The 144179-nt window shown below is 33.8% G+C and overlaps 5 protein-coding genes, 3 long non-coding RNA genes, 1 other non-coding gene and 3 pseudogenes across 13 annotated transcripts; 7 read left to right on the top strand and 5 right to left on the bottom strand.

Annotated features, from left to right (window-relative positions):
- Positions 1-1755: 1755 nt before the first annotated feature.
- Positions 1756-3487, top strand: LOC148763467 (uncharacterized). Its single transcript, XR_016025191.1, has 3 exons — positions 1756-1857; positions 2512-2597; positions 3438-3487. It is a non-coding gene; the product is annotated as an uncharacterized LOC148763467 (long non-coding RNA).
- A 6838-nt stretch (positions 3488-10325) lies between these two features.
- LOC18604176 (uncharacterized) lies at positions 10326-11981 on the top strand. The gene is made up of 2 exons (XM_007036529.3): positions 10326-11000; positions 11207-11981. The coding sequence occupies exons 1-2, from the start codon at positions 10571-10573 to the stop codon at positions 11722-11724; spliced, it is 948 nt and encodes a 315-aa protein (XP_007036591.3). The 5' UTR covers positions 10326-10570; the 3' UTR covers positions 11725-11981.
- A 20173-nt stretch (positions 11982-32154) lies between these two features.
- Positions 32155-32261, top strand: LOC148763466 (small nucleolar RNA R71). Its single transcript, XR_016025662.1, has one exon. It is a non-coding gene; the product is annotated as a small nucleolar RNA R71 (small nucleolar RNA).
- Positions 32262-36212: 3951 nt separating this feature from the next.
- Positions 36213-37846, top strand: LOC18604175 (uncharacterized). The gene is made up of 2 exons (XM_007036528.3): positions 36213-36841; positions 36989-37846. The coding sequence occupies exons 1-2, from the start codon at positions 36418-36420 to the stop codon at positions 37486-37488; spliced, it is 924 nt and encodes a 307-aa protein (XP_007036590.3). The 5' UTR covers positions 36213-36417; the 3' UTR covers positions 37489-37846.
- Positions 37847-62974: 25128 nt separating this feature from the next.
- Positions 62975-76919, top strand: LOC18604172 (Serine/Threonine kinase family catalytic domain protein). Of its 5 annotated transcripts, none has more exons than XM_088804150.1 (4): positions 62975-63734; positions 75192-75227; positions 75347-75610; positions 75694-76919. In XM_088804150.1, exons 1-4 carry the CDS (start codon positions 62990-62992, stop codon positions 76623-76625), a joined length of 1977 nt encoding a protein of 658 aa, XP_088660276.1. In that variant the 5' UTR covers positions 62975-62989; the 3' UTR covers positions 76626-76919. The 5 variants fall into 5 exon arrangements, with proteins under 5 accessions (XP_088660276.1, XP_017973364.2, XP_017973367.2 ...); XM_018117875.2 differs by lacking the exon at positions 62975-63734 and adding an exon at positions 66372-67267; XM_018117878.2 differs by lacking the exon at positions 62975-63734 and adding an exon at positions 68045-68808.
- Positions 76920-78117: 1198 nt separating this feature from the next.
- LOC18604171 (PR5-like receptor kinase pseudogene) lies at positions 78118-79131 on the bottom strand (annotated as a pseudogene).
- A 6947-nt stretch (positions 79132-86078) lies between these two features.
- Positions 86079-86566, bottom strand: LOC148763465 (LEAF RUST 10 DISEASE-RESISTANCE LOCUS RECEPTOR-LIKE PROTEIN KINASE-like 2.5 pseudogene; annotated as a pseudogene).
- LOC18604170 (LEAF RUST 10 DISEASE-RESISTANCE LOCUS RECEPTOR-LIKE PROTEIN KINASE-like 2.1) lies at positions 86079-91885 on the bottom strand. Its single transcript, XM_088804982.1, has 3 exons — positions 91144-91885; positions 88123-88161; positions 86079-87249 (listed from the first exon to the last, which is right to left on the bottom strand). Exons 1-3 carry the CDS (start codon positions 91883-91885, stop codon positions 86717-86719), a joined length of 1314 nt encoding a protein of 437 aa, XP_088661108.1. The 3' UTR covers positions 86079-86716.
- On the top strand, positions 90214-90543 carry LOC148763464 (uncharacterized). Its single transcript, XR_016025529.1, has 2 exons — positions 90214-90374; positions 90451-90543. It is a non-coding gene; the product is annotated as an uncharacterized LOC148763464 (long non-coding RNA).
- A 22358-nt stretch (positions 91886-114243) lies between the features above and the next one.
- Positions 114244-122364, bottom strand: LOC148763463 (LEAF RUST 10 DISEASE-RESISTANCE LOCUS RECEPTOR-LIKE PROTEIN KINASE-like 2.1). The gene is made up of 3 exons (XM_088804964.1): positions 121546-122364; positions 120474-120512; positions 114244-115396 (listed from the first exon to the last, which is right to left on the bottom strand). Exons 1-3 carry the CDS (start codon positions 122273-122275, stop codon positions 114300-114302), a joined length of 1866 nt encoding a protein of 621 aa, XP_088661090.1. The 5' UTR covers positions 122276-122364; the 3' UTR covers positions 114244-114299.
- A 900-nt stretch (positions 122365-123264) lies between these two features.
- LOC148763462 (LEAF RUST 10 DISEASE-RESISTANCE LOCUS RECEPTOR-LIKE PROTEIN KINASE-like 2.5 pseudogene) lies at positions 123265-123768 on the bottom strand (annotated as a pseudogene).
- Positions 123769-131734: 7966 nt separating this feature from the next.
- Positions 131735-133594, top strand: LOC148763461 (uncharacterized). The gene is made up of 3 exons (XR_016025032.1): positions 131735-131837; positions 132487-132570; positions 133407-133594. It is a non-coding gene; the product is annotated as an uncharacterized LOC148763461 (long non-coding RNA).
- Positions 133595-144179: the final 10585 nt, after the last annotated feature.

Here is a 144179-nt window from a genome sequence, read left to right as displayed (position 1 = left end):
AAGGGGACACAAGGAGCATGCAACGATCAAATTCTACAATTCAATCAAGAATTGCCTCTTAAAACACAAGGTTCCCCTACCGAAAAAAAAAAAAAAAAAAGAGAGATCCCCTTTCCCAATAAACACAAAGCCTATATGGTGTTGATGTAGAAAGTGAAAAATGATACATACCATATTATCAAGTCACATCGACATATTATATCACTATCTATTATGACAAATCAACATGTTATATCAATATTATGTAATATAAAATGACAAACGATATTTTGATAAACAACAATTAATGAGCTTATTTCATAAAAAATAAAAATACAAAAACTTTATTAAATACAATAAAAAAATAAAATTTTATTTAAATTTTTTTAAATAATTTAGAACATTTTTAAAATATTATGTCTTTTAAATTTTAATGTATAATACAGGAATTTCTTTTTTAAATCTCTTTGCCAAATTAAATGTGAACAAACTTGAGATAAGGTGAGCCATAATCTTTCCTAGGCATGGAAAATGACCAGCATTACCATCTACAGAAAGATCTTACCAAAATTTTATTCTATTAGAGATTACATTGAAATTTACTGCACTTGTCAAGATCGAATCACATGTGAAATGAACGTCCCTCTCAAATTTGTCTTGTTATTCTCTTCACAAATTCCCAAGAGCTGTACCTTTCTATAATTCTTCTTAATGTTAGTCAAGGAAGATTGACATGATTGAAGGACAAATATTAAATTTGTTATTATTGAATTGTACTGTAGTTTAATCGGAATAAACTTTGTTATTGTATTTTTATTTTGAATTAAATTTATATATAAAAATAATATAATACATGTGAGGTCATATGATTGTAATTTTTTGAGTATTTTCGATGAGTTAGCATAAAAGAATTGAAAAAAAAAAAAAGAAGACTTGAAATAATTAATAATGAAAAATTGATGTGTCAATAGTTATGTAAAACCCGACCCTATAAATACATGTCATGACATACATGCATTGAGTAGCATGTTATTACGCTAGAAAAACACCTAAGAATAGACGAAACTCGATATTGTACCTAACGGTACACTTAAATTGATTTAACCTCGAACTAGTTCAAATACGAATTGTACGATGAAATTTAATATTTTATAGTCCAGGAATGACTAAAAATGATTGTTCGGAGTTCGAGGGTTCATTTGGGGTAAAATTAGAAATTTTGATATTCAAGGGCAAAATCGTCATTTTGCCACCTAAGATAATAATTTGATCATGGAGTGAAATTTTTGACCAAGATTAACTATTTGGAGTATAATTTAATGATAGGAAGTGAAAAAGTTTAATTCTGGTGATTTTTGGAGTGTAGGGGCAAAATCGTAATTTTGCTATCCACGGACAAAATTTGAGATTTTGAGAGAATTTAGATCAAATTTGACATATTGGAGAATGGTATGAGTATAAGGGATGAAAAATATGTCTATGGGCAATTTTTCAGTTTTTTGGGTAAAAATGTAATTTTTCACTTTTACGGGGGCAAAAGTGTAAATTTCAAAAATTACTCCACCGAGACTTTGGATGAGTCTGAGAATTTTATCTAAGTTATGAATATATGAGACAAGTGTATGGTGAAAATTTGGAAACAAATCGATGAAATTTTAAAAATGGGCCAATGGGAAAGTGACATGTGGCATTTTTTAATGATATAATATTATTTTAATGAAAAATCAGCCCATTTAAACCCAAATTTTAAGTGCTGGCCGGCCATAAGGAAGAACAAGAGAGGAAATAGAGAGGAAAGGAAGAAAAAAAGAAAAACCAAAGAGAAACAAGAAAATTCAAAGGGAAATTCGCGGTTTTTGATCGTTTACGCGTCTAACGGTAAGATTTTTCGATTTTAGCTTGATTTCTACCTTTCCTATGCCTTTATTTCCATTTAGCATGCTTGAGGAGAGAGATCAAAAAGTGATATCAAGGGCTGGACGAAATTCTAGGGGAGAGAAATTGAAATTTTTAGGTTTTGATTTTTAGTTAAATTGATAGTTTTAGTTAGTTAAATGTGTTTAGAAATTAAATTGGGCAAAAAATCATTAAAGTTTCACAATACCCACTCTTGGCTGGATGCTCAATGCTGTACAATGATGATGAATTGATTTTATTCTAAGGAAAATGAAGAGAAAATGATGAAAAACGATTAAACGTGATAGAAAAACAAAGTAGAAAATCAACCGACTTAATGTCCCATTTTTTGGCTGAATTTTCCAAGGAAGGGAGTGAGCTGATTTTGTTGTTTTTAGAAGGTTATTGGCTGATATTTAATGGTTAGAAATGTTGGAGAGAGAATGGGATGATTTAGAGCTAAAATGGAGCGCGTTAGCAATTTATCGAGCAAAGTGTCAAAAATAGGTTAATACCGCGTTTAAGCCGTTTTAGGCTATTGCATTTCATACCATGCATTAGTATAGGATTTAAGTTAATTATATAGTGATTTAGCATCAATGTGATGAATTGTGTAAATTTTTGTAATGTGTCTAGGAGGAGAGCCTTCCGGAAAAGGCAAAGAAGTCGTACTCGACGAGTAGTGATCGGGGCGCTTAGAAAGCTTTTAGTTTGTACAAACGGTGAGTAAACTTATTATTATTGTAAATTATCTAGAGTTTATTTTAAATGCCCTTTATGTATTTTATGAAATGAGAACGAGATTAAAACGGGATTTTTGATGTTTTAGGAATAAATGTGACAAATAAAAATATATTGTATTGATTATGAAATTGAGTAATTGGAGGCTACAAATTGACTTGAAAAAATATATATTTTCCTAGGAATGGCTTATGAGAAATGAGTATATGTGGCTATATTTTGTGAATGCATTGGGAAATTTATGTAAGTTGTTTTACTATGCAGGCTGGATAAATAAATAAAAGTCACGTTATACTGTCGAAATTTTATTAAAATTGGTAGGTTAGTCACTGCAGTGACGGGTTTCCGTGGACTGCCTATTAGAGGGGCACGATAAACCCAGTTATATAGTTACTCCGGTTGTAGAGGCGAGGAGGGTAACTCTTGGGATAGTATTAGAGCTCACTTCACGTCGAACCCCCACGTGAATGTGTAACTCGGCCAACGCCAAGGAACGGTTGGTTTTTTAAAAATAAAAATGTGCTTCACTTGTGAATATTTTAACACCCTTGGCGGACTCGGTTAGATGCCTCGGCCAAGGTATCCCAGAGAATTAGTTTTGGCTTGAGCCTTGTTTTAATAAAAGACATAAGCCTTAACAACTATTTTGGTAAATTACAAATATTTTATGGTTTAAGAAATAAATTGAAAACATTATGAAATGGGTTGAAATTTGTTGTTTAAACTTGCCTCCATTTTACTCGCCTTTAGATATTTATGATAATGTCTGTTTACTCATTGGGATTTTATAATCTCACCACCCTCCTTTCCACCCATTTCAGGTTCAGTATAGACTGTAGATAGCTGATCTCATCGAGGACTACCATTGGATCTGCATTTTTCAAACCGTAGGTTCACAGTCCTCTTTACTTTTGTTTATTCGGGGGCCCTCTTGTTATTGTAAATTAAATTAAATATTTTGGCTTACTGTATTTCAGTATGTATAAATTTATTTAGCTTTTACGCTACAAAAATTATTCACGTATAACTCTATAAATATTGTTTTATAAGAAAATAGAATATTTTCCTTAATATTTCTTTTATTTTCTTATTATATTCAAATAACCGTAATTTTGTTTTAAATGAAGATTTTAGACTTTTAAACTCATTTTGAATATGAATTATGTATTTTGTACTTGTATATTAAGTTTTAGCCAGTTTTGAAATTTTTGAGAAAAAAATGACCAAAATACCCCTGTGTGGCGAAAATTTTATTTTGATTGTTTTTTATCTAAAATAGTATATATTCTCTAAAAACTCGATATTTAACAATGATTGCTCACAGGAAAGGAAAGAAACTGATAAGTAAGCCTTGTGGGGTTCCGGTTGGCATTCTGGATAATGAGTGTCAATCGGGACGTCGCGGCGATTGTCATGGGCCTTTGAGAGAGGTTCCGGGTCGTGACAAGTTATCACGTATTTTTTTTAAATGAGGTCGCAAAAGTTTTATATAATATTAAGGGTTGGGTTATAAGTAACAGGGAATGTTTTATTACTTGCTTTATCAATGAATTATTACCTTTTAAAAAATATATATATTAAGGGTTAGAATTTTTCTTATGCTAAATAATGAATATATATAATATATGAAGAAACTTTTTATCCTATTTTTTTCATACTAAAGTACAAATTTGCATGTTTGTAGTGTTGTAAAATATTTAAAAGTTGAAGTTTCATGATTAAATTTACGCAAGTTTTTAGTTAAGAATCCTAATATTAGAGTAGCGAGATACACAAAATTCATATAAAAAATATTGGTATTTCACATAATTTAAATTGTTAAATAAATTCCTAAAAAAAGTAAACTAAAATAAACTCTAATGAAATTTTTGAAACAAAATTAAAGATCACTTAACTAAGAATGTTCTTGAAAAGTTTTGACTTTATAGTTGGAGAAGCGAATAATTCTCTTTTAGATTGTATTTTACCTAAGTAATTAAATAGTTTAAATAAATTACTTCAAAAAAAAAGCAAATTAGTTTTACATGTAGTTGAGTAAAAAACCCAAAAAAAGATTAATATAGTTAAGATTATGATTGGTCACTTACATATTAAATAGTGAGAATAATAGAATTTTAACTTCCTTAATCTAAGAAAAAATATAAAATATAAAAACTTATAATTAACCTTTCAAATGTTGCAAATTAATGAAGTTTTATCTTAGTGGAAATGAAGAGGTCTATCCTTAAAAGGTGTAGGTTCAAGTCACACAAAGTGTGGATTTGATCCCACTTAATGTTAAATTTGTCTCTACCTATATGCCTAGTTTTTTAGTTGATTTGTCTATTCAATGACTTGTTATATGATATGCAATATATGATTATAAATATAATTGATGCATATATTGGAGATGATGAGATTATAATCTTTGATTCAAAGTAACTTTTATATCAAAAAAAGTCTAAAATAAAATATGAATAAACTTGAGTTAAGATAAGGAATTTAAAAAGGTACCACCATTAATATTGTATGTAAAAAAAATATAATATTTAAATAAATTTTCATTTTTTTTACCTTCAATCAAATCACTTTATGTTTATTTTGAGTCGAATAAGCTATTATATTTTTATTTTGAGTCAAATAAGTTTTATAACTAATAGTTGATTTAATCAAAATATCAATTATCATTTTATATTATATGGTACTTACGTGATATGTTAACATGTTATAATGAATTAAAACATGAAATATTGACATGCAATAATTAATAATGGTGTGATATGGTCACATGACCATGTGGTATTTTCATTCTTCACGTCATTATCACATTAGCACCATATGAATACAAAATAACAAGTGATATTTTGATAAGTAATACTTAATCAATTATTAATTATAGATATTTATTTAACTCAAATTAAACTTAATTAAATGCAATCGAAAAATAAAAAATTATTTAAATTAGTTTAAAGGCAAGGGCTTTTTTTAAACATTATATACCTAAAATAATCATAATCAAATAAAATTTTGAGTTCTAATAAAAAAAAAAAAACCTTCAGGGTGCATGTGATTTGTTAGTGATCAAAATCAATTAATTAGTGGCCGATTTAGTTGTTCTTTCAATTTATTGCCGATTTTAGGGATTAGTCACTAGAAAGATAATTAATAACAATGACATGTTCAATCCTATGAGATCCTCATTAATACTGAGGGGCATTGTCTCTTGCCCACCTGTCCAAGGGGTTAGAGATGTGTCTCTTTGGCAGTCAATGTGAGTGAAAACTGCAAGCGCAGCTGATGAGAGATGTAAGCTAATTTCAGACAACAAAAAAAAAAAAAAAAAAACAAAACAAAAGGAGATAAGCAGAGATAGGACGTTTTATGCTGCTCAGATTGTGAAGTAAGAATGTTGATAGATTGGGGTCCACAGCCTTTGCTTTGGTTGGACTTTGGTATTTCATCTATCTTTTTGTATTGGGTGAGAGCTGAACTTATGAGATCATAAGCATAATCCAAACAGCATATTCCCAACTCCTTTCGAAAACTATTTGATAGCTATTTCATCCCATCACAGCCTCACTTCATCAGAAAACTAAAGTGTTGGTGAATTTTATAAGTTTGGCAGAATTCTCTCTCTCTCTCTCTCTCTCTCTCTATATATATATATATATATATATATATATTTCTTTATTATAAAGAAAAGGATGAGAGGCAGAAAATTTTCACAATGTCCCTTTTTCTGCAAGAAAGAGATGAGGTAGCCAGAATAACACTGGCTGTAAGTGGTGTACAATCTGTTGATAAGTCATACCAAATAATTAGTGCTTATAATTATGAAGTTTGGTAAACTCCACGGTCCAGACTGCATCCTCATCATATAAGTATAAATTGATTGAATGCTGATAAGTTCTTTCTTCCATGTTTATCCTTTTCAGGCATAAACTACTGCAATTTTTTAAAGAGGAACAACTTTCCTTTGGTATAATAATATATATAAAGCTTATGTACATGTCTCATCAAGGGTTAATCTTAGGTAAATAGTGAATGATAATTATCTCATATTAAAATATTGGTAAACTTGCTTTCTACCAATGAATCCATTTGATTGCAAATAAAAAAATATATATACATGGTTTCTTACCTATGTTTTCTTTTTTTATGGAATACTTCCTATTTCTTTCGTCTTATTGTAAGAAACCAATTTTCCAGCTCTTGTTTGTACCATTATGAGTGGTAGGACGATATCTTAATTAATTAGAGAAACATGCACCAACTTTCTTTCTTTTTTTTTTTTTTTTTTTTTTTTTGCTGTTTTTAGGGTTGCTTAATTTTTGGAGTAATGGAATTTCATTTTCTTGTTGGACTATGCAAGTCATTTTCTTTTGCCCTGGCATTAGGCAAGCAATTATTACATTCAATATGTTTCTACCTCAAATTGAAATTGTCTACATTGCTGCTGCCATCTGATTAGAAGCCACTTTGTTGTCTGCATTTATCAAGATTTATTTTCTATAAAGGCTACACAGTTTTTATAGTTAAATTTCACAGAACCTTCTTTAGGTGATAAAATGCTTCAAGTTTCTCGTTCTACTACTAATAATTCCTTTACTACTATTACTATAAAATAAAAGCTTTTTATAGAAAAAATATTTTATCGATAATTTTCCTTCCCATACCCAATCTTTTCATGTCAAAGCACATTTCGATTATTTTTTGATTACTTACATTTGTTGATAATCCGTTGAAATTCAGTTAGTAATAATGAATCCATCAATTTATATTTTTTGTTACCATTCTTTCAAAATTTGTTAACAAATTTTATTGACGAAATGTATTCCGTTAGTAAAATCTTTAATTTTACTAATGTATTAAACTTATCACGAAAAGGACCTCTTTAACTTTTTCCATTTTCTTTTTTTTTTCTTTTGTGCAATATTTCTTGTATAACTTCTTAACTCTTTGCTTGTCTTATATCACTTTAATTTCTTGAAGGGTAATATATATATATATATACTTTCCAATATAACAAAACCTAACAACTCTTCGAGTAGAATTAATGAAATGGTTCTAAAAAGAGGACCTTTGTATTCTAGATGAACAAACCCACCTTTTAACAAAAATAACTATCTTGAACACTTAATTTGTAGTTCAAATGACTTTTCAAAAATTAAATAAATTACTTTACTATCCTTTCCAAAATTAGAAATTAAACAAATCGACCGTTCTCCAATTTTAAGCCCAATTGCCCATCTTTGACTATAAATAAGCTTACTAGGGACTAGCTTGTAAAGCCCACTAGCATTGGGTACAGTCACCTACTTAGCCCATTTTGTTAATAACTCAAGTGCTGTTTATACACACTTCAAAAGTAGCTTTCTTCACACGACGAGACTTGGGAACCCGCCAACATTTCATGAACTATCAAAATACGCTTTTTTTTTTTTTTTGAAAAGAACTATCAAAATAAGCTTATCCCTATAAGTTTAGCATCCAAAAAATTTGTTTTCAATCTCCTATTTTATTAGGATAAATGGTGAATCTTCTTTAATGTATATGCATATTAAGTAGAATTTACATTTGTTTATCCAGTAAATGTAATTTTGAATTACGTAATAAAAATAATTTTTTCTTATCTTTTAAGTCTCACTCCTTAATCATAAAATTTAAATTCGATAATTAAGTTTGAGTTTCAACTTTGTTGGAGCATTTCTATAGAGACTAGAGTGAGTGTACCTGTTACTAGTAACACATCTTTTATATTCAAATGTTCACAATCAAACACACATATGATTGTATAGAAGCATCAATCTATTCCTATTCTAGACAATGTCCTTATTAAATAAGACCAGTATGTACAAAGTTGTAACCCTGTTCATATATAGCACTTCATCATTTTTTTTCTTTTTGGGATGGAATAGCACTTTACCATTTTCAGGATTCATCAATAAGATCATCGAAGTTCCTTCTTAATTTGCTCCATTTGTAACTCCTCAAAAGCATATATGAGGTCTCTGAGTTACATTAAAAAAAATAGAGACCATTTTCAATGATATATTCCATGAGAATGCTATTGAAAATTCATAGAAAAAGATACTTTTAAAGAACATATTTTTAAAAAATTTCATCCATGAACACATTCATAGATTTGTTTTCTATGCATGTTATTTCATCTTGAGAATAGCATTTGGACTAGCTATAGAAAACTTGTATTAACGTTAGTAGTGGACCGAAGGTAGTGGCGGGAAATACGGACCATCACTTCTCAATTTTTATTTTTTTATTATATGTAAAAAAATTTAAAATATATAATTTCGTTATACTTTTAATCACTTTTCATACAAAATCTTAAATCTATCACTAATAAAAACTATCTAGAAAAAGAATTTTTTCTTGATATGAGATTACAATGATTTTTTTTTTGTGCAATTTCAGATAATGGAATACATAGATATGATAAATTGTGGGGAAATGAACTGCACAAGATAAATCAAACCCTTTTTATAGCTGGAATAATTTATGCCTTCTTTTGAAAAACGGCTTCTTGTCGACAAAAAGGATCAGGTTCATTGCTGCAATTTTGGAAGCGTTCTCCTTTAACAAGCAGGATAAGCTTCCCTTCTCCCAATGTACCAAGCTGGAATAGCAGCCCGATGCACCTACACTGATGCAGGGGTTTAACTCATTAAAATCCAATTAGTTTTACTTTGTTCAATGCTTACGTGGACAAGCTCATGTTAGAAGCCATCAGACTTAATTAACACCAAATTGAATTAGCTAACAAATTTTCTTTCTCATGTATTACTGTTGGAGTATGACATTATCCTTTAATCTTTATCGTGGAAATCATTTCATCACAGAAAAATCATATCCATTGTACCTAGACATAAACGTAGGTTCATTGAACTTGGTCATTCCAAAACCAGCAAACACTGGATTCTGGAACTCCCAAAAACAGAACCCAGCGTCTATTTTCCACGTCGTAACCGGAGATGACAGTAAAATAGTTCTAGCAGCTAAAAGCGACGTATGACGAGACACTGTAACCAACTGTCCCTTAAGCACGACCATGGGCTAATCTTAAACAAGGAATCTCAACTCAAACTGCAAGGCCTTCTTAAGCCCTGACCCGAGCAGCCAACTAGTCAAGCTCAAATTCTCTGATAAGAGAGTTGGAACTTCACCAATGCACTCTAGCCAATTCTCAATTATTACAGCTCAATTAAACAATTTAAGCAATAAATTTATAGAATTAATGATGAAAAACTTACACGTAAAAATTCAACATTATATCAAAGAAGGTTGTTATTGTCACTTTTGTGATGAATTATTTACATGTTGAAACCCACTGAAAAAAATAATAAGAGTAGTGTTAAAAATATCTTACATTTGTAAAATTAGAGATATTTTAGTATATAAATATGATAAGATTAATTTACCTGATAATTTATTTTAGATTAAATATCGGTTTTAAATTTCAACATGAAAGGACTTAGATTTGATCTATGAAAATGTATAGGGTCATTATTAATCCGTTTCCTGTTTACCGTGGGACATCCTAGCCAATTATGTAGCTTTTTCCACAAGGGTTTATCGATAACCAATTGAATCTGGACAAGTAAATGGGTGATATTCATTGGAAACGCTGAAGAATCAAGTCAATCCCATACCCACTATATCCAGCTACTGAGATTGTGTGGCTCTATAAATATAATAGGCGACGTTTAATTTACACGAATATCACCATCTTTGTGTAATCTGGCGACATATTCTTGGAATCTCCTCTTTATTTGGCCTCATTTGTGACAATAGAATGAGCACATAAGGACACCATTGCCAAAACTGAAAAATTTCATTTCCAGTATAAACTCCAGAGCCACCCCAACATCCCCTTCAATCGTTCTCCTCAAAAAGAGCGAAAGGGCAGCACAAAAAAGTGTGACAGAAGCAGGGCAGGGGAAGTTTCTTTTATTTGCTCATGATGGCGAGAATTCCAGTGAGGTTCAATAGGATAGCTGCGGCTTTCAATGAAGCGGCAATGGCGCAGCCAGTACGGCTATGTGAGAGTAGCGGCAGCGACCACTCTCCGGAGGATTTGACTGATCTTTCCGATCTGGTGAATTCTTTTATCGAGAGCAATTGCGGGGTTGAAAATGATGAGGGTAAGATTGAGCAAGAGAAAGAAAATGAGAACGATGGAACAGAGGCTATTTGGTCAGATTCTGAGACCAAAGATATGTTAAGGCGTTTAATGGTTAATAACATATGTGATGGGAACGAAGATGATGAAGTGAAGCAAAAGATTCTACTGCAGACAAAACTTGCCTGTGGGAGTATAGGCGACATGTCCTCTGTGGGTTTTAAACGTCAGTTGATGTCTCGTTTGCGAGACAAGGGCTTTGATGCTGGTAATTTTTTTCTTTTATCACCTTTCTTTGTCTTTTAATTTTCCTTTATTTCATTAATTCAGAGTTTAATAGACAATAAATTAGAACTGTAGAGAATCGACTGGGAAAACATGGCTTAGATAGACTATATATGGTAGAATAGATTCAGTTCCTTTTATGTATATTTGTTGCAATAAGAAGTATATATATTGATTCTGCTTAAATAGGACTGTGCAAATCTCGGTGGGAGAAACTTGAGCGGCACCCAGCTGGGAGTTATGAGTATGTAGATGTTAATGTGACTGGAACCCGTTACATTATTGAAGTAAATCTTGCTGCAGAATTCGAAATAGCTCGACCAACAACAAATTACACTTCATTGATCGATGTTTTCCCACGAATTTTCGTTGGAAAACCAGAAGAACTCAAGCAGATTGTGGGGCTGATGTGCAGAGCAATGAGAGAATCGATGAAAAGTAAGGGCATGAAGGTGCCTCCTTGGAGGCAAAACAGGTACGTGCAGGCCAAGTGGTTTGCTCAGTACAAGCGTACAACCAATGAAATTTCAGCTAAAAAGGCATCACAGAAAAATGACGCAGTTACAACCACAAGATCAGTTGGGTTCGAGACGTTGCCGACAGTTTCTTACTACTGCAGAGATAATATTGCCACTAAGGGTGGTTTGAAAGTAGGTTATTTGCATGCTGCCTTTAATTCCAGCGCCAGTGTTGGTTTACAATCATAGTCGTTCCTGGGAATTGCATCATTTGTACATAAAGACGGCTGTTTTTCTTTCTCCTTGTGTGGGTTTGGAGTGATTTGTTCTGTGGTTGCATTTTGGAAACTAGCAAAATCCAATCCTCGAGGCAACTCCATCAACCTTTTTTTAAGTTTTGGCTAGAATTCATGTAGACCAATTGCACTGCATTGGGATTTGGCCATTGAATTGTACATTTGTAGGGATTTATTGATTAGCAATTGAGTTACGACTGTGCTTGAAAATGTGTCGACATCTTGGCCTACTGGCTTCTACTTGATTTGATGTATAGTTTGTATTAGCGCTGTTCCTTTTTGTCTTTTTGCTTCTCTTCTGCAAACGCACTCCTACCAAATCTCATTGGTAGGCTTGCAAGTAATATTATTAAAGAATCTAGACCTTGTACTCGAAAATTAATTTAAAATCAAAATTGATTAAGGGAAACATATAAATTCATGTTTATCTCTATAATTTAATTATAAAATTTTATTAGAATATAACAAAACAAGTACATGCTTGTGGCATTATTCTATTTTTTTGAAAAATGTGTAACTATTCTATTGGAAATCATAAAACTGATTAAGTGTTTTAGATGAAATTTCTGTTAAAGTTAATGTCTTGAATATTGATAAGCCTGAATATAGAAAAAGGAAGAATGATTATTATGGAGCAACCATATGGTCCTTATAACTGAGAAGAAACAAATCTGTCTTTAACAAAAAAAGGTGGGATAATTTGGAGATTTATTTGTATGCGATTAGCCCTATGGTTATGTGCTTGTGATGAACTTGATTCTATTGATGAGATTGGTTGGTGGACGGATCCTTGGAACATTGGGATTATGTGTGCCCTTCTTCACCATCGATTGAATGCAATGGACTCAACCTTAACAGGGGTGATGAGATTTAATGTGGATGGTTCTTCCAAAGAGAAACTTGGTTTTGTCGATTGTGGTGGTGTGCTCAGAGATTTGGAAGAAGGTTATGTGGTTTGAATTTTCTTTAGACCCCTTGAAATTCATGATTCTAACTTTTTGAGTTAATGGCAATTAATCGCGCTATTCAACTCTTTGCCGCTTCCCCTTTGCTTTAACAAAAGGACTTTTGCTTGAGTCTGACTCCAAAATAGCCCTTACGTAGGTTCTTCACTCATACAAGAGGCTATGGGATAAATGGAGGTTGTTAAATGTGATTGAGATCCTTGTTATGCAACTTGGTGATATTTCATTCCTGCACGTACTAAGGGAAAGGAACTTGATTGTCAATTTTGCATACGTAAGTATACATATCGAACAAGTAATATAGACAGTAAGTCTAAATTATCGTTCCCACAAGGATTTACTTCTAAAGTTTCACTAAATACTAAAAATGTGTAACAAAGTAATTTTATTTAAGCAATCCAAAAGTTGAAAAGCTAATCAAAAACAAAATTTAAAAGAAACACTAAATTAACCAACATAAATTCAATATATTAAGAAAAGCAGTAGATTAAAAACTTAGGATTATAGGTTCATTTAACACTTCATCTGATACCGGCTTTTCTTGTTATTTATCTTTCCTGGGTGGTTTACTAATTTAGAATCCAAAGCTATGGACAAGTTTTCATCAAGATGCTTGTATAAATACATAACTTAATTAGTTCACTATATGTCTATAGGAATCAATTAAATTAAGTTTATTAAGCAAATGTCCTAGTTTGGCTATGTATGGCAATTGGTGTATGTCCACTCGAATTGCAAATCAGATCATATAGGTGACGTGAACATACACCATTCAAATTTTAGTCCAATCTAAAATCTATCTGTCGAGTTTCAATTAGATTCACAGATAAATTAATTATTGATCAGACAATTAAAGACATAAGAATAGATTTGAATAAGTAAAGTGATATCCATTCATGATAAATAGCAGAAAAACACGTATTTAAACTATATGTTGAAATCCACCATAATCTCATAAAAGCAAATTAGTTCATAATTTCTAAATAAAACACTATCCAAAGAAATTTAGCCATGAATTCAAAGCAAAAAAAATAATAATAACACAAAATAGAGAAATAAATAATGCTAAATCTTGGTAAATCTCGAATCTCACTCAATTGCTCTTGAATTCTTGCTTGATTTTTAGCTCTAATTCTCCAAAACAATTTGTTGTCACGACCCGATACTCCCCTCGAGCCCGTGACAACTGCCACGGTGTCCCGGTAGACACTCATTGCCCGAAATGTCAACCCGAAACCCCGCAAGGCTTTACTATCAGTTTCTCTGTTCCCTTGTGAGCAACCATTGTCAAATATCGTGGTCTAAAAAATTTTAAACTGTTTCCAATTAAAAATAAATAAAATATTAATTTTTTTGTCTCACAGGGGTATTTTGGTCATTTTTTTCAAAAATTTTGAAATTGACTAAAATGTAATATACAAGTACAAAACACATAATTCATATTCAAAATGAGTTTAAAAGTCTAAAATCTTCATTTAAAACGAAATTATGGTTATTTGAATATAATAAGAAAATAAAAGAAATATTAAGTAAAATATTTTATTTTCTTATAAAACAATATTTATAGAGTTATACGTAAATAATTTTTTTAGCGTAAAAGCTAAATAAATTTATACATATTGTAATACAGTAAGATAAAATATTTAATTTAATTTACAATAACAAGAAGGCCTCTGAATAAACAAAAGTAAAGAAGACTGTGAACCTACGGTTTGGAAAATGCAGATCCAACGGTAGTCCTCGATGAAATCAGCTATCTACAGTCTATACTGAACCTGAAATGGGTGGAAAGGAGGGTGGTGAGATTACAAAATCCCAATGAGTAAACAGACATCATCATAAATATCTAGAGTTGAGTACATGAAGACAATAAAATAAATCATCGTAAACTGGGTCACAGCATTAGAATACATTTCATTTAAAATATGTAAAGAGGCTTATGAATTTCATAAAAACTAAGCTTGTGCCATAAATCCATTCTCAGGGACACCTTGGCCGAGGCATCCTACCGAGACCGTCAAGTCTATTAAAATTCACATTTCAAATAAATCATGTTTTTGTTTTGAAAACATAGTCGTTCCTTGGCGTTGGCTGAGTTTCCCCTCACGTGGTGGTTTGACGTGAAGTGAACCCTCAGCTTTACCCCAGGAGATACCCTACGCGCCTCTCCGTTCGAAGTAAGAATATAATGGGGTTTACCGTGCCCCTCTAAAAGGCTGGTCCACAGAAACCCCCTACTGTAGTGATAAATCAATATATAATCCACCATACAATAAAACTCAATAACATGATATGGTAATTTTGTAATTCGCAGTCTTTCAAGGCAACCAAACAGTTCGTATTTCAATACAATTGCCAACTAGCCAATCATGCCCGATTTATCATAAGCCAATCAATTTAAACAATCAAATTATCACAATTAATAGTCTCCGTGTACTCTATTTTTCAAAATCACTATTAATTTCAAAACAATTTATAATTTAATTTCATTGAAACACATTTATTCATAAAACATGAAAATTTACCTTTTTAAATTCTTTTTTCCATAAAATTCATGAAATCCCCTAAAAACTACCCTAGATAATTGAAATGACAGTAAGTTTACTCACAATGTTTAGAATATAGACTTTCGATGCACTCTGTCTACTGGTCATCGGATGCAATTTCCTTACCTTTATCGGAGGACTCACTACCTTGACACAGTACAAAATCGAGAAATTCACTACATTGGTACTAAATTGAAATTAAACTAATTTAGACTATTAATGCATAATATGGAATGCAAAAATGCACAGGTAACTATCTAAACTCGGTATTTGCCTAATTTGTCTTATCACCCAATTAAATTACTAACGCGTCCAATTTAATCTCAAATTAATTTTTTTCAGTTTCTATACCTCAATTGCACCCAAATTGACTTAATGTCCCTCAGTGTGGTGCAAATTATCAGTCTGGATAGCAAATTACGAAAATACCCCTAGTTGGTAAAAATTTATATTTTTGCTCCGACAATTCCCATTATTTTTCTAGGCTCATAATTCATCATTTCTTAACCAATTCTCCTAGAATAAAAATCAAACTCATCCTCACTCATACATGGTAAATTCGGCCATTAATGGTTGTGGGAGAAAATAAATTCTTTTCTTGTTGTTTTGTTTCTAAATATGCTAAACTAATTAAAAACACTAACATAACTTAAAATCAAATTAATCTAACAACTTTCTCTCTCCTAACCCATTTTGATCAGCCAACAATTCATCATAAAAACATGTAATTTAAGCATGGAAAATAAGGAGAAATGCTTAAGGAAAATAGATTTCAAGCTTAAGTTGAAAAATCTTACCTTTTTCACTTGTTTTCCTTGATTTTCCACACTTTTTCTCTTGAAATTCCTCACCTAGGGTTTGTTCTTCCTTTCTTTCCCTCTCTTCCTTGCTTGGCCGAATATTTGGAGAATAATGGGCTGATTTATGCTGATTTTTAAGTTAAATATTAAATTATCCTAAGCTTGACACATGGCATTTTCTTATTAGTCTATTTTTGAAATTTAAAAATTTAAACATTTTATCTCCACCACATGATTAGTCAAGGGTCAAAGATGAAGATAAAGGAAGACCATGTGCTGGAAAAATATCCTAGTGGTGGAAAATTACAATTTTGCCCCTGGAGTGGCAAAATTACCATTTTACCCCTATACTCCAAATTATACCGAAATTAAAATTTTTCACTTTTAAACCTCAAATCATACTCCAATAAGTCAAATTATACTCCAATAAGTCAAATGGGGACAAATAAATCTTTTCTAAAATTACCATTTTGTCCCCAGGTGGTAAATGACCATTTTGCCCCTAGATGGTGAAAATTTCGGTTTGACTCCAAATTGATCCTCAAACTCCGAATTACCATTTTAACTCATCCTTGGACTGTGACACTCTTAATTTCACCTTAAAATTCTTATTTGATCTAGTTCGAGGATTAAATCACTTTTGTTGTACCTCTAGGTACAATACTGACTTTTGTAAATTTTTCAGGACTCTTCTAGCATGCAATCATGTTATCATCACATGTATGTCATGAATAGTATTTTATAAGGTTGGGCTTTACATTTGTTGTCGTTCTCCCCTTGCATGATCTAAAAAAGCTTCTTAAATATGTACAAGGTGCCCTACTTTCCAATTTTTCGTCAAAAGTTTATTTTTGGAAATCGAGGTGGTGTCGTGGCCTTGACTTCTTGGGGTCGCGGTGCCATAACACGCCTTGGTGGCATTGCGACGGTCTGCTTTCAGCCATTTGTATGGTGCACCCCTCTAGCTTAGTGCTGCAGCCGTCCACCATTGCAACGGTATCTCTTTCAGTGTCGTGGCCATGAGTAACTTAGAGCCGTGACCTCAGTTGCCATATTGCCTTGTGTAGAACGACATCTGTCTACCATTTTTAGATGTGATTTTCACCTTGATCTGATTCGAACTGGGCAAAGTGGTAAACATAAAAGTTGTAGCACATTCTCTTAAATTTCTAATGGATCAAAACTTACATCAATTAGACTTAATACAACTCAAGTTATCTTTAAAATATTGTAGCATATACGAGTGGCACCTTCACCACACTTAGGCTATTATGATTCAATTTCACCTTGCTTATCATATATCTTGCACAAAACCATGAGAGAAGTCGACATTAACTTTTCTTAAAGTAAATTAAAACAAAATAAAGTAAAATTAAACTAAAACAACTTAATTTAACTATTCAACATGTAATCTAACTTGCATTGGAAAAACACTTAAAATACTAAAATTTGAACCTAAAAACTCAAAGGTTTAGCTACTAAAACTCCCAAAATGTGTTAAAAATAACTCTATATTATAGAGTTATCACACCTTCAAACTTAAGATTTTGTTAGTCCTCGAGCAAAACAAAGAACCAAATGCAATAACTTAAACATGAAAACATTTAACTAGAGTCCAATTGCACCATTTTATTAATTACCTTTAATATCCTCAAAAGTTAATCCATATTCATAACTTCAAACCACATACAAATATCATTCAAGTTCATGTTTCAATTTAAATATAAGCTTATCATTAAGTGAATTTTCGTGTGTGTGTGTGTGCACTCTTCTCACCTAGAACATGGTACAATCCGGATAAGTTTATATTATGCAAAATTCAAATTAGTAATTAAATTTCATAATTTTGCTTTTCATCTCTCTCTCCACTAATGTAGACTAACACTAAATTAAGAATCAATAGGACTTTAATTAGCTTGTAATAAATGGCTAGGGTCAAGGTGAGATATGGGATAATGTATGACTTAAATCACGCTAAGCACATAGTCACTCTAAGAGCTATTAAGAGCTTTATTTTCTTTCACCTAATATACCCTTTTTCATCAAGACTTTTTTTTTTGTTCATCACTTCATCCTTTTTCTTCTTCTTTCTTTCCCTTTTTCTTTTTCGCAATTTCACACCCTCAAACTTATTTCTTTTATTGGGTAGTGAGATGAATACAATCATATTTTGAACTTTGCTTCATTTTTCATATTTACTACCTCTTGCACTATTTAGCACATAACATTCCTAAATTGACTTATATATTTAAGAATGAAAGATGTAAGAATTGTTGGAAATATCTATATAAAGGTTTAAGCGAAAAATTAAGTGTTCAAATAAAGAAAAGGAATCATTAACCTCAAAGGGGAAACTAAAGATAAATTCTATAAAGGAAGGTGAAAACGGCTCAATTGGTCCAAAAATGGCCTAAATCGTCTCCTTAACTAAATATAGATTAGGATTTCACCACAAGAAAGAATCAATCAAATTCTAAAACGTAATACATAATTCAAAATTTTCACACTCACATAAACCTTCTCTAAATTCGAACAATGAATCTAAGCAAAAGATCTAGTACTCAAAATTTAGAAATTTCAACTTAACAATAAAGTTTAACATAAGAATTTATATAACACTCAAAAAATATTCACATGTTTCAAAGAATCAAGATATCACGATAACCAAGTTCTCATTATTGGATAGATATTTTAAACGAAACTGGCATAATTAAATCAAGTTCAAATGCAAATACAAATGCATCAATTTAAATTAATAGTTACTAACTCTCCCCAAACTTAAAAATAACATTGTCCCCAATGTTAAGAAACGTAAGGTAAAAGAATACTCCCTTGATTGTCGGTTCATAAGATATCCTCGTCTTCATCTTCATCATGCAAGTCCTCTACTATGGGATCATTTGGGAAAGTAGGAAAAGAGCTCATATCCATACCAACATGTTCAGCATAAACGCACATCATTTGCTCCATGGACTATATCCATGTCGCTTGATGATCCATTCGAAGTTCTAACCTTTCCATCTGCTGAGACATGGAAAGATGTTGAGGTAGTCGTTGAGGTGGTGGATGGCGTGGAGCCGAAGAAGAACTCTTGTAGGCAACTGACAACTCTCGAGCATAAAATCGATTCATAATTCTAGCATCCAATGGAGCTTTAGGCTGCAAGATTTCTTCATTGTTATCCCAGTTGATGCCTACTTTCTTGTACAAGGCTATGATCAACGAAAGATACCATAATTTATCCTGAGGCGAGTAGGTAGCTTGAACAATACTGCTGAATATCACTTGGCCTACATTGCTTGACATGCCAAAAATAATTGCATATAACAAAATAACTTTATCCTTTATCACGTCACTAATATGTTTCACAAGAAGCAGCCTCGTAGCCAAAAAGTGACACCAAAGCTTATGAGCTATCTTCATGGTACTAGCCTTAAAAGACATAGGTATGCCTTTAGTCATTTTCCATTCCATTCCCTCGTCACAAAATACACTAAGATCCCTATCCAAATCAATGTTACCTGTCAAGAATTGGCAATAGTCATCATGTTCAATATCAGGTAAGTTATAAAATTGATTGATGGTTGCACCATCAAAACGATCCTGACATCCTCACACAAACACTTGGCCATGGACTTGTTCAGCAACATTATAGTAGAATTCTCGAACAACTGGTAAAACAGCAACCTTAGGTTGTCCGCAAAATTGCTCCCATTTACGCTTAGTGATAACCTTATGAATAGAACTATATAGTTCAGGATGGAGATCAATGCCACGTTTCGGAATAGGGACTTTATGCACCGGTGATTGAGTATGTCGCTCAACTGCATCAGCAGACACAAATTTGTTACGATCAAATCGAGTCCCACTACCATGCCTGGGAGTTCTTTTCTTAAGTGCCATACCACTTACACAAATAAAAAATACTTCTTCCTAAAACAAGTAACCACAATCCAATTAAATTACCCATTCAATTATATATTATTATTTGAAAACACAAACTACACCACCCACAAATTCTATGCCAATTCAAATGTTGATGGTCATCATTCATCCTCATCAAAGAATAAAATTCATCACAAATCCATGAAAGATAAAAAAAGATCCAACACATCTAGTTTAATCTAGCACAAATTTAAGCAACCCATTTGATAACTCTACTATATAGAATTATTTTGACACATTTTGAGGGCTTAAGTAGCTAGATCTTTGAGATTTTAGGTTTGGATTTTAGCATTTTAGGTGTTTTTTTAGTTTAAGTTTGATTACATGTTGAGTAGTTAATTTAAATTTATGTTTTTTTACTTTAAATTACTTTAAGAGTAGTTATTGCTGATTTCTCTTATTGGTTTTGTAGGAAATTTGATTAAAAAGGCTCATTTGATGAAAATCCATGCAAGTATCGTGATAGCTTCATTTGTATATGTTTCGGTATTTTGACCATATCTCTCTATACAGAACTCCAAATGAGGTGATTCTGAGACCACTAAAATTCAGAGAGGAAGGGCTACAACTTTTATGTTTACCACTTTTCCCAGTTCTAACTGGATCATGGTCAAATATTTGTCTAATTCGGAGCATTGCAGTAATATGCATAACCTGAATATGATGCAGTATTTGGATCATATCTTTCATTCCAAAAGTCCAATTGACATGATATTTAATTAATTAGAAAGATAAGATAATGAGCTACAACTTTCATATTTATCACTTTGCCCAGTTAAAATTAGATTAGGGTGAAAATTATGTTTGAAATTGATGGACTGCTGCAGCAATAGGAGAACCACGGCTGCGACGTTGAGCTAGAATGGTGCACCATGCATTTTTCTAAGGCTAGAGAGCCGCGGCGCTAAGAAATCATGGCTGTGGTACTACTGTAGCAAAAATTCAGTGTCACAGTGCCAAAAATTATGGCTGTGGCACCAAGCGATTTTCCAAAAATAAAAATTTGACAAGATTTTAGAAATTAGGTTATTTGGAGCCTATTTAAGGGACTTTTTTTAGAGGTTTAAGGAGAAAGTAGCATGCAACTACTCTGGAGAAAAGAAGCCAAGAACAAAGCAAGAAAACAAGACAATTTGAGAGAGAATTGAGATTACAAAGCTTCAACACTTAGTTTCTTTCTTTTTTTTGTGTTTCTTTTACTTTCTTTGACTTAGATTCATGGCTAAATTTCTTTAGATGTTGTTTTTATTAGTTATTATGAGCTAAATTATCTTTCTAGGATTGTGGTGGATTTCTACATGAAATCTGAATGTTTGTTTTTCTTTTATTTACTATGAATAGGTATAGTTTTATTTATTCAAATCTGTTCTTAATGCTTTTGATTACTTGGCCAACAATTAATAGATTTATTTTAAAAACATGAGCCGGGTTAAGCATGCATGGCCATGGCACTGAGTGCTTGGCACCGTGGCGGCCTTTTCTCGGGTTTTTGCATGAGAGGAGCCTTGATGCACCACGTTGCGACACTGAGTTCTATGGCGCCATGATGTAAATTTTTTTTTTTTGAATTTAACTTACCTTATGAGAATCCCAAACTTACAACAATCAAATAAAGAAAAATCAATCAAACTAGGAAAGAAAAATAAAAATGAGAAATTAAAATTTATAATTAAGTCGAATTAAAAAGATTGCTAAAATAAATGATGTTAAGGAACTTGGGTTGCCTCCCAAGAAGCTCTTCGTTTAAGGTCATTAGCTGGACTATTGTGGAGTTCATTTAGGGGTTAGAGAGATAGATGGATGATCAGTGTTGATCAATAGGTCTTCCCTAGTAGTGTTTCAATTGTTGTCCATTCACCTTGAATGTCTCATTGGACAACCCATCAACTATTTCCACTAATATATGTGAAAACACTTTTGACACAGTAAAGGGTCCTGACCATCTTGATTTCAACTTCCCTAGAAATAACTTCATTCATGAATTAAACAACAAAACTTATTGACCTGGCTCAAAATGGTACTCGACAATCATTTGATCTTGCCATCTCTTTGTCATTTCCTTATATAATTTGGCATTCTCATAAGCATCCAAGTGAATTTCATCCATCTCATTAATTGAAGCAATCTTTTCTCACCCACTACTTCTAAATCAAAATTCAATTTCTTGATGGTCGAAAATATACTATGTTCCAATTCAATTAAGAGGTGACATATTTTTCCAAACACCAACCGATATGGGGACATACTTATTAGAGTTTCGTAAGCTTTCTTATATGCCCATAATGCATTGTCCAGTCTACAAGCCTAGTCTTTTCATGAAGGTGATACCCCTTTCTCTAGAATTCTTTTCATTTCTCAATTTGATACTTCCACGTGTCCACTTGTTTAAGGGTGATAAGTTGTGGCTACCTTGTATGACACTCCATACTTTGTGAGTAATGCTGTAAAATATTTATTACAAACATGTCCTTTTTCATCACTCACAATAGCTCTTGGTGCACCAAATCTAGTGAAAATGTTCTTCTTTAAAAATTTCATCACCACCTTAACATCGTTTGCAGACAGGGTTGAGGCTTTTACCCACTTTGACACATAGTCGATAGCCACCAAGATGTATTGATTATTGAATGACGATATGAATGGTCCTACGAAATCGATTCCCTAGACATCAAGAATCTCCACTTTTGAAATGTTGTTAAGCAACATCTTATGTCTTCTGGAAATGTTTCCCACTATTTGACATCTGTCACAATGCAACACAAAGTTATGAGCGTCTTTGAATAATGTTGGCCAATACAAACCTAATTGAAGAACCTTGGCCACTGTTCTATCTCCTCAAAAATGACCCCTATATTTTGACGAGTGACAATGTCTCAACACGTTTTCAACTTCTTCCTCTAGAATGCACTTTCTTATAATTCTGTCAACACATTACTTAAACAAAAATGGTTCATCCCACAAATAATAGTTAACATCATGCAAAAAATTTTTCCTTTGTTAAGAAGTTAAATTTGGAGGTAGAAGCTTACTCACAATAAAGTTGACATAGTCAACATATCATTGTAATTTCTTATGATCAACATGCAACAATTGTTCATTAGGGAAAGTTTTGTTGATCAAAGTCACATCCTTACCTTGGTTGTCATGCTCTAATCTTGACAAATGGTCGGCTACTTGATTTTCTCAACCTTTTCTATCTCTGATTTCCAAATCAAATTCTTATAGCAACAAAACCCATCTTATTAACTTTAGCTTGGCATCCTTTTTAGCAATCAAATACTTAATTATAGAGTAGTCAGTATAAACAATAACTTTATTGCCAATCAAATATGAGTGAAATTTGTCAAATGCATACACAAATGCTAATAATTCTTTCTTAATGGTGGTGTAGTGTATTTAGGTTTCAGCCAAGGTTTTATTTGCATAATATATAGAATGAAAAATTTTATTCTTTCTCTGTCCTAACACTGCACCTACAACAAGATTACTAGCATCACATATAAGTTCAAATGGGAGTGACCAATCAAAAACTACAATAATGGGTGTAGTTGTCAACTTTTTTTCTAAAAGAGTCTTTTTCTAAAATAGGATCACATTTCAGTCAACATGCATCGTCAAATTTAAATAGGATGTCTTTTTCTAAAAGATTGCACAAAGTTTAGCAATTTTCAAAAAATCCTTAATGAATCGCAGATAAAAACTGACATGTCCAAGGAACTCCAAATACCTTTTATTGAGGTTAGTGGTGGAAGCTTTTCGATGGTCTCAATCTTGGCTTTGTCCACCTCCAATCCTTTGCTCAACACCATATAACCAAGAATAATGCTTTCTTATACCATAAAATGGCATTTTTTCTAATTTAAAACCAAGTTTGTCTCCTCACATCTTTGCAATACCCTATCAAGATTGAACAAACATTCATCAAAACTATTGCCAAATAATGAGAAATCATCCATAAATATCTCTATAGTTTTCAACACCATATCTGAGAAGATAGACATCATGCACTGTTGAAATCTGGCTAGAGCATTACACAATCGTAATGGCATTTGTCTAAATATGAAAGTACCATAGGGACATGTGAAGGTTGTTTTCTATTGATCTTCTAGTGCTATGGCAATCTGATTAGAGCTTGAGTATCCACCTAAGAAACAATAATACTTTCTTCCAGCTAACCTATTTAACATTTGGTCAATGAAAGGTAAAGAAAAATGATATTTCCTTGTAGTATTGTTTAGCTTTCTATAATCCATGCACACTCTCCATGCAGTGATTGTCCTTGTGGGAATGAGCTCAATGTTTTCGTTAGCCACCACTGTCATCCCACCTTTCTTTGGTATGCATTACACTAGGCTTACCCATTCACTATCTGAAATAGGATAAATGATGCTCGCATCTAGCCACTTTGTTATTTTCTTCTTGACTACTTCTTTCATAATTGGATTCAATCTCCTTCGATGCTCAATGGTGACTCTATGATTATCCTCTAGCCAAAATTTGTGCATGCATATTAAAGGACTTATCCTCTTGATATCAGTTGATGACCACCTTAGTTGTTACGACCCGGAACTCCCACAGGCCCATGACAACCGTCGCGACGTCCCGATAGGCACTCATTACCCGAGATGCCAATCGAAACCCCGCAAGGCTTAGCATAAGCTTCCGCATCTCCTCGGTGAGCGACAGTTATTAAATCTTGCATTTCAAACAATCATAAGTCTTTTTCAAATCAAAACAATATAATATTATTTTCTGTCTCACAGGGGTATTTTCGTCATTTTTCTTTAAAAACACCGAAACTCGCCAAAAACATGGTATGTGGGTGAAAAACACATGTTTCATAATTAAAAGTAAATTTAGATGTCTAAAATAATTATTTGAAATGAAATTATAATTGTTTGAATAAAATAATAATATTTAATAAAATATTCTATTTGCTAAAAAAAATAATATTGATAGAGAAATCCGTAAATAATTTATGTAGTGTAAAAGCTAAATATATTCATACGTACTTTAAAGTAGATAACTGAAGTATAAAATTTAAATTTATAATGACACGTGGGCCCCCAACTAACTAATAAGGTGCAAGTCTATGAACCTACAATTTTGCCGATGTAAGGCTAACTGAAGTCCTTGATGCAATCGGCTATCTACTGGCTATCCCGAGCCTAAAATGTGGGGAATTGAGGTTGGTGAGATTATAAAATTTCAGTGAGTAAACAGATACCATCTAAACTGTCAAACCCTGCTTTGTAAAATAATTATAATGTCATTCACATGCTCGATAGAATGTTTGTATATTTAGGAAGTTCGAGAAATCATTAAAAAACGATATTACCCCTAATGGTACCATTGAGTCGATTAAGCCTCGAACTTGTTCAAATAGAAATTTTAAAGTGAAATTAAAAGTTTCACAGTTCAAGGATGACTCAAAATGGTAATTCGGAGTTCGAGGATCAATTTGGAGTCAAACCGAAATTTTCACTATCTAGGGGTAAAATCGTAATTTTTCCACTGACGGATAAAATTTGAGATTTTGAGAGAATTTAGATCACATTTGACAAATTGGAGAATGGTATGAGTATAAGAGATGAAAAATATGTCTATGAGTAATTTTTCAGTTTTTGGGGTAAAAATGTAATTTTTCACTTTACAGGGGCAAAAGTGTAATTTTTAAAAATTTACTCCACCAAAACTTTGAAAAAGTCTAGAAATTTCATGGAAGATATGGATAAGTGAAGAGGATTGAGTGGTAGAAAAAGAAAGTAAAAAAGATAGCTAGAAAAAATAAAATAATAAAATATTCAAAAGGTAAATAAAATAATAATATTTTAGTAAGCCTATTAAAAGGCTTGAAAATTTCAGAATTCTTCATTGGGAGGGTCAGCCAAAACCAGCAAGAGAGAGAGAGAAATAAGAACAAACCCTAGAGTGAGAAAATTCAAAGAAAAAGTATGATTTTTCAAGGAATCAAGTGTTTAAAGGTATGATTTTTCAAGCTTAACTTAAGATTTATCATTTCCATGCATTTCTCCTTATTTTTTATGGTTAAATTATGTGTTTTGATGATGAATTCAAATCTGATCATATGGGTTTAGAGAGAGAAAGTTGTTAGATTAATTTGATTTTGAACTATGTTAGTGTTTAGTGTTAGTTTAGCATGTTTATGAGTAAAACAACAAGAAAAATATTCATTTTCTCCATGAATTTCTCTAGGCCGAATCTAGGCAATGGTGTGTGAGGATGAGGTTGACTTTATTTTAAGAGAATTAGATGGAAAAATGATGAATTACGAGGTTGGAAATTAAATGAGAATTTTTGGTGCAAAAAATTGAAATTTTTACCCACTAGGGGTGAAAACATAATTTGTGGTCCGAACTGATAAATTGGACCACATTCATAGTCATTGAGGTATTGTGGATATAATTGGATAATTGAAATTGAAATGGATGGAATTGGAGTTGAATTGGAGATTTTAGAAATTTACACCGTGTATAGGCGAGTTAGGTCGGACACTGTGATTAAGCGATTGTCCAAACATTTCACACCCTATCTAGTGCATACGCATGGATAAGAGCCTGAAATATTATATATTGATTTGACACAAATTATTGAATTTTTTGTGTCATATATTGTGGATAGGTGGTGAGTTATCTGATACGGGTAAAAGACTACACCCGAGGACCGAGAATGAGAGTATATCTACTCCTAGTATAGTGAGTAAACTTACTATCGTCTTAATTATCTAGAGTAGATTTATTTAATTGTGTGATTTTATGAAAAAATGGTTTAATTGGAAAATTATTGTGTTTTATGGGAAAATGGGATTTTATAAAATAATTTTATAAAATTTTTGAAAATTTAATAATGATTTCAAAAATAGAGTAATTGGAAACCTATACTATGATTGTGTTGTTTATCCATGATTTTACATTAAATGGCTTATGATAAATGTGGGTATGATTGGTTATTTTTATGATTTAAAGAATAAGTGAATTGCTTTGATTTGCCTTGAATGTGTTAAGTGAGCCATGTCATACTATTGTGATTTTATTAGTTGGTGGATTATAAAGTGGGCACTGCAGTGACGGGGGTTCCGTGGGCCAGCCTAATTAGAGGGGCACGGTTCCCAATTATTGAGCTTACCTCGATTGGAGAGGCGTGCAGGATAACTCCCGAGGTAGGATTTGAGTACACTTCACGTTGGCCATCCCGTGAAACTAGGACTTAGCCAATGTCGAGGAACGGCTGTGTTGTTAGAGGTGAAATGTGTTTGTGTGTGTGACAATAAATAGCCTTGGCGGTCTTGGTAAGATGCCTTCGCGGGATATCCCCGAGAATGAATTTTTGGCAAGGGCCAAGTTTTTGAAAAGTACATAAGCCACGTTGAGTAATTGGATGAAATCCAATTATTTATATGGGTTGGGATGAATTATTTTAATTGTCTCCTATTACTCGGCTTTAGATTATTTTGATGATATCTGTCTACTCACTGGGATTTTATAATCTTACCCCTTCTTCTTATACATTTTTCAGGCTCAGAATAGGCAGTAGACTGTCAATTACATCGAGAAGTAAATTTCAGAGTTGCATCTTAGAAAGCAAGGTTATAGACTTAAACCTTCTCAGTTATTTGGGAGCCCACGTGTCATTGTAATTTAAATTGCATACTCCAGTTTTCTATATTACAGTATGTATAAATTTATTTTGTTTTTATGTGCAGAAAATTAATTTTTGGATGTTTCAAATATATATATATATATATATATATATTGCTTTACATTAAAATAGATTAATTTAATTAATATTTTTATTTTATTATTCAAAAAAAAAGAAAAAAGAGAGAGTAATGGAAAAACTAGTACAAAAGCCTTGCAAGGTCTCGAAAGGCATTCGGGGGAAGAATATCTGTCGAGGTTTCGCGACAGTTATCACGGGCTCGATGGGAGTTCCGGGTCGTGACATAAACCATCTAAAGTCGAGTAAATGGAGACAAGTAAGATATTCCATTCCAGTATGTTTTTCATAACATCAATAATCAATTTACTCGAATAATCAACTTGTCTTATGTATTTCACAGAACTTGGCTCTTGCCAAAATCATTCCCGAGGATGCCTTAGCCTAGGCATCTAATCGAGACTGTCAAGGCTGTTCAGTGTAGTACACATGTGAACATATTTTTACATTTGAAAATCTAGCCATGTCTTGGCGTTGGCTGAGTCTCACTTTCATGCGGTGGTCCACGTGAAGTGCACTCAAATCTTTACCTCCAGAGATACCCTCTACACGGCTCTCCGATCGAGGTAAGGTATATATGATTTTGTGCCCCCTTTCTTAGGCTGGTCCACAAAACCTCCATTGCAGGGATTATGGATTATTTTATCTACCACCTGATTTATAAAATCTTTTTCTGCATAACATGGCAATTTATCGCAACCTAGCCTCTCAAGGCTGAATATACAGTACAAATAATTCTAACACCAAAAATCAGTTTAGCCATTCATGCTCATATATTGTCATAAGCCATTCAATTTAAAACCATAAATTTACAACACATCAAGTGGTCTCCAATTACTCTATTTTCAAAGTCATCATTCAATTTCAAGACAATTTATAAAATCATTTTATTTAAACAGGTTTTATTTGTAAAACAAAAAGATTTACCATTTAAACTCATTTTCCATAAAATCCACAGAATCGGATAAAACCACTCTAGATAATTAAGAAGATAGTAAGCTTACTCACAGTTCTAGGAGTCCATGTGCTCCTAATCCCAGTCTTTAAGCACAATCTCTGTACTTTTACCAGTGTAATTTGCTCACCACCTATCCATAATGTATAATACATAATTCACCACATTAATGCTTGACCATTATAAAATCAATTCAGGCTCGGTGTATATGCATGATATGATATGCAACTTATCCGACTATCGCTTAAATGCAATGTTGACCTAATTCGACCTATTACCCGATTAAATGACAATTGTGTCCGATTTGGCTCCAAATTGCTCCATTTCATTTCTAATATTTCAATTCACTAAATACAATTCCAATAATCTAAAATTCAGCCTAACAACCCTCACAATTCTTCTTGAAAATTTCGACCATTGTGGTGCACTATCACTAAAAATTTTCCCATTCCATTTTCTCACCATAAATCATCATTTCATCAAATTTTCAACCAATTCACTTGATCACAAAATCAATTCATTACTTCTACACTTCACATAGGGTTCAACCATTGAAGGTTCATGGGGAAAATGAATTCTTTTCTTGTTGTTTTGTTTCTAAACATGCTTAACTAACTCTAAACACTAACATAACTCAAAATCAAACAATTCCAACATCATTTCTCTCACCAAATCCATTCGCCCAGCCATGATTTCTCCATGAAAACATACAATCCAACCATAGAAATTAAGGAGAAATGCATGGTAAGGTAAATCACTAGTAAAATCAAAGAAATTTTACCTTTACTTGATCAAATCCTTGAATTCCAATACTTTCTCTTTGATTTTCCCCACATAGGATTTGTTCTTCCTTGGTTTCTCTTCTCTTCTGGTTTGGCCAACCACTATGGGAGAAATGGGCTGGTTTTTATGCCTTTTTATAAAGAAACAATAAAATAATAAAATCATTACACATGGCATTTCCTTATTGGTTCAAATTTTAAATATTTGACTTTTAATTCTTTAATTCTCCACCACACATTTCTCATGTTTATCCATTTCCATGATGAATAAGATCCCTTAGTCTTGACAAGTGTCGGGGGTGAAAATTTATCGATTTGCCCCCGGGGCGGTAAAATTATAATTTTTGCCCCTATACTCCAAAAACACTGATAATTAAAATTTTTTTCACTGCTAAACCTCATATTATACTTCATATGATCAATCTTATTCAAAAATTTCATCAAATACCCAAATTAAATTTTTAGGTGGCAAAATGACCATTTTGCCCCTAATAGGTTAATTTTCCCGATTGACTCCAAATCGGCCTTCGAACTTTGAATCACCATTTTAGGTTATCCTGGACTGTGAAATTCCCAAATTTACCTTAAAATCTCTATTTTAATTAGTTCGAGATATAAATCGACTTACTTGTACTTCTAAGCACAATATCGACTTTTAAATATTCTTCCGGGGCTGTTCAAATATACAATCACTCTATCAATCTCATGTGTAACATGGTAGATAATTTAGGGCTAGGCTTGACATTAGTGCCTTTTTATGCTTTCTCAAAACTCTAAGTAACTTTTTTTCTTGCTTCTTATTAAGATCAGATGCAACAATAACTAGAAGAATATACGAGTTTCCAAGATATGCATACCTCAAATGTTTTGGCAATAGTTTGAGTTCTAACTTTGGGGAGTCTTCAGTTGTAGGTTTCACTGGTGAGGATGAAGAGGAAGACAAATCTAACAATTCAAATTGAGTTCCCAATACTTAAGATTGGGCATTCAATGCATTAACACATTCTATAAGTTCTTCATTACTGGGCTCAGATTCAAAAATCAATGATACTACCAGTGGGTCATTAGGATGATTTTCCATGAACACTTCACTTATGGCCCCATCTACCACACTAACTACAAAAACACTCATCATGATCATTAGTGAACTTTAAGGCACGAAAGATATTAAATGTTATCTCTTGATCTTGTACTCGCAAGGTAAGTTTTTCCTTCTTAACATCAATGAGTGCTCTGGTTGTGTGAAAGAAATGTCTCCCAAGGATAACATCAAGAACTATAAAATTAGCTGGGAATAAGAATTTATCCACTTTTACAAGCACATCTTCCATTATGCCTCTTGGATATGTAAAAGTTCTATCTACCAATTAGAAGGTTACAATGGTAGGCTTGATTTCCTTTAAACCCTACTTGTTATAGATTGATAGTGGCATCAAATTAATACTCACCCCTAGATCATTCAAAGCCTTAGTAAAGAATAATACACCAATTGTGCATGGCATAGTAAAATTGCTCGAGTCTTTAAGATTTAGAAGGAGCTTATTCTGAATTATTGCACTACACTCCTTAATTAGTGCTACTATCTAAAACTTACCCAATCTCCTTTTTTTGAATAAAATGTCTTTCAGAAATTTTACATAGGATGGCATTTGCTTAAGTACCTCTGCAAATGAAATGTTGATGTGAAGCTTTTTAAATACCTCCATAAATTTATGAAACTAACTCTTTTCTTATTACTTTTTAAAAGATTAAGGAAAAAGTGGTGGTGGTGGTGGTGTAGTTGTCATAGTCATTTCAGCTTAACATTGTTCACGAGACTTTGAAATTTGAGTCCTACTCTTCACAATTTTGTCTTGCTGTGCAACTTCTTGTGATTTGCTTCAACCTCCTTTCCACTTCTCAAAGTGATGGCCTTGACATGCTATTTACCCTCTCTCTTCAGATTTGCCTCTACATCACTGAGTAATGTTCCTTGAGGTCAGTTTTTTAATAAATTAGCAAGTTTACCAACCTGAGTTTCAAGGTTTCAAAGTGAGGCTACTTGACTCTGAATGAGAACTATTTGACTTTGTATGATGCTATCATTCTGTGTCATGTACTACCTTAGCAAATCTTCTACAGTTGGCTTCTTCTCTGAGAGAGGTGCTAAGGCTTGCTGTTGGAATTTTGGAGGTGCATTTGGTCTTAAAGTTGTTGACACCCATTAATTATTAGCCCAAGAGAAATTGGGATGATTCCTTGACCCTGGGTTGTATGTGTTTGAGTAAGGTTATTTTGCTGCTTATTCCCCACAAATTACACTGTTTCCATAGAGCTAGGACACTAATGGCTTGCATGATTATCTCCATAGTACTCACACACTACAAAAGAACTTTGAATGGAGTTAGTATCAAAAGATTCAAGTGTTTTAGTTAGAACAGCTACCTAAGTGGATAATGTTGACATGGCATTTACATCATGAATTCTAGTTACTCTCTTATGCATTAATCGCTCCATTGGCCACTAGTAGTTGTTTGCAGCCATGTTTTCCAACAAATCGTATGCCTCATCAATCGATTTAGCCATTGCAGCTCTTTTAGCAATGGCATCAATGGTGGTTCGAACTTACCCACTCAAACCATTGTAGAAAGTTTGCACTTGAAGCCACTTTGGAAAACCATGATGAGGACAACGTTTAAGTAATTCTTTGTATTTGTCCCAAGCTTCGTACAATGATTCAGAATCTTGTTGCATGAATGATCTAATATCATTACTCATTTTCGATGTCTTAGCCGGAGGAAAGAACTTGGCAAGGAACTTCTGAGCTAGATCATCCCATATTGTTATTAAGCAAGTAAGGAGCACATTCAGCTATGCTTTAGCTTTATCCCTTAATGAAAAAGGAAAAGCCTCAAACGAATTGTATCATCTATGACACCATTGTGTTTAAAAGTATCACAAATCTCCAAGAAGTTTGATATATGGTCATTTGGATCATCATTTGGAAGTCTTCCAAACTGGACTGAGGTTTGAATCATGGTGATGATAACCGACTTGATTTCGAAATTGTTTGCTTGAATAGCTAGTCTTCGAATTCTCGATGGAATTCCTCGTGCCAAAGGAACAACATTATCCTTTAAGCAATGATTTTTAGCTACTACGTGCTCTTGGATTCCCTGTTCACCTTATTAATCAGCCATTGTATTTATTGGAGCAACACCTTATTGATTTTCACGTTAAAGTCTACGAAATATTCTCTCAATTTCTATATCACACGAGATAGTCTCCAAGCTGTTTGCTCTTCTTATACAACAATTGAACACACTTGTCAAAAAAAAAAACTTAAATTAAGACTAATCTATAAAATTTTAATATTAGCAAATAATAAAGAAAACAAAATCCTTGGCAATGGCATCAAAAACTTATTGTCGATTTTGCACATGCAGGTATACGTATTGAACAATTAATATAGACAGTAAGTCTAAATTATTGTTCCCACAAGGATTTGTTTCTAAAGTTTCACTAAGTACTAAAATTGTATAACAAATTAATCTTATTAAAGCAATCCGAAAGTTGAAAAGCTAATCAAAAATAAAATTTAAAAGAAACACTAAATTAACCAATAGAAATTAAATATATTGAGAAAAGCAGTAGATTACCAACCTAGGATTATGGATTCATTCAACACTTCATATGATACCGGTTTTTCTTATTATTTATTTTTTCTAAGTGGTTTTACTAACCTAGAATTCAAAGGTATAGACAAGTCTCCATCGAGATACTTGTACAAATACCTAACATAATTAATTCACTATATTTCTATAGGAATCAATTAAATTAAGTTCATTAAGCAAGTGTCTTAATTTGGCTATGTATGGCAATTTGTGTATATCTACTCGAATTGCAAATCAGATCACTCAACTAACGGGAACATAAACTATTCAAATCTTAGTTCAACCTAAAGTCTCTTTATCGAGTTTTAATTAGATTCACAGATCAATTAATTATTGATCAGGCAATTAAGGGCATCAAAAATAGATTTAAATAAGTAAAACGATATCCATTTATGATAAATAATAGAAAAACATGTATTTAGACTACATGTTAAAATCCACCACAATTCTAGAAAGGCAAATTAGTTCATAATTTCTAAATAAATATTATCCAAACAAATTTAGTCATGAATTCAAAACAAGAAAATAAGAATAATACAAAAGAGATAAACTAATGTTAAATCCTGGTAAATCTCGAATCTCTCTCAATTGCTTTTGAAATCTTACTTGATTCTTAGCTCTAATTCTCCAGAAAAACTATTGTCGTTCTCCCCCGAATGCTCTCAAAAAGCCTCTTAGATATGTGCAAAGTGCCCAACTTTCCAATTTTCCATCAATAGTTTATTTTTGGAAATCGGGGTGACACCGCGGCACCCTGACAAGCCTTGATGGCATCATGACACTCCTTTTTTGTCATTGCGGCAATCTACTCTTGGCCATTTGTATGGTGCTTCCCTCTAGCTCAATGTCACGACCACAATCCTCCCAACGCTGCAGCTGTGTCTACTTCAGTGCCGCTGCCATGAGTAACTCCGAGGCGCGACCTTAATCGCCATACAGCCTTGTGCAGAACTGCATCTATCTACCATCTTCAGTTATAATGTTGACCTCAATCTGGTCCTAACTGGGCAAAGTAATAAACATAAAAATTGTAGCCCATTCTCTTAGCTTTCCAATGGATTAAAAATCATATCAATTGGACTCCTGCAGCTCAAGCTATCTTTAAAGTACTGTAGCATGTACGAGTGAGACCTTCACCATACTTATGCTATTATGACTCAATTTCACCTTACTCATCACATATTCGGCACAAAACCATGAGAGAAATAGACATTAACTCCCTAAAGTAAATTAAAATAAAATAAATTAAAATTAAACTAAAACAATTTAATTTAATTATTCAACATGAAATCTAATTTACATTAAAAAAACACCTAAAATGCTAAAATCTGAACCTAAAATCTTAAAGGTCTAACTACTAAAATCTCCAAAATATGTTAAAAATAACTCTATATAACAGAGTTATCAAACTCCTTTGCTGATGCTTCAGCAAAGCAAGGCAGGAACAGCGAATCAATGTTCTCTGCATGGCGGTACATGTTCCTTTACTCCTCCCCATGACTGTTGGAAGTGGTGAGTTTTCTCGTTGTGAATTTGACACCCATTTGCGGGTATTTCCTCGACATGGTTGATGGTACTATGCCTCTTGTTTTGATGTGATTCTGACACTCATCTGCTGATGTTATTTCGATATGGTTGTTGGCATTATGCTTCTAGTTTAGTGATTTTTCACTCATTGTTGATATCATAGATATCTAGTTCGTGCTATCATTTTCTATTGGTGTTGCTTTCTTCATGGATTGTGAATGATAAGAACCCTCTAAGGGATATGGAGCCTCCCTAGGCAGTGTGTGACTGGCTCACTTTTTTTGTTTTGCTTTATGTTCTGGTTTGTAAATTTACCTTTGTAATTAGGTGCTATTGTGGCAAATTTCTTTCCTTTGATTGTTGCTTAGTAGGTCCACTTAGACCTGCCTTTACCGTCCTTGCCGAAGCCGATGTTTGTATCCCGACTTGGATGCTTAATAAAATTTTCTATAATTGAGAAAAAACAAAACTAACGCTTAAAACAACATGTAGGCCTTTATTATACGATTCGGTAGCAATAAGCCTCTGTTCCTCTCGTTTTGCTGTTCTCCCATATCCCATCGGGCCACCTTAAAAAATGAAACCAAAAAAATAAAAGGAAAAATAGGTGAGTTGGTCCTCAATACTTTTGTATAGCCATCATTATATCCAAGCTCATCATTATCTTTCAAAAAAAAAAAAAATCCAAGCTCATCGTTCAGCTAGAAGATTGTTGGTCCGTTAGCTTCGAATTAGGTCTATAAATCACCCACCAAACCCAATTGCAAGAAGCTGAGACATGCAAATGATGCCACTCTTGGCGCTTTTCGTGTAAAATTTGATTTAGCCTACTAGTATTCATCCAAGCTCGGACTATAGATTAACATAAATATAAAATTATCTAGTAATTACCAATGCCAAAATGTACTTGCCTCAAACTGCTTTTAAACCTTGCTAAGAGGAATACTTATCAAGCGTCGCCCTCTTTATCTTGAAAAACCTTATGGTTTGAGAAAAGTCAGATTCAATGTACCTAGACATATTCTTTATGTTCATTGAACTAGGCCGTTTTAGAACCAGTTAACAAAAATACTCTGCGTCTATTTTCCACGTAAAAGGCGGGAGGGAGAGTAAAATCTCATGTATGACGCGAGCCACCATAATTCTGCAAGCCGCTGGTGTAATTCAGCACGTGCAGACCGCATGGAATTTGCATGGACGCTTAAATCAAACGCTTGACCTGCCACAGCCGCCGAGTGCTGTCAACAAGTCAACTCAAAATTTGAGAATTTGGTTGTGCCAATAGTAAATTAACAAATATTTAAATCATATAATTAATGCAGTTATTGAGATAATTAACTAAAAAAGACCTACGTGCCAATAGCAAATTGCATTTGGCCTTGTAAAGGGGGTATGTTCATAGAAGAATTAAGCTTGGGTACACCCATAGAATATTCTGTATTTATCTCCACTCTCCATAAATATAATGCTGTTATAATTTTCATTATTGTTTCACCATCTCTTAGTAATCTAGCCTGATTTTTGGGGACTATTCTAATTGAATGTGCTTTGGCTTTTGTCTATGACACTAGGATGATGACAGTAGGAGGATAGAATTGCCTAGAACTAAAATTCTTTCTTTCGATATAAGTAAATTAGTAGATCCAAATTTTCGTCCCCTTCGATCATTCTCTCCCAAAAGAAGTGAGACAGGAAACGGGCAGGATAGAGAGTTTCTTTAACATTTTCATCTGTCTATGATGTCGAGGATCCCAGCGAGGTTGAATAGGATAGCAGTGGCTTTCAACGAAGCAGCCAAGGCCCCCCGGCGGCTCTGCGAGAGCAGCGGCAGCGAGCACTCTCCAGAGGGTTCAACTGATCTTTCAGATCTTGTGAATTCTTTCTTCGAGAGAGATTTCGAGGTTGAAAATGATGAAGGAAAAGTTCATCAAGAGGGAGAGAAAGAGCTAGATGAAACCGATGGTTATTGGTCAGAATCTGAGGCGAAACATACGTTACAGAGTTTGCTAAGCAACGCCCATGATGGCAACCAAGAAGACGAAATGAAGCAAAAGATTTGCAGAGAGACAGAACTTGCATGTGGGATCATAGGGGATAGGTTGTCCAAGGATTTTAAGCGTCAGTTGATGTCTCGTTTGCGCGACAAGGGCTTTGATGCTGGTCAGTTTTTTGGTTTAGCACTTCTGTTCATAATTTCTTGTATTAACCTAAGGGATTTATGAGGCAGTAAATATTGATTTTGACAATGATATGCAGTGTCAATTACAAAGTGATAAGCTCTAACTTAATTACGGTTTCCACGAACAGGTCTGTGTAAATCCCAGTGGAAGAAATTACGGTATTATCCAGCTGGGAATTATGAATATGTCGATGTGAATGTCAATGGAACTTGCTACATTGTTGAAGTAAATCTAGCGAGAGAATTTGAAATAGCTCGACCAACAACCAGTTACGCTTCATTACTGGAGGTTCTCCCACCAATTTACGTCGGTAAATCCAAGGACCTCAAGCAGATTGTTAAGCTAACGTGCACAGCAATGAGAGAATCCATGAAGAGGCGGGACATGCACATGCCGCCCTGGAGGCTAAGCGGGTACATGCAATCCAAGTGGTTTGCTAGTTACAGGCGTACCGTCAATGAACTTCCGGCTCGAGATGCACCAGAGTTTAATGATTCTGCTCCAGCAAAGAGACCGGTCGGGTTTGATTCCATCCCGGCTATATCTTTCCATTGCAGAGATAATTTTGCTAGCAAATCTGGGTTGAAAGTCGGGTATTTGGCTGCCGCCTTCAACGGCACTAGCTAGGGATGCAGTTGTACTCATTGCGCAGGATCGCATTGTACTTAAAGAGAAGAAGCTTGTTCAAGTTTTTGAAGGCTAGCTGTAGAGTACTTGATTCAATTGTTTATGGTTTTTCGTTCAACCTTTTGTGGGATTTTGGTTTGATTAGTTAATTTAGATCGAATTCTTGAATCTGGATTAATTTTCCATTAGCAACATCAAGGTTTTAAGATCTTGAGATGTACTTTTTGTCAGCTTCCGCCATTGCAATAAATATAGGCGTGCTGCGTGCTTTTGACTAAGATTTCGACATCCTCTGCCATAATAGAGTCTAAAATGTCGACATCTTGGTTGCAGCACTGGGTGGTATTTTCGTTATGAATTAAGATGTTTTTATGCTCTCATTTATTTCTCCTTACCAAGGATAATGTGAATTTGGTATTTGTGTTGTAGTCTTGTGGACAAATGATCGAAGGGTCAATCATTTCTTGGAAGTGTCATAATCAACTAACTTAAAGTTATTTATATATATTCTCAAAAAAATACTAATTATAAATAATTATAAAATGAGATTATATTTGATGCACTCTAAAGCTACTTACATATGTATATATCAAATTACATAATACCACCTCATAAATGTACAAAAATAAAATGCATAATAGCCAAAAAAGCTCAAGAATTATTTTAAAAAATTCAAATAAGTTCTTATTTTTTAATTGTGTTTTATCAAAACTCTTTTTAATTTATTATCATTAGTCAAAACATTACTTCTAATTTTATATCATATGATGCTAACGTGACATATTTATATACTATAATGGATGATGACATGACATGCTAATATGCTATATTGAATGGTGACACGGCACATTGACGTAGGATAATGACATAACTATATGATATTTTTACCTTACACGTTAATGCCACGCTAGCATCATATGAGTATAAAAGTGATAAATGATGTTTTGACTAGTAACATTTAGTTAACAGTTAATTTTAAAAAGTATATTTAACTCAAAAATAAAAAATATACAGGTTTAGATTGAACTTAATAGAAGAATAAGACTCATTTGAATTCTTTGCAATAATTTAAAAACTTTTTAAAGCATGATATCAAAATAAAATTTCACAAGATTTTCAACAAAAATATTTATTTTTGAGAATCTTCAATTTTTAAATTTATTTATTAATAAGAAGACATCATTTTATTTACTAATATTATATAAAATATATTCACTAGCAAAACGCATCAAATATAAATTTTTAATATTTATTATTTATTTGTAAATGCAAAGTTCACGTGGCTTTTTAAATATAAATTTCATGTGATATAAAAAATTAAAATTTAATAATAATTAATTGTAGGTTTTTTATCCACCCTAATGCCAATGGTGTCAACAACCATAGAGTCTCGTAATTTAATAATAATGGCGTTATCTGTTGTTTCACAAAACGTGGTTAAGTCGAGACACCTGGGCCATAAGAGTGTGATAATTAGTGGGATAATAAAGGTTTGGTCGGTGGGCTTTCACTGAAATAGACTCTGCCTGTGCCTTCACAAAGCTAATTAGCTCCTTACATATAGATCAATCTCAAAACTTGCAACAGTTGGGAAACTATGGCCATAAAACCTTGCCAGCGAAGGGAAAATCTACTCGTTATTGATGTCTGATGAAGCTGCTTCCTCTTCATTAATTTTTTTATTAATTTGCTGTTGCTTTTGGAGTGGATACAAGTTCCTACGCTGTTATTTTAAGCTAATTCCTTATTGCTAATAAAACAAATAACTTTTCTTATACAACGTTTTGCGATTTTTCCTCAATTAATATCACATAATTAAATTATATTTTCATAAGAGATTAATTTATTAATTTTATCTAGTAAATTATGAAAAGCAATATCAATAAAATACAATGTTAGTTGGACTTAACTCAAGTGACGAAGATGAGATGAAATTTTGATAAAAATCATAAATTTGAACTAAGACACTTTTTCTTATATCAAAATGAATCGCATATTTAAATTATTTTGTAATTTTTTACTTTTTGGGTCCAAAGATTAAAATAAAATATTCTCAAAAATAAAGAGTTGTTTATTCAGTTTTTTTTCTTTGTGAAGAATGAAGCAGGAGGAGGGTAGACCTATAAATATTTGTAAAGTTCAAGAGTTATTATTGTAATTAGGATAAACCCTAATTTTAATATTTGTATCTATAAATACCTTATTGTATTTTGTAACTTAGCCGTGTATTCAACTATTCAAAAGAAGAGAAGTACTTCCAAATTCTTTGTTCTCTTAAATCTGCGACTTTATTTCCTTTGGTTTTCATATTTAATTTCTTTCATAGTATCAGTGCCTTGTTTCAATTTCTGGAGGTTTTTTTTTTTTTTTTGTGTTGATTTTATCAGAAATTTTCTTCCAATTAGATCGTTTTGTGCAACTACCCAGATGACTTCCTCCGGTGCAAAATCTACTTCTCCCTTGGGAAATCCCCAATCATTGTTTTTATTCACCATTCAAACCACCATGATTCGATGGTGATTACCCCCAAACTCACAACCAACAATTACATTGCCTGAAGTCACTCTTTCCTTCTCACACTCTCAATTAGAAATAAATTGGGATTCATTGATGGCACCATTCCAGAACCAAAGAAGTCTGATGCACTTTATGCTCCTTGGACAAGGTGCAATAATCTCATTGTTGCATGGCTTCTTGAGTCTCTTTCACAACCCATTGCATCCACAGTATTTTATATCAACTTGGTAGCTTAGATTTGGGAGATGCTAAAGAAGAGATTTTCTTAACCCGATAGTTCTAGAATATGCAATCTACAGTTCACCCTTTCTAACCTTACTTAAGTTACTCAGACTGTTGATTCCTACTTTATTAAATTCAAAGCCATCTAGGAAGAATTAAAGAATTTTAGGCCTTTACCTCAATGTAAGTATGGTGATTGTAATTCTCGATGTTTTCAAGAGCTTATGGACTGTAGAGGGTTCTTTTGGTTAGGGAAAGAGGACGTGTTGCAATGAGTGAATAGGGATGCGCTAGAGGTGACAGAGAGGAAGACTAGAGTAGTCCTTGAAGCGTAAGTGCTTTGGGTGGCAGGTGGTGAAAGATGGGAAAAGATGGAAGAGGTGGTAGATAACGACGAATGAGAAAGGCTGAAAAGAAAGAATGCTTGAAGGAATATGGAGAGAGCTTTTCAGAGTAATTTCTACTGGGTCTCTGAAAAGTCTCACATACCTTGCAAGTTCTCATATTTATACTCAGTAGAAACGCTTTCTTAGGAGTTGTTTAAGAGAGCACATTCAATCATGGGAGAACGTGCTTGTTATGGACAAACAGTTAAAGAACGGTTTACAAGATATTAAAAGAATGATCATGTAATTAGGTAATGGGCGTAAGTTTTGGATAAATGGAGCAGTAGCATTTGAAAGTATGTCACATGTATTTTTAAAAAGTAAAGAAAGAGAAAAGGGTAAAGCACGTGAACTTCGAGGAAGGGTTGAAGTCCTCTTAACTATCTCCATATCTGAGCCACCAAGCCAAACTCTCTAAAACATTCCAAATGTGAAGGTAATTCATGAACCCTGCCACTTGTTCTGAGTTACTTCACTTCCCTATACAAATAGCTATTCTATATTTGTTCTTGGGTGTTTCTACGCTTGGAACTCCCTTGGGCGCTTCTACGCTTAGAACTCCCCTAGGCGCTTCCTCGCTTGGAACTCCCCTGGGCGCTTCCACGGTTCCATGCTTGGAACACCCCTGGGAGCTTCCTCGCTTGGAACACCCCTGGGTACTTCCACGCTTGGAACACCCCTGGGCACTTCCTCGCTTGGAACTCCCTTGGCGTTTCCATGCTTGGAACACCCCTAAGTGCTTCCTCGCTTGGAACTCTCCTGGGCACTTCCACGCTTGGAACACCACTAAGGTAATTTTTCTGTAAATAGTACATAATAATAATTAACCAAAATTGAGTATCTACATTTTACCCCTGCATGAAAATTCTTATAAGAAGTTTTATGCATAAGGAGATGCACATAGTAATAAGAATTACTTTTTCCTCTCTTTATATATATATATATATATATATATATATATATATATATATATATATATATATATTTTTTTTTTTTTTTTTTTGAGTTGGCAATTATTAAGCATGGTATCATCGTTATTGTTCTTAAGAAGAGTATTACTCTCAAACCCTCCTAGCAAATCCCAAAGTTCGTAAAGCTTAGATATATGAGAAAAACAGAGACATAAGAGGAAAAATAGTTAGAGGTAGAAAAGTATTTGATAAGATAATTTAAAAGAGTTAGATTCCTACTAGGAAAATAATTTAGATTCCTACTAGGAAAATAATTTCTAAAATTTATAAATACAATAGAATAATTCTGTACAAATTCACAATCAATTCTCAAAGGCTCTTCCTAATTCTCAAAGGTTTTTTCTTAAAATTTTGAGCAAGTAAGTTTTTTTTTTTTTTATGTATTGTTTAGGGGTACTTTTGCATTTAGAATAACTCTAGACGCTTTCCTACTTGGAATGCCTGCATTTAGGATAGCTCTAGACACATTTAGAATAGCTTTAGATGCTTCCCTACTTAGAACGCCTGAACCACTTAAAATAGTTTGCCCCTTGCAGAAAAATTTTATTATTAAAAATTTCATGCATAGTAAAAATATTTAAATGAATGATAATCTTGACATTTAAAAATTTTATAGATTTCTCTTGAGAGGTTAGTTGTACAGAAACTCACAATAAACTTCTAAAGTTTTTTTTTTTTTAATTTTGAAGCAAGTGAGTTTTATTTAAACAATTTTACTTAGTCTATTCTTGTTGTTTCTAATACGAAAAAAAAAAAGAAGAATTTATTTGCTATGTCAATCAATTTGGTAGTTACTTGGTGCATTCAAAGTAATTTTATAGTAACGATTAAAAGCTTACGTCATAATGAGCAATTTCCAAGTTATAAAAGAAAAGGTTAAGTATTAAAAGGAATAAAATAAAAAGAACTGTGACACGCAGGATGTATTAAATGTTGGGGAGGAGATGAAGACTTTGACTTCAAAAAGTTATCAATTCTTCAATTTGATTACATCACGTTCATCTATTATTATTTAAGCCAGCAGACACTTAACCAACGCCGGGGGTTCTCGTACGGTTTTCAATCCTTTATTTTTTTTTTAATTTTTTTTTTCAAATACTTTTATTGATTTTTTTTTTAACTAAAGATGTAGGATAGGGAACGTCTTTTCATTATTAACAGTAGTAGATAGAAGGGTTGACTATTTTATTTCTTTCAATTAATTTTCATTGTCGTTTTGTGTAATGAAATATGTTTTTCCTTATTGTTGAAAGTATAACTCTGAACCAATATGTACCACTTGTTTCAACAAAGGTGTATTTCACGTTATTTCCATTGAAGTTAAATGAATTTCTTAAGCCTTGTTCTAAATGCATTCCTCTAAACTTATCCATATTCTAGAGAAGGCCGAACCGTGACAAAATTCTCAAAAAAAAAATTAATTTTTTTTTTGAATATTACGTCAAGGAAGACACTTTCTTCTCTAATAGATACTTGAATGAGAATGGAAATTAATTACCTAGAAAATGAATATCTTGTTATTTTATTTATTTCTTTATTTGTTGCTTATTTCTCTATAGGATTTTTTTTTTTTGCTTAGTAATTTGTATACAAATATATTCATTTTTTTTGTTTGGCATAAGGGAATAGTTAAAAAAAATGATACACAAGTAAGAACAAATAATCACGGGATACTAATGCATAAGTAGGAATGGTAATGAGTGAATACTTATCTGGTTGTTTTTTGTATCATTTGTGCTTGTAGGGATTTTGTTGGCTCTTCTCATGGCCAAAACTCGTTTTACCCCAAAAGTTCGTTATGGTGAGCCTGATAGGGCTGTTTTGATGAAAAAAATGAAGAATACTACTGTAACCTCTCTTTCTAAGAAAATGAGAGTAGGAAAATCTAGTGAAGTACCTCTTGTGCTAGAAAATTGGGATGATAGTATCATCAGAGAAGGAGGAGAAGATTGCTTTTGGGAAGCAGCATGCAAAACAGATAGATAGGCATCCATGTGCATCTGCTGGCTATCATTGGGATCGTATTTGTAACGAAGCCGCTCCAGATATAAGGTTTTCTATCCTAGGAACGTCAGTACTGAAGTTTAGATTTGAGCGTGGTGAATTCTCTCTTTCAATCACTAAGTTCGGATCTAATTCATTATGGGTCCAAGGTTAGGATGAGTGGGTAGAGAAAGTTTTGAAGAATTCCACTTATGTAACTGCTCTCAACAATGTTGGAGTCATTAACGCTGTAAGAGTCACCACAAAACTTCTCATTCGCAGAGAATACAAAATTAAAGTATGGCGCACTATCCTTGCACGATGGAGTACCTTTTCTCATTCCATGGTTACTGCTTGGGGAGAGTTTACTTTCACTCTTGAAGATGTATGCATTCTTTTGGAACTTCCCTATGTTGGTAGAAACGACATTCGTTCTGTTACACTTTCTAGAGAGGAAGAAAAAGTTAAGGACTTCTTTATGGACTTGTTTAGGAGCCAAGTTAAAGCTTCCAAAGTGGCGTGCTTCTCTAACTGGGTAGGACTCTTCTATAAGAAGTTCAACATTAAAGGTGAAAGTAATCCTCCCAAGTATCCAGATCACACTCATGAGTTAGTGGCTTTGTTGATCATGTGGTTGGCTTGGCATGTCTTCCCAGGTTGTCTAGATGATAGGATCTTGTCTTCAGTTATTCCCTACGCAATAAAAATTGCTAAGGGTATGAGCTTTCCTCTTGCTCCATTATATCTAGGATCCGTGTATAGGAGGTTAGACTTGTATTATTTTAAGACTGTTGAATCAGTTGGCCGTTACAGAGTCTTGACTTTTATGGATGTATCCTTTATTCAGATGTGTTTATGGGAGAGATTCCGTAGTTGTGCCCCCATTTCTAATGTATATCAGCCTCTTGTGTCTTCTTCTGCACGTACAACTTTAAGAGATAATTATAGAGCTTGGGCATGGCATGACCAAACTTCTAGGGACAACATTTTTAAGGTGTTGGATGAGGCAGATCAATTTATTGGAAGGCCTTATGTGAGATCAAACCATGATTTTGGTGATCCAACTGTTTATTATGATAGGCGACCACTTGAGATTGGGAAACTGAGCTCAGGTGCTAATAGGGTTCATTCTTCCCAACTACCTTCCATGATTAAGACGACTAGTTTAGGTGCTAATAGGGATTCATTGTCTGTTGAAGTATATTCTCCTTACAGAGTGGCACGCCAATTTGGATATGATCAGCCAGCTCCGCCTATACCCCATTTTCTTGAAAACTTCTCCTCTTGCACTTCTGCATTCTTTATTGACATGCTCGATCGTACTGTGAATAAATTCAAAAACTATGTTGTTCCAGCCTTTGACAAAATAGGTGCCTTTATCGCTGGTTGGTATGCTTATTGGGGAGATTGTCTTCAAGAATGGACTTCATTCATCATACCTGATCTTGAGGCACAATTGCGTGTTCCTTCCATTAGTAATAATGACATGTCACTTTGTTTGATTCGCTCTAAGAGGAACAAAACCCTTTGTCAGGTAAGCTTGTTTCTTGCTTCTCTTTATCTCCTTTTTACGTCACTCTCATGTAAATATTTGAACTCTCTCCCTTTTCTTTTTTAGAAAGAATCAATTCTAAGTGTAGAAATGGAGTCTGAGAGCGAAGAAGAATCTTATGACCACACAAATAACCATGAGTCCAATGATGAGTCAATTGAAGAAAGGTTTCCCAGACATGAACATCAGAGTTTAGGAGGAGAGGTATATGGTAATGCTATACAAGGAGGTCTGATAGATATGACCGATTTCCTACCCTCTACTACACAGAGTGTTGGTAGAGATGAGGTGAATGACATTACAAGAGTTAGTGAAGGTGATGTGGATGCCGCTATTAGAGTTGTTGGTGATGATGTCAGTGCTACTACTAGAGTTGGAGGTGATGATGTGAATGCCATTAACCAAAATGATTAGAGTGCTCTTAGGTTTGCCTTTGAAACATTTCAGCATAACAATGCAAACATCATCGCTGGAGGAACCTTTAGAGTTACTCGCAACATTCAGAACAACTTTGGAATCAATGGTACTCTTAGTGCTACTCGCAACATTTCTTCTAGTGTCCCGAATGTTAGTCGCGATGCTTCTTCTTCTGAGGGTGTTCTGAATACTACTTGTAATGGTTCTTCTTCTGGGGGTGTTCCGGATTCTACTCATAATTCTTCTTCTTCTCGTAGAGGCATTTAGCATAACTCAAACATCATTTGTTTAAATATTGCTATGCCTCCTTCTTGTTGCTCACTGTATGCCATTTTTTTTTTTAGAGGTAGAACGTGGAAATGATGCTTCTGATGCTCATTTGAAAAATTTTCATGGCATTCTAGTCATGCCTCAACACTTGCAGCTATTGGAGCATGTCTATAAAGTAGAAGGTGAATTTTGGCATTTTAAACACAAATTCTTGAATAAAGGTATTATGGATAGCTTGGGTACTGCTTTGGAGATTGCTTCCTCCCCATGGGCAAACATTCCACTCAAAGAATTACAAAAGATGGTAGGTCTTATGGAAGATGTTCTCCTTTCTGGTTGTCACATTAAATGCCTTGACACTTGCATGGCTAAGGCCAAAGAATACATTGCGATGAAGGTTGACAAGCTTAACATAGAGGCTAAGATAAAAGAGCTTGATGCAAGGAAGATAGAGTTGCAAAGAAGACTAGATAGCCGTTCCAATTTTGAGAATGATAAATCTTCCTACCCTCTGAATTTCATACTAGACTAGCTTTTCCTTGTTTCTCTTTTTTTTTTTTTCTGATATTATAAACTTATTGCTCCAAAGTGAACTTGTACTTTGCTTTCTTCATGGTTTTATTGAACCACTTGGTTTAGTATTTTATCATTTTTTTTTGCAAACATATGAGCATTTCACAAATATTATTGTGTGTGGCCAAAAAAAGATTCTCAACTTCTTATTAGGGAGAATAATCCTCAACCTTATATGAAAGAGAATGACATATTGCATGAGCATTTAAAGCTGTGATCTTTTTGTGAATAACAGACTATGGCCAAGAAATGAGCGATAAAGCTTGCGACCAATAACATAAACCCAGATTATGAGTGTTAAAGCTTGCGGCTATTCATATGGTGAAAGTTTCAAGCATAAAACTTTTGACCAAGTGAAATAATAACATTACAGCCAAAACAAGAGCGATAAAGCTTGCGACTGAAAATGAATTTACTTTGAATGAATTTATTTTAACATATCACAAGACAGCCATAATGAAAGCGATAAAGTTGCTGTTGATAATGCATTCAAAGCAAAGGAAATACAAGGCAATTGCAAAAGATGATTCTAAGACATCATTCATAAATAGGGCAGATAGTGGATAGCATTGTCATACATGATACTTCTTGATGTATTGAAGATTGGCTGGTGCTGTAATAGCATTGGTCTTTGGATTCAATAGGGTACAATATCCACTCTCGTTCACCTCATGGACAATGTATGGTCCTTCCCACTTCGGACTAAACTTAGTCGTTACTGTTCCTCTTCTAATATGTTTCGCTGTACGGAGTACTAAGTCACCTTCTTCAAAGCTTCTTTTCGTTACCAACTTGTCATATGCTCTACTCAACCTTCTTTGATACGTGGAAAAGTTCTTCTTTGCTTTATCCTTTCTTTCCTCTAACGTTTCCAATTCCATCATTCGCAAAGCATTATTGTCCATCTCAGCATCTAAGTCCAATCTTGCTGATGGAACTAAGATTTTTGCAGGTAGAATAGCTTTTGTCCCATATACTAAAGAGAAAGGAGTAGCGTTAGTAGGTGCTCGCTTAGAAGTTTTGTATACCCATAATGTCACAGGAACAGCATCATGCCACATCTTAGGGTCATCATGTACCATTCTACTTAGTACTTTGAGTAGAGTTTTGTTGGTGGCCTCAGCTTGACCATTCCCTTTAGGGTAATAAGGGGTTGACTTCACATGATCCACATCATAAAGGGCTAAGAGTTCCCTTACACTAGAGTTGAAAAATGGAGTGCCATTATCTGACAGGATACGCTTGGGTATTCCAAATCTGCATATAATGTTTTCTTTGATGAAGTTAGCTACAGTCGGTCTTGTTGCTTTCTTCAAAGGAATAGCCTCTACCCATTTAGTGAAACATTCTGTTGCTGCAAGTATCCATGTATGTCCCCTAGAATGAGGACTGATAGGCCCAATCAAATTGAATGCCCAAGTGTGGAAAGGCCAAGGTGTGATAATGCTATAGAATGCTACAGTTAGAGCATGTATGGCATTTCCATGGACTTGACATTCATGGCATTTCCTTGCGCAATTCATTGCATTTGCTTCCATGGTGGGCCAATAGTATCCAAGATCCAATAATTTCTTATAAAGCTTTCTCCCTCCTTCATGCTCTCCACTACTTCCAGCATGGACTTCTTTCATTAAGGGATTTACATCAGCAGGAGAAACGTACTTTAAAAGACGTCCCACGAATGATACTCGGAACAACTCATTTCCTTTCATGAAGAAACGTCGAGTCCTTCTCTTTACTTGTCTTACATCTTATAAATTTGTTGGAAGGATTCCATTTTGAAGGAAGTCAATGTAAGGCCTTCTCCAATCACCCGCACTTTCTACAAAATGACATTCATGTACAACTGAAGGTTTTGAACATTTAGAACAAGATTGTTGAAACTGAAGTGCATCTTTGGACATAGTTGGCCAAAAATACCCTGCTCTTTGGAGTAAGCGATGCAACGATGGTCCTTCTTCTCCATACCACTGTTCATGGACTGCTTTTAATCTTTCCTTTGCTTCATTGCTAGAAATGCATCTGGCCAATACTCCATTACTTCCTTTGTGATACAACACACCATGAATAAGAGTGAAGTGCTTTAATCGAGAGATAACAGTCGACCTTGGATTAAACAGGTCTCTTATTATGGGTGAACGCCAATCCTCTTCTTCATAAGTGAGAGGTTGTAACAACTCATTAGAAAGACATGGAAGTCTTCTCTTTAATATTGAAATAGTATTTTGATCTTCTTCTTTCATCTGTATTTTGGAAGCTAATGTAGCAAGTGCATTTGCATGTCTATTAGCAGATCTTGAGCTATGTTCACGTCTCACTTTTTAGAATTGTTGTAATAGTGATTGGACAATTATTCTGTAAGATGCAAGTATAGGTTCTTTAAGAGAGAACTCACCACTTATTTGTCTTACAATTAGATTAGAGTCTCCATGGATGCACAAGCTATTGACTCCCAAAATAGTGGCTGCATACAACCCCAAAATCAACACCTCATACTCTGCTTAGTTGTTGGTGCAGGGAAAATCCAACTTGAAAGCTAAAGAAAGAGGTTCTTCTCTGCTAGGTACGTCTGTCTTGTTCATTCTCTCTGATTGAGTATGATTGATATGAGAATTAGAAGACAACTCATCTTTTGCATGAACTTCTCTTGGGGGAATCAAAACTATCCCAACACCTCCACCAAACATAGTGGAGGAACCATCAAAATACAACTCCCATTCTCCATATTCTGTGCTGACAGAATATACTTCATGGAGCTATTCTGGGATAAAGTCAGGAATTACTTCATCAAATTGGGATGGGAAGTGTGCTAGCAAATCTGAAAGAGCTTGAGACTTGATCGCCTTAGGTTGTATAATTGAAATGTCAAACTCTCCAAGTAATAGAAGCTACCTTGTTATCCTCTCAAATAAAACTGGCCGAGAAAGCAAGAATTTGATTAGATCTGATTTGGTCACTACTTTAAGTTTGTGAGCCAAGAAGTAATGACGAAGTTTTGAGTTGTGTACACCAGTGCAAGACAATACTTCTCCATTGGTGGGTAGTTCAATTCACTCTCATGCAAACATCTACTCAAGTAATACACGGGTCGTTCTTGCCCCTTCACCTCTTATACAAGTAGAACACTAATTGAATGTGGAGTTGAGGTGAGATATAACATCATTGGTTCTCCTTGGATTGGCATAGTCATTGTCTTGGGGGAAGTAAGAATAGCTTTGATATGCTCGAAAGCTCGCTGTTGTTGTTCATTCCATGAAAATGGAACCCCTCTCTTGAGAAGAGCTTGGAAAGGCATAATGATATCCCCTAAGGCTAGAATGAACCTCCGGATGTAAGAAACCTTTCCCAACAGGCTCTTGAGTTGCTTTTGGTTTGATAGAGGTGGCATAGACTGAATAGCTTTTATCTTTACAAGGTCTACATCTATACCTTTTCGATGCACCATAAAACCCAAAAACTTACTGGTTATTACTCCAAAGGCACACTTCAAGGGATTCATGCGTAGCTTGTATTTTCGACATCGCTCAAACACTCTTCTCAAGTCTCCAAGATGATCTAGGGCTTTCTTGGATTTCACCACTATGTCATCCACATAATCTTCCAAGCAATCGTGCATCATGTCATGAAAAATTGCTGTCATGGCACGTTGATAGGTTGCACCTGCATTCTTCAACCCGAATGGCATAACTGTACAGTAAAAGTTACTAAATGGGGTTTTGAAAGCTGTTTTCTCTGCATCTCCAAGTGCCATCTTTATTTGATTATATCCATTGAATCCATCCATAAAGGAAACTATTTCATGACCTGCTGTAGCATTTACAAGAGTATCAATATTTGGGAGAGAAAAATCATCCTTAGGACAAGCTTTAGTCAAATCTCTGAAATCCACGCACACTCGGATTGCTCCATTCTTTTTCTTTACCAGTACCACATTCGCTAGCCAAGTTGGATGATGAATTGGCTTGATGAACCCAGCTTTAAGAAGTTTGTTAATTTCTTCATTTATCTGGTTTTCTATTTCATGGTGAAACACACGTGCATGCTGTTTTACTAGCTTGGTTTCATGAGAGATGTGTAACTCAAGAGTGACAAATTTCTCATCTAAACCAAGCATTTGCTCATACATCCAAGCGAACACATCTTGGAATTCTTTCAACAATTGAACCGTTGCTATTCTTTGTTCCTCTAAAAGGTTCTTATTTATGAAGAATAGTTTGGGAGTCTCTCATTCTCAAGCGAAGTTGAGCTCCTCTAGTTCATTACCGTGTGGCTTTGGCTGTTCTTGAAGCTGGTCTATTACAAGTGATTCTTTAGGTTCCCCTTCCACTTCTTCTGCCTGAAAGCAAGACAATGGTATATCATGTGGCTCATGTGATATGGGGTCAAGAGAAGATGTTTCCCTAGACCCCATGCCCCATCATAAACAGTAAACCACCTTCTTGTCTTCACGAGCATAAGAGCTTATCCCAGTGGAGTTTTCTCTCTATCTTTCGAAGCATTTTCTTTTTCCTCCTAGCTTCTTTTTCTTCAAGATGTTTTCTTTCCCTTTATGGGAGTATTCTTCCCATTGTGGAAGTGGAACACTTATAGGCCTAGCTATGCTAGTTTCACCTTCCTCTGCTAGTTCCTCAAAGAAAGAAGCTTCAGTATAACTTACCTTATGGCATTCAAATGGTGCTTTGGTTGCTGGAATGAAAATTTCCTTCCCTTTCCAGTAACCTTTGATACATTGGTGTCGTGTGGAAGGAATGATATTGTGAGAGTGAAAAAACTTCCTCCCTATAAGGAGGTGATAGGCCACATCAGCTTCAATAACGTGGAAATAGGTCTGGTCTTGAATAGGTCCCATCTTGAAACTCACCATGACTTATCCTAGAGTCTTAATTTCTTTGTTGTCGAAGGAAGTGATAGTCTTAGGACGACATAAACTCTTTAAGTCTATATTCATAGCCTTTAGAGTAGACAGTGGCATGAGGTTTACCGAGGAACCATCATCAATAAATGTCCTTCGCATTGGGTATCCATTGACATTGCTCTCTACATAGAGTTGCCTATTGTGATAAGGATGTGGTGTGCACATATCTGCCTTTGTGAATACTATGGCGTTCTCATATCCCCTTGTCATCTTCTTCATAGGTTGTCCCACCAAGCTGCATTCCCCATTCTATAAACTAGTTATCTCTACTAAGATTGTGGCTGCCTTCTTCTTCAATTCTTCTGAAAAGCCAAGTTGATCAAAGAAGTGTTTGCAACTAGGTGTCTTCATGAGTGAGTTGGCAATGGATGAGGTAACCATAGCAGTTGCACGTGCATCCTCTTCTGGATTGGAAGGTGGTGTAGGCTCTTCCTGAATACCAATCACTGCACTCACATGTCCTCTAGCATTCTAATGAGCAGGGAGTGGATTATTTTGAATTCTATTATTTCCAATCAGGACTTCTCCTGATTGTGTTCTTTTGTGAAATATTTTGCGCATGTTTCTGCATTCTGCAAATGGATGACCCACCACGCGATGGTAATCATAATAGCGCGAATTGGACTTTTCTTCTACTGTTGGAGGTCTTGACACGTAAGGAAGATTTATTTGTCCATCTCTAATCCATTCTTGAAGAAGTGCCCTTACTCTATCAAGAGGAGCTGAAAATGGAGGAGGTGGAACAATCTTTTCATCATGCCTTCTCTTGAAGTTGTCACACCTCGACCTCAGAGTTTCTCGAGGTCCTCTTCTTTCCTTGCCTCTTCCTTGTATTGCGTTCACAACCAAAGTGTTCCTCCTGTTGAAATGGTTAGCTCCCTTTTGCTTAAGGACCGTATTATTGGTCCATCGTGCAACCTCAACTAAGGTGGCAAAAGTTGGAAGAAGTAAGTTTTCCAAATGCACCCTATATTCATCAAATATACCTTGGATGCATCCTTTGATTAGCTCCTTCTCATCATGAGAATCTTGTATATCCAGTACACGTTCCCTGAACCACTGGATGTATTCCATAAGATCCTCTCTTGCCTTCTGATGTTCCCTTCCCAAGTCAATAAGGGTGACCTTCTCTTGGGTAGAAAAGAACTTTTCTCCAAACATTCTACACATTTGGTTCTAAGAGTCAATTGAGTCAGGAGTGAGATTAACATACCAGGTGTAGGCTTTCTCAATAAAAGACTTAGAGAACTCCTTCAATTTTAGATCATCGTCCAAGCCTGCGACTCCTAAGGTTTCTACAAACTTCATGACATGTTCTCGAGCATCACCAGTTTTGCCATTGAATTGTTTGAATTTTGGGTTGGTGTAATCTTTGGGATATGGCTTAGCAACTACTTTTGCAGGGTAAGGTAGTTTCAGATCAAACTCTGAGAAGTTAAGGCTCTTATTCTTCTGATCGAGCAGTTTCTCCAACTCTTCCTTTATGACAAAACTTTGGGTGATAGCGGCAGGAGTTACCGTGGTGGGATCGCCTACAATAGAGGGATGAGTGGTATTGAGAAGTGGGTCGTTACTACTCTCTCCATTTCCTCCACTTCCATTGTTATTGACCATATTAGTGGCATTTTTCGCTAGCATAGGCGGGGGTTGAGAGGTTGTGGCAATTGAGGATGTAAACTGGTCAATGGTCTCCATTATCTTCTTGTTGTTTTCTTCTAAGGCTTGCATCCTTTCTTGGGAGGCTCGGAGCATTTTCATAAGCTCTTGGACATAAGCAGGGGCGGATACTTCTTAGTTATCAGGAGAACTCTCCATGTCTTCAAATATAAATTTCTAGCTAATTTTCACTTACTACAATCACTCCTCCCCAATGGAGTCACCAAAATGTAAAGGGTTCTTTTGGTTAGGAAAAGAGGACGTGTTGCAATGAGTGAATAAGGATGCGCTAGAGGTGGCGGAAAGAAAGACTGGAGTAGTCCTTGAAGCGTAAATGCTTTAGGTGGCAGGTGGTGAAAGATGGGAAAAGATGAAAGAGGTGGCAGATAACGGCGAATGAGAAAGGCTGAAAAGAAAGAATGTTTGAAGGAATATGGAGAGAGCTTTTTAGAGTAATCTCTACTGGGTCTCCGAAAAGTCTCACATACCTTCCAAGTTCTCATATTTATACTTAGTAGAAACACTTTATTAGGAGTTGTTTAAGAGAGCACATTCAATCATGGGAGAACGTGCTTGTCATGGAAAAACAGTTAAAGAACAATTTACAAGATATTAAAAGAATGATCACGTAATTAGGTAATGGGCGTAAATTTTGGGTAAATGGAGCAGTAGCATTTAAAAGTGTGTCACATGTATTTTTAAAGAGTAAGGAAAGAGAAAAGGGTCAAGCACGTGAACTTCAAGGAAGGGTTAATAGGAAGTCCTCTTAACTATCTTCATATCTGAGCCACCAAGCTAAACTCTCTAGAACATCCCAAATGTGAAGGTAACTCATGAACCCTGCCACTTGTTTTGAGTTACTTCACTTCCCTATACAAATAGCTATTCTATGTTTGTTCTTGGGTGTTTTTACGCTTGGATCTCTCCTGGGCACTTCTACGCTTGAAACTCCCCTAGGCGCTTCCTCGTTTGGAACTCCCCTAGGCACTTTCAAACTTCCATGCTTGGAACACCCCTAGGCGCTTCCTCGCTTGGAACGCCCTTGGGCGTTTTCTCGCTTGGAACTCCCTAGGCGCTTCCATGCTTGGAACACCCCTGGGCGCTTCCATGCTTGGAACACCCCTGGGCGCTTCCTCACTTGGAACTCCCTTGGCGTTTCCATGCTTGGAACACCCTTGGGTGCTTCCTCGCTTGGAACTCTCCTGGGCACTTCCACATTTGGAACACCCCTAAGGTAATTTTCCTGTAAATAGTACATAATAATAATTAACCAAAATTGAGCATCTACATAGACCTAGCTGTTAAGGATAATGTTTTCAAGTTCCTAAATGGGTTAAATGAGTCATACATTGCTTTGAGGTCACAAATAATTCCGTTGAAACCATTTCCAACCCTAAATGAAGCCTATAGCTTGGTAATTAGAGAAGAATCTCAAAGAAATTTACAATTGCAATCTCAACCTCTTATTGAGAAATGTACAATGACAAATGTCACTAATAGCAAAAAGAAAGTTATTAAGTTAGATTTGATTTATAGTAACTATGGAAATACAGGGCAAGTTAAGGATAAATGTTTCAGATTGATTGATTATTCTAGTGATTTTAAGTTTACTAAGGTTACGTTTGGTTAGTGGAATACATAAGAATAAAATAGAATAACTATTACGTAGAAATAAAATAAAGTGATAATAGAATAGAATAGTTATTATGTAGTTTGGTATGACGAATGGAATAGGTAAGGAATAGTTATTATGACTTATTACAGTGTTTGGTTAGTACAAATAACTTTGGAATAAAAAAGGAATAAAGTACAAAAAAATAAAAATACCCTTTATTATATATATGATTATTTATTCTTATTTTATATTATTTTTAAATGTTAATAATTTATAATTTATTTAAAATATTAATAATTAATCATTTAAATATTAATATTTTATTTATATTTTAATCATTAATATTTTTAAATATTAATATTTTATTTATATTTTAATCATTAATATTTTAAAATATTAATATTTTATTTATAATTTAAAATGTTGTCATGACTATTTATTTTTATTTTATTTTAAATTATCAATTTTTAATTGATTTAAAATATTTATAATTTATAATTTAAATATTAATCTTTAATTATAATTTAATAATTAATATTTTAAAATATTAATATTTAATTTATAATTTAAATGTTATTATGATTATTTATTTTATTTTATTTTATTTTTTAAACATTAATAATTTATAATTAATTTGAAATATAATAATTGATCATTTAAATATTAATATTTTATTTATAATTTAAATGATATTATGCTTAAAATATTAATAATTTTAATCAATTTTTAAATTTAAAATATATTTTTATAATATATTATTATAAATTTAAACTTTTTTATTTTTATAATAATATTAATAATTAGTCATTTAAATATTAATATTTTATTTATAATTTAATCATTAATATTTTAAAATATTAATATTTTATTTATAATTTAATCATTAACATTTGAAAATATTAATATTTTATTTAGTATGATTAAAATATAAATAATTTTAATTAATTTTTAAAATTAAAATGTTATTTTTATAATATATAATTAAAAATTTAAACTTTTTCTTTTTATAATAATATTATTAATTGATAATTTAAATATTAATATTTTATATATAATTTAATCATTAATATTTGAAAATATTAATATTTTATTTATAGTTTAAATGTTATTATGGTTTAAATATTAATAAGTTTAATTAATTTTTAAAATTTAAATATTATTTTTTATAATATATAATATGTAAATTTTTAAACTTATAAAAGGCATTTTAGTCTTTATAATTTTTTGAGGCTATTCCTTAACTAAGGAATAGCTAATACCATGGGGGGTGTTGGTATTAGCTATTCCTTAACTAAGGAATAGCTAATACCATGGGGGGTGTTAGTATTAGCTATTTTTTAGGTTCAACTTATTTTTGGGGAATAGCCATTCTAAAGGAATGGCTATTCTTTGAAGCATGTAGGAATCAAACAAAGGAACATATGTTCTTTAGGAATAGAGAGGGAATGGCTTAGCTGTTTCACCAACCAAACATACTATAAGAGTAAAGGTTGTTCAAAGAGAGTGGTTGCTTCAGTGAATTTTTCTATAGTTGATAATCAAGTTGCTGAACAGGAAGAGACTACTAATACTTTGCCTCATATTTCTTTTTAATTACTAATATATGATTATTTTTTATTAGTTAAATTATGTAACTAATTCTCTCATATAGCTTAGTTAAATTTTACTAAACCCTAAACCTTAATTACTTAAAATAAATAAAATATTATGTAATATTATTAATTTAATTAATTGCTTAATTACTTATAAAACATTACATTACGATATTAACTAAGTTATTTATTTAACTCATAACTAGCACCTTAATTATTTTAAATATTTTTTAAATTAAATAGTATTATTAATTTTGATTTATATTTGATGCAGTGACAGTGTATAGTTTTTATACACTGTCAGCTCACAAAAATTTGCCACCTCATTAATGAGGTAAAATAAAACAAAAATTTAGACTTAAAATTAAATATTAAAAAGTTTATAATGATTAATTAAACAATAAATAAAATATTTTCACTTTTCTATCTCTCTCAATCGTTCTTTTTTTTTCTCTCTCCAACTTTATCATATTCTTCTTTCATTAAAATTAGGTTTTGCAAAATTCAGTAATTTAAAGAGCAATTTTTAGATTCTTTTCTAATTCTTCTGAAACTTAAAAAAGAGAGATTGAAGAAACAAAATTCAAATAAATAAATGTTATTAGCATAATCTTATAAATCAACAATTTTGCTTCTAAATAACAAGATTAAGCCAAATATTGTTCTTTTTCTGCAGGTATTAGTTTTTTTTTTTTTTCATTGAGTGCAGTCATAAGACTTTGAATTTCTATCAAAACCAAAATTCTTTTAAGGTGTTACTTAACCTTTTTACTAAAATCTAAAATGCTAATAAGTTTAAATCTAAGATGTTAAACCAAATCACAAGCTTTTTGGTATTTGAACGAAAATTATTTTTCAGGATATGTTAAATAACCATTTTAATTTTTAACTAAACTCCACATTTTCAAGATGTTAAATGAAAATCAGCATTTTTAGATGGGATGTTACTAACCATTTTACAAGAGTTTCAAAATTAACGTAGTTGAGCAAAAGTGAATTTTCCTTTGCAACACAACGACAATGAAAGGTGAGATATGGTTTCTTGGAAAAGAAAATTTTTTTGCTTAATCTTGTTACTTAGAAGCAAAATTGTTAACTTAATAAAATTCTATTAATAAGATTTATTTATTTGAATCTTGTTTCTTCAATTTTCTTTTTTGGAAAGTATGTTCCCTCAATCTCTTTTAGGGTTTTAAAAGAATTAGAAAATAATCTAAAAATTTCTCTTGAAGTTGCAGAATTTTGCAAAATCTAATTTCAATGGAAGAAGAAGATGAAGTTGGAGAGATAAGCAAAACAAGAACGGCTAAGAGAGATAGAAAAGTCAAAATATTTTATTTTTTATTTAATTAGTTATTATAAACTTTTTAATATTTAATTTTAAGTCCCTGATGTTATTATAAACTTTTTAATATTTAATTTTAAGTCCGTAAAGTTTTTTATTTTACCTCATTAATGAGGTGGCACATTTTGATGAGCCAATAGTGTATAGAAGCTATACACTAATAGTGTATTAAATATAAACCCTACTAATTTAATTAAATGCTTAATAACTAAAACATTTTTTCAATTCAAGTTGTCAAATTATTTAATTAATTTAATAAAATCTTAATTTATTTAAATATTTTTTAAATTTTACTAAATTCAATAACTTAATTAATTGTTTAATTACTAACGCATTACCTTAATTCATTTAACTAAATTATTTAATTAACTCATTAACACCTTCACTAATTTGAATATTTTTTTATTTAAATAATATTACTAATGTACTTAATTGCTTAATTCCTAAAACATTGTTTGTACCTGATAATTAGTTAAATTATTTTGTTAATTCAATAAAATCTTAATTAACTTGAATAATTATAAATTTTACTATATTTACTAATTTAATTAATTACTAAAAATGTTATCTGTGAAAGTTAAGGAAGGCACAATGCCAATAGATTAGACCATACCAACGGCTAAGGAAAAATCCTATTTGAAGTTCGACAATTTCTACAACTTCAAAATACTAAAATCTCAACAACAAATTACATATACCAACAATCAACAGATTACTCATTACAACAACAGATTATTATACTCAACAACATAATGCCATGAATAAACATTTTCATGACAATGAAAGCTATACACATAGAAAATATGAACAGTAAACATATAGAAAGCTAAACAAATTATTAACCCTCAAATGTAAACCCTAAACATATAAAAAATCCCATGGTAGGAAGCTTACTCTCTTAGCATCCAAACTACCATCGGTCAAAAGAAATTGGGCAGCAAAACTGGTGAAATCGAACTGCCAAAGCTTCACCAAAATCGAACAGCAATAGCTCTGAGGAGATGGAAATCAATTGGTAGCAGCTTCACCAGAGCAACAGGCGGAGAAGTTGGGTTGAACGGTAAATGGTCGAAGGGGCTAGGTCAAACGGGCAGAGTGACAATGTAACAAAGTGATAGGCACGAGGGATGAATGGATAAAGAGTTGAAGGAGAGGATAAAAGAGCTGGGAGAAATGGGGGGAAAGAAGAGTGTCTGAGTTTTTAATTTAACTCACTAACGAAATTACCGACTAAAATTTTTGTCAATAATTTAAAAATAATTACAGACAAAAATTTCATCGATATATCAATTGGTAATTTTATAAACTTTTTAAATTGAGTCACAGAACAAAATTTTGTTGGTAATTCGATCCATAATCTAACCAAATTATTACCCAGATTTTCCATCGACAACTTGGTTGGTAAATTTCGTTAGCAAAGACATTATTGATGAAACTTTTTTGTCAATAAACTTCATGCCATCTGCTAGTATGTCGCACCATTGTTTTACTGAAGGAATTGATTTCGTCAGTGTTCTGTTAGTAAGTTTGGCAGTATGATTTTGTCAGTGTTTGTTAGTACTTATTGATGGAACATTACCAACGTAATCGATTCTGTTGTTAACTGTCTATTTTTTTTATAGCTATCGTAACGTGCGGGTTTAAAAACCCGATGCTAGACGTGAGAATTACTAGAAGTCGCCACCAATCTTTTTTATCTAGGTGCGATTGGCTACCTATTAACTCGATTCTAGTTGTTGAAATCCTAAATTAATTTTAGATCCATCGAAAGAACAAGTAACTGGTCTACAATTTTCTTTAAAGCCGGGTTCAGGAGTGCGGTTATGCACAAGGAAGGATTGACACCCCCATAGCGCCCGTTCCACGAATGGTACCATTTAATTTTATGTTATCCTATTAAAACCTAAATAATTGATGTTTCCTTAATCTTTATTTATTAGTTAATTCTTTATTATATTAGTAGATTAAATCTTTTTATTCTATTTTATGGGTGCACATGATGCAGTCGTAAAATGATGTCATGATTTACCAATTTTAAATAATGAGAGTGACAACCTTATATTGGAAAATCATTCATAGACCATCCCAATGATTTGGTGAAGTCTTGAAAATTTTCTCACCTAAAGATATCCTCGGAAGAATTCGTCTCTAGAAGCTCTTCGAGGAAATTCCATCGTCGAAATTCCTATCTCATTGACAAAATATAAGCGTCATGTTATGACAAGATAAAAATTATAAATGATGTCTACATGAACGCGTTTATAAATTTAATTGATGCAATAATATGTTTAATAGTTTAGAGTAAATTACTACCTTATTTATTTATTTTTTATTGTATACAGTTTTTAAAACTTTCTATTTAAATCTATAACCTTTAATTAATATTATGGATTAATATATTTTATTTAGCTATATGATTTATCAAATAATCAATTAATTAATTTTTAATATTTAAACTTTAATTAAATCAATTTTATTTAGTGATAGTTGGTTAGGCTAATTAACTAAATATATCAATCTAGATTTAACTATAACATTATATAAAGTTATTTCTTTTACATTTAAAATGATTATTTGAGTTAATAGGTATTGGAATATATAGAGTTTGGATTTATCCCGACGCTTCAATGAAAATCCCCTTAAATCCCGCACCTAAAAAATTCATCCCGAAAGGGACAACTCTTTGACCCTTTCGGGTGAAATTCCATCATCAGATTAACTCAAATTAACCATTTTATGTTAACATTTATAATTTTGTATTATATTGTATGCTTCTATATTTATAAATACCTAGACAAATTTTGTAGTATAGGTATTTCATTTCTTATAAGTATTTCATTTCTATATTTTTATATTTATAATTTTTATTTGTATTATATTATATGCTTCTATATTTATATTAATATATTATAATGAATGATAACGTAACATGATAATATGGTCATATAGTATTTTTACCCTTAACATTAATATCACATCAATGTCACTTTATATAAAAAATAATAAGTGATATTTTAACTAATAATATTTAATTAATTATTAATTATATGAGTTTATTTAATAAAAATAAAAATATAAAATTTTAATTAAACATAATAAAAAAATTTTTTAAAATCTTTTTAAATAATTCAAAATATTTTTCAAATATTATATTGTTATTTTTCTTTCTTCTTCTTGATTAGCGTGATTACTCGTTTTCCGAAAAGTGATCCCCGATGAAAACCATGGGCCATATCTTCACAAGTGGGAAGCTATGTAGTCGAAAGTATTGAATATTGAATATTAAATATTAAACGAGGACAACTATCTTAGTGATGGCGGGGAAGACCATGCATGCACTTTGAGGGCTTGGTCAATTGACTCCAATCCTATTTTTCCATCCACCACCACCTTCAGAGAAGATACATTCACAAAGAAAAGGCAGGAGCCGTTTCGAATTGTAATCGAGCTTGAAGATTAAAATAATTGAGGGAACGTGGAGACCACGAGTCTCTCTCTATATTATATTTCAACTTGTTTATTGATTATATATTACGTACAATTTGAGCTTCAAAGCAAACAAATATTATTCTACTAATATAGCACTGTTTGCTTTCTCCTGGTGTGGACTCCGACAGGTTTTGACGCGGTTTTACTTGGAAACTTTACCTATTTCGTCTTCTTCAGAGAAACTTAATTTGAATAAGTCGGACAAGTTGATACGAAAAAGTACAAGAATTTAAAACTCATGGAGTACAAGCTACTGCTGTAATATTTGAGAGTTTTATGTTAGAAGATAATTATTTAAAATGTGATTGGCTAGATTAAAACATAATTTTTTGAATAAATAGAAGTTTTTTCAACAAACATAATTATTAAAATACAATAGATACATTTGTTGAAATATAATAGATACATTTATTGAAACACAACAACATAGATTTTCAATATCTATCAAAAGATTGTACTTCCAAAATATACTTTAATATTCAAAAGCATTCCATAATAGGTTTATTGTATTTTAAAGAGTCATTATCTGCAAATCCCTATAGTAAGTAACAACTCTTTAAAGACAGTATGTTACAGCATATTTCAAGCCTTCGTATTTCTTTTCTTATATAATTTTTCTAACAATTTTAAAGAGTTGTTGGTGCAAAAGATGTATGAAAAAAGGCTATTAATGAAAATGTTAACTTATATGAATATTGAATTGATGTCGTTTCAAATAAAAGTTAAAAGGGTTTACTTTTGTAAATATTCATGAAATCAAGATTAGTACAAGGCCATATAAGTACTAAAGCAGTTGACAGAATCTTAAAAGCAATTAAATAATGTTGTGTGTGTAATATTTTCAATTATGACATAAGGAGTTGTTGTTCAATCTTTGTGATATCAATAACTTCATCTTAACTTAAAAATTTTTTCAGCAGTAGAAAATTCAAATCTTTAAGATAATTTTTATTGTGCATAGCATTATTAATATTACAAAACAGTAAGAGATTGTTAGATAGTTAGTAATATTTGAGAGTTTCACATTAAAAAATAATTATTCAAGATATAACTGTTCAAATTAAAATATAACTTTTTGAATAAATGGAAATGTTTTCAACAAACATAACTATTGAAACACAATAAACATCTATTGAAATATAACAGATACATCTGTTGAAACACAACAGATACAACTTTTCAATATTTATAAAAAGAACTTTTCAATATTTATAAAAAGAATGTACTTTCAAAACAAACTTTAACTTTTAAAAATATTTTTCGATAGGCTTCTTGTATCATAAAGAGTCATTGTCTACAAATTTATATAATAAGCAATAATTCTATAAAAATTGTATTACAACACGTCTCAAGTCTTCCAACTTATTTTTTGATACTATTTTTCTAACACAAACAAGCGTGTTGATATTACAATTGATGGCAAACTCGACATATCTTAGAAACTAGAAGTGGAAGAGGAATACATAAAATGAAACAAGTAATTACACCAATGATGATGATTATTATATAGCCTAGTTGGTACTTATACTTTGCTTTCTTTCTTATTTATTTCAAAAGAAAGCTTACCAATTAACAATTCCTTTTTAAAATGAGTGAAAATGTTATGATTACAGTTTTGATGTTATAACCACTAAGAGTAGTATACCCTCACATGTTATAAATAAGAAAATAGAAGGGGAAAAGAAACCTTGTTATATAATATCCATACCCAACATATCTGCAAAATGATTCTATTCATATTTCAAGTTATAAAAAGATTCGTTTTTCAATATATATATATATATATATATATATATATATATATATATATATATATATTATATTGATTATATTAAACAAGTACTGCAACATGAGTGTATGTATATATATACATAAACGCATGTATCAAAATACTATAAAGGACGAAGACTCGTGACTTTTTCTATATAAGCACAGCAAGAACAAGCTCCAAACACAGATGACCAACTTTCTCATTCAAATTTCAAACAATTTGTCACCATGCTACTTCCTCTATTCTTCCTCATCTTCCTCTCCCTCTTCTTCATGAACACTCATGGAAACAACACCTTCTTGCCATCGACATGCCCCTCTCACGATTGTGGTAACGGCCTTGAGATTAGATACCCTTTCTGGCACAATGATAGCGACACCCCTAATAACCATTATTGTGGTTACCCTCATTTTGGTCTTAGATGTGCAGACAACGGCCAGCCAATTTTTAGCCTACCGAACGACAATTTCTACGTGAAGAACATCAATTATGATGATTATACGTTCACCCTTGTCGATATTGACGTCGTTGACCAAACATGCCCTAGGGCGCGTCACAACCTTACTCTAGGCACCCTGCCGTTGTATCACTCCGATTTAAACTTGAACCTTAGTTTTTATTTCAACTGCTCTTCACATCCCTCTAATTTGACACCCGTAAAGTGTTTAGGATCTAACGATCTGCGGTCCTATGTCGTGACTGAGGAGAATGATGATGGCGTTGATAAGTCTGATTTGGTCATTAGTTGCGAGGAGAAAGTAGAGGCCACGGTGATGAAGAGGGAGATTAACATGAATGACTTGATCAGTGGATTCGGTGCGGCCATGAATAAGGGATTTGTGTTAGATTGGCGGAGGATGAGGGAGTGTGGTGCTTGCGAGGCTTCCCAAGGCTTTTGTGGGTACAGTAACGCAGCCCATGAGTTTTTGTGCTTTTGCAAGAATGGCCAAATCGGCAAGGACCACTGCCTAGGTATGTACTCAATCACTCTTGTTCTTGTATATTTTAATGTAGTGGCCCCTTGCTTTTTCAATTGTTTGCCTAACATTTCTTGTCCTTCTTTACATCTTATCTTTATTTTGTTTGAAAATGATGTTAATTCAAGATATATCTAATTAAAGGGGAAAAATATGGATATTGTTAGATCATTCACTCCACTAAATTTCTCTCCCCACTAGCACAAAGAAAGTTAGAGGGACCATGGCTTCACTAAATTCAAGATATATCCCATCTTGCTTCACTCTCTTTAAGTTGTCAGGTTCTTGCTCTTCTTGGATTGTTTATGCTATTGTTCATCACGGTTCTCCTTGTGATCTCCATGTCTCTTGATTGTGTGTTCTTTTGCGAATGGCTGTGATTCTGTTCGGCTCTGTTTTGTCATGTTCACGTTCTTGGCTCTGACTTGTTCTGTGGGGTCTTCTCTGAGCTTCAGCTGTCCTCTGTTTCTATTCTCCTTTGTCTGTTGGTTTGATGTTGCTCTCTGCCGTTGCTGATCCTGACTTCCTGTTTCTTCTCCAATCTTGCCTTTGTATCAGAATGCTTGTTTGTTGTTCCTTTGATGTTGTTTTGTTTCCGAGTTCGGTTCTTCTTTTTGTATGACTTTTTTTTTTCCAAGGATATCTTTCCTACTTCTCAAAAAAAGTTAAAAGAGTGACCATGGCAGCTATATTGGTCACTTTTTCTTCGCCCAAGTTGGAGAAATTTTTATTAAAACCAATAGAAAAAACAGTGTGAAGTTCATACTTAGAACCAATTCTTACATAAGACTTGGTAGATCGTAGAAGTTTTGATGTCGTTACTTCAAATGTCTTTGCAAGGTTATGATAGTAATACCCATGAATCATGATGCAAATCGTGTTAATCTGATTCTAATTGCTACATCCACATCAGATTTCCTAAGAAGCCCATTGTAAGCAGCCCAAATATACCTTGCGCCACTAGGCTGTATGGTTTTATATTGCTGTGTGCCGAAAGAGCTTTTCCGCCAACTGAAAGCCCATTGTTTAGTTTCTTGGGTGATCTTCAAGCCAGGTCTTATCCTCGGCCTTTCCCTTCATCTAGATAAGTGTCACATTGCTTTTACCTCTGAAGTGAAAAACTGTCTATTGATATTAAATTTGAGAAATTTTATTTTTTTTATTATAAATTAAGGACTTGTGGGGTGTAATAGAAATTTTTTTTTGGATACACATAAGAGGATAAGGGATTGTGGAGATATAACAAAAGTATTAAGACTTAATTGCACAAACTGATATAATTCATGAATTTTTTGTTATTTAAATCATAATTAATTTATAAATCCTTGATCATTTCAAAACATCTGAGTTGGGCCAAAGAGGCTCTGGGTCTTCGGTCTAGAATTCATGAAGGCAACTGACAAATTGATTAACCTTTAGTCCACTCCCTGTGGCCTGTTGGCGCATTTTATTTACTTCACTAAATATCTGCCCTCAAAGTTTTTTTAATTATTCAACTATATATTTCTCCTCTCCTGCAACACAAAGTCTCATGTTTTGACTCATTTCGTGATAGTTGATAAAAATCTTCAAATTTGAATATGGAAGACACTTGGGTGAACCAGGCTGGTGGCTTCTATAGTTGAACTTTGTATTAATAAACCTGGAATTGTCGGGTGATTGGTTGAACAAATTAATAACCCTTTCATTTGCTAGGATGACAGAAGCCTCCCTTGTCATGGATTGAATTATTTACTGCCCGATAGAGATGGCTCATTGAACTGAATATATTTCTTTAGTCTAATCCAACATCCAAGTAATTGAGCTTTAAATTATACTTCTTAGACCTTTCAAGCACCATCTAATTTAATTCATGAAATTTATCTTTGGTGACTTAGCTAAGAGCCTTAAAAAGGCACACCTATGACCAGTTAATTTTCCTGTTCTTTTTTATATATAGAAGGGTATTGTGAGCTGCTAGTTCAGGTTCTGTTTTCAGATTTGGATGTAGTAGCAGTGCTCGTTGAGATCCAAATTTGTGAACAGCTTTGTTAAACATATAGGCCGTTAGGATTGATATCTCACAAATCCAACAGCCAAGTCACTTCATCCAATTTTTGAGTTCAACATGTCCAAACTTACACCAAAAGAATCCCATACTGGCAAGTGACGTGCTAATTATCTAGGAGTCTCCCTACAGGGCTGCTCCCTCAACGGAAATTGTTTTTTTTTCCCTTTGGGAAGTGAAACATAGCTGTCAAATGCACTGAAGAGTGTCTGTAGGCCCATCATGCATAGAATTAAATAATAGCTGCGAAAACCTCTCCAATTGGACTGCTGCACACAGTTTAGAATATGGAAAATATCTGGGAGGCAGTGGTCCTTGCCTGGCTCTTATTATGTGAACCGTAATCTCTTAACATTTTACTATTTCTTGTTCTCGTTCAATTGTTATGTGACTTAGTCCTCGTTGCTAGTTTCGATCGCCAATTAATATCGCCTGCCTTTGATTTTCAACCAAAATTTCTCAAACAATAATAAATAGAAAGTCAAGAGCCGTCTCTCTCTCAATCAAAATTCAAACTTCTGGAGCTTCCTTTTTTTTTTTTTTTGTCAAAACAAGTAGCCTTTATATTATATTAAGACAATACATAAAACCCAGAGGGATGATTCGTTCGTCTCTTTGAAAAAGATGCTCTACCATTCTTTCCATATCAATAACAATAATTTTGAACCTCCCATCTTCCTAGTTTTTCTCTCTTAATCTTCGGTAAATGAATATCCATTTCTTCTTTTCACCTCTGCCAAGTTCTCTCTCCATCATCTCCATCTTCATCTTGATTGTTCTCCCTATAGCTTGTTCCGATGACAATGGGCAGTTCCTGGAATGCAATGAAACATTCAGTTGTGGAATCATACAAGGCATGCAGTACCCTTTCTGGGGCAGTGTACGGCCAAGATACTGCGGTCATGGAGGGTTCGAGCTCATTTGTGAAGAAAATCAGTTCCCTGTCATAACTATTGATGCTCAGAGATTTCGTGTATTAAACGTAAGTACACCTGGCACGATGAGCATTGCTCCTGTAGATATCTGGGAAGATTCTTGTCCTGAACAATTCCATAACATTACTTTAGATCACAACCTCTTTGATTTTGCTGCAACCTTTCGAAATCTCAGTATATTCTATGGCTGCCCTCTTGATGATGATATCCCTTCCCAAAATAGATTTAGTTGTCCCACGCTCAATGGCAACATCTATGCCTATCACCTGGATGAGTCATTGTTGAGAATTCACCGCTCAGAACTCGCAGATTGCAACGTCAGTATTAGACTTCCGGTTAATGGAAACGAATTCGATGAACTGCGGTCCGGAAATGACACTGTAATGGATGCTTGGAATAAAGGGTTCGATGTGATGTATCACAAGGACATCATGGAATGTATGGCATGCAGGAATTCTGGTGGAGTATGTGGATCTGACAATACAACGCTTGAGTTCTTATGCTTTTGCCGCGACCAGCCTCACCCTCAATTCTGTCTGGCTTCTGGTATGCATGCTTGTTCTTTTAACATCTTCTTAAGATTTCTCTCTAAGACTTTTTCTCTATTATATGTAGTCAACCATCTTGAGATAAGCATAGGTAAGTTAATTTATTTAGAGAATAATAGACAAAGTCATTGAAGATAATGACTGTTAGATATAAAGGTACTCTCTTTATTATACCCTGCCAATTTGGTAGTTTGAGGCTAGAAGTAGGATTATGATCAATTTAAGCATGTTGCACATGATCATGTGTTCACTGCTTGCGGAGGAGACATCCTTCTCCGACCTCAGCGCGTACAAGTTCATTGAAATTTCTGTTTGGCTGCTTCGGTATAGTGTAGATAAATCCACCCTCATTCCAAACCTTTTAGAATCGTATACCCATTTGAAAGCTCTTACCCTCTATTCTTTTAGTTGATTAAGACATGGTATAGAATAGAGGAAATCTCAATTATTCAAATTTTCTCAATACATGACATTTCTTAGTAGCTTTTAATTTCCTACATAAGAAAAGGAGCCAGAGGGAGCGGTGGCTTCGTATGAATTCCATGTTAACTCTGTTTATTTTAGTGCTTGCGTCTGTCAACCCACCATCGCGCAGGTCAAAGTCAACAACCATTGCTATCTCTCCCTCTCTTTCCTAGAAAATTCTAACAGCTTATCTTCCTTTCTTGGTCAAAGAGAATAGTCTGCTTGTTTACACTTTAATATTGGAAAGATGACATAGTAATCCTACATAATATTCCAGTTTAATAATCAGTTTTAACATATATCTGTTATACCAATTCTTCTCTCTTGAGAACTTCAAAATGAATTCCCAATTGATGCTTTCAACCCCTTCTATCTTCATTTTCACCTTCTTCTTGATCGGTTTATTCTCCCTCCCAATATCATTCTGCCAAGATGATGAAAACTTTGAGCAGTGTTTTAGTCGTTTTGATTGTGGAGACATAAAAAACCTCACGTATCCTTATTGGACGGACGATCGCCCTCAGCTCTGTAAGCAAGAAGGGTTCAGGTTGACGAAATGTGAAGATGAGAAGCCTGTCATACACATTGGTCGATATGAATTCCGAATGATTTATTTAAACCACTTCACTTATGCAATGACTATTTCTCGAAACGATTTGTGGGAAAAGATTTGTCCTGAAAATCCGATCAATGTTACTCTGGAGAACCCTTTCTTGCGCTATTCTCCAACAAATCGACACCTTACTTTCTTTTACAATTGCAACCTATCAATACAACCAAGTCCAAATCCATTTCGATGCACCGAAGATTTATATTCTTTCTATGCGGATGATTTAGTTGAGAGGGCTAGGTATGGAGATTTAAGTGATTCTTGTGATACTGCTATCCAAGTTCAGGTTAATCAGAGCGCTTTTGCTGAACTCCAGAATCAAACGCCGCAAAGGCTTGAAGCTTGGAAACTAGGATTTGATGTGGTGTATAATCTTGCTGAAATTTTGTGTTCAGCATGCAACAACAGCCGGAGAGGGAAATGCGAGATTTTGAGTTCTCAATATCCTATTTGCAATAATCCTGGTATGCACAATCTTTTAACCCCCACTCTTCATCACGCTTATATGCAACATATACATTTTTCTTCATGTCTTGATCCCAGGTTCCAACTCCCAATTAAACCCCACGCCCCCAACCCCTCTTCATTCCCCTCTTTTCAATCGTCAATTAGATCTCCCTTTTGTTCTCTACAGGGACTCCCCTGTTCCGATGAATTACAGATAACTTTAAAAAAAAAAAAAAGATTGCTATAATTTTTTAACTTCGCGTAACCCTATGAGCCTTAATGGCGCTGTTCAATGATATAGGATAGGACAAAATGCTAATTATTTCTTGTGATACCTGATTCTATCTAGTCCACGGTCAATTCTAGGGGGAGCCTTCCAGAAGCTGCCTTTAGAGTTCTCGTGTTCAATTTCATGTCTACTTTGAACGAGTCAACTAGAGTAGGGGCTGGAAATTTGCCATTAGACATACTCATTCCAGCCTTAGGGTCAAAGCGTGCATCTTTCTTTCTTGTGTTATACATTTTTAACGTAGAACCAAAAACTTTAATCAAGATTAGGAAACCTGATAAGGTGATCCTAATAAGTCCTAGGCATAGCATAAATTAATGATATACTTTTGCTTACTTGAGCAAGTTGATCACATGCTAGTACTCAAATTACTACATAGTCCTAGGTCGGAGTGAAATTAACTCAGGAGAACTTGAGAGTTATTCAACGCAATCTGTTTCCTGTATGAACAAAAGAGAAGTTAGTTGAATTGAGAAAGAATATTATCCTGAGGTTGGATTTGGAAGGATGAGATACCCTGGGGATGATCAGGTCAGTTTCTTGATGAATTAGATAGAATAATGGATAAGACTTAAGAGAGATAGAGGGAGAGAGTGTGAATGTGAGTGATCTTAGCCGAGGCTCCTTGGTTGCCCCCCATGTATACGAGGAGCTGGGTCTTCTTCTAGCCGTTGCTAATGTCTTCCCCTTCCCCGTCCCCTCCCAGTTTTTCTCCTATTTATCTCCTATATGTACAGGTCATTTGCCTTCTCGTGTGGCCGTGCTTCTTGGTTCGGCCTCTTGGGCTTGTCTTCTTTGGCCCATAGGGCTAGTGGCAACAACAATCAAAGCAAAAGTGACTCTGAGAATGGAATAAGTTAGAAAATAGGGTAGCGGTCAGAATTCATTAGTGGTTATGATCATTGATTCACAGCCATGGTAAATCATTAGACCAATAAATAGACAATTTGGAGAACGAGTACTTCTCCCCAGTTTTGTTTGTTTCTTTCTCACTTACTTGGGTTTGTATGGTATATGTTTTTTCTATTTTTTATTTTTGTGAATTTTTTTTAGAATGAGACTAAAAGAAAAGGGATTGACCTTGTACCCTCCTACCCTAGTACTGTTATCTAGCTGTCGATGGTCAGAATCGCTTGTCTTATTGTTTGTCATCAATGGGATAGACTTAACGGTGAAGGGTGAATAAATTCTGATAGAAAGGGTGGTCGGAAGTTCGAGGAAAATTAAAGTTACTAGGGTAGAGAGTGGTTGTTGATAGTAAAAATTAAAGACAAAAGAACTTACGTGAAACTGAACCAACTAGTTTGAAGTAAGACCTGGTCGTCGAGATTTCTTATTTGCAGATGGAGGATCAACCAACAAATAAAGAATTAATTAGCTTTTTGATTTAGATAATTAGATCTGTTTCTGCTAGTATACATTAATTAATTTCTCTTTGCAAATTTTAGAATAGGTTCAAACTGTTGAAATAGGCAGTGTTTGGGACGAAAACCAGTTTAGACCTCAAAAGCATCTCTTTGAACAAGTCAGACTATTTTATAGCTCCTCATTCAAAACCAAGTAACGTGTTGTTTTAGGTTTGGTTGTTCTCAATGGCCAAACATTTCAGTAATATTTTGACAATACTGTGTTCCCTTAAAGTCATTCAAGCTGTGGAAAACCAAATGGGAAATGTAGTGAAATTCGTGCATTCTCTCGTTGGATTGATGATGATGTGTCGCTTACAATCAAATGGTCCAAAGCTTGAAAACCAAGTGTTAGGCTCTCGTAGGTCGTAGCCTCGGACAAGACCACTGGGTTGCATTACGTCGGTTACCGGTCATTGCCATTTGAATCATCACATCCAAAAAATCTTTCTGCCAGTCAAGGTCAGCACAGCCAAGATGGTCTTTTCGTTCTTCCCATCTTATGGAGAATTCCAAGTGTTATAACTTTCTTGTTAACTCCAAGCCAATGGTCTGTTTCTTTGAAAATGATAGCACTCGCAATTAGTTATCTCCTTTAGCTTCGCATCACTAAGTAGGAACCTTTCAACTAAAACAATTCACTTTCTTCATGAAATTCTACTACGCATGGATACCCTCGTCTTCCTTACACCCACTTTCTTCTTAATCATCTCCATCTTCTTACTCCTAAATTTTTTCCAAGTATCTTACTCCAAAGATGATGTCCACTTTACTTCATGCCCCCATCCATTTGACTGTGGAAACCTTGGAAATCTTTCATATCCTTTCTCGACCGATGATCGACCTGCATATTGCGGCTATGATCATGAAGTGTACAAGCTCAAGTGCATACCGAATCAGCCCCCTTATATAACTATCAGCTCCCAAGAATTCCAAGTGGTGCACCTCAATCAGGCTCATGGTTTGATGACAATCCAACGAGTGGAATCCGAAGAAAATACCTGTCCTGAGGAGATTTTTACATATAATGTTTTTAATTATTCCGACACCGCCGCAAACATTACTCTTTTATACGGCTGCCCGAGAAGGGGATTTGCGGATAATAGTTTCACTTGCAAAAAGGATCAAAGTGAAACCTTTGCTGTGTTCGGTAACAATGATGAATATCATTGTAGGGGAAAAGTTGTTGAAGTCCCGGTTGAGAAGAAGGCTCGGGATGAACTGATTCGTGGAACCAGGGCTCTCGATAAAACTTTATTTGAACCGTTTGAAATGAGATACTTTGCATACGATCACTATTGCCGGCAATGCAAGAATTCCGGTGGCAGATGTGGTAGCAACAAGACTTTAACGGCTGTATTTCTCTGCTATTGTCGTGATCATCCATATCCAATTAAATGCGAACGTGGTATGCCTGCTTCTTACTTCTATTCCAATTTAACTCATTTGCGTCATTTTCCTAACCCTCCTTAGTTTTGATGTCAAGCCTAGCCATTGAATCCTTGTTCTTCATAATCAGATACACCGAGTCCTTTCTTTCAATGGAGGAAACCAATCGATGTTCGGTTGTCTTTTTTCTGCTTTTTCCATCTACTTTTCATGGCCGATAAGAAGCCAAGCTTTCGGTTTTAATGATCCAATTCTTTTGACGTTTAGTTCTTTGGTGGGCCTCGTTAAAAGTCTGTTCCTGGTTTCATGATTAGGTTCCAGGTCTAACTTTTGAATTAGTCAAATGGTCCCAGGGTAGCAGCCTTGAATGGACTGTTCCGGCCAACTTTCTGTGCGTCAATGCACATCTTCTTTCTTTAACACCAAATTGCACACGTTTGGCCCAATCCTTACATGCGATTCCTCCGTTATGTTTACGTTCATATTCCCTTCCGCCTCCCACCATGACTATGAGCATCTTCTTCTCTTCACCGTGGCTTCTATTGCTTTGGTTCACCATAACTCTGCGTCAATGCACTATATGTGTTTCTGCCTGTGCTTGAACTACCATTTTTCCCCTTTCAAATGCAAAAGAGAGATTCCCCATTTTATTTCTGTTCAACCAACCAATATCTTTGGTTATATTAATTTTATGTAAAAAAAAGTGCCCCACCATTTGAGTTATGTTACACTTTGCCCTCCTTTATGTCCCATTTAATACTCGGTAGGTATAGAGCGTTGTTATTCGTGTCAATGATATTTTTCTTTCAGCCAACTACCAAAGGGCAGTTTAGCCCATTCAGATCTAGTTCATTTTTTCATCATTATGACATCACCTTTACGAGCGATGTTGGTGTCAATTTAATCCAGGATTTTGGTCTTGAACACCATAATCTCGAGTTCCAATAGGAACTCAATTTCAGCTAGAAATTGTGACAGTCATTGACCTTCATTAAATCATTTCCAATTGGATTGACCACTCAGGATTACAAGAACAAAAGAAGTAGGGGCTCAAAGTCTAGAGGGCCTCTGCTAATTTAATTTGTACATCATCTTAACTTCATCGAGAGTGGAATCAAAGAGAAGAGAGAATGCTAGAGTACATCATTTGTTTCATAGGGTAATTACTGGTCTGCAGGGAAAAGGGTCTATCACGATTTACAGGGGTATTTACGTCTTTCTTGGTGTAAACAACTAAAATTTCTTAGTCAAGGTTGTCTTTGGCAGTGGTTTTAAATCTAAGTTGGCTTCCATTAAAGCATTTAGAATTCTAGAGGGTAGGCGCCACCCAATGTTTGACAAATGAATAGTTTAGTTTACTGGCCCATAGAGTTCCCAAAATGGATGCATGAGATCAAGCAAGCTGCAACTTGAGTTGGAATGGTCAAAGTAGGTAGGAAGCTGTAGAAGAGACATAATCTTTTGCTTTTGCTTGAAATATTGTTTTGTCTTTCTCCTCCTTTGGGAACTCAAATCTTAATCAAATAAACAAATTAAAGCTAAAAAATACCGTGAACTTAGAAGGGAAATGATGATACCAACTCTATTGAAATTTATTCCTAACCGCTTCTTCCCATTTGAGTACCTTTCTTCTCTTCCATTCCATGCCATCCCCCGTTGCTTCCTTCTCAAATGGATCTGCAGAACCTGTTAAAGTTTAGGACAGTTCTCTGTATTATTACCATCTTTCTCACCACCCTAGCAACTGAAACCCTGTCAGCGGACTGGCACTTTGAGGCTTGTATGCCTCGAAGCTGCGGTAATGGTCCCAATATAAGCTACCCTTTTTGGATTTCTGAAGAACAGGAATCCTATTGCGGTTACCCAAACTTCGAGATCACTTGCGAAGAGAAGAACCCGGTACTGGCGATTTCTGAGGATAGTTTCATCATCAAAGACATTTTTTACAACAACAATTCATTGCTCGTGGTCACTGCCGCTGTTAGTGAAGATGATTGTCCAACTCCTAGACAAAATCTTAGCCTTGACCGAACTCCGTTTAGTCTTAACCTTGTTAATGTCAACCTATCCTTTTTATATAATTGTGAGAAGCGACCAGAGTACCACACATATCCAGTAAGTTGTGCAAGCAATGCCTCCTTCCATTCCTTTGCTGTTTTCCACAAAGAAGGCTTGGAGAAGACGAACTATTCGTTAGATTCATGCCAGTCTTTGATTGATGCCCCAGTGTACATAAACGATGATGTTGATTTCGCTAGTTTGTTAGAAATGAATTACACTCAAGTTCTGAGCATGGGTTTCGTTTTGAACTGGACTGCACATAGTTGCAGCAATTGTAAGAGAAGTGGTGGGCGCTGTGGTTTCGATAATACTAGTGAATTCGTTTGTTTTTGCTCGGATGGATCTCATCCCAAGACCTGCAATGACGGTAATTCCATAGGATATTCCTTCCCCTGTTAAGTTTTAGTTTAGGCTTTTGTGCTTTTCTCATTAACTCTACTTTAGAGGTAAGAGCCTAGTCATTTTATTTTATCAATCATCTTTCATTTTTGCTCTACAGCTTCATGGTAGGATTATAAGCATTTTATTTAGAAATGTTAAAAGACTTCTGATGGATTGTGTTCATTACTTTTGTCATATTCAAAACTCCCTTTTATTGCTCTGTTCTTCTGCTGCAAAACCGTTTCATTTCATTGAATTCTTAACAACAATCACATAAACGTCATCTTTCGCTCTATTTTAAGCTTTTTGAGATGGTTAATGATTGTGGTGATGCTCACCTGGGTCTTGGCACAGATCTAAATGATCTCCCAAGAAAACGCAGCTTCCAGATTTCATTTCCTTTTCTTTTTTTCTTCATGCTGGCTAAGGAAATAAATAGGTTGGAAGGATGGACAAATAGGCCTTCTTTTGTCTTTTATAGACTTCATATTGCCTCTTGAATCTAAAACTTACAGAATACAAAGAGCTTTTGGGACTCTATTGGGTTCAAGTTGAAATGTTCTATTAGAATCTGATCATAAATTAGATCCAATAGGTTGAGGGTTCATTTCTGTTCTGATTTGTCGACCTTGTAATCTACTCAATCTAGTGTAATTAGTCCTGCTTGATGTATAGGATGTCTCAATGTGGTTGTCAATGTTGATGCTCTAGACTTCATTCCTTGAACGTACAATGGAATGAATTATGTTATCAAAGAAGCATGTAGGCTGTAGCAGACAAAAGTGTTGAAATTTCACCTATCTGGGAGTATTATCTTTTGCTGATGCTTTCTCTGACTTCTTCGTTTCATTTCTATCAATTTTTTCTATTACAGGCGGGGGTATTAACTGGAAAGCAAAGCTGGGCATCGGTAATAAAAAAAATCCCCTGATCCTCCTCTGTTCCATTCTTCTTTTCATGCAGTGTCTTGCTGCCTTTTTTCCCATTTTTTACCAGAATGATACAAAGTTTCCAAATCAAACAACACAGGTTTTGGTGCTTTGGTTGGAGGCATAATCATCACGAGCATTGGCTTCTTCTGCTGGCAGCGCCGCCACCGAGGAAAGGTGTTCTTTAAATCTTCTTTTGTATCCGGCAAGAGCTCTTCTGACCGCAGTGTCATGATGGATGCTGAGAAGGGTGACAGCTTGGCTGGCGTCCATCTCTTCAGCTATGAGGAACTTGAAAAAGCTACCAACAAATTTGATTCTGATAGGGAACTTGGTGATGGAGGCTTTGGAACTGTATATTATGGTAAGAGACTTTAATTCCACATGCTAGTTCGAATCATACGTTTGTTGAAACTTTAATTGTTCTTATATATCTTTCTTAACTAGGCAAACTTCGAGATGGCCGTGCTGTTGCAGTTAAACGCTTATATGAAAACAATTACAGGAGAGTTGAGCAATTCATGAATGAAGTTGAGATCCTAACTCGCTTGCGCCACAAAAATCTTGTCTCACTTTATGGGTGCACCTCGCGCCACAGTAGGGAACTCTTGCTTGTATATGAATATATTCCCAATGGCACTGTTGCTGATCACCTTCATGGTGAACGTGCTAAACCCGGTGCACTCCCTTGGTCCATTCGTTTAGAGATAGCCATAGAGACTGCAGAAGCATTGAGATTTCTGCATGCTTCCGATACTATCCACCGTGATGTGAAAACCAACAATATACTCCTCGACAGCAATTTTAGTGTTAAGGTTGCAGATTTTGGACTGTCTCGTCTCTTTCCAACAGATGTTACCCATGTTTCCACAGCACCACAGGGAACTCCGGGTTATGTCGATCCAGAATATCACCAGTGCTATCACCTTACTGACAAGAGTGATGTCTTTAGCTTTGGGGTTGTATTGGTCGAGCTAATATCATCCATGCTAGCTGTTGACATCACAAGGCACCGGCATGAGATCAACTTGTCGAATATGGCTATCAATAGGATTCAAAACCGAGCTTTGCATGAGCTAGTAGATCCATCTCTTGGGTTTGAATCAGACTACAAAGTTAGGAAAATGATAACTGGAGTCGCGGAGGTGGCATTCCAGTGCCTGCAAAATGAGAAAGACATGAGGCCGACTATGGAAGAAGTGCTAGAGGCTCTAATGGGCATACAGAATGAGGACTACAACAAAGAAAGGGCAGAAGACATGGATATTTCTGCAGACGAGGTTGGGTTGTTGAAGAGCGGACCACTGCCTTTATCTCCAGATTCTGTGATGATAAAATGGATTAGCGGCAGCTCTACAACACCTAGTATAAGTAACTGATTTCTCTAAAATTTCCTGGCATATAGCAAAGAGATTGTTTAACTGCTACCATCAATTGTTTAACTGCTACCATCAATCCATCCTATATTAAGAAGTTATGGGTGACTGTAATTTTTATTTTCCATCTGTGCCTAGACCTTCGATGGCGAATGGGATGTAAATATTATCTAGGATAAGTTTTGCACGAAAAGGTCAGCTTTGGCACTTAAAATTTTCAGCTGATTCATGCTTTTCGATCTGTTAATCAGTTGCATAAGTAAGTATTAATTGTTTAATTCATTATTTCATTTGTAATTTGGCAGGGTGTAGTGTAAGAGAGGAATCTATTCTTTAGTTTATTAGTCTTTTCTTGCACCTCACTATATTGCATTATATATGTCAGAAACTCTGAGCTAAGACTTTTTTTTTTTCTATGTTTATCCCTTTCACTTGTACATATATGTATATGTATTTATGTTGTACCCATGTATATGTATAATGTATTATATGTCTGTATGTATATGTGGTGCGACTAGAAAGTAAAAGATGAAGTGGGGCAGTTCAATTAACTGGAAATTTCTATTCTCTTGCTTAGGATTCCATACCTGCCTGCTTTGTTCACAGGATATTTTGCCAAGGCAAAGGCAGACTCCAGATTGGTTCATACATTTCTCGCTTGTTATATGAATTGTTATGTTTTCTGATGCTCAAAATTGATCAATAGCATCATTCCTCAAGTCAAGCCAAAGAAAGACCAGATTGTCAACAGAAAGAGGTTTTTCTTACTGTTTAGACTGTGTCCCAATTGGAATTCTCATCTAAAAACTAATTGTGCAGTTTTTCTGAAGAAGCTGAAATTATATAATGAAGGTGTTGGCGCATTCCGTTGAGAATTAATAATTAAAAATAAAAGAATATAATTGAAAATTAATAACATTTTAAAAATAAAAAAATGATAAAAAATTGAGATTTATTAAGTATATAATTAGAAAAATGACAAAATAAATTATTTTATTAATTATTTTTTATTTTTATATATATATTTTTAATTTTTATATATTTTTAATATAATTAATTATATTATAATTATTATAAAATTATAAATTCTCTCTAAATTTGAGACCTCCCCAAATTGGGGCCTAAAGTCCTTGCTTGGGTGACTTCACCCGAGGGCCGGCTCTGATATTAACCGCCCTTCGTCGATCTTATTTCAGGCAGTCAGACAAATTATATGTGTACAACAAACAGTTAAGCAAGGCAAAGTGGCAAACTGACATGTTTCTTCCTGCTCAGGCCCCAGATATTTTTCTGGACGATATCTAATATAGAAGGATTAAAAAACAACCCAGAGTTCCCAAATGCAAGCATATTACCCAGCAAATTCTAGAGGATGATTAGGTTTTGCCATTTTTTTACATGTTCATTTGGTAATTGATAGAACTACTTAAGCAGCTGTTTCTCCCTCCACCCAAAAAGGACAAGAAAAAAAAGAAAAAAAAAACCAACACAAGAATCATAGTATTGGAGCGGTACAGAGGTTTATTGGAGATCTTGTAGGGGTATATATGAAAGGTTTGGGTGGGATTTTTAGGGCATCTAAACTCCCTTCCAGCATAAATAACACCTCATTCATTGATGGCCTATGAACTGGGTAGGTCTGTATGCACCACAACCCTATTATTATCATCTTCTTTGCAATATCATTGTCTTGGCTGGTCATTACACCAAGCAATCCTAGGTTGTTTCCTTGCTGGAGACGGTCGTAGACCCAGTGGGGATAATACATCTCACTACTATGATCTGCAGCAACATCAATATTTTTTCTACCTCCAACCATCTCTAGAATCATCATTCCGAAACTATACACATCAGACTTGTGTGAAACTCTCCCGAAGTTCCTACAAAAGACTTCAGGGGCTATATATCCGGCTGTCCCTCTAGCATCCACCATTGATATAGCACTCTCTTTGGGACATGGTTTTGCCAACCCGAAATCAGAGATCTTGGGGCAAAAATCTTCATCCAAAAGGATATTATGAGGTTTTATGTCAAAATGCAAAATCCTTGTGTTGCAACCTCGGTGGAGGTACTCAAGCCCTCGAGCTATGCCTCTTGCGATTTCTTGCAATTTCTCCCATGCCAGGCGCCCCGAAGTGGAAACATTCTCTTTGTGTATGAACTTTTCAAGAGAACCATTGGGCATGAATTCAAAAATCAAAGCCTTTCTGTTTTCGGTGTAGCAATATCCCAGAAGGGAGACAATATTGACATGGGACGTTCTGCTAATACTGATGACCTCATTTATGAATTCTTCTCCATTTCCTTTGATTGTGTCAAGTTTAAGAACCTTCACTGCCACAAGACGGCCATCTTCCAGCTTTCCTTTGTAAACACTGCAGAAGCCTCCTTCGCCCAGTTTCTCCCTGAATGAATTTGTCATTTTCTTGATATCAGAACTATGATATCTCTTTGGAGCGAGTGATCCGTATTTTTTGATATAAGCCTCAACATTTGGATCTTTCTTCATTTTCCTGTTAATCGTTTGGGACACCAGTATTATAGTTTTGTAGCCAAAAATGATGGCAAATGCAAATATCACTCCACTTACAAAGCCGATTCCTGTATCCAAAGAACTGATATAAGTGTTTGATGCAATAAAGAGGTCTAGAGTTTAACAAAACAGTAAGAACTATATAATGTCTTAAATGCTGCATATGATTTGTCATAAACCAACTCAGAATGATAGGGAACTTACCGATGAATCTCGACACACGCCAATCTAGGTAGCCCCGCCGGTCTGTAAAACAAATAGCATAATAGAACTTAGAATCATATATAAACAAAAACAATGTTGATTGAATGAGGAAAGTTGAAAGGCGTACCGCCATTGTTTGAAGATGGTGGGGATTTTGCAGGACTCATTCGCGTCACGGGGATGGTGAAACGAATATCGGCAAATTATTTATACCAAGAGGTAAAAACAAAGCAACGGCAAAGAATATCTAATGATTAAAAACTTGGAACTTCTCTAATGAACATCGACAGCTTAAACAAAAGTATGATGCTTCATTGAGTTTAGGGAGAAAAGTATGTACAATATTATGTCTTTATTTTCATTGGAAAAACCGTATAGTATTGACAAAGCTCGTCTGTGGATTACACTCTTGGAAAAATAAAAACTCAAGATTCTATGATTGGAATCAACAAACTAAAATCTTTTATCACAAAGTTTTATTATATTTTCGAAATTTATCATTTCTAATTCTTTTACACATTATTAGTAAAGACGAATAAAATGTTAAAAGAACAGTAGCATTGATACACGTCTGAAAATTATTTCATTATTGTTTTTAGTTTGCATTCTTGTGTTTCGATAGAGAACATATTTTTGAAATATTTGAAAAAGAAAAGATAATAAAAAAAATTAGAATATTATCCGATAAAATTCAGTCGAATCTATTGTAATTGAATCTACACTCAGAAACTTTCAAAGTCAATTTTCTGATGATTTAATTAAGGTTGGTTTTTTGTTTGCTTTATATGATGTACATATCAGTTATTATGGCCGCCTGTCACAATATTTTTACATTGTTCGTCAGTTTTATGTTTTTCAAATACATACATAGATGACGATTAATTCAAAGAAATAAAATTTGAGGTGCACACCCTTTCATGTTTTTTTTTTTTTGTCAAACGCAAGAAATTGACAATGACATTAACATGCCAATCATTTGCTTTGTTTGCTGCATACACTTACATTGTGTTTAATTGGACAAAGAACTTTAAATATTTTGAAAATGAAATTATTTAAAAATGCATCAGTGGTATTTATAATTGTATTGCTTGGATAATTCATTTTTAGAATGACATTTTTACTATTAAAAGTTCGTTTTTTTAGTACAAATGATTTTGGATTACACAATAAAAAATAATCCTATTTTGTTCTATAAGTTTCACACATCAATCTTCAAATTTGAACTTGAAACTTGAAAATTGGTTTTCAAATTTTAACCTTTTGTAGTGTTCCCTTATAAATACTATTAATTAGCAAGTGTTATATATATATAAACACCTTTTGACTTTTGAAGTGTGATTCGAAACAAGTTATTTTTGGCCTTTAGAACCCCTTATCTAATTTCAAGAGTTTTAACAATTTCAAATTCTTTTTTACAAACAAGGTAATTTTATTTATATATTTTGGAATTTGAAAGCCTTGTACAAATGAAATCCCTCTAAGACATTTTAATTTCCAGCTTTAAAGGACTACAATCTCATATTTCGTATCCTATTCCCATATTAACATCTATTCTATTAATAAAGTCTTTGACTGACTTTGATATCGGAACTCAAATTAAATGATATCAATTCAGTTGATGAAATTACGTAAAAATTAAATGATAAATTCAAAAATTATGCATTATTATTAAGGGTATTGTAGAGGTTGGATTTGAATGTTCTTAAATTCATTTTTGTTGTACCTAACTACTTCCTTCATTCTATATAATCTTATGTTTACTTATTCTACTTCAACTCTTTTTTCTTTCAAGTGATTATAGCTGGCAAAATCTGACACGATTCGAGGAACCCCACTCAATCCATCTGAAATGGTAACCGACTATATAACCCAATGATAAAGTAAAATATATACTTTAATATGAATTCGAATTGACTTGAATTGTGATAACCTAATTAACTTGAAATAACTCAAAGCAAAGTTACTTGTTATTTACCTTAACCTAAATATTTTAAGTAATTTAAAATTCGAGATGACCCGACATTTATGGCAAGGTAAACCCAATTTGACCTGAATTGAATTTATCCAAAACCTAATATGACCTAAATTGAATCAAAATCGAAAACCACATAAACCGAAAATATTCAAACATGCTTATATATCCAAAACTTTTGAAAAAAAAAATTAATTATTTAACATTTATTTTCAAGTTGAATAAAATGAAAGTACATATGTTGGAAATAAATCAAAGAAACATGTAAAGAGATTAAAAAAATTACAAACTTTATTAACATATTAAAAATTTGGATAAAACATAATTCCCTTATCCAAAAGAGATACATATAAAAGAAAAAACAGAAGATTGAAAACCCACTTTCTCATAATCTCTTATTTGATAAGTATTCCATTTGCTATAGGATTACTTTAATTAAATTCACTTATAATTTTTCTGCAAATTTTTTACATGGGTTCAAATTAATTACCTACTTATCTAATTATAGGAAAAGGAAAGCATGCAACAAAAATGATAAAGGGGAAGAAAAACTTATAATTATTATTCTATATCTATTAGACTTTTATTGGTTGAACCATTTTCTTTTTGCACTTCCTTTAGGCTTTTAGTTCAAAATTAATATAGATAATAAGGAAAGAAAAACTTATAATTATATGATTAAAGGAAACAATCAATATTTATTTTATAAAATTATAATCTTTAATGATTTTACTTTTTCAACAATGTCAAAATAAGAAGAGCCTTTTTATGGGGAGTGGATGAGAGTACTAGGAAGATTGCTAAAGTCAAATGGAAGATAGTTTGCCAACCTAAGAGATGGGGTGGTCTTGGAATAGCCAACCTTGTACATAAAAATATTGCCCTCTTAAGCGAATTGCCATGATCATAGTGCACTTTGGAGGAAGCTATTATGTGAGAAATATGGTGAAGGACCCCAGAGTTGGATTTCATCTAGACACCATAGAGGCTAAATGCCCAATGCATGGAGGGATATTGTTGAAAAGGTAATAGGTAACAAGAGCTGTAGATGGGTCGTGGGGAATGGAAATGGGATTTTGTTTTGGAAGACGAATGGATATCGCACATCACCCTGATGGAAATCTTCCCTTGGCTTTTCACATTGTGAGAGAGAAGAATGCCAAAGTAAAAGAGGCTTGGTTGGGAAATGGTGAATGGGATTTTGATTTTAGGCACCCTTTTTTTGATTAGGAGTTGGAGAGCCTTCAAGAACTCAGATCAACTCTTTAAGATGTGTTCCTTAATGAAAACGAGAAACACTTTTTTATTTTAGAAGTAGATGTTGTTGAATTTCTTTATGCAAGTGTACATATTGCAACAAATAATATAGAAGTAAATAGAGTGTCGAATCCTACAGGAAATTGCACCAACTTAAGTTAAGTACTAAAATTGTAGCAAATTAATTTTATCCAAGTAATCAAAATTAAAAGATTAATTAAAAACTAAATTGAACTAACAAACTAGAGCTAATAAATGTAAAACAAAATTTACTAGAAAAACAATTGATTAAAAGTCTAGAATTATAATATCCTTCAAAAGTTCATCTAAATTTTCTTTTTCTCTCCAAACTTATTTCAAAGGATTCAGTTGCTAATTTAGAGTCTCAAATTATTTATGAATATCTGTCAAGGTACTCATAAAAATATCTCTTTTAATTAATTTACTCTATATCTATGAAAATTCAATTGAAGATAGATTCAAGTTTGTGCTCTAATCTTGGCTACATGCAACACATAGATATATATCTATCTTATATGCAAATCAAATCAATAATCACTAAGTAAATTTGAACACATGCTATTTCATTAATGGCCTAATCTAAACTTCCTTCGTCAAGTTATATTTAAATATCCAAATAAATCTAATTGGTAATCAACCAATTAGAAGTATTAAACATAAAATTGGAATAAACAACTCATATTCCATGAAAATAAGCAAAAGATAAATAAAGAATTCAAATAATACATCGAGTTTAATCATAATCCTAGAAAAAGTAAATTAGTTTATAATATCTACTAAAAACATCATCGAAAGAAAATTAACCATTAATCCAAATCAAAGGAAGTAAGAGAAGAATTAATGTAGAGAGAGAAATTAAGAATTGAAGCTTTTGAATCTCTAATCTTTTCTGAATTCTCCTACTTTCTTACTTTTTTTTTTACTTCTTTTCTCTAGAATAGTGTTAAACCTCTAAAAATTGCCTTTAAATGCTCCTAAAAAACCCTAGTTTTGAAAATCTCAAATAAACAGATATTTTGGAAGCATATCCGGGCGTCGTGGCCTTCCCCCTTAGGTGCCGCGAATCTATGCTCTCGGGTGAGAGTATGGGAGCTTTAATCTTCACCAGTGCCATGGCTCTTCCTTTTTTGGTCCATTATCGTGCCTTGCTACATATTGGCGCTGCAGCCTTAGTCTATTGAAGGTCGTGGCCTTCATTTCATGATGCTACCTTGTGTAGAAACTACAATAATCTAGCCTCATCCAATATGATTTTCACCTTGATCAAATCCAAACTGAAAAACATGGTAAATATGAAAGGGTGTAGCGTTGTCTCTTAGCTTTCAAATGGCTCAAGAATCACATCAATTGAACTTCTGTAGTAAAATTTATTCTCAAAATATTTTAGTATATACAAACGAAGCTATCACCATCCTTGTATAGATTATCATCAAATATAGCCTTTCCATAAGATTTCTTACAAAAGCAATAAAAGAGATTAGCAATAACTAAACTTAAAGTAATTTAAAGCAATATAACATAAAATTAAACTAAAATAACTTAAACTAAATTACTCAACATGCATTGAGCTTAATTATAAAAAACAACTAAAATACTCAATTCCAAACTTAAAATCTCAAAAACTTAGCTACTTAAGCCCCTAAAATTTGACATAATAACTTTATATAATAGAGTTATTAGTAGACAATATAAGGCAATTCTTAGTAAAAACAAAACAATGAAACTATTAGGAGGGAACTCGCATCAAGATGGTAATGGTGTTTAACTCTCATCCATTTGGGAGTTCATCGTTCCTCCCAAAGTTCAATGCTTTTTATGGTTAATGGTATTGCATAGCATCCCTACGAAAAGTTTCGTGAAGGCTAGGGGCATTTCTTTCTATCAGGAGAATCTTATATGTGCTTGGCTTGGTCTTGTGGAGGATGACTGCCACCACATCCTACTTCATTATATATTTTTTTTTTTTGAGTTTGGTGTAGCATTTTTTATTGGTGGGGATTCAAGTGGGTGTTACTAACTTTTATATCACAAGTGATTTTATTTTGCGAGGATTTTGTATCTAAAGGTCTTCATAGGAGATGGATGTTAGTGGTAGTGCCACATTTTGGTCTTTTTGGTTGGCTAGAGACGACTTGAGTTTCAATGATAAAAATTGGGAGAAAAAGGAAGTGATCTTTATGATTAAAATGTGGACAAATTTTTGGATTAAAGCCATTGAGACTGAAGAAGAAGTGAATGAGATTGGTTGGTGGCCTACGCTTAAGATATCTAACCAGGCCAATAGTCACTAAGGAACTTAGGGGAGGGGTGGAATGCATCCCCTCTAGAAAAAGTGGATTAAAATTCAATGTGGACAATTCAGATAAAGGACAACAAAGGCTAGGGGTTTGTGTGGCTGGGGGGGTTCTTTGAGATACTAAGGGTGCTATAGTGTGTCTTTTCTTTGGCCTTTTATGGGAGCTTGAGTCTAATCATGCATAAATTTATGCTATTAAAAATGCAATACAATTTTTTGCCTAAATTTTCTTGGTTTAGACTTAAATCTTTAGTGATAGAATCAGATTTTTGTGTTGCTCTTTCTTGGATAATTAAACCAGATGATAGGCCATGAGCACTGTGGAGGGTATTTTCTGATATTGACAGCTTATAGCTTTCTATAAATCTTTAGGGAGATAAACTTCTTTGTCAATTCTTCGAAAAAATAAGAGTCGTTCGAAAGTCCATGTTTAATGCTTGTTGGTGATGGAGTTTCAAATTCTACTACTTGATTTTCTGAATGATCTTATGCATGGTGAACTCTTCCACCATGGAAATGGAGCTGCTGATTTTACCCTTTCAAAATTGACGTTGTAGCTCTTTTCATGTAGGTTATGTTGTTGCCTTTCCTCTATGAAAATTATTCTATTGTTTTTGCCTTCCATGATAGGTATCTATCCTCGTGGATGATGTTGGTTGGAGATGTTCCTTGACTACTAGGTAGATTGTCTAGAAATGTTAATGATCAGGGGAGCATTTTATCCATGGGCACGCAAATGTTGACTTTTACATAAGGGGTAAGCTATGGCTACATCAATCCTGGTTTCTACCATTATAGAGAGAGTTAATGGCAAGTTCTTTTACTCTAATGAGCTACTGGCAGGTTCTTTTCATGACTATTATGAGCTACTGGTAGGTATTTTTAGATGTTTGTATTGCTTTATAAAATTGTACTAGTTGCTTTTCTTTGGTTCCTTTTTGTATAGGGCAATTTTATTTGTATACATATCATTCCTTTCTTGCTCTTGGGATTATTTTCGAAGGGATGTGCCATCCCTATTACCTTCCAAAACCTTATGTGCATATTCTCACTAACATGTGCTTCACTAGGTGTTCTTAGGTGAACATGTTTTATACCATTTCAAGGATTTGAATTGTGAGGTGTTTAAAACGATTTTATTAATACAATTGACTTGTTTTGAGCTAAAAAAAATGTCAAAATAAATATAAATATTATATACTTTGAAAATGCACATATCACGATAATGATAAGGAGATGGAATCTACTATGGTTGATCTTGGAGGAGAAGACATGTATGGCTTAGGTGGAATCCGCAAAGCTTCTATGCTCCCTTCCAACATGTCGATCACCTCAGTCATTGAAGGCCTATCTAGTGGATTTGTTTGTATGCACCATAAGCCAACTAATATTATCTTCCTCGCAATCTCAGTTTCTTCTCTAATCATAAGGCCTAGTAATTCTGGTTTGATATTGCCTTGCTCAAGACGCTGATAAATCCAATGAGGAAAATATATTTCACTAGTTTGACTTACCTTGACATTTATGTTCCTTCTCCCTCCAACCATCGCTAAGATCATCGTTCCATAGCTATAGACATCTGATTTATACGAAACACCTCCAACGCTTCTACAAAACCCTTCCGGAGCTATGTAACCAATTGTGCCTCTAGCTTCTAACATTGATACAATACTCTCTTTCCTGTTTGATAGTTTTGCAAGCCCGAAATCAGAGATTTTTGAGAAAAATTTTTCATCTAGAAGAATGTTATGAGGTTTTATGTCGAAATGCAAAATCCTTGTGTTGCACCCATGATGTAAGTACTCAAGCTTTCAAGCTATTCCAATTGCAATTCGATACAATTCGTCTGATGTCAAGTGTCGATGGTCCTTCACATTAGTATTGTCTTTGTAAATGAATCTTTCTAAAGATCCATTGGCCATGAACTCATAAATCAAAGCTCTTTTGTTACCTTCTAAACAAAATCCTCGAAGGGTAACAACATTAACATGGGAAGTTCGACTAATACTTGCAACTTCATTAATAAATTCGCGACCATTTCCTTTGGATGTATTAAGCAATTTCACGGCAACTAGATGGCCATCTAGTAGCTTCCCTTTGTACACACTTCCATAACCACCTTTCCCTAGTGTTTCTTTAAACGAGTTTATCATTTTCCTGACATCTGAACAACTGTATCTTTTGGGAGCTAAAGTTTCATTAGTTTTTAAGAAAGCTTCAATATCTAGATCACTCTTTGTGAACTTCTTGAGAAAACCCATTGTTGTAATGTATAGGCTCTTTCTTTTGAAACACATTACAATGATACAGGTGATCAAGAGACCCATTCCTGCACTAACTAAACCTGCCACGAGTAGAAATAAGAGAGAAATCAAGTCAAGGGGCAAAAAACTGGGATGCTCTGTTAGAAATTCGTCATTTTAACCATGGCATAAAGAATAACATTTTCATCTCCCCTCAAAATAAATATATATAACATATATTTAAGGCTAATATGTACTTAAGCATGCAATGATGTTTGGATTTCATGTAGTCTTTGCATCCTCTTCTCCTGTAAACGGATTTTATGTGCTTTTAAAATATTTATCCCTTTTTATCATGAACAACTCAGTTGATCCGATACATGTGAAGAATTTCAAACATATGTAAGATTCTCCCATGAATGTAACGATATATATATATATATATATATATATATATATATATATATATATAATTATATCAAGAATGATCATTTAATGGGATATAAAAGCAAAATATATTTTAAATAATAAAACTAAAAATTGATCTTATATGAAAAGTAAAATTTATATTTTATATTTATCTGTAACAATTAGCGTTACATCTTTTGCTAGTTCCTCATTCTTTTATCAAGAATATATTTTATTTTAATCTACTTTTTTACAACTTTTGAGGGAGAAAAATTAGAGTAAAAGTAACAATCAAACATAGTCTTTACAAAACTACTTAATTGTTCAAATAGTATTTATAACACAAAAATTGTTAAAAGGTTCACAGAAAGAATTTCATGAATGAAGGATAATAATAGTAATTTTTGGTAACTAAAATATATAAAAAGAAATTAAAATTTTTGTAACACTTGTTTTTTTAACTCTCACCAATCTTTATTCACTATTTATTACCATTTTTCACTATCAATTATCAAGAAAGGGAAGACAAAGGAAAAAGGAAAGAAAATTAGTTAAGAGTATCATACCTATGATAAACTTTACTCGAAGAAAATGGGAACTGCGTCCTGCAATTAAAAAGGTTACTTTAATTAGATTAATTGCAAATCACATCAAACTATTTTACTAGTATATTTTCTTGTTTATGCACTTATTTATTTATTGCATTAAATAGAATAATAATAAATATTTACAAGTACTAACACAAGAGGAAAAAAAGAAAAAGGTGGGTGCTTTGACTCTTACATGCTGTACTTGACACATTCAAAGTAGACATCTAATTTAAACCAAACAATATATTTGTGGAACATGGCAAAAGCATGCCCCAATTAGTTATAAGTGCAGCTTCGCTTTTCCAAAAAATAATTAGTGTGGACTAGAGATAAGGTTACGTGCCACATTTAGTAATAATTAGCATTTTGTAATATCAAATCCACTTTTTTTTTTCTTAAAAAGAATAAGAAAAGGAAAAAGGATGTTATCATTGGAGGCCGATCATGATCATCGGTCCATCATCTGTTTGCATTTGAGCTTGTACGCTTCACGATCATAGCCGCAATATGCAGGCCGATCAAGATCATCGGTCCAGAAAGGATATGAAAGATTTCGAAGGTTTCCACAGTCAAATGGATGGCCGCATGAAATAAAGTGGACATCATCTTTGGAGTAAGACACTTGGAAAAAATTTAGGAGGAAGAAGATGGAGATGATTGAGAAGAAAGAGGGTGAAAGGAAGAAGAGGGCATCCATGCGTAGAGGAATTTCATGAAGAAAGTGAATATTTTTAGTTGAAAGGTTCCTATTTAGTGACGCGAAGGTAAAGGAGATAACTAATTGCGAGTGCTATCATTTTCAAATAAACAGACCATTGGCTTGGAGTTAATAAGAAAGTTATAACACTTATAATTTTCCATGAGATGGAAAGAAAGAAGAGATCATCTTGGCTGCTGACCTTGACTTGCAGAAAGATTTTTTTGGATGTGATGATTCAAACGGCACTGACGGGTAACAGATGTAATGCAACCCAGTGGCTTGTACGAGGCTACGAGAGCCTAACGTGTGGTTTGCAAGCTTTGGACCATTTGATTGTAAGCTACACATCATCATCAATCCAACGAGGGAATGCACGAATTTCACTACATTTCCCATTTGGTTTTCCACAACTTGAATGACTTTAAGAGAACACGGTACTGTCAAAATATTACTGAAATGTTTGGCCATTGAGAACAACCAAACCTAAAACAACACGTTACTTGGTTTTGAATGAGGAGCTATAAAATAGTCTGACTTATTCAAAGTGATGCTTTTGAGGTCTAAATTTGTTTTCGTCCCAAACACTGCCTATTTCAACAGTTTGAACCTATTCTAAAATTTGCATAGAGAAATTAATTAATGTATACTAGCAGAAATAGATCTAATTATCTAAATCAAAACGCTAATTAATTCTTTATTTGTTGGTTGATCCTTCATCTGCAAATAAGAAATCTCGACGACCAGGTCTTACTTCAAACTAGCTAGTTGGTTCAGTTTCACATAAGTTCTTTTGTCCTTAATTTTTACTATTAACAACCAGTCTCTACCCTTGTAACTTTAATTTTCCTCGAACTTCCGACCACCCTTTCTATCAGAATTTATTCACCCTTTACCGTTAAGTCTATCCCATTAATGACAAACAATAAGACAAGCAATTCTAACCATCGACAGCTAGATAACAGTACTGGGGTAGGAGGGTATAAGGTCAATCCCTTTTCTTATAGTCCCATTCTAAAAAAATTCACAAAAATAAAAAAAAACATACACTATATAAACCCAAGTAAGTGAGAAAGAAACGAAGAAAAATGGGGAGAAGTACTTGTTCTCCAACTTGACTATTTATTGGTCTAATGATTTACCATGGCTGTGAATCAATGATCATAACCACAATGAATTCTGACCGCTACCCTATTTTCTAATTTATTCCATTCTCAGAGTCACCTTTGTTTTAGTTGTTGTTGCCACTAGCCCCATGGGCCAAAGAAGACAAGCCCAAGAAGCCGAACCAAGAAGCACGGCCACACGAGAAGGCAAATGACGTGTATATATAGGAGATAAATAGGAGACAAAATTGAAGGGGAAGACATTAGCAACAGCTACAAGAAGACCTAGCTCCTCGTATACATGGGGGACAACCAAGGAGCCTCGGCTAAGATCACTCACATTCACACTCTCTCCCTCTATCTCTCTTAAGTCTTATCCATTATTCTATCTACTTCTTCAAGAAACTGGCATGATCATCCCCAGGGTATCTCATCCTTCCAAATCCCACCTCAGGATAGTATTCTTTCTCAATTCAACTAACTTCTCTTCTGTTCATACAGAAAACAGATTGCGTTGAATAACTCGTGACCTGGTGCCTCTCATAATGTAACACTAATTCATCTCTAATACATAGTAAAATCAAGTTCTCCTGAGTTCATTTCACTCCGACCTAGGACTATAGTATAGCATGTGATCAGCTTGCTCAAGTAAGCAAAAGTAGATCATTATTTTATGCTATGCCTAGGACTTATTAGGATCACCTTATCAGGTTTCCTAATCTTGATTAAAGTTTTTGGTTCTACGTTAAAAATGTGAAACACAAGGAAGAAAGATGCACGCTTTGACCCGAAGGCTGGATTGAATATGTCTAGTGGCAAATTTCCAGCTCCTACTCTTGTTGACTAGTTCAAAGCAGACAAGAAAATTGAACACCAGAACTCCAAAGGCAGAGTGGACTAAATAAAATCAAGTATCACAAGAAATAATTAGCATTTTGTCATTTCCTATATCATTGGACAGCGCCATTACGGCTCATAGGGTTATGCGAAGTTACCGAAATATAGCAATCTAATTGATGTGAATTGAATGAATATAATTAACTTGAGTTTTGTCCTTTTTATTTTTAATGAACTGTTGAAAAGAGGGGGTGGGGGGTGTTCATTGGGAGTTAGGGCCTGCGATCAAGACTAAAGGCAAAATGCATATGTTGCATATAAGCCTGAAGAAGAGTGGGGTTAAAAGATTGTGCATACCAGGATAAATGCAAATAGGATGTTCAGGTGAACTCAAAATTTCGCATTTCCCTCGCCGGCTGTTGCATGCTGAACAGAAAATTTCAGCAAGATTATACTCCACATCAAATCCTTTTTCCCAAGCTTCAAGCCTTTGTGGCGTTTGATTCTGGAGTTCAGCAAAAGCGCTCTGATTAACCTGAACTTGGATAGCAGTATCACAAGAATCACTTAAGTCTCCATACCTAGCCCTCTCAACTAAATCATCCGCATAGAAAGAATATAAATCTTCGGTGCATCGAAATGGATTTGGATTTGGACTTGATGGTATTGATCGGCTGCAATTGTAAAAGAAAGTAAGGTATCGATTTGTTGGAGAATAGCGCAAGAAAGGGTTATCCAGAGTTACATTCGTCGGATTTTTAGGACAAATCTTTTCCCACAAATCGTTTCGAGCAATAGTCATTGCATAAGTGAAGTAATTTAAATAAATCATTCGGAATTCATATCGACCAATAAGTATGACAGGCTTCCCATCATCACATTTCGTCAACCTGAACCCTTCTTGCTTACAGAGCTGAGGGCGATCGTCCGTCCAATAAGGACACGTGAGGTTTTTTATGTCTCCACAATCAAAACGACTAAAACACTGCTCAAAGTTTTCATCATCTTGGCAGAATGATATTGGGAGGGAGAATAAACCGATCAAGAAGAAGGTGAAAATGTAGATAGAAGGGGTTGAAAGCAACAATTGGGAATTCATTTTGAAGTTCTCAAGAGAGAAGAATTGGTATTAAACTGAAATATTATGTAATCTTTTCGATATAAAATTTAAACAAGCAGACTATTCTCTTTCACCAAGAAAGGAAGATAAGCTGTTAGAATTTTCTGGGAAAGAGAGGCAGAGATAGCAATGGTTGTTGTCTTTGACCTGCACGATGGTTGGTTGACAGACGCAAGCACTAAAATAAACAGAGTTAACATCGAATTCATATTTTAACTTTCGATTAGCATATTAAAATTCCTTAATATTCATAAAACAATATATCGATACAACGTAAAATTTTATGTATCATTAATTTATTCAGGATTTATTCAGGATTTATCATAGTAAAAATTTAGAACACAAAAGCTCACATTCCTTAATCATGATTTGACAGCAATAACATACTAATCAGGTTAACAGATGACATTTAGTGCACTATAATATTCCTCTTTCTTAATCTACAACTCTCCACTTTCTGAGATAATTTTTAATATTCTTATGAACAAGAGAGAAGACTTAACCTCACTTTTATATAGTGAATTCTTAATCCCATCTTTAATAAGAATTTATGGTTTCCTACCTATGTCTACACTAATAAGCTAACAAATAACATGGGAGTCTAGCCCACTTTATCATATCATATTATGGACTATAATAGTATCTCTTTTCCTACACTAAATTAATTAACTTTAGTTTGATTTTGAAAAAAAAAACCTAATATAAATTAAAGAATGTAAATTCACATTTTAATTATTCAAAAATATCTAACAATCTCTAATGTGGACTACATTATTTAAATTCAATTTTTGAAAACACATTATTTTTATTGAAAATGACAAATAAGCTAAGAGAACTTTAAACTTTATGAGTTCAATTTAAAAAACAAACTGCTCTTGAGATCACTCCAAAAGATTTTTCTATCTAGTAAACTTTGTGATATAGAAAAATAAAAAGTAACTACATCTACCAAGATACAAAGTTGATTATAGACATTCATTTTATCAGGCGTATTTTTTTTGCCAATTTTAGCATTAAAATTTCCCATACAATTGAAAAATACAAAAAAGAAATACAAAATCAAAAAATAAAGAAAAGAAAAAAATAAAACAAAAACAATATTAGAGAATAAGAAGAAGAAAAAAAAGAGAATTAGCTCACACTGAGCCTAGTTTAGAGAATAAAACAACAATTATTTTTTTAATTGTCAACTATATATATCCTACTACTAGCTTTGTAACAAAGCCATTTATTTACTTCTTTTTTGGCCTAGCTTTTTACTTACTCGTGTGTATATTTGTTTGTTTATGCACTTATTTATTTATAGCATTAAATAAAATAATAAATATTTACAAGTAATAAATTAATATTTTTAATATAAGTTAACAATAAACTTGATAAGCGCTTGTGTCTTACCTTTTAAAAAAACGCAACACTAGAAGAAAAAAGGTGTGACCTTTTGTAGACACCTAAAAAAATTAATTAAAAAAATTAAATTATAATAAGATAAAATATAAAATAAAATAATTAAAAAAAAAGGGGAGAGAAGGAATGGCTGGGCGTACACCCAGCCATCCCTTCCCCAACCACCATGCATGATGGGGCTCTAGCCACCAATTCCTTGGTGCCAGAACCCCATCGCCGGGTTGTCCAAATTTTTGGATAACTTAGCTTTTATGGACACCACCTGCAAAACCAAAAGGGGGAGGAGATCAAAAATCCAAAAAAAAAATCCTAAATCTACCAGCAAACTACCTAGCCACAAGAAAAAATAAAAAAAAAACAACAATAAAAAAAACAAAGCACAAAAACAGATATACAAAAAAAATGAAAGAGGGCAAGGGGCTAGGATTTGGATTCGGGTTGGTTTGAGTGAGAGAGATTGGTGAGCTTTGAGGGAAGGGTTAGATCTTTGGAGTGCCGGCTAAAGGAGAGTGGAAGCCAAAGCTTTTCGGGGCCGGTATACCGGCCACCGATAAGGGAAATGGTAAACCCAGTTGGGTCACCGCTGACCGAGGCAGGGAGTGCCAGATTCGTCGATCGGAAGGGAAGAAGGCTTCAAGGGAGAGAGAGAGGCTGAAGTCTCACCGATCTAGGTGAGGAAAACAGTGGAAGCGTCGGCCATAAGAGAAAGAGAGAGAGAGGGGAAAATTTTAGAGAGAAGGCAGAGAGGCCGGCGGCTAGAAAGAGAAAAGAGGGCAGAAAAATGAGAGGAGAAGAGAAAAAGAAAGCTTAAATACTTAGGTTTAAGGTATCCAAAACGACGCCGTTTTGGAGGAGCACAAGTTACCAAACAAACACTCCAAACGGTGCGTTTTGAGCTCAATTTAGTAGACCTAGGAAGTCAGATCCAGTGCAGCAGACTCGAGCTTTTTGTGGGTCTCCGAATTGGGCCAATCGCAACCCAACAAGGTATAACTCTTCTTTTTTTTTTTTTTTTTTTGCTTTGGTTTGTTTTAGTTAGTATTGGGTCTAGCCCACTTTAATTAAAATGCATTTATTTTTTCTAGGAAAGAAATATATATATAATATGAATGCTTATATTTAATATTAAAAAATCAAAAAAATAGTAATGATAGTAATAATAAAAAATAATAGTAAAGATGCATAGTTTAGAGAAATATATATATATATATATATATATATATATATATATATATATAAAATAAGAAAATTCATAATAGATTTAGTTTGTTTTTTTAAAATAAATATAGTAATAATGATAAGTAAATGAGAAGAAATAAAATAATAATAATAATAATAATAATAATAATAAAAATAATAAAAAAATGAATGAAATGATTATTTGAAAAATTTCACCTATGAGAGGTAAAGAGTTGCCTCTTCTAAGTGGATTTTTTTTTTTGAATGTGAAGTTCGAGACGGATTTTCACCGAAGCATCGGGATAAATTTGAACTCCAAATTTCAATACCCATCAACTCAAATAATCGTTGCTAAAATAATAATATATATTGAGAAAAGTAAATCTACACAATATCACATTTAAATCTAGGTTAGTGTAGTCAGTTAATTAGCAAATAAATATCATTAAATAAAATTAAGTTAACCATTAATTTAATTAATTGTTTATTTGATTAAAAAAGAAAAATAATAAATAAGATGGAATATTAATTCACTATGCTAGTTAAAGAATATAGATTTAAATAGGAAACTCTAAAAAATAATAATAAATAATTATGTAACACTAAGTATATAAACAAGGTGATAAATATTTAAATACATAGTTGGGTGAATTATGAATCACCTAAGTCAATAAACGCGTGCATGTAGACATCAGCATTTTATCCTGTCATAGCATGCCACATTTATTTTGCAAATGACGCGAGAATCCCGATGATGGGATTTCCCCGAGGAGCTTGTAGAGACGAGTTCTTCCGGGGATATCTTTAGGTGAGAAAAATCTCGAGACTTCACCAAAGCGTTGGGATGGTCTTCGAATGATTTTCCAATAAAAGATTACCGACTCCATTATTTAAAATAAACAAGTTATGACATCATTTTACGCTTGCATCATGTGCATACGTAAAACCAAATAAAAAAACTCAGTCAGTCAATTTAATAAAAATTTGATTAATAAGTAGGGATTAAATTAAAAGTAGGCTATATTAAGATAACTTAAGATTAAATGGTACCGTTCGTGGATCGGGCGCCACGGAGGTGCTAACCCTTCTCCGTGCGTAACCGCACTCCAGAACCCATCTCTAAAAATGTGGACCAGTTCTCGTTCTTTTGACGAACCTAAAATTAATTTAGGACTTCGTCGATTAGAATCAGATTAATAGGTGACCAATCACACCTATAGAAAAAAAATTGGTAGCGACTCCTAAAGCATTTTAATTTTCGCCTGCGTTTGGAGGTCGGGTTCCCAGACCCGCACGTTACGACAGATGGCGACTCCACTGGGGACTCTAGAGTTAAGCCATTAATTAATCATAAGTTATCTTAAGCCTTAAATAATTTGTTGTTTTCCCTAGCCTCAATTTTGCATATTTTTGTTTAATGCATTCAGTTATTTTGCTATTATTACTTCATTATTTTTAATAATTGTGGGAAATTTAGGATAAAAGGAATGTGAAATTATTAGTCCAAGGTCAGTATATTCCTTCTCACACAATACACATCTTGCATTCATGCATAAGCCTTCCACCCGGACTTTGTCCTTAATTAGGAGGGAGTTAAGTAGCTACGCTCTCGTGAGGTGATAACCTCCGCATGGGCTAATGAAGACTCCCACTCAGATCGAACCTAGTTCGTTTGAAGCTTGTAATGGGTAAGGACCGGAGTGCCTTACTAGTTCGTGTGGGCTACAATGAAGAGCGATTCGGGAACCTTTAGCTCCATTTTCAACCCAAGCTCAGCATGTAGAATACCGAGAGTGGCCTTTGCTTAGGTAGAGCTTCACCCGTGAGAATATACCTTTTGACTAGGTACACATGAAGGAATTTTCATAATCCCCTTGTTCTAAATTCTTCTCCGCAAGTAATAAAGGTATCAGGTTATTAATTACTTTCATTCATCTTTTGGGAATTCTTGTTTATGGTGGTAACTTGAATTTTTTGTCATATGCATATTTGCATCATAATAGAAAAAGTATTTGTCACCTGACAACCATTAACAGAGTAGATCTAGTTGCATACATGGAGTCATCATGGCCATCCTCAAGTTTCGATGGAATTTATGAAGTGACTCAACATATGGCGAGTGCCCAACAAAGTGAAAGAGATTGCTTGTCAAAGGATCAATTCTCATCACTACTTGATAGGGTCCACCTTGATCTTAAACAGAACGACTTCACCGATTTGCTCAACATATGGGAAAAGTGGGGGGCTACCACTCAGGCAAATTTTGATAAGAAATATGGCCATAAAACTCGACTCCTTAAGGTCTAGATAGATGAACAGTTGTTGAAGGCCATTGTGCAATTTTGGGATCCGTCGTATAGATGCTTCGTGTTCAATAAGGTGGATATGGTCCCCACAATCGAAGAGTACTCGGCTCTCCTACAACGAAAAATCTTAATAATCCGAACAAGATATATTGGAGAGGACAAAAGACCGGACACCGACGAAAGTTAGCCAAGATGATGGGTATTACCTCGGCGAAAGTTGATCAAAACCTAAGGAAAAAAGGAGACAATGAATGTATCCCATGGAGTTTTTTACGTAGCTATATCATGAAGCATCGGGACACCAAGCAAGGACAGCTTGTGATGGCCTTGGGAATTTACGGGCTAGTGATCTTTCCCAAAGTCTTGGGACATATAGAGGTCCGAATTATAGACTTCTTCGAGCAAGTCATCAACAAGGCCAATCCTTCACCCTCTATTCCAGCGGAAACTCTCAGATCACTGAATTACTGTCGAAGAAAAGGGGAAGGACGATTTGTGGGATGTGCACAGCTTCTTTCCATCTGGATAGTAAGTCACTTTGAATGCAAGGTCGATAAGTTCATAAAGCCATTTCATCCACAAACCGCCTCTATCAGAGAATTTTGTGAGAGTGAATGGCCAGAAAATAGGACTAAAGAGCAATGGATCTCTAGACTTCGGGAACTCATGAGTGTGGAAGTAACATGGAGAGCTCCGTGGATGTCGCATCACCCGGTCTTGTACAAATGCAGAAATGAACCTTGGGTACCGTTAATGGGGCCATGGAGAGCAATCAGTTACGCCCCAATTATGGTGAGAAGACAATTTGGGTCAGAGCAGTTTGTGCCGATGACACACCGACTTAATACTTTGGAGTTTGCTTATGGAGAGCCGAGTTTTCTGAAAAGGATTGAGGAGATTGAGCAAGCCTTGAAGAAAACCAGCCGAGTTGATCAAGGGAGGTACACCGATGAAGTGACTACCAGATATCAGATATGGCATGACCAACGAGTTAAGGATGTGGTATATCCAAAAGAAGATGCACTACGTGGCCTATTTGATCCAGAACCATGAGACGCTTTGCTCGAAAGTGAGTTGGCTCGAAAGAAGTCCGAAGCTGAAAATGCCAGTTGGAAGCAACGGTATGAAGACCTCCAAAAAGGGTGTGAGAAAATGAAAAAAGAGGTAATTGAACAAAGAAAGAAGGTCCGAAAAATAGAAAGGAAGTATGAGAGCCTGAATGATAAGTTTTCTGCCACAACTAGAGAACTTCAAAGGGAAATACAAGTGAGAGAAAATCGAGGCAATGAACTTCAAGTGCACAATAATGGACTAAGAAGTCAAGTGCGATTCCAACAAGAGTCCATCCAATTACTAAGACAGGAGTATGAAGAGCTCGAAGGGGTCATGACGACTTATCAACAGGAATATGAACGCCTTAAGCAACAGAGCACCAGAATTCAAGAGTGGGGTGAATCTTACAAATAAACTTATACAGAGAAACACGACCATATGGATTACTTGGTTTGGCAAATGAGGGAGGTGGCTTACAAGGTGAGAAGCATGGCTTGGAAGACGAACATATTAAGGAGCTAGGTCTTTTCAGTTGGAAAACAAGAGCAACAGTTGATTAAGTATTTAGATGAGGTGTATAGCCATTATAATAAGATTGGTGAATATTTCTAAATGACTCCTGAGTTGTAATCAAAGACAAATATCTTATGCAATGGATGACTTTGTTGTTGGGTGTCATGTGACGAATACTTTTAGTACATAATCATTCATACATGCATAAATCATCATTTCATGACAATAAGTATTTTCATCTAAAAATAAAGATAATGGGTTCATTTTTTCATTCATGCATCGAATACTCATCTAATTCATGTTTATGATTACAATAAGGTTCCAAAATAGCTCGACCACCTAAGCCAAGTGACCAACGTGTTCATAATACACGTCAGCGAGCAAGGATCATGGAAGAATAACAAAGAGAGCGAATGGACAGAATGGAAAAAGCTCAAGAAGAAATGAGAGAACAGTTAGCAAAGATGATGGAATTGATGATGAGTTTCAGTAAAGGAAAAAGAGTGATCGAAGAGCCAGCTCCGTCAGAAAACCCACCAGCTCAAGACAGTGGAAACCAAAGGGATGATCCACCCTATCCCCAAAGGTTCACTCCACCACATGCCTAAACCTTTCAAAGGGTCCACCCTCAAATGATGCCATCCGTTTATTACAATGCACCACCCCTGATGGGCCATCAACCGACTCATGGGCAATTTGGGCCATATTCTGGGATAAATCCTGTTGAACCAATACACGTCCCAGATTTAGACGATCCAAAAGAGCAAGAGAAACTAAGAAAGGACTCGTCACAAACAAGAGAAAATGAAAAAGACCAGAAAAAGTACGATTTGTTGGAAGAACGTTTTCGTGCTATCGAAAGAGTTGATAGGTTTGGTACCATGGACGCAACCGAGCTATGCTTAGTGCCAGATGTATTGATCCCTGCCAAGTTCAAGGTTCCGAAATTTGAAAAATATGATGGAACAAAGTGTCCCATGGCATATATTACCATGTATTGTCGGAAGATAGCTGCATAGTCTCACGATGATAAGTTACTGATCCATTTTTTCCAAGACAACTCCACTGGGTCAGCTGCTCGGTGGTACGTACAGCTAGATCGAAATTGTATTAAGACTTGAAAAGACCTAGCAAGAGCCTTCATAGCCCAATACAAGCATGTGGCTGAATTAACCCCTGATCGGTTGTCATTGCAGACTATGAAAAAGAAGCAAAGCGAGAACTTCAAGGAATATGCCCAAAGGTGGAGAGATACAGCAGCACAAGTTCAGCCACTTCTCACTGATAAGGAGATGACTATGTGTTCATAAACACACTCTGAGCTCCATTCTATGAGCGCTTGATCGGCAATGCCACAAAAAACTTTGCAAATTTGGTCTTATCGGGAGAAATAATAGAATGAGCTATCAAAAGTGAAAAAATTGAAGGGCATGAAGTTGCTAGCTCAAAGAAAGGGAATACGCCCAAGAAAAAAAAAAAGATGTGCAGGCAGTCGCTCACGATAGCCAACAAGCCCACAACTTTAACCAATATTACCCATACCCCTTATACCAACCCTTCTATCCGAACATAGGCAACATCACACAAAACCCATATGTGTACCAACTTGCCCTACAACCAATGTTTCAGACCAATATTCTTCCACAAACTTCACCACCAAGACCGGTAGCTTCAACCAATAATCCTGGTCATGGTCAAAGAGGACCTAAAACTACCCTAAAGAAATCAAAGTTTGATCCTATTCCAGTCCCTTACACTACATTGTTGCCACAACTCATAGAAAATCGACTTCTTGCTAGAACCCCTTTAGAACTACTCTGACCACCTTTCCCGAAATGGTATGACCAGAATGCGTATTGTGATTACCATTTTGGAATTCAAGGGCACTCCACCGAGAATTGTACTGCTTTAAAACATAAAGTCCAAGCGCTCAATAAGGCAAGACTTTTAAATTTTGCAAAAAAAAACAGTTCGAGTGTTGATGGGAATCCTTTACCTAATCATGCAAGACCGATAGTGAACACCATACATGAAGGGATGATTCGAAAGGTGAAAAAGAGTATTGATGAGATTCAAACACCAATAGATAAAGTGTTTGAGGCGTTGTCCCAGATAAATGCTATCACTCTAGAACCCATCGACACAAAGGAATTGGGGCATGATCTCGCTTATTCTTGTAAATTTCATATGGGGGCAATTGGGCATTCCATTCAAAATTGTGATAGCTTTCGTTGTAAGTTGCAAGAATTGACGGATTCATCGATAATTGAGTTTTATGAAGAAGCCGAAGAGAATTTGGTCGGAACCATAAATAGAGACACCTCAGCTGAAGTGGCATCAAGTTCATTTGGGGCGAACAAACCTAAACCTTTCACCATATTCTATGAAGAAAACAGGAGCTCGATGAATGATACATCCCCTACTATGATCAGAAGTGGTATTACCATCGAAGTCCCCAACCCGTTCCCTTACAAGAGCGATAAAGTTGTCCCATGGAATTATGAGTGTAATATTTTGGGCACAACTTCATCCGCCCCCCAAGCATCTTTTGAAGATCTAACTGGTGTGGGGGGTATAACGCGAAGTGGGCGATGTTATTCCCCTGAGATAGCGAAAAGAGTTGGAAAAGGGAAACTTGCACAAGGAGAGGGAGGCCTGAAGAAAGTAGATACCTTTTCAAAGGACCAAGTTGTCGAATTTGTAGTTGCTCCGAACAATGAGGTCAAAAATCCTATTACCGAAAAAGAAGCGGGTGAATTTCTCAAGTTTATCAAACACAATGAATACAGTGTGGTAGAACAATTAACCAGAATGCCTGCTCGCATCTCACTGTTGTCCTTGCTTTTGAATTCGGAAGCACACAGGAACGTGCTGCTTAAAGTCTTGAACCAAGCTTATGTGTCACAAGATATATCAGTGGAAAAGTTAGACCACATTGTGGGGAACATTACAATGGGGAACTTTATTGCCTTTAATGATGAAGAAATCCCATCGGGTGGTCGGGGAAGTAACAAAGCTCTGCACATTACCATCAAATGCAAGGACCATGCCGTACCTAGGGTCTTGGTCGACAATAGTTCAGCTTTAAATGTCATGCCTCGCTCTACTTTAACCAAGTTGCCAGTAGATGTGTCTTATATGAGAACTAGCCGCATGATTGTAAGGGCCTTCGACGGGACCACAAGGGAGGTGGTAGGGGACATTGAACTACCGATAAAAATTGGCCTTTGCATTTTTTAGGTCCAATTTCAAGTCATGGACATTGCCTCGTCATACGATTGTTTGTTAGGGCGTCCATGGATTCATATGGCGGGAGCCATACCATCTTCCCTTCATAAAAAAGTTAAATTCATAGTTGAGGGCCAACTGATAAGTGTATCTACAGAGGAAGACATACTGGCTATTCAACCATTATTTGCTCCCTATGTAGAGGCGATAGAAGAAGTCCCAGAATACTCTTTCAGATCTTTTGAATTTGTTAATGCTACTTATGTGGGGGAAAGAGAAGTGATACCGACTCCGCGTTTGTCAGTAGCAACTAAAATGAGGGTTAAAAAGATAGTGGGTAAAGAATGCCGTGCCGGTTTGGGGTTAGGAAAGAATTTACAAGGAATTAACCGTCCTCTGACTCCAATAAAAAATGAAAAAATGTTCGGTTTGGGGTACAAGCCTACCAATGAAGAGAGAAGGAAATTGACAGCTCGAAATAAGATTAAAAGGATGGCTCAACTTGAGGGAAAGGAAGAAGAATTTGGGAAATGGATAATCCCACACTTATATGAGACTTTTCGCTCTGCAGGTTTCATTCATCTCGAAGCACCAACAAAGGTCAATCAGGTTCTACGGATGTTTGATGAGCTATCAATCCATATGATCAAAGATGAAGAACCTAACGAGAAGATCCCTGTGGTGTATCCAGTACTGCCAGGAGAAGAGCTAAACAATTGGACAGTCACGGAATTACCCATCATCTTTAAGTCTTCGAAAATGTAATGAACAAATTTATCTAAATGCCTATGCCCAAGGGTGTTAAGAGTAATTTCTTGTTTAAGTAGGGCTTTTTGTTACCTTCATCATTTAAATAAATGACAATGCATAATGTGTTTCATAATTCATCAATCTTTTTGCATATTTCCTTTCATCTATTCTTTTAACCAATAATTGCTTGCCCATACACGCGTCCAACTTTACCTGTTTGCAAGTCTTTAAATAATGAACACGAAGACAATCTAGACAACGATTTGAATATCGATTTTGAGATGATTCCAAACGTTGATGAATTGAAAAATGAAGAGGAGGTTGATGACTATGGCTTACCCCCTGATTTGTCGAGAATGTTAAAACAGGAGGAAAAAGAGATTTTACCTCATCAGGAACTCACAGAAATGATTAACCACGGAAATGGGGAAGAGAAGAAAGAGGTTAAGATTGACACCTCGCTGTCATCTAATGAACGGCAGAAGCTAGAAGAATTGTTTTGTGAATATGTGGACGTGTTTGCTTGGTCATATCAGGACATGCTAGGTCTCAATACTGACATTGTTGTCCATAAGTTGCCTTTGAGATCAAACTATAAGCCTATTAAACAGAAGTTGAGAATGATGAAGCTAGAAATGTTGTTGAAGATTAAAGAAGAAGTAAATAAGCAATTTGATGCTGGATTCTTAGAGGTGGCTAAGTATCCTGAATGGGTGGCTAATATAGTTTCAGTTCCTAAGAAGGATGGAAAAGTTCCAATGTGCGTCGATTACAGGGATTTGAACAGAGCGAGTCCGAAGGATAGCTTCCCTTTGTCACATATTGATACTGTTGTGGATAACACAGCAAAGCATGCTTTGTTCTCATTTATGGATGGTTTCTCTAGTTACAATCAGATCAAGATGGCTCTCGAAGATATGGAAAAAACAACATTCGTAACCATGTGGGGAACGTTTTGTTACAAAGTAATGCCATTTGGATTAAAGAATGTAGGTGCCACCTACCAAAAGGCAATGGTAGCTTTGTTTCACGATATGATGCATAAAGAGATAGAGGTATATGTGGATGACATGATTGCAAAATCTCATGCAGAAAGGGATCATACTGTCAATCTCAAGAAGCTATTCGAGAGATTGCGAAAGTTTCAGCTCAAGTTGAATCCTACAAAATGCACTTTTGGTGTAACTTCTGGGAAATTGTTGGGGTTCATAGTAAGTGAAAAAAGAATTGAAGTGGACCCGGATAAAATACGAGCTATTCAAGAGCTACCACGTCCCAAAACGCAAAAAGAAGTGAGAGGATTTTTAGGGAGGTTGAATTACATTACTCGATTTATATCCCAACTCACCTGCAAATGTGATCCAATCTTCAAGCTGCTTCGAAAACGAGACCCAGGAGAGTGGAATGAAAAATGTCAAATAGCCTTTGATAAAATCAAAGAATATCTCACAAATCCACTAGTGTTGGTGCCACCGACGGCTAAAAAACCTCTTATTTTGTATTTGACTATGAACAAGAATTCTATGGGATGTGTACTGGGACAACATGATGGAACTGGGAAGAAAGAACAAGCCGTATATTACTTGAGTAAGAAATTCACAGAGTATGAGTCCAAATACTCTACGCTTGAATAAATGTGTTGTGCGCTAGCATGGACCGCCCAGAGGCTCAGACAATATATGTTGTATCACACAACATGGTTGGTGGCAAAATTAGATCCCATCAAGTATATTTTTGAAAAACCCTTCTTGTCTGGAAGAATAGCTCGATGGCAAGTGCTATTGTTTGAGTATGATATTGTGTATGTGTCCCAAAAGTCAATCAAAGGGAGCGCCATCATTGATTTTCTCGCAGATCGAGCTAATGAGGATTATGAATCTGTAAGTTTCAATTTTTCAGATGAAGATTTGATGGCCGTTTTGCACATAGAAAATGACGTTCCCAATGAATTCAACCCATGGAGATGTATTTTGATGGAGCACCCAATGCTTTAGGGCACGGAATTGAGGAAGTGTTGGTTTCTCTAAATGGCAAGTACTATCCGGCCACAGCGAGATTGAATTTCAATTGTACTAATAATATAACGGAGTACGAGGCGTTGGTAATGGGATTACAAGCAGCAATCGAGATGAAGGCTAACGTGATAGATGTTTACGGAGATACGGCTTTAGTGATATGTCAAATGAGAGGTGAATGGGAAACTAGAGATTCTAAACTAGTTCCATATAAAAAGCTGGCTACAGAATTAAGCAAACAGTTCAAAGAAGTCAGCTTCAACCACTTGCCTCGAGAAGAAAATCAGATTGCTGATGCTTTGGCCACTATCGCAGCAATGTTCAGAATAAAAGAAGCGGCTGATGTAGGCCCTTTTGATTTAAAAGTCCGTGAAGTCTCCGCACATTACTTGAATGTTGAGGAAGAGGTTGATGGTAAGCCATGGTATCATGATAACATGTACTACATCAAGCACCAGGTATATCTTGAGAATATCACGGACAATGACAAGCGAACTCTTAGAAAATTAGCAATGGGTTTCTTCCTTAGCGGAGAAGTGCTCTACAAAAGGAGTCGAGATCAAGTACTTTTGAGATGTGTGGATGTTACGGAAGCCAACAAAATAATGAAAGAAGTCCATGAAGGAACTTGTGGAGCTCATGCTAATGGACATATGTTGGCTAGACAAATTATGAGAGCTGGTTATTATTGGTTGACATTGGAATCAGATTGCATAAACTTTGCTTGAAAATGCCACAAGTGTCAAGTTTACGCAGATAGAATCCATGCTCCACCAGCCCCATTGCACGTTTTCACAGCGCCTTGGCCATTTTCAATGTGGGGAATGGATGTGATTGGGCTTATTACGCCAAAAGCCTCTAATGGATATCGATTCATATTGGTGGCCATTGATTATTTCACAAAATGGGTAAAAGCAGCTTCCTATGCTAATGTGACACAAAAAGTGGTGTACAGGTTCATCCAAAGGGAGATCATATGTCAGTATGGACTTCCAGAAAGGATCATTACTGATAACGCAAGCAATTTGAATGGTGCGATGGTGAAGGATATTTGCGCTAAATTCAAGATCAAGCATCATAACTCGACAACTTACTGTCCGAAGATGAACGGAGCGGTAAAGGCAGCCAACAAGAACATCAAAAAGATTGTCGAAAAAATGACTGAAGTTTATAAAGACTGGCATGAGAACCTTCCTTTTGCCTTGCATGCATATCGAACTTCTATGCGTACCTCCACCGGGGCAACTCCGTACTCATTAGTATATGGTACAGAAGCAGTTCTACCTGTTGAAGTAGAAATCCCATCATTGAGGGTGTTGATGGAAACAGAATTGGAAGATGCTAAGTGGGTTTGCTCCCGCTACGAGCAATTGAATCTGATTGAGGAGAAAAGGCTTGCGACTCTTTGTCATGGTTAGATGTACCAACGAAGGATGATGCAAGCATATGAGAAAAAGGTTCATCCCAAACAGTTCCGAGAAAGAGAGTTGGTTCTCAAGAGAATACTCCCTAATCAAACTGATTTTCGGGGAAAATGGATACCGAATTGGGAAGGACCGTATGTGGTAAAGAAGGCTTTTTCAAGAGGAGCCTTAATTTTGGCTGACATGGATGAGGAAGATTTGCCTAATCCGATAAATGCAGATGCGGTAAAGAAGTACTATGCTTGACACGGAAGGGGTTCGTGCTGAAAACCCGAAAAGGGCAGCTCGTACCTAAGGGAGGAGGCTCATGCTGAAAACCCGAAAAGGGCAGCTTGAGGTCGAAAAGCAGGAAGTTAGAATGAAATTTTAAGATGTCAGCCTAAATGGGACACAAGATTAAGGTAGAAATACACTATGAATGGAGCTCCACAATTTTGCAAAACAAGGGAAGTTAGAGAGTTTGCAACCCACAGATTTGCTCAAAACATCAATCAAGGACAATTCTTGAAATCGAATATCAGATTGTTTCCTCTGAATGGTCTGAGTGTTCATCACTTAAAGATCTAATATTTGCTCTGTAAATTCTCTTTGCCTTGAATTATTTGATTTATCATATATGAAATTCTCCTTCGCTTCTTTATTTTAACCCTTTCATTATTTACCATCCCATGATTCACATAGTGATTGTCATAGAAATGAATGATGATTGGTAAAAGAAATAAACTAATTAAGCAAGAAATTACACTCATTGTTCAGCAAAAGACTTAATGATGAAAAAAAAAAAAGGAATGGCAGAGCATCGAACCTAAGGCAAAGTCAAATGTCAAAAAAAAAGGTACTTAAGGAAAATCTGGAGTTACCTGAAGTCTCCAGAAGGAAAGAAAATAGGCAAAGAAGATCAAAAGTTGCATTGAAAAATCGGATGAAACAAGAGAATGGTCTTGGAACCTTAATGAATCATAAACATGAAAACATTTCATCATGTCAATCATGAATAATGCCTAGCCATGCACCCGACAAGAATCAAAATTAATTCATGTCCCAAGCTTCGAAAGTAGAAATTCACTAGACCTAAAGTGTTGAGATTGTAAAACTTTGATGGAAGGATTTGAGTTTTTTCATTTCATGTTAATCCAATTAAGTTAGCATTAAAGAATTAAATCGAACCTGTTGTGAAATAGATCAAGCCTAAATTTAGTTTAGGAATTTTTATTTTGTTTAAATCGAACTTGTTGTGAGATAGGTCGAGTCTAGATTAAGTCTAGAAATTTTAATTTTGTTTAAATCGAACCTGTTGCGAGATAGGTCGAGCCTAAATTTAGTTTAGGAATTTTAATTTTGTTTAAATCGAACCTGTTGTGAGATAGGTCGAATTTAGATTAAGTCTAGAAATTTTAATTTTGTCTAAATCGAACCTGTTGTGAGATAGGTCGAGCCTAGATTAAGTCTAGGAATTTTAATTTTGTTTAAATCGAACCTGTTATGAGATAGGTCAAGCCTAAATTAAGTTTAGGAATTTCAATTGTTTAAATCGAACTTGTTGTGAGATAGGTCAAGCCTAGATTAAGTCTAGGAATTTTAATTTTGTTTAAATTGAACCTGTTATAAGATAGGTCGAGCCTAAATTTAGTTTAGGAATTTTCAACTTTGTTTAAATCGAACCTGTTGTGAGATAGGTCGAGCCTAGATTAAATCTAGAAATTTTAATCGAATTTGTTCTAATATGGGTCAAGCCTAGATCAAGTCTAGAATTTTAATTTTGTTTAAATCGAACCTGTTGTGAGATAGGTCGAGCCAAGATTAAATCTAAAAATTTTAATCGGATTTGTTCTAATATGGGTCAATCCTAAATCGAGTCTAGGAATTTCATTTTTGTTTAAATCGAACTTATTTTGAGATAAGTCGAGCCTAGATCGATTTGATTAAATCAACTAGCTTCGAGATAAGCCAAATGTGGTGTCTACGTCTTTGCACTATCCTTGATTCTCAAGAATGTACAAAGAGGGGCAACTGTAGACACCTAAAAAAATAAATAAAAGAATTAATTAAAAAAATTAAATTGTAATAAAATAAAATATAAAATAAAATAATTAAAAAAAAGGGGAGAGAAGGAATGGCTGGGCGTACGCCCAGCCATCCCTTCCTTAACCACCATGCATGATGGGGCTCTGGCCACCAACTCCTTGGTGCCAGAACCCCATTGTCGGGTTGTCCAAATTTTTAGACAACCTAGTTTTTAAGGATACCACCTACAAAACCAAAAGGGGGAGGAGATCAAAAATCCAAAAAAAAAATCCTAAATCTACCAGCAAGCTACCTAGCCACAAGCAAAAATAAAAAAAACAACAATAAGAAAAACAAAGCACAAAAACAGATATACAAAAAAATGAGAGAGGGCAGGGGGCTAGGATTTGGATTCGGGTTGATTTGAGTGAGGGAGATTGGTGAGCTTTGAGGGAAGGGTTAGATCTTTGGAGTACCAGCTAAAGGAGAGTGGAAGCCAAAGCTTTTCAGGGCCGGTATACGGGCCACCGACAAGGGAAAGGGTAAACCCGGTTGGGTCACCGCCGACCGAGGCAGTGAGTGCTAGATCCGTCGATCGAAAGGGAAGAAGGCTTCAAGGGAGAGAGGGAGGCTGAAGTCTCACCGGTCTAGGTGAGGAAAACGGTGGAAGCGTCGGCCATAAGAGAAAGAGAGAGAGAGGGGAAAAATTTTAGAGAGAAGGTAGAGAGGCTGGCGGCTAGAGAGAGAAAAAAAGGTAGAAAAATGAGAGGAGAAGAGAAAAAGAAAGCTTAAATACTTAGGTTTAAGGTCTCCAAAACGACGCCATTTTGGAGGAGCATAAGCTGCCAAACAAACACTCCAAACGGTGCGTTTTGAGCTCAGTTTAGTGGACCTAGGAAGTCAGATCCAGTGCAGCAGACTCGGTCTTTTTGTGGGTCTCCGAATTGGGCCAATCGCAACCCAACAAGGTATAACTCTTCTTTTTTTTTTTTTTTTGCTTGGGTTTGTTTTAGTTAGTATTGGGTCTCGCCCACTTTAATTAAAATGCATTTATTTTTTCTAGGAAAGAAATATATATATAATATGAATGTTTATATTTAATATTAAAAAATCAAAAAAATAATAATGATAGTAATAATAAAAAATAATAGTAAAGATGCATAGTTTAGAGAAATATATATATATATATATATATAATAAGAAAATTCATAATAGATTTAGTTTGTTTTTTTAAAATAAATATAGTAATAATGATAAGTAAATGAGAAGAAATAAAAAAAATAAAAAAAATAATAATAAAAATAAAATAAAATAATAATAATAATAAAAATAATAAAAAAATAAATGAAATGATTATTTGAAAATTTTCACTTATGAGAGGTAAAGAGTTGCCTCTTCTAAGTGGAATTTTTTTTGAATGCGAAGTTCGAGACGGATTTTCACCGAAGCGTCGGGATAAATCCGAACTCTAAATTTCAATACCCATCAACTCAAATAATCGTTGCTAAAATAATAATATATATTGAGAAAAGTAAATCTACACAATATCACATTTAAATCTAGGTTAGTGTAGTCAGTTAATTAGCAAATAAATATCATTAAATAAAATTAAGTTAACCATTAATTTAATTAATTGTTTATTTGATTGAAAAAGGAAAATAATACATAAGATGGAATATTAATTCACTATGCTAGTTAAAGAATATAGATTTAAATAGGAAACTCTAAAAAATAATAATAAATAATTAAGTAACACTAAGTATATAAACAATGTGATAAATATTTAAATACATAGTTGGGTGAATTATGAATCACCTAAGTCAATAAACGCGTGCATGTAGACATCAGCATTTTATCCTGTCATAGCACGCCACATTTATTTTGCAAATGGTGCGGGAATCTCGATGATGGGATTTCCCCGAGGAGCTTGCAAAGACGAGTTTTTCTGGGGATATCTCTAGGTGAGGAAAATCTCAAGATTTTACCAAAGCATTGGGATGGTCTTCGAATGATTTTCCAATAAAAGATTACCGACTCCATTATTTAAAATAAACAAGTCATGACATCATTTTACGCTTGCATCATGTGCATACGTAAAACCAAATAAAAAAACTCAGTCAGTCAATTTAATAAAAATTTAATTAATAAGTAAGGATTAAATTAAAAGTAGGCTATATTAAGATAACTTAAGATTAAATAGTACCGTTCGTGGAACGGGCGCCACAGAGGTGCTAACCCTTATCTGTGCGTAACTATACTCCCGAACCCATTTCTAAAAATGTGGACCAGTTCTCGTTCTTTCGACGAACTTAAAATTAATTTAGGACTTCGTCGATTAGAATAAGATTAATAGGTGACCAATCATACCTATAAAAAAATATTAATGATATTCAAAGTAGAAATCTAATTTATACCAATCAATAGAAAATGGCATAAGCATGCCCCACCTAGTTACAAGTGCAGCTTCGTGGAGGCTTTTCCATAAAATAATAAGCGTGGACTGATTGAGGTCTACCCCTTGAAATTCTTGGGAATTGATAGTCACAATTATAACTATTAATTGCTTTCACGTATTTAGTTCCACTACTTTTTCTAGAGAAGAAGAAAGTTCTCGGAAGCTTACTGTGTCTTGTAGGCGTAATTCTGCACAGACTATTCCACTGGCTTTAGAAAGACTTGACATTCATTGTTGACACTAAAAGATAGCTATTGACCTTGACTTGCAGAAAATTTGGAGCCAAGTGGCCAGGCCTGCACGTCATATGTATCCCTTGAAAAGTCAAATAACTATGCCATAATTATGATAGTTTCAAAGAATAGGGTTAAAACTTAAAATTAATATAAAAAAAAGGTTAATAAGGAAGAGAGGATTTTTCTTTATAACACAGTAAACTGCTCTTAGGGTTTTCTCTGTCCTGTTTTCTAAGGTATAGTATTCCTATCTTGATTTTTTTTTTGCAACTAGAAGTATTATTTTCATAAAATCAAATAATTGTCAAGAAGTGATGGCCATCATTTACTTTTTATGAGAACAATACCATCCTTTTCTAGTATTGTTATTTTCATAAAAAGTAAATGACGACAAATCACTTTTTTTACAATTATTTGATTTAATTAATATGTTAAAAATAGGAAGGAATTGCATTAATGATCCTGCAAAAGATAAAAGAGCACAAATTAATATCTTTCAACATAATATTGATATAAATTGTTCAATAAAATAAATTATTATCATTTTTATTATTGGAAGAAAATGAAAGATTTCTCTCTTTCGGAGTGTAAATTAGTAATAGATTCTATTGATATCTCTATTCGTTCATCTCATGCCTAAACCTCCACTCTGTCCCCAATGACTTTATTCATCAATACGACACCTTTGTTGTCTGCACAATTTAATTTATGTGTCCTATTCGTTCATAATTTATACACATATTACTATTAGTCTTTTGATACATATTGAGACCACTTTTAGGGTTCCTTTGGCACCATGGCATCACACTTGGTCCCCAAAATTTCCCCAAATGTCATTGGAAAACGACACCTTTAGTTACACAAGTAGAAGTAACTTTTTTTTAACTTTCATAAATTTCATGAAAATTATTACCTATATCTTGTCGACTTCTATTGCTTGATCCATTTGGATAAACCATAATTCCATCATCCAAAAGAGATACATATAAAAGAAAAAAAACAAAAGGTTGCAAAGCCCACTTTTCTTATGATCTCTTATTTGATAAGTATTACGTTTGTTATAGGAATTGAACTTTAATTTAATTCACTTATAGTTTTTCTTCTCATTTTTTGATATGGGATTCAAATTAATTAGGTACTTATCTAATTTATAAGAAAAGGAAAACATGCAACAAAAAAGATAAAGGGAAAGAAAAACTCATTATTATTATTCTATATCTATTAGACTTCTATTGCTTGATTCATTTTCTTTTGCATTTCCTTTTAGGCTTTTAGTTCAAAGTTAATAAAGATAATAAGAAAAGAAAAACTTATAATTATAGGATTAAAGAAAACAATTGATAGTTATTTTTTAAATTTATAATCTGTAATGATTTTACCTTTCCTATAATATCAAAATAAGGAGAGCTTTTTTATGGGGAAGGGATGAGAGTACTAGGAAGATTGTTAAAATCAAATGGAAGATAGTTTGCCAACCTAAGAGATGGGGTGGTCTTGGAATAGCCAACCTTGTACATAAAAATATAGCTCTCCTAAGCAAATGGTGGTGGAGGTACGACCACAGTCATAATGCACTTTGGAAGAAGCTATTATGTGAGAAATATGGTGAAGCACCCTTGAGTTGGATTTTGTCTAGACACCACAAAGGCAAAATGTCCAATGCATGGAGGAACATTGTATACCTCCCGAACCTTGAAGGAGTTGAAAAGGTGATAGGGAAGGAGAGCTGTAGATGGGTCGTGGGGAATGGAAATAGGATTTTGTTTTAGAAGGACGAATAGATATCACACTTCCCATTGAAGGAAATCTTCCCTTGGCTTTTCACATTGTGAGAGAGAAGAATGCCAAAGTGAAAGAGGCTTGGTTGGGAAACAGTGAATTCGATTTTGAGTTTAGGTGCTTTCTTTTAGACTGAGAGTTGGAGTGCCTTTAAGAACTCTGATCAACTCTTCAAGGTGTGTTCCTTACTGGAAACAAGGAAAACCTTCTTACTTGGGAAGTAAACAACAGAGGAAAATTCTCAGTAAAAAAAAAGCAATGAAACTATTAAAAGGGAATTCACATTACGATGGCAATGGTGTTTAGTTTTTGTCCATTTAGGAGTTCATGGTTCCTCCCAAAGTTCAATGTTTTTTATGGTTAATAGTCTTGGAAAGCATCCCTACGAAGAGTTTTTTGAAGGTTAGGGCATTTATTTCGATAAGGAAAATCTTATGTGTGCTTGGCATGGTCTTGTGGAAGATGAGTGCCATCACATCCTACTTCATTGTTTTTGTTTTTTTTGGAAGTTTGGTGCAATGTCTTTGATTGGTGGGGATTCGAGTTGGTGCTAACAATGTTTTTATCATAAGTGACTTTATTTTGCGAGGATCTTATATCTAAAGGTTTTCATAAGAGATGGATTTTAGTGGTAGGTGCCACAATTTGGTCTCTTTGGTTGGCTAGAGACGACTTGATTTTTAATGACAAGAAATGGGAGAAAGAAGAAGCGATCTTTATGCTTAAAATGAGAACAAAATTTCAACTAAAGCCATTAAAACTGAAAGAGGATTGGACACGATTGGTTGGTGGTCTGTGCCAAAGATATTTAACCAGGCCAATAGTCACTAAGGAACCTAGGAGAGGTTGGAATGGATCCTTTGTAGAAAGAGTGGATTAAAATTGAATGTGGATGGTTCAGTTAGAGGACAGCCAAGGCTAGGGGTTTATTGAAGGGTGTTCTTAGAGATAGTAAGAGTACTATAGTAGGTCTTTTCTTTGGCCCTTTGGGGAGCTTGAGTTTAATCATGCATAAATTTATGCTACTAAAAATGTATTACAATTTTTTGTCTCATCTTTTTGGTTTGGACTTAAATCTTTAGTAATAGAATTATACTATTGCGTTGCTTTTTCTTGGATAGTTAAACTGGATGATTGGCCATGGGCACTGTGAAAGGTATTTTCTGATATTGACAAGTTACAGCTTCCTCTATATCTTTAGGAAGCTAAACTTCTTCGCAAATTCTTTGGAAAAAATGGGAGTGAATTGAAGTTTTATGTTTAATGCCTGTTGGTGATAGAGTTCCAGATTCTACTACTTGCTTTTCTGAATAATCTGATGCATGGTGAACTCTTCCACAATGGAAAAGGAGCTGCTGATTTTACCCACTCAAGATTGGTGTTGTAGATATTTTCATGCTAGCTGTGTTGTTGCCTTTCCTCTATGGAAAATATTCTGTTATTTTTGCCCCACAGGATAGGCATTTATCCTTGTGGATGATGTTAGTTAGAGACGTTCCTTGACTATTAGGCAGTTTATCAAGAAATGCTAATGATCAGGGGAGCAGTTTATCCATGGACATGCAAATTTTTACCTAAATGAGAGGGTATGGCTACATCAATCTTGGTTTCTACCATTGTAGAAAGAGTTCATGGCAAATTCTTTTACTCTAATGAGTTACTGGCAAGTTCTTTTCATCACTATTATGAGCAACTAGTAGGTCTTTTTTGGATGTTTATGTAGCTTCATGATGTTGCACTGGCTGCTTTTTTTTTTTTGTCACTTTTTGTATAGAGCAATTTTATTTGTATATATATTCTACCTTTGTTGCCTCTGGACTATTTTTGGAGGGATGTGTCATCCCTGGTACTTTCTAAACCTTATGTGCATAAGGCGCTTCACTAGGTGCTCTTAGGTGAACATTTTTTGTACCAGTTTAAGGATTTGAATTGTGAGGTTTTTAAAGCCATTTTATTAATACAATTGACTTGTTTAGAGAGCAAAAAAAAAATGTCAAAATAAGTATATATATTACATATTTTGAAAATGCATATATCATGGTAATGATTAGGAGGTAGAATCCATTACGGTTGATCTTGGAGGAGAAGACAAGTAAGGCTTAGGTGGAATTCGCAAGGCTTCTATGCTTCCTTCCAACATGTCGATCACCTCAGTCATTGAAAGCCTATCTAGTGGATTTGTTTGTATGCACCACAAGCCGACTAATATCATTTTCCTCACAATCTCAGTTTCTTCTCTAGTCATGAGGCCTAGTAATTCTGGTTTGATATTGCCTTGGTCAAGATGCTGATAAATCCAATGAGGAAAATATATCTCACTGGTTTGACTTACCTTGACATCTATGTTCCTTCTTCCCCCAACCATCTCTAAGATCATCATTCCATAGCTATAGACATCTGATTTATGCGAAACACCTCCAACATTTCTGCAAAACACTTCTGGAGCTATGTAACCAATTGTTCCTCTAGCTTCCAACATTGATACGATACTCTCTTTCATGTTTGACAATTTTGCAAGCCCAAAATCAGAGATTTTTGGGCAAAAATTTTCATCTAGAAGAATGTTATGAGGTTTTATGTCGAAATGCAAAATCCTTGTGTTGCACCCTCGATGTAAGTACTCAAGCCCTCGGGCTATTCCAATTGCAATTCGGTACAATTCTTCTGATGTCAAGAGTCGATGTTCTTTCAAATTAGTATTCTCTTTGTAAATGAATCTTTCTAAAGATCCATTGGCCATGAACTCATAAATCAGAGCTCTTTTATTACCTTCTAAGCAAAATCCTCGAAGGGTAACAACATTAACATGGGAAGTTCGACTAATGCTTGCAACCTCATTAATAAATTCTTGACCGTTTCCTTTGGATGTATTAAGCAATTTCACAGCAACAAGATGGCCATCTAGTAGCTTCCCTTTGTACACACTTCCATAGCCACCTTTCCCTAGTGTTTCTTTAAATGAGTTTGTCATTTTCTTGACATCTGAATAAGTGTATCTTTTGGGAGCTAAAGTTTCATTATTTTTTAAAAAAGCCTCGATATCTAGATCACTCTTTGTGAACTTCTTGAGAAAGCCCATTGTTTTAATGTATTTGAAATAGATTGTAATGACACCGGTGATCAGTAGACAAATTCCTGCAATAACTAAAATTGCCAAAAGCAAAAATCAAGTCAAGGGGCTAAAAGCATAAATGCCTTGTTGAAAACTTTTCATTATAACCATGACATAAAGAATATCATCTATCTAACCACAAAATGTGTATATATATAATTGAGCTTGACTTATTTAACGTTTGGACCTTATTATGCTAATGGAACTAATTATCAGCTGACCTTATTATGCATATAATTATTAATTTTTTTGTAAGATATTAGTATTGTTTACTTATATATTATTTATAATTTTATAAATAAAAAATCAAATTTGTAGAGAGTGTGAATTATTTTTAAAGAATCTAATTTTGATAAAATTTCAAAAAATATAGATTGTCATGAGTATCGATAGTGGAAAGAGATGTATAATAAAACTCTCTTTAATTTGATAATTTCAAGTGTAATTTCAAAATATTAAAACTTATAAAAAATTGAAACAACTACTTTTAAATAATTTCAACATTCCTCTCAAGGTGTTTAGGTTTGGCTAAAGGGTAGAATGGTCGTGCACTAAGTTATTTGGTGTGTTATCGTTGTTAATACTTACTAATGTTAAACGTATAAATTATGGTGCATTATGCATTGGAAAATCATTCGTGTGATTGTGCATGGTACTAATCAAGTAAATGGCTGGACCTTTCTAATTATTTTAAAATTATATAGACTTTTATAATTTTTTACAATTTAATAACTATTTTTATAAAATTTTTTATTAAGGTGATTGAATGTTCAATTGTTTTGAGTAAATATAATCATTTTCTAAAATTTGGTCAAGCACCAAAATAAAAATATTTTAGATTTGAAATATTGTGAGTATAATTTGGAAATGAAATTGATTTGTGTTTTGACATTTTTGGATGATTTCATAGTTTACCTATGTCTTAGGGAGTTATACTCGTGGCATAGACTTGAAATTTAAACCATTAACGGATTGTTATTCTCAATTTTGGACTGTTATTGTTGATTGTGATATAGTCAAAAGAGAATGAAAATGATTATTTTGAAATGTTTTTAAATCATACTATTTTTGAATTGTTGATTTAATTGTGATTTATTGACTAAATATTGAGAATTGACAATTAAGATTTTAAAGTATTGTTTCTTATACTTGATCTAGTTAGTTAAATCGTTTGGCTGTGAGCTCATTCTTTTATTAACATTTTTATGAATATTAAAAAATAAGCATTGTGGATTATATTGGTAAGAGTGTGTCTTGGGAAGAATTTAATTGTTATGCATTAAATTTAGATAATTATACTTTATTATTACTATTACTATGGATTGTAGTTTTTAGATTTTTGTTATAAGAAAAAGCTTTTTACGACGTATTTGGACAATATGAGTCCGATGACAAAGTGGAGGAAACTCAAGAAAGCCTTTGAAAATCAGGGGATGAGTTGAAAGAGACAGTCGATCTTCACTTTTATTAGGTACCAATATGAGGATGAGTTGAAGAGGGCGATATCTCATGGCAATGGTTTATTGGTGGATGGCTAGTTTTTAAGGAATAAAAAGACATCCTTTGGCTGGAAAAAGCATATAGTTAAAAGGATGGAACCATAAGAAAGAGATCCAGTCAAGAGGATAAAGTTTAGGTCCACTAATCATGGGAAGACCTACTGAGAAGCCTTGATACATGATTGGAAGGTGGAACAAAAGAAGAGCATCAAATCAGGGGAACCTAAGGCAATATCGTTAAAGAATAAAAAAGAAAAGCAGGTGGAAGATTTTGCTTGTGATGGAGCAAAAAGTGTATGGGTGATCAAATATCCAATGAAATAAAGAGATTAGCTTAATCGAAATGCAATCGGATGCATAAGAGAAACATTTAGCTATATGTGGCACAGTTCAAGTTATTCTGAACATTAGTATCTGTACTTATTCTAACACTTGGCGATCTTGACATGTTATTAACCTTTGGGGAATAAGAAGAGATGAAAGTCTTGTTAGGAAAGTAACTAGAGATTTTTCTACTATGGTTTGATTTATTAAGGCTATACTATCACACATTTCTTCAATCGATATAAAAAATATGCATTCTATTAAGAATATGGATTTGGGTCACTAAAATTCCTCCACATATTTAGCGAGAATAGTTATCATATTAATGGTAAGTAAGTGGAAGAAATTGATTGAAGTTGATAAAGCAACTAAAAAAATAGAAAGATTCAATTGTGCACGAGTTGAAGTTGAAGTCAGTAAGGAAAATAGCCATCTCGAAGATAATTTATATGAAACTTAACGAGCAAATTATTAAACTGAGAATCATTGTTGAGGATAACAAAGTGTAGATGTTTACATCTATGGAGGATGACAAATAGGAAAGAAAAGAGAGTGACTCATCGAAGGTGTCAAGCCCAATGGGATGGAACAGTAATGATATTAATACGACTAAGTGTAGCTTTGATGAAATGGAAAAGAGTAGCCAAAAGGTGAATGAAGAGTCAAACAGACAAAAAGACCAAAATGACAACTATTGGTGTGTGAGAGACATGACTGTCCTGTGAGGAGACAAAGGACAATAATGTTAGAAGTCTTACCATTGTTTTTAAATAAAAGCAATTAAGAGGGCAACGAGAATCAGAGTTGGGCTTAAATAATACTCGGACTAGATTGGCTCCATTGAGGCCTAACATGCTTGGGCTACAGTCGAGAGAGATCAGGCTTAAGACTGGAAAGGTATAAAGGTGCAATTTGGGCTGTGATCTGATGATTATAGATTCAAAGCCCAAGGCTCAGGCAAACACTCAACAAAGGCCTACACCGGAAGAACTGGAAATGAGTCCACTAATAAGTAACCAGAGCCTGGGGAAAGAAAAAGAAGGAATTGGGGGCTTCTCAATGGAGGGGGATTTTGAAAAATCAAAAAAGGTCATGCTACGAACGAAGATTTGGGATTGGAATTAGAAAGTGGTAGAGGTTAACTCTTCTCAGAAGAGGTGGTGTCGAGAAGTTGGCATATGTAAGGGAAATGCATGCAAAAGGGGGGGATAGTAAAAAGAAGAAAGAGAGAGGGAGGATGGCAATAAAAAGTGTACATAAAATGTAAGGGAAATGCATAGTAGTAAAGGCATGAGGTAGCAATAGTTCAAGTAAGTCGTGTCATGTTGGTGGTACCCATTGAATGAAAACTTAACTATGCTAATTTAAGAGAAAGTATGGTAGGTGAAGGTGACATTGAAGAACCAAATGGAGATGATCATCGTATAGATGTAGAGACATAGCCAAGAAGAATAAAAAGGAAACTTTGAAAAGAAATAAGAGATATCTTGGATGGGATAAAAAATACTTGGCAAAGCCTCTTTGAGGAATTCATAAGGAAGAGGGATATAGCACACAGGAACAAGCTCATAGTATTAGAGGTTAAGGAGACTTGAAGGCTCCATCAGAAAGTGAGACTCAAATTTTAGTAAGATTGAAAGGAGATGGTGGAGAGGTTCATGGAGCTGGAGAAAGAAAACCAGGCTAAGAGAGCCAATTAAGTCCAGTGAGGTATGTTTCTAATGTTTCTCTACGACTAGGTTATTTTTGTTACTAATAATTGTGACTTGGAATGTTAAAGTCATAGGGGTACCTAAAAAAAGAAAGACAGTAAGGAATTTAATTGCCATATTGAAATCGAGTATGATGTTGTTGCAAGAAACCAAGCTTCGAACTATTGATAACATGATGGTGGACAGGTCATAAGGCAAAAGCCATTTTAAATGGCAATATGTCCAAGTTGAAGGAGCTTCATGGGGACTTTTAAGCGTTTGGGATGATACGTTCTTGAAAGTGGTAGAAGATATAAACTGCTTTTGGGTGGATTATGAAAGGGGTGGGGCATAGTGATCTTAAAGCCTATTTCAAAAGTTGGAATTCCATGGACTTACCCGTGAAAAGATTGTGTGTGTGGAGAATGAACTTCTTTGTTATTGTATGGTCAATTGCGTGGTGAAATATATACTCAGAACAACAAATAATATGGCAAACAGCTTGACTAAGTCGAGGTTGTTACGGACTCAAGATTTGCTATGGATGTCACGTGAGGAATGTGCTACTGAGTGACAAAATTTTTCTAAGGTAGGGAGGCCACTATTGGGGATCTAAGTATGTTTTGTGTTAGGGATTATGGATCTCTTTCCTGTTTATGGTAAAATTCTGATTCTCTTGATGAAAAGTGGATGATTTTTCTGGGATGTGTTGAATGATAATCTATGTTGGAATGTTTTTGGTTGTTTTGAGCTGTGACAAGGTTTACTGACCTTGAGTTGTTTGGTTGGGAATTGTTCGTAAAAAGGGTTATATTTTTTTTTTCAATGGATGTAGTTTGTTTTTTGTTTTCCCGAAACTTTATACAAAGGGGAGAGAAGTTTCCTTTGCAAAACACCTTAATCTACCAAGACAAAGTGTTAAAATATCATTTGACCATCAATGTATAAAATACTAATAATCTTTTTTCAAATTACATAATAAAATTTAGAATATGCTTGTAGAATTAATGTTCTCCCATTGATGTAATAATCAATAAATAAATATGACTATATCAAGAATGATCTTTTATTGAGATATAAAAGCAAAGGATATTTTGAATAATAAAAACTAACAGTTGATCTTTTATAAAAAATATATTTTATATTTTATATTTATATGCAAGAAGTTGCGTTACACTTTGGTTACTAACTCATTCTTTTATCAATTATATATTTTTATTTGTTTTAACTTATTTTTTAACAACTTTTGAGAGAAAAAAATTATAGTAAAAGTAACAATCAAATCAAACATAATCTTTGTAAAACTACTTAATTGTATTCAAATAGTATTTGTAAAACAAAAATTGTTAAAAGATACAAGAAAAGAATTTCATAAACAAAGGATTAATATATAATAGTAATTTTTGGTAACTAAATGTATAAAACGAAATTGAAATTTTGGTAATGCCTCTTTCTTTATCCAAAATTTATAACCATTTTGAACTTAATTTATTAAACAGTTTACCAAAATTTAACTAAATGTCTAAAAACTACTATCAATCATCAAGAAAGCAAAGAAAAAGGAGAGGGCAGAAAATTAGTTAATGGTATGATACCTATGGGAAGCTTTACTCCAAGACTGAAACCTTTGCCTCCTGCAACCAAAAAAAGAAAAGGTTTCTTTAATAAATTAATTAATTGCAAATCACATCAAACTATTTTACTAGTATAAGTGGAGATATGTGATCTCTTATAAATTTATTATTTTCATCCTATAATTTAAGAAATTTAGATTTCTCCTCAGTAACTTTTGAAAAGTTTTCACCGTTTATCGAACCATCAGCTAGTTATGTAAAGGCATGCAGCCACTTTTATATTTTTTTTTTCTTGAAATTCGTTAGATCTCAAAGAAGCAACCTCGCCAACGGAGCATTTTACATTTTGGCTAGTTCATCTGTATATATTTGTATTTTGTTCATCATTGTAAAGTATAAGTGACTTCCATTGGTCCACGTCATTTTATTTTTCTTTACATGGTGAATGGTGTTAATGAAGTGGCACCGTGTAATTAATTTCATCGTATTTTTCTTTCTTACCAAACACAGTATTACAGAATAAGAGGAAAAGAAAAGAAATTAGCTCACACTAATATAAACCAAACAATATATTTATGGAAAATGGTATAAAGTGTGTCCCACCTAATTCAAGGTGCAGCTTCGCGGAGGCTTTTCCAAAGAATAATAAGCGTGGACTAGAGATAAGGTTATTTATCATAACCAGTAATAATTAGCATTTTGTGATCTCCAATTTCACGTTTTATTTTCTATTTTTAAAAAAAAAAAAACAAAAAAGCGATGTTATCATTTGATTACTAATGCTCAAAAGGTCTGAATGACCTAATTTTAGAGATCAAATTAAAATGAAGTGTACTGACTAGCTTTTAAACTTAAGTTTTTCTTTTTCTTCGTTTTTCTTTGAATTTTAATTGTGATCTACACTTGGGACCGACCGTATATCAAGATATCAACAAATTTCGTGGACTCCGTATTTCTGATTATGAAGAAAAAGGATTCAATAGCATCTTTTTAGTTAAATGGACTAGTTACTAGGCTTGACATCAAAACTACGGAGGGTTAGGAAAATGACGCAAATGAGTTAAATTGGAATAGAAGTAAGAAGCAGGCATACCACGTTCGCATTTAATTGGATATGGATGATCACGACAATAGCAGAGAAATACAGCCGTTAAAGTCTTGTTGCTACCACATCTGCCACCGGAATTCTTGCATTGCCGGCAATAGTCATCGAATGCAAAGTATCTCATTTCAAACGGTTCAAATAAAGTTTTATCGAGAGCCCTGGTTCCACGAATCAGTTCATCCCGAGCCTTCTTCTCAACCGGGACTTCAACAACTTTTCCCCTACAATGATATTCATCATTGTTACCGAACACAGCAAAAGTTTCACTTTGATCCTTTTTGCAAGTGAAACTATTATCCGCAAATCCCCTGCTCGGGCAGCCGTATAAAAGAGTAATGTTTGCGGCGGTGTCGGAATAATTAAAAACATCATATGTAAAAATCTCCTCAGGACAGGTATTTTCTTCGGATTCCACTCGTTGGATTGTCATCAAACCATGAGTCTGATTGAGGTGCACCACTTGGAATTCTTGGGAGCTGATAGTTATATAAGGGGGCTGATTCGGTATGCACTTGAGCTTGTACACTTCATGATCATAGCCGCAATATGCAGGTCGATCATCGGTCGAGAAAGGGTATGAAAGATTTCCAAGGTTTCCACAGTCAAATGGATGGGGGCATGACGTAAAGTGGACATCATCTTTGGAGTAAGATACTTGGAAAAAGCTTAGGAGGAAGAAGATGGAGATGATTGAGAAGAAAGAGTGTGAAAGATCCATGTGTGGAGGAAGTTAATGAAAAGATGAATAATAGACTTGAGTCCCAGGTTTTATATAGTGGTATTCTGCTCGTGAAATAAACAAAGGTTCCATTTGGCACTGCGACCAGAAAATTGTCTCTAAAATCAGCATTGGGATGAATTTATTTTCAAATGTAAGAGTAATTTTCCAATATGCTTTTGCAATTGTAACTATCAATTGTTTTCACTTCCACTACTATTTTCAAAGAAGAAAAAAGTTCCTCTCGGAAGACTTTTCCACCGTATTTAGAAAGGCATGAAAAAATTAAAGATAGCTATTGACCTTTGACTTGCAGAAAATTTGAAGCCAAGTGGGCAGGCGGGACCTGCACGTAAAGTTGGAATCATATCCTTCTGATAAGTCAAACAAGTATGCGACAATTATGATATATTTATAGAACAATGTTAAACTTAAACAGATTTCAGTGCTTATTAAACAAATCAGTTATGAAAAATTCTAATAATTTGAACAAATTTTAATATTTCAAAGACACATGTATTTCAATCGAAATTATAAAATTCTTTTACATTCATCAATCAGAAATCAAGTTTTGTGTGTTCAACAATTAGCAATCAAATTTTCTGTCTAAATATTAGGAACCTCACATTGGTAAAAATTCACCATTCTATATACGCAAAGGACACCATTCAGATTTTGGATGAATAAAACGGAAAACCAGCTAACCCATAAATGATGAATGTGAAAAAGATTAGCCGATACTCCTAAGACTAGTGACAAGTTTCTAGGCTATATACAGTAGTAACCGACCAACGGGCATGCATGATGGAGAAAAATGAAACCCCGTTGGTTATAAGTGAGGATAAGCCACCTTCCAAAATCTTATGTGTATATTATCAGTAACAGATGCTTCACTAGGTGTTGTTAGGTGAACATGTTTTACACCAATTTAAGGATTTGAATTGTGGGGCTTTTAAAGCCATTTTATTAATACAATTGACTTGTTTGAGTTAAAAAAAAAAAAACAATGTCAAAATAAGTATATATGTTATATATTTTGAAAATGCATAAGAGGTAGAATCCACCAAGGTTGATCTTGGAGGAGAAGACAAGTAAGGCTTAGGTGGAATCCTCAAGGCTTCCATGCTTGCTTGCAACATGTCAATCACCTCAGTCATCAAAGGTCTATCTAGCGGATTTGTTTGTATGGACCACAAGCCGACTAATATCATCTTCCTCGCAACCTCAATTTCTTCTTTAGTCATGAGGCCTAGTAATTTTGGTTCGATTTTGCCTTGCTCAAGACGTTGATAGATCCAATGAGGAAAATATATCTCGCTGGTTTGGCTTACTTTACAATCTGTATTCCCTCTTCCTCCAACCATCTCTAAGATCATCATTCCATAACTATAGACATCTGATTTATGCGAAACACCTCCAACGCTTTTGCAAAACACTTCTAGAGCTATGTAACCAATTGTGCCTCTAGCTTTCAACATTGATACAATACTCTCTTTCCTGTTTGATAGTTTTGCAAGTCCGAAATCAGAGATTTTCAGGATAAAAATTTTCATCTAGAAGAATGTTATGTGGTTTTATGTCAAAATGCAAAATCCTTGTGTTGTACCCACGATGTAAGTACTCAAGCCCTTGAGCTATTCCAATTGAAATTTGGTACAATTCTTCTGATGTCAAGAGTTGGTGATCCTTCAAATTAGTATTCTCTTTGTACGTGAATCTTCCTAAAGATCCATTAGGCATGAACTAATAAATCAGAGCTCTTTTCTTACCTTTTAAACAAAATCCTCGAAGGGTAACAACAGTAACATGGGACGTTCATCTAATACTTGCAACCTCATTAATAAATTCTTGACCGTTTCCTTTGGATGTATGAAGCAATTTCACGGCAACAAGATGGCCATCTAGTAGCTTCCCTTTGTACACACTTCCATAGCCACCTTTCCCTGGAGTTTCTTTAAACAAATTTGTCATTTTCCTGACATCCAAATAGCTGTATCTTTTGGGAGCTAAAGTTTCAGTATTTTTTAAGAAAGCTTAAATATCTAGATCACTATCTGTGAACTTCTTGAGAAAGTCCATTGTTCTAACGTATAGGCTCTTCATTTTGAAACAGACCGCAATGATACAGATGATGAATAGAGCCATTCCTGCACTACCTAAACCTGCCAAGAATACAAATCAGAGAGAAATCAAGTCAAGGTGTGAAAAACTGAAATGCTTTGTTGGAAATTCGTTATTTTAATCCTGACGTAAAGAATAACATTTTCATTTTTCCTCAAATTGAATATATGCAATATATATTTAAGGCTAATAGATACTTAATTATACAATGATGTTGTTTGGACTTCAGTAGTCTTTGTGTGCCCTTCGCCTGTAAATGGATTTTATGTGCTTTTAAAATATTTGTTCCTTTTTACCATGACCAACTCAGCTGGTCATATACATGTGAAGAATTTCAAATATATGTAGGATTATTATCCTAATAAATTTATAAATTTTTATAGGTAATATATATTTCCTTTTTACCATGATGTTATACTTTTGCTATTTACTCATTCCTTTATCTAAGTATATGTTCTTATTTATTTTAATTTACTCTTTAACAACTTTCGAGAGAGAAAAAATTTATAGTAAAAGTAACAATCAAACAGTCATTCTAAAACTACTTAATTGTTCAAATAGTATTTTCACAAAAAGAATTTCATAGAGAATAATAGTAATTTTTGATGACTAAAATATAAAAAAAAAATGAAATTTTGGTCTCTCCTATCTCTATCCACTATTTATAGTCAATTTTTTATGATCAATTATCAAGAAAGCAAAGATAATTAGTTAATGGTATCATACCTATGGCAAGCTTTACTCCTAGAAGAAGATTGGAATTGCGACTTGCAATTAAAAAGGTAACTTCAATTAGATTAATTGCAAATAACATCAAACTATTTTACTAGTATATTTGTTTATTTATGCACTTATTTATTGCATTAGATAGAATAGTAATAAATATTTCCGAGTAATAACAGAGAAGGGAAAAAAATTGACACATTCAAAGTAGAAATCTAATTTATACCAATCAATATATTTGCAGCTTCGTGGAGGCTTTTCCATAGAATAATAAGCGTGGATTGATTGAGATCTACCAGTTGAAATTTTTGGGAATTGATAGTCATGAAAGGGAGCCGATTTTGTATGCAGTTGAGCTTGTAGGCTTCTTGATCATAACCACAATATGCAGGTCGATCAAGATCATCGGTCCAGAAAGGATATGACAGATTTCCAAGGTTTCCACAATCAAATGGATCGCATGAAGTAAAGTGGACATCTGTCCTAACCAGCAACCCTTCTCGATCAAAACACAAATGTCCTTATCCATGTTCTCAATTACATCCATCAATTTACCCATCAACTTTTGGATTTTATGAATATAAAAAAATAAATCCAAAAACTCATAACACACACCTTGATGTCATCTTTGCTCTTTGAAATGGTAAGAAAGTTGGATGGCGATATAGACCTCGATGGCATTAGAGAGATAAACAGCAAGATAGGTAAGTTGAGATTTAATTTTGAAAATTTTATTTGAATGGCGAGAGAGGAGAAAGAAACCCGGACCATGTAATTTGGAGTAAACGGCTTAAAGGGCATTCTTGTCTAAGGCATGCCAAAAATTTTATAAAAACAGTTAAAATTATAAATATGGTCATTTTTGAAGTGAGCTTATGAAGAGGGCTATTTTTCACAATTTCCTTTATTCTAAACTATGTGGATCAGTCCAATTAGAAAGGTTTTGGATTACAAGCACCCTCCAATGCATTTGACAGCTATTAATTTTCCAGTTCCCATAGGGGAAAAAATTAATTTCTGTTTAAGGAGTAGCTCTGTACCTAGATAATTAATTAACACCTCATTAGCAGCCCTTTAAACAGTCCAATGCCTTGATACAACATCTAAATTGGAGATGTCAACAGGGAGGATATCTTCTAATTTTGAGATACTCGGACCCGAATTCTATTAAGTTATAAGTTATAATTTTTGTAATTAATAATTTTATAAGTTATAATTGTTGTAATGTTAAAGTAAAATAGAAAGTAAATATGTTTATATTAAAAGGATATATATAATAGTAATTTTATTTTTTTATAAATTAACACAATATATAAAGGAGAAAATTGTGAGAGATAACCTTCCTCATAAGCCCAATTCAAAAATATCATTTTTTATAATTTTAATTATTTTTAGCCAATATTTGGCATGACTTGACAACAATACCCTTTAAACAATTTCAGACAAATTAAAATAGTTTCAGTTTTCTCTATCTCACTATCCAAACAAAAATTTCAAATTAAACCTCGATTTCTCTCTCTAGTCAAATACTATCTATCTGGCCATCCAAAAAGCAGAGATGACATCAAACTCTTTCTTATTTTGTTTTATTTTTTTGGATGGTAGATCTTGGCATTCTCAAGGGTGATGAACAACGATTTTGCTCTTTTATAGTGATTGCAGGCAGCATGATGAATGTGGTAATTGGATGCTTTCTGGTGATAACTTGCTTCGAAACGTGTGCTGCGACAGAGATGCCTGTGTTGATGAGTTAGATCGGATTGGTTAAGATGATGGGCTCAGGGAGAAGGAACAACTAAAGCATGTTTGATGGCTTTTATGGTGGTTCACGGTTTTATTGTGTTTGGGATTGAGATAATTGTTAAGCATGTTTGCTGGGGATTTAGATTTTTTGTCACGACCCAGAACCTCCCTCGAGCCCATGACAACCGTCGCGACATCCCGATTGACACTCATTATCCGAAATGCCAATCGGAACCCTGCAAGGCTAACGAATAAGTTTCTTGCCTTTCCTGTGAGCAATCGTTGTTAAATATCGAGTTTTAAGAAAATATAAACTATTTTAGATCGAAAACAATCAAAATAAAATTTTCGCCACATAGGGTATTTTGGTCATTTTTACCAAAAAATTTCGAAACCTGATAAAGATACAACGTATGGTAGAAAAATATCGACTGCCGATGAAAAATAAATTTTTGTAATCTAAATCATTCATTTAGAGTGAAAAGTTGGCTAATTAAACTAAATAAAAATATTTGATAATATATTTCATTTTCTTATAAAACAATTTTTATAGAACTATACATAAATAATTTTTGTAGCGTGAGAATAAAATAAATTTATACATACAATAATTTACAAAGTTATAATGTACAATAATAATTACAATGACAAGTGGCCCATAAATACACCCAATATTGGTGATAGTAACCTACTGTCTGTGGGATAGAGAGGTCAACTGGAATCCTCGACAAAATCGGATATCTACAAGCTACCATAGGCCTGAAATGTTTGGAAAGGAGGTGGGTGAGATTTTACAATCTCAATGAGTAAACAGACATTATCATAAATATCTAAAGGCGAGTAAAATTGAGGCAAGTTTAAACAACAAATCACAAACCATTTCATAAGGTTTTCAATTTCTTTCTTAAACCATAAAACATTTGTAATTTACCAAAACAGTTGTCAAGGCTTATAACCTTTATTAAAAACATGGCTCAAGCCAAAATCTAGTCCTCGGGGATACCTTGGCCGAGGCATCTAACCGAGTTCGCCAAGGTTGTTAAGATATTTACATGTTAAACACATTCTAGTTTTGAAAACAAGTCATTCCTTGGCGTTGGCCAAGTTACATATTCACGTGGGGGTTCGACGTGAAGTGAACTCTAACACTACCTCGGGAGTTACCCTCATCGCCTCTACAATTGGAGTAACTATGAAATCGGGTTTACCGTGCCCCTCTAATAGGCAGTCCATGAAAACCCGTCACTGCAGTGACTAAACCCACCAATTTTAATAAAATTTCGACAATATAATGTGGCTTTTATTTATTTATCCACCCTGCATAGTAAAAGACAGCTTACATTCTATTCCCAATGCAAGTATAAAATATAGCCACATATACTCATATATCATAAGCCATTCATAAGAAAATATATTTTTCAAGACAATTGGTAGCCTCCAATTACTCAATTTCATAATCAACACAATATATTTTTATTTGTCACATTTATTTCTAAAACATCAAAAACCCCATTTTAATCTCATTTTCATTTCATAAAATACATAAAGAGTATTTAAAAATAAACTCTAGATAATTTACAATAATAATAGGTTTACTCACTGTTTGTACAGATGAAATACTTCCTAGGTGCCCCAATCATTGTTGGTTGGGTACGACTTCCTTGCCTTTACCGGAAGGCTCTCCTCCTAGACACATTGCAAAATTTACCCAATTCACCACATTGATGCTAAATCACTATATAATTGACTTAAATCCTATACTAATGTATGGTATGAAATGCAATAGCCTAAAACGGCTTAAACGCGGTATTAACATATTTTTGGCACTTTACTCGATAAATTGCTAACGCGCTCCATTTTAGCTCTAAATCGTCCCATTCTCTCTCCAACATTTCTAACCATTAAATATCAGCCAATAACCTTCTAAAATCACCAAAATCAGTTCACTTTCCTCCTTGGAAAATTCGGCCAAAAATAGGACATTAACTCGGTAAATTTTCTACTTTGTTTTTCTATCACATTTAACCATTTTTCATCATTTTCTCTTCATTTCTCTTGGAATAAAAATCATATCATCATCATTGTACCTCATTGTAGATTCGGCCAAGGGTGGGTATTGTGAAAATTTAATGCTTTCTTGCCCAATTTAATTTCTAAACACATTTAACTAACTAAAACTATCAATTTAACTAAAAATCAAAACCTAAAAATTTCAATTTCTCCCCCCTTGAAATTCGGCCAGCCCTTGATGTCACTTTTAGATCTCTTTCCTCAAGCATGCTAAATGGAAACAAAGGCATAAGAAAGGTAGAAATCAAGCTAAAGTCGAAAAATCTTACCGTTAGACGCGTAAACGAGTGAAAAACGTGAATTCCCCTTTGAATTTTCTTGTTTCTCTTTGGTTTTTTTTTCTTCCTTTCCTCTCTATTTTCTCTCTTGTTCTCCCTTATGGCCGGCCATCACTTAAAATGGGGTTTAAATGGGCTGACTTTTCATTAAAATAATATTAAATCATTAAAAAGTGCCATGTGTCACTTTCCCATTAACCCATTTTTAAAATTTCGTCTTTTAAACTTCAATTTTTCACCACTTAACATACCATAGTTGTTCATACCAAAAATAAATAAATCCTATGATTTTGACAAGTTTTGGGTGGTGAAAATTATGATTTTTTACCCCGAGATGACAAAATTACCATTTTGCCCCTATGTTTCGAAAATTGCCGGAATTGAAAATTTTCACTTCCTATCATTAAATTATACTCCAAAAAGTTAATCTTGATCAAAAATTTCACTCCATGATCAAATTATTATCTTACGTGTTAAAATGACGATTTTTGCCCCTAAACATCAAAATTTTCAATTTTACCCCTAATGAACCCTCGAACTCCGAACAATCATTTTTAGTCATTCCTAGACTATAAAATATTAAATTTCATCCTACAATTCCTATTTGAACTAGTTCGAGATTAAATCAACTCAAGTGTACTATTAGGTACGATACCGGGTTTCGTCTATTCTTAGGTGCTTTCCTAGCATAATAACATGCTACTCAGTGCATGTATGTCATAACATGTGTTTATAGGGTCGGGTTTTACATTTTTTATATGAGATTTTGAGTTAAAATTGTTTAGGGAATATTTTGTAAATGGAGTATATTTTGTTTTTGCAGAAGAGGAGTGAGTAAGGCCCTCCCGGTGAGGATATATTTTGTTTTGCTTTGGAGGGTTATGGAGTTTTGTAACCTATCTTTTATGAAATGAACAATTTCATAGCTTAGCAAAAAAAAAAGTATGTGTTTTAGGTTCTTGAGTTTATTAGTTTATTCATAGAACCCCAAAGTTGAGGAGTTGAAATTGTTTAGATTGGTTTTTAAGTATTGCAAGACTGGTTTTTAGACATTGTCTGTCTTAATCACTGCGTGATTGATTTTTAGGCATTACGTGATTGGATTTAGGTATTGTGTGATTGATTTTTAAGCAATGCCTAAGTCACACAATGCCTTACTAACAAGTCACGTAATTCCTATCAATTAGTCACGCAATGCCATATCAACCAGTCACGCAATGCCCAAAGCCAATCATGTAATACCTAAAAATTAATCAGGCAATGCTTAAAAACTAGTCACGCAATGCCCGAAGTCAATCACGCAGTGTCCAAAGTCAATCAAGTAATGCCTAAAAACTAGTCACGTAATGCCCAAAAACCACAAAAGCTATTGAATTCCATTTAACAAGATCAACAACTTCAAACGATACACCATATTCCATTTTAACAACATAATTAATGAATATGCCTACTTGACAAAGAATGCTCAAAATATTCAAAGGTTTTTCTTCATATATCAAAAATACTCCAAAATGCTTAAAAATTCTCAAAACGCTCAAATGTTTTCTTTGTGTATCAAAAGCTACTCTAAAATACTTAAACATTTTTCTTTCTAGTAAGGAATACTCTAGAGATGAATAGTCTGGCGAGGAAAGCTTAAAGAATATGATTCGGTTTGAGGCGCAGACCTAAACATACTTGACCCGTTAATAGGTTTCGGGTTGAGGCACGGAGCCAAATAAATGGATCTATTTCATTAAGGGCAATTTTATCTAAATTTTAATTCTCTTGGTTAAAAACAATTAAAATTATGGGGAAGTCTATTATCAGAAACGCCTAAAGCATGTGGTCCATTTAAAAAAAGAACCCTATATAAAGTATATATGTAAAGCCCGACCTTATAAAATACTATTCATGACATACATGTGATGATAGAATGATTGCATGCTAGGAGAGTCCCGAAAAATTTACAAAAGTCGGTATTGTACCTAGAGGTACAACAAAGTTTATTTAATCCTCGAACTAGATCAAATAGGAATTTTAAGGTGAGATTAAGAGTTTCACAGTTCATGGATGACTTAAAATGGTAATTTGGAGTTTGAGGATCAATTTGGAGTCAAATCGGAATTTTCACTAACTAGGGGCAAAACGGTTATTTGCCACTTGGGGACGAAATGAGAATTTTAGAAAAGAATTTTTTGGCCCCATTTGACTTATTGGAGTATAATTTGACTTATTGGAGTATGATTTGAGGTTTAGAAGTGAAAAATTTTAATTTCGGTATAATTTGGAGTATAGGGGTAAAATGGTAATTTTGCCACCTCAGGGGCAAAATTGTAATTTTTCACCACCAGGATATTTTTTCCAGCACATGGTCTTCCTTTGTCTTCATCTTTGACCCTTGACTAAACATGTGGTGGAGATAAAATGTTTAAATTTTTAAAATTTTAAAAACGGGCCAATGACATGATGCCATGTGTCATGCCTTTATTAATTTATTATTTTTCTTTTTAAAAGGCACAAAATCAGCCCATCTTCCACCCCATGGCTGGCCAAACCAGCAAGAAGAGAGAGAAAATAAAAACAAAACCCTAGAGAGAGAAAATCAAAGAAAAAGTGTGAATTTTCAAGGAAATTAAGTGAAAAAGGTGAGATTTTTTCTATTAAGCTTGAGTTTTCTTATTCCCAAGCATTTCTCTTTATTTTCCATGATTAAATTACATGTTTTCATGATGAATTCAATTCTGAAAAAATGGGTTAGGAGAGAGAAAGTTGTTGGATTTATTTGATTTTAATTTATGTTAGTGTTTTTAGTTAGTTTAGCATATTTAGAAACAAAACAACAAGAAAAGAATTTATTTTCTCTCCCAACCATTAATGGCTGAATTTACCATGTAGTGAGTGAGGATGAGTTTGATTTTATTCTAGGAGAATTGGTTAAGGAATAATGAATTATGAGCCTAGAAAAACAATGGGAATTTTCGAAGCAAAAATACGAATTTTTACCCATTAGGGGTATTTTCGTAATTTGCTGTTGGCACTGATAATTTGCACCACACTGAGGGACATTAAGTTAATTTGGGTGCAATTGAGGTATAGAAACTGAAAAGAATTAAATTGGAGTTTAAACGGACCCGTTAGGAATTTAATCGGGTGATAAGACGAATTAGGCCAATACCGGGTTTAGATAGTTACCAGTGCATTTTTGCATTCCATATCATGCATTGGTAGTCTAAATTAGTTTAATTTTGATTTAGTACCAACTTGGTGAAACTCTTGATTTTGTACTGTGTCGAGGTGGTGAGTCCTCCGATAAAGGCAAGGAAATTGCATCCGAGGACCAGTAGACAGAGTGCTTCGAAAGTCTGCATTCTAGACATTGTGAGTAAATTTACTGTCATTTTAATTATCTAGGGTGGTTTTTAGATGATTTCATGAATTCTATGAAAAAAAGAAATTTAAAAAGATAAATTTTCATGTTTTATGAATAAATGAGTTTCAATGAAATTAAATTATAAATTGTTTTGAAATTAATAGTGATTTTGAAAAATAGAGTACACGGAGACTGTTAATTGTGGCAATTTGATTGTTTAAATTAACTGGCTTATGATAAATCGAGCATGATTGGCTAGTTGGCAATTGTATTGAAATACGAATTGTTTGGTTACCTTGAAAAACTACGAATTACAAAATTGCCATATCATGTTATTGAGTTTTATTATATGGTGGATTATATATTAATTTATCACTGCAGTAGGGGGTTTCTATGGACCAGCCTTTTAGAGGGGCACGGTAAACCCCATTATATTCTTACCTCGAACGGAGAGGCGCGTAGGGTATCTCCTGGGGTAAAGTTTAGGGTTCACTTCACGCTAAACCACCACGTGAGGGAGAACTCAGCCAACGCCAAGGAACGGCTATGTTTTCAAAACAAAAACATGATTTATGTGAAATGTGAATTTTAATAGCCTTGGCGATCTCGGTAGGATGCCTCGGCCAAGGTGTCCCCGAGAATGGATTTATGGCACAAGCCTAGATTTTTATGAGATTCATAAGCCTTTTTACGTATTTTGAACGAGATGTGTTCTAATTGTATAACCCAGTTTATGATGATTTACTTTATTGTCTCAATGTACTCAACTCTAGATGTTTATAATGATGTTTGTTTACTCATTGGGATTTTATAATCTCACCACCCTCCTTTCCACCCATTTCAGGTTCAGTATAGACTGTAGATAGCTGATCTCATCGAGGACTACAGTGGGATCTGCATTTTTCAAACCGTAGGTTCACAGTCTTCTTTACTTTTGTTTATTCGGGGGCACTCTTGTTATTGTAAATTAAATTAAATATTTTGGCTTACTGTATTTAAGTATGTATAAATTTATTTAGCTTTTACGTTATAAAAATTATTCACGTATAACTCTATAAATATTGTTTTATAAGAAAATAGAATATTTTACTTAATATTTCTTTTATTTTCTTATTATATTCAAATAACCATAATTTCGTTTTAAATGAAGATTTTAGACTTTTAAACTCATTTTGAATATGAATTGTGTGTTTTGTACTTGTATATTACGTTTTAGCCAGTTTTAAAATTTTTGAGAAAAATGACCAAAATACCCTTGTGAGACGAAAAATTAATATTTTATTTGTTTAAAGTTGGAAACAGCTTAAAATATTTTAGAACACGATATTTGACAATGGTTGCTCACAAGGGAACAAAGAAACTGATAGTAAAGCCTTGCGGGGTTTCGGGTTGACATTCCGGGCAATAAGTGTCTACCGGGACACCGCGGCGGTTGTCACGGGCTCGAAGAGAGTACCGGGTCGTGACAATATATATTAAAATTGTAATCATAACATTTTCACCCATTTTAGAAAAAGAATTGTTATTTGGTAAGCTTTCTTTCGAAAGAAAAAAAAAAGGAAAACAAAGTATAAGTACCAAGTAGGCTATATAATAATCATCATCATTGGTGTAATTACAATTGCTTCATTTTATGTATTCCTCTTCCACTTCTATTTTCTAAGATATCTCGAGCTTGCTATCAATAGTAATATCAAAACCCCTGTTTGTACTTCATGAGTTTTAAATTCTTGTACTTCTTCCTCTCAACTTGTCCTACTTACTCAAAGTTTCTCTGAAGAAGACGAAATAGGTAAAGTTTCCAAGTAAAACCGCGTCAAAACCTACTGGAGTCCACACCAAAAGAAAACAAACAGTGCAATCTTAATAGAATAATATTTGTCTTCTTTGAAACTGAAATTCTACATAATAATCAATAATATATACAAGTTGAAATATAATATAGAGAGAGACTCGTGGTCTCCACGTTCCCTCAATTATTTTAAACTTCAAGCTCGATTACTATTGAAAATGGTTGTTTTCTTTTCATTGTGAATGTATCTTCTCTGAAGGTGGAGGATGAAAAATTAGAATTGGAGTCAATTGACCAAGCTCTCAAAGTGCATGCATGGTTTTCCCTGCCATTACTAAGATAATTGCCCTCGTTTAATATTCAATATTCAATACTTTCTTCTACAGAGCTTCCCACTTGTGAAGATATGGCCCATGGTTTTCATAGCTATCACTTTTAGGAAAACGAGTAATCATGATAATCATGATGAAGAAAGAAAAGAGGTACAATGTTTGAAAAAAATTTGAATTATTTAAAAAAAAATTAAAAATTATCTTTATTATGTTAATTAAATATTTATATTTTTAGTTTTATCAAATAAATTCATATGATTAATAGTTGAGTTATTAGTTAAAATATCATTTGTCATTTTTTATACTATGTGACACTGATGTGGAGAGTAAAAATACAACATGACCAAGTCATCAACCTTTGTTATCATCCATGATGATATATTAACATGTCACGTTAACATCACATGACATAGAATAACAAGTGACATTTTAATTAATAATAATTAGTTAACCATTAGTTATAAGAGCTTATTTGACTCAAAATAAAGTATAAGAGCTTGATTAAATGTAATAAAAGAATAAGGGTTTACAGTAAAACTTCTATAAGTTAATACCCTTGTAATCATGAAAATTTATTAATTAATCGATATATTATTTAATCGATAAATTAATAATTTATTAATTTATACATTGATTAATAAAAAATTAACTTATCAATGTTTTCTCTTTATTTTTTTTCAAAACATTGAACTTAATACATTTCTTGTGTATTATGATTATACAAATATTACCTAATTATCGAATTACGAATTATCATTATTCTATATATTTGTTTAACCAAAACAAGTTCATGAATGTAATTAGTTGTATTAAATAGAAGTCATGAATCTATCCATTTCCATAACAAACTAAAATTACACTCGATGTATACTTAATTAATATACTTTATGAACATTAAGTCAAGCAAAAAATCTATAAAAAGAACATACAGTATCATAAACGGTAAAACTAAGCACAATGGCTTTTCATTTCAAAGGTGCAAAGAAATCAACAATGACGGATGAAATGTATAAAGTATTGTGTGAGTACAACATAGAAAATCCAAATCGCACCCAAAAGCAATTGCAATAGTGGGTCAGAAAAGTTTAACTTGCAAGTGAGCTAAGCAACAATATCAAATATAATCAATAGGTTATCAGAATATTTATCAGCCAACATTGAAAAAAGGTATGCCAAACGCCACAAAACTACAAAATTCCTAGAGCTAGAGAAGGTTCTCTATGAGTGGTTTGTTCAATACCAAGAACATGTGAATATGACGGGAGATCTAATCATGGAGAAGGCAAAGGAGTTTATGGAAAAGATGTACCCTATAGATACGCCAAAATTACATTTTTCTCAAGGTTGGCTCAAGCACTTCAAATCAAGATATGACATCAAGACTGTTGTTCAATTTTGTACCCACACAAGTATACGTATCGCAAAGATAATATAGAAATGAGTACAGTGTCGATCCCGCAGAAAATTAAATTAATCCTTACTGTTAACTACTAAAATTAACATGCCCTAATTTTATCTAAACAATTAAAATTAAAAAGAAAATTTGAAAGTAATAAACTAATAACTAAAACTAATATATCAGCAAAATTACTTCTAGTGATTACCATACCTAAGATTATGATATCCCTCAACACTTCATTTGAATATTGTCTCTCTCTTAACTCAATTTAATTGGTTAAGTTGCTAACCTAGAGTCCTAAATTATTTACAAGTCTGTCAAATTTCTCATAAAAATACCTCTTCCACTTAATTTGCTATATGTTTATGTAAATTATATTGAAGAAAGATTACTAAGGTTGTGCTCTAATTTTGGCTACGTATGGCTTATAGGTGTATGTCTACCCTATATGCAAATCAAACCACCTAATCAACTAAGTGCATTCGATCATACACTATTCTATTCAAGGTCTATCAAAATCTCTTTCGTCAAGATTTAACCTAGGTTTCTAATACAATCTAATTAGTGGCCAGTCAACTAGAAGCATTAAGAACAGAATAAAATAAACAACTTAAATACATCAAATAAAAGTAAAAGAGAGATAAATAATTCAGACTACATATTGAGTTCAATCATAATCTTAGATTAATGAATTAGTTCCCCATTAAGTCAGACATCATCATTAAATAAAATTTTAACATTAAAAACAAAACCAAGATAATAGGAGAATAACAAAAAGATAGAAAAACCAAGGATTGTATTCTTGATCTCCAAATCTCCGTGAATCCTTCAAATTCTTCTCGACTTCAATGACTTTGTGGCTTGACTCTCAGTTGTTAATCTAGTGTTTCGTTCCCCTTCTTTTTTAAAAGTCCTCCGAAAGGTTGTTTTTATAGAGCTTTGGAGTTAGGCCAAGTTGGGTGAAGAAAGAAGTCAATTTCAGCTAGGATTTCCTCATTTGACTATGTGGGCTACAGCCTTGCCCAATTAATTAATAGAAATCGTAATTGCTCTAGGACTATTGTAGTGCATCAATTTCGACATCATTTTTTACCAACTTCCAAGCCAAACTGGGCAAAGTGTAAACACAAAAGTTGTATATTTTTCTCTTATCTTTCCAATGGTCTAAGAATAGTCTCATTTGAAGCTCTGTAGATAGAGATATGGCCAAAATACTAAAACATGTGCAATGAAAGTTTGCACCTCAAAATTGCTCTTTTTTTTCCACTAAAATTCTTCTTTCATCAAACACCTACAAAAGCATAAATAAATCAATCATGACCTATCTTAACCCTATTAACACCAAATTAAACACAAAATTAACTAAGATTAGATTGACTCACCTAAATTAACTAATTTAAAATAATTAAATAAAACCTACTAGTTTTTATACATTATTATAAGAACTAAGCTAAATTATTATCAAAATTAAGTCCAAATAACTCTATATTATAGAGTTATCAGAGATGTACTATCGTTTTGGCGAAGGATCAATTTGCAGTCCATAAGAGAGAAACTAGATCAATTTCCCATGAAGGATGTTTTCAATAAGCTGATCAAGATGAAGGTGAAAATGGAGATGGAAGGGGTTGAAAACATCAATTGGGAATGCATGTTAGAAGTTCTGAAGAGAGAAAAATTAGTATACTCTTTATATGTTAAAGCTAATTAAACAAAAAGATTATGTAATCTTTCTAATTTTAAAATGTAAACAAGTAGACTATTCTCTTTGACCAAGAAAGGAAAATAAACTTGTTAGAATTTTCCATGAAAGAGAAAGAGAGAGATACTCGATGGTTGTTGACTTTAATTGCAACATGGTGATTGGTGGGTTGACACGCAATGCACCAAAATAAACAAAGTAATATCGAATTCATATGACTACCCAAAAAAGATACTTGATACCTTTCATGATTCCACATTGAATGTTTCATTGCATTCCAAGAACTGCTCATTGTCATTAGTATAAGCAATGGGAATAACAATTAAAATGCAGATGGCAATGATGGAGATAGAACATAGAAGAGGTGAAAAAAAAATATGGATATTCATTCGCAGAAGATGAGACAAAAAAATTAGAAAGATAGAGGTTTAATTATTATTGTTATCTAAACTATAATGATTTTAAGCTACATAAGCTTTTTACCATCGACATCTGTTTTCGGAATTTCATAACATTTAAAGGGTATTTTTAAACTTTTCCTCTTTCACTCTTTATTTCTTCACCCTTCCCCCTCTAATTAGGCCATTTCTCTCATTTTAACCCATCCCTATTCATAACGCAAACGTTCTCAACTAATGAGAGAATTATAAAGGACAAGAAAAGGATTAGGGGATGGGGATGGGGGTTGGTAGGAGTTTGAGGTGCTTTTGTTAAGAATACATCAAGCATGATATTGACGGTCAAGACTCTATGTAGCCATTGTACTTCCAGTTTGAAATCTCAACTCATCGAATTTGGAGTATGAAAAAAGAAATAAGGTAGGCTATGGCTTATCTTTATAGAAGTCACTAAAATGGTTTTTTAAAAGGGTGAGAAAGGGATGGAGACAAAATTGTTGGTTTATTTTCAAAATAAAAGGTTATATCACATAATGTAATAATTGGATTATAGGTGGGTTTTTCATATAAATAGTTAATGTCTCTTGGTAGAGTGACATATTGGAAAACCACCTTTAAATCCAAAGGTTATGAAATAATTGAGAAACACCACAGTTGGAAAGTTTAGATATGAAAAGCAATCTTTTCATATTCTAGCTCAAAGATTATGTCTTATAGAATTAACAGTTATCCTTTCATTAGGTGATTATTGAACCAATACATTTATCCAAAAATTGTTTCTTGCAAAATGTAAATGTATCATTAGGACAAAAAGGTGCTCTGATGAAAAGATTGTGTCCTTGAGAAAAGACACTTGTAAGCTTATACAAAGGACTTATTGTCAACCATTTTGACACAGCAAAAACAAATAAGATAAAGAAGAAAAACATCAGGAGAGATAGAAGTGTTATGTTATGGAAATAAGCACAAACACTTAAGTTCCCATCATTTATTAAAAGAATCCATATTCTTTATAATCTAGTTGTTGTAGAAAGTAGGCTTTAATGCCAAACAACTTTGCAAACCCTCGGGTGTATCTTGTAATTTACTTTCGTAAAATGCAAAGATGAATTTAGACATTAGCTTTATTGTATCCCTAAGGCTATTCGCATTATTCTTTTTTTACATATCAAGTGGTGGGGGTGAAATAAGTCTTAAAGATAACATCTATTAAAAAACTTGCCTTGAAGTTAATCTTGTCGATTCCTTGAATTCGATCTAAACCCCATTTGCACCAATAATTTTAAGACTTATTTTTTGTAGTGTTGGAATTCAATTGCTTCCCTAAAAGAGATATACCAATACTATCCAGCTAGGCCATTTTGAAGGAGAAAACTTTATTCGTTAGCAAAAGTTGGACCGATTTGATGGTGACAAGAAAAGTGACAAAATGATTCTTCATTGGATTACAAGATAAATTTTCTTTCCTCACTTGATAAGCATGATATTACATTTGATATGCATAGAAAATGTATATTTGCTGGAAAGAAGAATTTTGTTATATTCATATATGATCTTGATATGGATGAGGTTATTGTTATGTCTTTTATAATTAACATACTTCTCCTGTCATGGAGAGATACTAAGAAAACTTTAAAGCATAAGAAAAAAAAAGATGTCTCTCGAGGACCTTGGTAATCATCTTTGAATAAAAGAAAATTGTTGCAACCAAGATGAAGTCACCAACAAGATAAGAAGGATAAAGATCCTAAACTAAACCATCTTGAATTGATTAAAGTCCATGTGATGGAAGACACAAGGCATGGGCATGTGGCATTCCTATTATACATTAAGGGATAATGATGCCAATATGTAAAAACTATCAAGGTCCATGTGATAGGCATGGGCATGTGATTAAGGTATAATGATGTCAATATGTGAATACCATTAAGGTGCATGTGATAAGTGGGCATCTGGCATTCCTAGTATACATGAAGGTATAATGGTGCCAACATGTAAATTTAACATCTTGGTAAATGGTGCATTCCTACTTTATCATCGAAGGCATAATGGTACAAAATAGATATTCAATATCTTTGACATGACATTCCTATTTTGCAATAAAAGTACAATGATGTTTATGTGAAAGTGTAACTTGATGTGTTAATTTGACATTTCAATTGTACATTAAGGTATGATAGTGTCAATTGAGAAAGAAGAATATGCATGTAAACTTGTAAAGTCCGTGTATGGATTAGAACAAGCATTTAAACAATGGCATCAAAACTTTGATAAGGTTATGCTAGCTAATGGCTACAAGATCAATCAATTTGACAAATGTATTTAAAATAAATTCCATAATGGTACAATTGTCATCATATGCCTATATATGAATGACATGTTAATCTTTGGTACCGATTTGGAACAAGTGAAGGACACAAAAAAGTTCTTGTTAAAGAATTTTGACATGAAAGAAATGGGTGTGATGGATGTTATTCTTGGTATAAGAATAATGAGAGATAATAATGGCCTAACATTATCTCAATCTCATGACATTGAAAGATTGTAATGATGGTAAGTCAAATTATACACTAATGTGTACGCCTTATCATTCTAATCTAAGGCTTGTACCCAACAAAAACAAGCTAATATTACAAAATGAATATGTAGAGGTGATTGGATGTCTAATGTATGCTATGATGTGTACAAAGCCAAACATTGTTTTTGTGTTTGGGGTGCTGAGCCGATTTACAAGTAATCCAACTAAAGAACATTGGTATGGTGTTCATAAAGTTATAAGATACTTAAAGAGTACAATGAATTATGGCATTTCTTATCTAGGTTTTCCTTCAGTTTTAGAAAAATATACAGATGCTAGTTGGAATTCAAATGGAACAAAACATACTTCCATAACTTGTTGGATTTTTACAAGTGGTGGGGATGTTGTTTCTTGGAGTTCTAAAAAACAATCTTGTCAAGTGGACTCCACCATGGCGGTTGAATTTATGGCTTTAACATCTACCACCCAAGAAGCGGAATGGTTGAGATATTTACTTTGTGAAATTCTATTATGACCTAAACCAATGACACCAATCTTGATACATTGTGACAAGGAAGTAATGGTATGAGAGACATATAATCAAGCATACGATAAAAAGAGTTAATATATTAGACTTCGACATAGCATTGCAAGACAAAGAATTAGTGATGGTATAGTCACTATAAGTTAAGTGAGGTCATGTGAAAACTTAGCGAATTTGTTTACCAAAAGTTTGAAAAGAGACTTTGCAATAAAGATCTCAAGAGAAATGGGTCTCAAGCCTATCAACTAATCTTTAATGGTGGGAGCTCACCTTAATGCTTGTGGTCAACTTGCAAGTCTTGGTACTAACCATTGTACCACATGGATGATTACAAGCACTAATTTATATTTTCCATCCCAAGGTGTATAGTGCTTGGTTCCCAAAATGTGTAAGGCAAAGTTGAACAAAAGTTCTTAATAGATCCATAATATTTAAATGTTGAAGTACTATAATTACGAGGTACTTCTGATGGGTGCTACTTATATGAGTAAAAGTGTGGCCATTTCTAAAAGTTAAAGGCTTGACTTTGACAAGCACTCATTAATGGATGTAAAACACAAGGTCATAAAAATGTGTTTGCAAAACTAGATGCAAAAGAAGCTTGTGTGTATTTAGTGGTTTGACTAGTCAAATGAAGAATCAATAGTTCAATACTTGGTCAACTACTCAATTTAGACACCACACTTATTAAATGAAGGTTTAAATTTGTGGGATATCTTCATTTATGCATAAGATTCTCAAAATTGTTGGTATTTGAAAATTTTGAAATTGGAAGGGGATTGTTAGTATATTTTCAAAATCAAAAGTTATGTCACATAGTGTAACTATTGGATTATAGATGAATTTTTCATATGAATAGTTATGTCTCTTAGTAAAGTTACATATTGGAAAAACACCTCTGAATTCAAAGGTTATGAGACAACTGAAAAACACCATAGCTGAAAAGTTTAGATATGAAAAGTTATCTTTTCATATTATAGCTAAAAGATTATATCTTATAAAATGAATGGTTGTCCTTTCATTAGGTGATTATTGAAACAATACCTTTATCCAAGGATTGTGTCCTGAAAAATGCAAAGGTATCTTTAGGAGAAAAGGTTGTATCCTTGAAAAGAGACATTTGCAAACCTATATAAAGGACTTATTGCCAACCATTTTGGCACACTAAAAACAAAAAAGAGATGCAGAAAAATCAAGATAGGTAGAAATGTTATGTTCTGAAAATAAAAATAAACACTTAAGTTCCATCATTTATTAAAGGAATACAAATTCCTTATGATCTACTTGTTATAGAAAATAGACTCTAAAGTCGAACAACTTTGCAAACCCTTAAGTATCTACTGATCTACTTTCGTAAAGTACAAAAATAAAGTTAAACGTTGGCTACATTGTATTCTAAAGCTATTCACATAATTCCCTTTTTGCATACTAAGTGGTGAGGTGAAATAAATCTTAAAGATAATGTCTATTGAAAGGCTCACTTTGAAGTCATAGATGAATTTGGAGTTAAAGTTTATTTGGTTAATGAGAAAGTAAAAGAAACTATAAGTAATATTTGTCTGCAATTCAATTTTGTATTAACAAATTTCAAAGATTGGAATTAAAAGATAATTAAGGTGAATTTATTTATGGTTTGTGTAGAAAAAGAATAGTTAATTTTCTTTGTTAATTTTTTAATTTAAAAAATAACTAGAAGAAAATGAAAAAAATAGACCAGTAATATAAGAAAAAAATTAAGAAAGAAAATAGTTAGAATTTTTTTGAATGAATGATTTTTTGAATTATTTTTAATGCAAATGATATTGTAATGAAAAATTTTTAAAATATACTTTTCAATTACCATTATGCCTATGCAATGTTGTTCAAATAATTGACTCAACTTATTTTGAATGCTTTGTACAAATCAAGCTCCACTTTAGTTCTTTGAACAACATAGTTTTCATCACTGGATATAAAATAACTTTCATACAATTTTTGGCAAGCTATCTTCGTACATATGTAAAATTTTAATTAACATGATGAAACTAAAGATATATATATGTATATATATATATTGTCAGTTAAAATTCTACTACTCAAGTATATGTATCCAATAGATAGCATATAAGTAAGCAGAGTATTGATCCCACAGAAAATTGATCTAAAATTTTACTAAGTACTAAAATTAGAACAATTTAATCTTATCCAAACAATCAATATTAAATAACTAAATAAATTAACTAAAAATAATTAACCAAAATTTAAACTAAAAAGAAAAATCAAAATAATAATAACTTGAGCAAAATCAAATCAAACAAGCCTAGGATTACAATATTCCTCACATTTTATCCAAAATCTTAACTCTCTTCCTTAACTTATTTAAAAGGGTTGAATTGCTAACCTAAAGTCCTCAATTATTTATAAGGGTCTCCCAACTCATCTTATAGAAATATCTATTTTAACCAAAACACTATATCCTTATATGAATTGAAATTAAAACAAACTCATTAAGTTCAAGCTCTAATCTGTCTACATATGACCTATAGGTATATCCCTATCTTATACGCAAATCAATTAATATGATCACATGCTATTCTAATTTTAGTTTGCACTAAATTCCTTTTTCAAAGTTTGTTTAGGTTCTTAAATCAATTTAATTGGTGATCAGCCAATTAAAAGCATTAAGAACAAATTAAAATAAACAATTCAAATCCCATTAAAGATAAGCAAGAAAGAGATTAAAAATTTAGATTACATGTGAGTTTAATTGCAATCTTAGAAAAAGAAAATTAGCTACTCATAACTGCCATACCAAAAACATTATATAAAATTTAACCATTGAGAGTAATCAAAAAATAAAAGCTAAGGAAGAAAATAAAACAAATATTTGCAACCTTGCTCTCCAAGTTTCAGCCTCAACTTCTAGCTTATTCAATCTCCAAAAGTTGTCTAA

Source organism: Theobroma cacao, chromosome 3, assembly GCF_053813885.1.
Source record: "Theobroma cacao isolate CCN51 chromosome 3, ASM5381388v1, whole genome shotgun sequence".
Classification (NCBI taxonomy): Eukaryota; Viridiplantae; Streptophyta; class Magnoliopsida; order Malvales; family Malvaceae; genus Theobroma; species Theobroma cacao.
Note: the sequence above shows the minus strand (reverse complement) of the source record. Positions and strands in the feature narration are given on the sequence as shown.

What these genes read in the sequence shown, in the direction of transcription:
- LOC18604170 (XM_088804982.1), bottom strand. Translation starts at nt 91,885, where the DNA reads ATGAATTCCCAATTGTTGCTTTCAACCCCTTCTATCTACATTTTCACC. An exon ending in TCCTATTTGCATTTATCCTG is followed by an intron (nt 88,162 to 91,143) that starts GTATGCACAATC and finishes TTTTAATTGCAG; the next exon opens with GACGCAGTTCCCATTTTCTT. An exon ending in TCGAGTAAAGTTTATCATAG is followed by an intron (nt 87,250 to 88,122) that starts GTATGATACTCT and finishes TACTCGTGGCAG; the next exon opens with GTTTAGTTAGTGCAGGAATG.
- LOC18604175 (XM_007036528.3), top strand. Translation starts at nt 36,418, where the DNA reads ATGATGTCGAGGATCCCAGCGAGGTTGAATAGGATAGCAGTGGCTTTC. An exon ending in CGACAAGGGCTTTGATGCTG is followed by an intron (nt 36,842 to 36,988) that starts GTCAGTTTTTTG and finishes TTCCACGAACAG; the next exon opens with GTCTGTGTAAATCCCAGTGG.
- LOC18604172 (XM_018117875.2), top strand. Translation starts at nt 66,493, where the DNA reads ATGAATATCCATTTCTTCTTTTCACCTCTGCCAAGTTCTCTCTCCATC. An exon ending in GAAAGCAAAGCTGGGCATCG is followed by an intron (nt 75,228 to 75,346) that starts GTAATAAAAAAA and finishes CAAACAACACAG; the next exon opens with GTTTTGGTGCTTTGGTTGGA. An exon ending in CTTTGGAACTGTATATTATG is followed by an intron (nt 75,611 to 75,693) that starts GTAAGAGACTTT and finishes TTTCTTAACTAG; the next exon opens with GCAAACTTCGAGATGGCCGT.
- LOC18604176 (XM_007036529.3), top strand. Translation starts at nt 10,571, where the DNA reads ATGATGGCGAGAATTCCAGTGAGGTTCAATAGGATAGCTGCGGCTTTC. An exon ending in AGACAAGGGCTTTGATGCTG is followed by an intron (nt 11,001 to 11,206) that starts GTAATTTTTTTC and finishes CTGCTTAAATAG; the next exon opens with GACTGTGCAAATCTCGGTGG.
- LOC148763463 (XM_088804964.1), bottom strand. Translation starts at nt 122,275, where the DNA reads ATGGATCTTTCACACTCTTTCTTCTCAATCATCTCCATCTTCTTCCTC. An exon ending in TCCAATTAAATGCGAACGTG is followed by an intron (nt 120,513 to 121,545) that starts GTATGCCTGCTT and finishes TTTTGGTTGCAG; the next exon opens with GAGGCAAAGGTTTCAGTCTT. An exon ending in TGGAGTAAAGCTTCCCATAG is followed by an intron (nt 115,397 to 120,473) that starts GTATCATACCAT and finishes TGGCAATTTTAG; the next exon opens with TTATTGCAGGAATTTGTCTA.